Source organism: Heteronotia binoei, chromosome 4 (genome assembly GCF_032191835.1).
Source record: "Heteronotia binoei isolate CCM8104 ecotype False Entrance Well chromosome 4, APGP_CSIRO_Hbin_v1, whole genome shotgun sequence".
NCBI lineage: Eukaryota > Metazoa > Chordata > Lepidosauria > Squamata > Gekkonidae > Heteronotia > Heteronotia binoei.
Window position 1 is genome coordinate 142,156,978 of NC_083226.1, and position 139,154 is coordinate 142,296,131.

At 42.7% G+C, this 139,154-nt stretch overlaps 1 protein-coding gene across 3 annotated transcripts; it reads right to left on the minus strand.

The window, feature by feature from the left end:
• Positions 1-2,103: 2,103 nt before the first annotated feature.
• RGS7BP (regulator of G protein signaling 7 binding protein) lies at positions 2,104-78,874 on the minus strand. 3 transcript variants are annotated; one of them, XM_060235921.1, is made up of 7 exons: positions 78,091-78,874; positions 74,953-75,119; positions 73,946-74,004; positions 15,187-15,317; positions 8,468-8,615; positions 4,971-5,041; positions 2,104-3,120 (listed from the first exon to the last, which is right to left on the minus strand). In XM_060235921.1, the coding sequence occupies exons 2-7, from the start codon at positions 74,998-75,000 to the stop codon at positions 3,029-3,031; spliced, it is 549 nt and encodes a 182-aa protein (XP_060091904.1). In that variant the 5' UTR covers positions 75,001-75,119; positions 78,091-78,874; the 3' UTR covers positions 2,104-3,028. The 3 variants fall into 3 exon arrangements, with proteins under 3 accessions (XP_060091904.1, XP_060091902.1, XP_060091903.1); XM_060235919.1 differs by lacking the exon at positions 73,946-74,004; XM_060235920.1 differs by lacking the exons at positions 73,946-74,004; positions 74,953-75,119.
• Positions 78,875-139,154: the final 60,280 nt, after the last annotated feature.

Sequence of the window (139,154 nt, forward strand, 5' to 3'; positions counted from 1 at the left end):
TCTAACTATGGAGGCCCAGATAGCAGCCACTGCCAAGTCCGCATTTTTTCATCTTAGGTGGGCAAGGCAGTTGGCTCCTTTCCTGGAGGACGGCGATCTGGCAACAGTGATCCATGCAACGGTCACCTCGAGGCTGGACTACTGCAATGCCCTCTACATGGGGCTGCCCCTGTGCTGAACCCGGAAGTTGCAGCTAGTGCAGAATGCCACTGCCCGGCTGTTGTTAGGGCTCCCTAGATGGGAGCACATTCAGCCGGGGCTTTGGAGACTGCACTGGCTGCCGATAACATACCGAGTTCGGTACAAGGTGCTGGTTATGACCTTTAAAGCCCTTTATGGCCTGGGACCTGCCTACCTTAGGGATCGTCTCTCCCCACATGTTCCCCAGAGAGTGCTGAGATCGGGGTCTCAGAACCTCCTTATAATCCCTGGGCCAAAGGAGGCCCATCTGAAAGCGACCAGAGACAGGGCCTTTTCGATCGCAGCTCCCTGTTGGTGGAATCAGCTCCCAGAAGAGGTGAGGGCCCTGCGGAACCTTGAACAGTTCCGCAGGGCCTGCAAAACAGCCCTCTTCCGGTTGGCATATAATTAATTGTTATCGGAATGCCTGAATATTCAAATCTCGAACAACAGATTATTGAATACTAGAATATTGAAGAATTGATTTAAGGAAAGGTAGCATAGTACATATTGAAGTGAGTTTTATGTGTTTTTATGTATTTATTGTATAATTATTAATGTATTTAACCTGACTTTGTTAGCTTTTATGTTGTAAGCCGCCCTGAGCCCACCTCGGTGGGGTAGGGCGGGATATAAATCGAATAAAATAAAATAAAATACTGAGTTGGAAGCTCTTTATCAACTTTTTGGATGTAAATGAAAAAAATGAATTGATTTGTGGATTTCATTAGAAATTGAAATAACAGAAAAGAACACTGAATGAATAATGATATATTGTGGTAATGGTTATGATATTAAAGTGGTTATGTCTAAATTTTTATATTTTGTAATAAGTGATTGTATTGAGCTTTGTCATCAAGAAAATTTGGAAGTGTAATTTTTTCTTTTTTCTATGTCTTATTTTATATTCATATTTCAGTTAAAATGCAATTTAAAAAGAAAAAAAAGCACAGCAGATATGACAATGAAAATTGTCTTCACAGGAAAAATGTCGGGGGATAATGAGATTGCATGCTCTGCCAGCCCACTCCTGCAACTCAGTAATGAAAAACTTTTATAATAATAATAATAATAATAAATTTTATTTATATCCCGCCCTCCCTGCCTAGGCAGGCTCAGGGCGGCTAACAACAGTTTTCATAGTAGTTTGTGGTTACAATTGACTTATTGTTTGTTTCTGTCACTGAAAACCAGGATTAAACTGCAGCTTGGAATTTTGGTAAGTAGGGCAAAAAAAAAGCCATTGTTTGTGATTCAGACATAGCCATGCCCATGGTTTCCCACAAATGTGGAATTTTTTCCATTTCAAGCTATACACAAAAAGACTGAATGAGCATGAATTTGATGCTCCACTAGCCTCATTCACTCATGAGAACCTATACCAGTGTCATTTCCTTTATCAAAATGCACAAGAGAAGTAGCTTCTCTTCAACTAAGATGTCGAACATGGCAAAACTGTTAGCAAGAACCCAGTTTGGTGTAGTGGCAAGAGCCAGTTTGGTGTAGTGGTTAAGTGTGTGGACTCTTATCTAGGAGAACTGGGTTTGATTCCCCACTCCTCCACTTGCACCTGCTGGAATGGCCTTGGGTCAGCCATAGCTCTGGCAGAGGTTGTCCCTGAAAGGGCAGCTGCTGTGAGAGCCCTCTCAGCCCCACCTACCTCACAGGGTGTGTGTGTGGGGAAGGTAGAGGAAATTGTAACCGCTCTGAGACTCTGAGATTCAGAGTATAGGGCCGGATATAAATCCAATATCTTTTTCTTCTCTTCTTTAAAATGAAGGTTCACAGAGGTAAAGAGAAATCAACCAAGTCTCAGTTTCAGGGCTGACAACAGATACATTCTCATGAGCAGAGCAGTCACAAAAATAGGGATAAGGAATTATAGATGATACTTTGTCATATAATTAATGCCAAGACAACATGTTTTAGTTTAACTAAAAAATATTTATTAACAATGTAAAATGTTTAATATTTTACAATCAGAGCTACTCCTGGCATGCCCTATAAGCAGTAACACTAATTTGATGTGCAGACACCATGCTTCAACCTTTAATGGCAACAAAATGGGATAATCTGCTTTACATCTGTGGATTGTATAGTTTCCTACACCGTCTTTTAAACAGTTAGTCCTTTCTTCCCAAAGTTAAATAGATAACATTTGTTTTTTTTAAAGTAAATTAGCTATTCTATGCATCGTACAATATGTAGTTATAACTCTCATATTTACAGGATCAACATATTAATGTTATGTTGCTTGTGTATTAGAAATTAAGATATTGTACTATGAAGATCTTGGATAAGTTGAGATATAGAGTGGAAGACTAAATATGAATGAGAGCACAAAAAGCAATAGGAGAGTTTGTGCATGTTCTCAAGATATTGGCTCTGTTTATTTTAGCGCTTTAGAACTTAAACACAGTTTTGCTGTTCTAAATACTTTCCTATGGATTAAGATTGCTTAATAGAGTATGTTCAAATATTTTAACATCATACTAGCAAGAGCTACAGTCATACTACTGTACTGTACACAATCGGCTGTTGTGGTTTTGTACACTAAATAAAAATTTCTGCATGTTTTATTTAATAATGGTAATATTTGCCTCTAATCACAGAATGATTTTAAACAGACATGCCATTAAAAAAACATTAAAAAATATTCTAATAATGTTAAATTGGTTTCCCGGTTTAGTCCTGGTCAGCACTGATCTGCAAAACTCTTGAAAAGGAGAGGAAGAGACAGAATTAGGGCAGTGTAGAAAACATACATTTAAATTAGAGAATTAGGTTTATCCAGCTGAAGGTCAATTGTATTGGCTATGGTTATCTGCGCACTTCTGCATTGGGTTTTCTAGCTTGAGACAAGACAGCAGAGTCCAAAGAATCTTCGCTTCCGTCTTCGCACTATCGGATAAGAAGTCAAGTTTAGGAGGCTGCTATCATCTACAATTAAAAAAAAAAGATTAGAATTAAACTGAGCAGCAAACATTTAATTTGTTGATGAAAGGCAAGATGGATTCCAGGTGCCACTCAGGAAGAATGGAAGCAGAGAGATCTAGTTCTCCTGTAATGTGCAAACCCCACGGAAATAACAGTTATGCAAGAGCTTCTATCCTTGTCAAAAGACATGAGAACTTCTCAGTGAATCATACATATTCCATGTTAATTAGGGGGAGGCTGCTGGAACGAGTCCTATCCAGGTCATGAACAAGTTTGGACAGTAAGCAGTAAGCCCTGCACAAAGTAGTTCTCCTTCATGAAGAAAAACTTTTCAAAGAAATCCAATTTCCGCATAATTATAAAAACATGAGATTTTATCTGAAACTGCACCTAACTTAAATTAACTGCTCTTAAGGCAGGGATGTCAAACATGTGGCCCAGGGGACAGATCAGGCCCTTGGAGGGCTCCTGTCAGGCCCCCGAGCAACTGGCTGTCATCTGCTTCCTTCTCCCTCTCTCTTGCTTCCTTCTGCCATCACAGCTTGCTTTGCAAGGCTTGCTTCTACTGCACAGGAGTTACAGAGCAAAACCTCTATTTTCTCCATTGGCTGAGGTTTCTCCCTTGGAGAAGGGAAGGAGGGAAAGGCACAGCTTGTTTTTCCAGGCTCTCTCAATCATACAGCAGAGCTACTGAGCCAAGCCCCTCTTCCTTCTATTGTCTGAGGCTCCTCTCCCTCCTGGTTCCCTGGGGAAGAAAGGAAAGAGCCAGAGCTTCCTTTGCTTAGTTGCCTGGGTCCCATGGGAGAAATACAATGAAAGCACCTTTAAAATCAATGAGTGGTAACATTTTAAGCATGTTTTAAGTTTTAAAAAAAATATATTTAATTGTATTTGTGTCCTTTAAAAAGTTTATATCTCTGCTATATAATCTTAAATAGATACACACATGACCCAGACCAACAAGGGTCTCAATTATGTCAGATCCAGCCCTCATAACAAATGAGTTCAACACCCCTGTAAAGTGCCCAAATAAATGGCGGATTAACAGGTATCCTTGTAAGCAGAAATACTGCAGATGACAGTGACAGTTCTCACGCTAATTTTCAATGGGATTTTTTTAAGCCTTTGAAAGATCTTTTTCACTTTCTTAATGCATTAGAAAATCAGCATCATCATCTGCAAGGCAGTTTGCTACACCTCATTTCATAATTCAGGAATGCCTATCTCTTAATTCCTTATGTTGTTTCACAGTGTCATAAACACACACTGCATAAGTAACATAAATCAGTGATCAGAGTGTGCTTGCAGGTTTCACAGCTGGTGAGACAGTAGAGGGCAGTGATGGGAGGCAAGAACAAGGAAAAAAATCTAAGCAGCTGCATCCTACATGGCTCATTCAAGTGGGGTAAGGTTAAGGTGCCACAGAAACTGGATTTGTGGAAGGGATCTGTAGGGAAAGGAAAAGGGGCCACACTGCAACCTTATGAAGGCCAGTGCCACTCTTGGCAAGACGCTCCTGGGGGATAGTAGCAGCATCCTTTCAGATCAAGCATCTTATATATGAGCTTCTGAATATGGAGGAGCCCAAAGATGCTGATGGGGGCATATAATAAGCTCTTAGCTCCTCTGAAAGCAGGCTATGTACAGCTGCAGGTGTTCTGAGAGGAAGTTCCTGGTAGGAGAGGCAGTATGAAGAATGGGCAGAGTTGTTTTTTAATATTCTCAGTGGAACATTATAGATTCTAAGCCTTTCTGTGTCATCAAGTTTAATATATAAAGAATTCATTTACTTAAATAAACTGATTCTGACAACATAAGTACACAAATGTTAAATGCAGGGAAGGGAAGCTTACCTTGGTTTTTCAATGGCAAAGGCATAGTTTCCCTGAGTTTGCTTAAAAGGTTTTTCATTTCTCTCATATCTCTGCAGAAATGAAGGACAGGACAGATTAAATAGAATATTACCTGAGCTGAGATAAAAAAAAAATCTATTCTCTCCTTTGTAAAAATTCTAATAATTGTATTCTACATGTTCCAGACAGGACTTTTTGTAGTTAAAAAAATCAAAACATTGAATTGAAGGCTTCTTAAAACATCTAATGGCCAAAAGGCATATTTAAAAAATAAATAAATACAACTGTGTTTTTTCTAATTTTATTCAAGTATTTTCCTCCTGTGCAAATCATAAAGATTTAAGCAGAAAAAAACCTAGACAGGTGCCAGGATTAATAATGTCTATTAATAAATTAACATCCAACAATTATGTTTAAATTGCTCAGCTTTTTCAGCCCAGTTTGAGCTAGGCAGGTGACCAGATCTTGGAGTATGGGTGGACCATAAGTTAAATAGAGCAGCCAGTGTGATGTAGCCAGGGTTGGCTCTGCTACTAGGTCAGCCTTCTGTGTCAATCTTCTGTGGGCACCAAATTGGGTGCCTCCCACGTGACTCAAGTGTTGTTATCAGTGGGGGGGGGGGGTGCCAGAAGTTAGCCTTGTCTAGGGTGTCAAGACAGTCTAGAGCTGGATGCAACAGCAAAAAAGGCTAATGCCATCTTGGGGTGTATTTCAACAGAGGCAAAACATCCAAATCACAAGATGTCACAGTCCCATTGTACACTGCATTGGTCAGGTTGCACCTGGAGTATTGCATGGAATTCTGGAAGCCTCACTTCAAAAAGGACGAGGACAGAATGTAGCAAGTGCAGAGGAGAGTGACAAGGACGACCAGGGCCAAGAGAAGAAGCCCTATGAAGAAAGGCTAAGGAACGTGGAAACATTCAGTCTGGAGAAGAGGAGGGGAAATGACTGTTCTCTTTAAGAATTTGAAGGGCTGTCAGAGAAGGGTAGGGAGCTGTTCCTGTTGACAGCAGGCGATAGGACAAACAATAATGGGTTTAAATTAAGGATGGGAAGGTACCAGCTGGATATTAGTAAAACCTTTTTTACAATAAGAGTTGTTTAACAGTGGAATTGGCTACCAAGGGAGGTGGTGAACTCTGCATCACTGGCAGTCTTTAAGCAGTGGCTGAACAAACACTTGTCTGGGATGCTTTAGGCTGATCCTGCACTGAGCAGGGTGCCGGACTAGATGTCCTGCAAGGTCCCTTCCAACTTTGTGATTCTATGATTCTACTACAAAATATGAACCATAATTAATTGGAACCAGTTTTTCACAAATTCTTTTTGCTCTGAAAGCATGGTTAAACTAGGGACATTAACTATGTGTTTCACACATGGGCAACCAATAAATGGAACCACAGTCAAGTAACAGATGACACTCTATTCCGCATTCAATTTTCTGTGCAAATCTAAGATCTTTTTAAAGAATAAAGTGTAGATCAGCAAGCATTCACATTCTCCACCAGGGAGAAATCCATTTAACTAGGTCTTGGTTCGGGAAGGAAGACACTACACATTTCTTCTAGGAACTTCATGTTCTTCTTTCAAGCAGTCTTCTGGGGGAAGGTGGGGGGTTCACCCCACAATTTTAGAATTACTGCAGCACATTAAACGTTAATATCAGAATTATTTTGGGGGGGGGGAGGGGGGGTTTGAAGGAAAGTGCAGATGTCAGAATTGCAGATATACTTGTTAGCTTTTCTCTAGAGTACAGGCTCCTTGGCAAACCTGGGTTTATTGCTACAGGATGTGTGAAAGCGCCCAAAGATTAAAGGGGGGAAAGCTGACAAGCTGCTTAAGGGGGGTGGGGGTGGAGCTGAATCTGATGTCTCAATGTTTTCACTTTCTAAATCTTATTTTTTCTGGAAATAGGGCATGAACTGGAAAGCCATAGCAACTTACAATATGATAGTAATTTCACTAGTATTCAGACATTCAATATCTTGACAGTGGCAATTAACTCCTATTCAGGATAATTATTTTATCAATGGAAGCCACTGTTGATTTTGGATTCCCTAGCTCTATGCTGCAATTTTAAACATTAATGTATTTGTCATATAATTAATAATTTAACAATTTAATACATTATTGATTGTATCACAGTAAATGTTTTAATTTCCACTGGTTCTTCAGCTTGCATGCACCTGCGCCTCTTAATTTCAGGAGCACATGCAGTCTTGGGTGACAACACTACAGATGATACTCAGCTCTGTTTTGTGCTTCCACCTGATTCCACGGAGACTATAAAAACCCTGGTGCCTGGAAGCAGTTTTGGAGTGGATGTGGGCTAATAACCTGAATCTTAATCCCAACAAGGGAGAAGTGCTACTGGTGGGTGGAAGGTCTGACCCAGGATTTAAGGTTTCACCTGTTCTGGATGGGGTTGCACTCCCCTTGAAGGAACAGGTTCTTTAGTCTGGGGGTGCTGTTGGAACAAGACCTACTGCTAGATAAGCAGGTGGCACCTGTGGCCAGGAGTGCCTTCAACTGGTTAGCCAGCTACAGACTTAGATTTGCACAGAAAATATCTGGCAACTATGGTGCACACCCCGATTATGCTTAGGCAGATTACTACAATGTGCTGTATGTGGGGCTGCCCTTGAGAAGTATTTGTAAACTTCAATTGGTACAAGATACTGACAGGAGTGGGTTGTAGGGGACCATATCATGTCAGTCTTGGCCAATCTAGAATTTCTACGAATTTGTTTCTGGGCACAATTTAAGGTGCTGGTCTTGACCTTTAAATCCCTATACAGATTGAGACCAACATACCTAAAGGACTGCCTACTCCCTTATAAACCTACCCAACAACTATGGTCATCTTTGGAAGCCTTGGTTCAGGTTACTATGCTATCTGAAGTTAGGTGGGTGGCAACCCAGAAGAGGTCCTTCTCAGTCATGGCACCTAAGCTCCAGAACTCTGTTTCCTTCAGTTGGCATCTTCCTCCAGCAGGTAAAGCCTCTTTTGTTTCATTTAGCAATACCTCAGTGATCCCTCTTTCCTGATCAGTGCTTTAATTGCTGTTTTTATGTCTTTGTGTGCATTTTTAACTTTGTTTTTAATTTGTTCTAATGAAGCGCTGGTGGATTTTAATAGTTTTGAAGTGTGATTTTATCACATTTTAAATTGCTTGTTTCCTTGGTGGCACTTGGGAGGCCAGAAAGGTGGGATATAAATTTTGTAATTAAAAATAAACAATAGTGACATCCCACTTGGGAAGTGGATGGGGAGGTAGTGTGAGACTGAATCCCCTGTTCCATTGTTCCTGTGAAGAGTGGTGGTGCTACTGGACATCTGATGAGGTTACCACACACATGCAGTAGAAGTAAGTGGTTCTTCACCCAGAACAGGCTTCACAGTTTGGAGCCCCCTTCTACACATGCCTCATCATCACTGAATCAAAGCAATTGTTTCATGAGGTCAAATTATTAGAACAGAACAAGGCACATACCTTTCTGTGTTTTCAATATCTGTGGAAACCTGCCATAGATGTTGCTGAATGTCTGTGGGTGAAGATGATGTGTCTTCTAAAATAGGAGCTTCTGAACTCTCCTCTACTTTACTGTCTCCAGTCTTTGGAGCTGCACAAGTTTCCATCCCTTTGAAATATTCAACAACAAGATTCAATCCAGGCCCAACCATTTATACACAGATATGTTGTCTCTAGTCATCTATCCATCTGGAAAGGCTTACTGAATATCAGAGCTTTAAAAATGCAGAGCTCTTTGAAATATTTGCTAAGAACAGCTGAACTCAGAATAAAATTTGCACATTTACATTTATTTGCTTATTTTCAGCTACTAATACAGAAGAGGTACATGGGCAGTGAGTGAGTAACTTCATCTTGGTCAGTTTATGATAATAATATAGCATTCATTTGTGTCAGGAGCCATGTTGTAATGTTACTAGCTTGACTACCAAGGAAGGCCAGTTGGGCCAAAACATGTCTGGTCAGGATCAGTATTTGTCACTTTTGGATGTCACTGTATATTATCAATGATAACTGAAGCTATTGTGATGCCAATATCAATTTTCAATCTACTATGAAGTTAAACATGCATTTATTTTACATTTGTTAATCTGATTTTTAATTTGACTTTTATTGGGCCTATATATTCATATTTTCTTAACTTTCAGGTCATTAATTCAGTGAGTGAATTATACAGCCCCTAATTCTTAGAAATCTTGTCATTAAACGCAGTTCTCTGACTTCACACTTACATTTACTAACAGGAACACCCTAGGCTCACTGCTTTCTTCAGGCAATGTAGAAAAGTAACAGGCCCAGCAATCTTCCCTTAATCTTACATTAAAAGTTAACTTCAGAGTTCAAATGCCAATTGAAGATGAATACATCTCCTTACCACATCTTAAGTGACCCCTACCCCTTTCTTGTCTTTATTACTTATAGCACCAGCATGGCTCAAAATACAGGGGTAAACCCAGACCGCATTATTTAAACTATTTCCTTTCGCACTTCTTTGGCTCAAGTTTAAACTGGAAAAACTACTGGTTTTTATGAACTTCTCATTATCAAAAATATGAACTATCAGAAGTCGTATATACTGGCATAAGAAGAATAATTGTCAATACTGCACAAAAATGCAAAACAACAATTATGCTATGAATTTTAATTCTGGACTGTATATGGCACACAGGTGCACTGCAGCATTGCCCTTACTTTGGAGTGTTCTCAGTGCAACGTATCTAGGTCATTTTGAATTTCCATCAACAGTGCACTACAGATTGTGCAGTATTGACAATCAAGGAAATGTTGCATGCGCATTATTTCCCCTATGGACCAGGTTCTTTCTTTTCTTTTCTTATTTAAAGCAACTTGTTTGACAATATATCTTGAAGCTTCTATCATAATGATTTTTATGGTTGTGCTTATGCACAACTCTCCGCTCTAGAAAGAATTCACAACACTCAAAGCAGCTCATCCCAACTGCCAGAGTCAAGTTCTTGGGGAGCATAAAATGGTGAGCTTCAAACAAGAAAAACTTCCAACAGGAAGTTCATGAGATTCTCCTGCTTAGCACCTCTTCTAATTGAAGTATGACAGCAAAAGTATTTAAATGGAGGAGACAGCTAAATGCATAGTTGCAAAACAATGAATCCTTTCAGACAGCCCAATGCCAGTTGCAGGCTTACAACAAGCACAAGGCAAGGGATTCTGGTGTTCAGCTGTCTGCAAGCAATTTCCACTTGAAAAACACTTGAGTGCCTCCAGGCGATCGTTCCACATTTCCAGTGCAGCTCCCCAGTCCCTGACAAATGGTTATGTAGTGGCTCTTAAGCGGCATCTGTGTACAGATAACCAAGGTCTCATGATCACCTGTGCTCATTACAGGATAGAGCTAACACCAAGCTATCTGACAGGGAAAGTCTACTTGATGATTTTATGTGCTGGAAGTTAGGGTTTTTGAATTCAGAGACGGTTTAATGTGTTTGTTTCATGGCCAAACATTTTTTGGACAGACTAGGTATCTAAGAGGGCTTATCCAGATGATCAGAAGGAAACTTAACTGAAAGCGCTTGAAATTTCATGTTCTAGTCACTAGGCACAGTGAATCTGTCTGAGGAGTAGAAGAAGAGTTGGTTTTTATACCCCGCTTTTCTCTACCTGAAAGAATCTCATAGTGGCTTACAATTGCCTTCCCTTCCTCTTCCCACAACAGGCACCTTATGAGGTAGGTGGGGCTGAAAGAGTTCTGAGAGAATTGTGATTGGCCCAAGGTCACCCAACAGGCTTTAGTGATAAGACAATCTGGTGCTCTCAGGTTTCCCTTATGCACCCTTTGGAAGTTCTGAGGAATCCATTTTTATTCAAATTTTACCACCCTGGAATTGGATTATTGTGTTTTTATTCTGTTGTAAACCACCCTAAGCTCTGCTTGCAGGGAAGGATGGTCTAAAAAAATAATGTGGAGGAGTGGGGAATCAAATCTGGTTTTCCAGATTACAGTCTACCATTTGTAACCACTACACCACATTGGCTAGGATGGGAGATAATCTGTGAAGAGACACAGACAAGTTGAAGCAGGGAATTTATTACATTAAATTTCTATTCCGCCCTCTCCGCAAGTGGACTCAGGGTGGCTAACAACATTCATTTTCACAAGTTAAAAACCAATAAAACCATTAAAAATAATTACAATTTTAAATTTTTAAAAAACGATTTCATGGTGCTGTATCACTACAATGTACAATATAGGCGAGTTCTTCTTTTCAAACGGTGATCACCAAGTACTCTATATGATGTCAGGTGGCAGCTCTCTCCCAGTTAGATATCAAAGGCCTGTTGAAACAATTCGGTCTTACAGGCCCTGCAGAAAGTAGAGAGATCCCACAGGGCCCTTATGGCCTCCGGGAGAGCATTCCACAATTCTGGTGCTGCCACCGAGAAGGCCCTAGCTCACGTCAAACACAACCTAGCCTCCTTTGGTCCAGGGATGGACAATAGATTTTTTGTCCCTGAACACAGTGCTCTCTGGGGAATATGTGGAGAAAGGAGGTCCTGCAGCTGCGCCGCAGCGTTCTGCACTAGCTGTAGTTTCTGAGTCAGTGTCAAGGGTAGCCCCACGTAGAGAGCATTACAGTGATCTATTCTTGAGGTGACCATGGCATGAATCACCATTGATAAGTCATTGTGCTCCAGGAAAGGGGCCAGCTGCCGCACCCATCGAAGATGAAAAAATATGTTTGTGACCCTTATGGCTAAGGGTTTCTTGTTTCACCAATGGAGTGGAAAAGTGCACAACTCACAAATAATTTTTAAAAATGGAACAGAAGAGGTATATATAGGCCAGGTATATATAATTTTCCTCCTATGCACTGCTAAATAAAGGACATGGCCCTCAAAGCTATTGCTAGGACTATGTAATGTACTGAGAACCGAGACGGTTTGAAAGCAACATAGTTTATTCAGCAGCACATTACAGTACCCGGAACAGCCCCCTCCTCCGACCAGGCCTATCCTGGTCGGTCAAACTTCCTGCCACAGATCTTGATGGGCGGGGCAAATGGCAAGCTCCATCCGGGGACCCAGGGGGGTCGCCTTTAGTAGCGATCGCCATGCGGCCGGGTAACTTATGTTCAATACATAACAGACTAGGTCTCTCCCTCAGTCACATACAGGTGATTTTAATGAGGGTTTTTTTTTGGTGGTTGTTGTTGATAAAATGAAGGTGATTTTTAGTGCAAAAATGGTACAAGAAAATGTGTTTAGCACCTCTTCTGCCCTTCAAAAGTTTTCTGCTTTAGCTTGCAGCCTCCACGACAGCATTTAATCAACCAAAAAAAGCCAGGAATAAGCTATGTGCAAGTAAGTATTGAACCTAGTCGCGCCCTCTGTGAAAAACTCTGCCAAATTTAAAGGTTGTATAGCAGGAAGAATGATGACAGAAGATACTGATGAAAACAGTCAGATTTTATAACACTCCACCTTTTATTCTGCAAAATAGATTTCATACCATTTTGGTTTCAGACTGCAGAGGAGTCTGAAAACATAATGAAAAACATATGAATATATTAGAAACAAAAGAGGAAAATTAAAGTAAACCCACTATTTATCCTTACACCCATCCTATCAAAGTTTTCAAGAACTGCGTTATGTTTTGGCTCATATGAAGGTAACAGAGCAAGAACATTACATAATATCAGAGAAGTGGGGAAAATTCTGCTAGTAACAAGTAACATCTGGGTTGAATTTGTTTTTCCTTTACTTGCAGGCAGTATTCCCTCCAAGCTAGCTCACAGTTTTTTAATCACCAGCTCCCACATTTTTGTCTTAACTAAGGAATGAAGGCCCCAGAGAAAACTCTGAAGAGGTAGCAAAAAAAGAACTTTTAAACAAATAAAATATTGCTCTCAGCTCAGTACAAGTTTTTCCATCCTTCTTGTAGAAGGACGTAAATGAGCATGAGATAACCATAGCTCCATTTCGTCTTTGAGTTGATTCTTGTGTGTGTGTGTGTGTGTAAAGTGCTGTCAAGTAACAACTGACTTATGATGATCCCATAGGTTTTTCAAGGCAAGATACTAGCAGAGATGATTTGCCATTGCCTTCCTTTGCATAGCAATCCTGGACTTCCTTGGTGGTCTCCCATCCAAGTACTAACTGGGGCCAACCCTGTTCAGCTTCTGAGATCTGACGAGACTGGACCAGCCTAAATCATCCAGTTGATTGTTACACGTTGAAATATGTTTTCTGGTAGAACTGCTACTACATATAAGAAAACAAAGGTTTTCAGAAGTGAAGCAATAAGAAAATGATAGGGTCATGGCATGAGTATTAAACAGAGGGGTTTGAAATAAATGCTTATTAATAATGTTTATATAATGACTTCCTGTATTTTAAAAGTGCCTCATATACATTATCTCAATAATCCTGACAATAATATTGCATGGAATAACAGTATTATCACCATAAGAGAGAACAGTGGCTTGCCTAAGCCATCTCTAAGAGGTTCATGGCTGACATAAAACTTGAAACAGATGCTCCTTTCTAACTTGTGCTGCATTCCAGCCATTCTCATAATACTGTTCTAAAATACTTAAACTGTAGCCTATGACATGGGGAATTTTAATGCATGAAGATTATGAAAACTGAAAAGCATTTTGCACACTAAAAGAACTCTTCTGCTCATAGATAAATCCATTATAAATAGCAACTAGGTTCTACTGATGCAAAACATGTTTTCACATTTCGTAGTACTGTTTACCAGCACAGATTAAACAGGGAACTGATGAAAGGGGATGCTTTGGAAGTGCTGCTCATCCCCACTGTTTCCCCAGCAAAAAGCATGCACAGAGTCAAGCTCCCAAGGCTTTGCTTTTGCTCAATTAGCGTGTGGGAGGAAGGCATCGTGCTTGCAAGAGCACATCTGTACTAAAACAGCTCAACCTCCTTCTGTAAAGGAGCTATTTTTGGTTGAGATATTTCCACTCTGTACAACAAGCCTCAGTTTCTTCCTGTAGGTCACCTCCCTGCAGGAAAAAAACCAGTCTGAACTTGGATATCTAACTAAATTGTACAAAAGATATAAAAAGTAACAGAAAGCCCAAGGCTTTGATTCTGCAGGACTGCTATATTTCCATGAGGCAGGTGAAGGCAGCGAAGTGCTGAACTGAGCAGTCTGCTTCTGCTCAACACCTGCACACACACATTTTTTTCCCAGTGGAGGCCTGAAAGTGCCGTATTTATTCACGAGTGCAAACATTTACTTAGTCCTTTTGTGCTATCAGGAACAACTCTGTGAATAAGATAGGGCACACTGAATTGTAAGGCTTGCTCAGTGGACTTCTCCATGGAAAACTAGGCAGTGCTGTGCTGGTAGAAGATGCAGTAGATAAAGAATACAGGGTTGAAGAAGGATGAATTTAAAGTATCATCCATGGAAAATGTGGGGTGAAATAGGGCATGTCTTTGGTGAAATGGAATGTTTCCTTCCAGTTGTTCAAAAGATATGTTGCTGTTTGTAAACTTTGCATCCACTTAGCTGCCTCTCTACTGTGACTGATGCTCACTAATTTGTTCTTCTCCATGCTGTACTGCAGTGGTTTGCAGCACAGCATCAGAAGATATGGACAGTCACCATATTGCCTCTACTCTGCAGGGAATCTTCAAATTCCTAATCCTGCACAACAGGCTACAGCCCAACACTGGAAGATTCCCACACTGCCTAGGAAAATCGGCAATATCCATGATAAAAGTTTGTTAAATAAATTAATATAAAATCTTCTGGCCCCATGCTGCAACTGAATCATCCTCCTTATCTTACTCTAACAATACTGTGCTGGAACATCCCCAGAAACAGAATAAGTGGAAGAATCAGGTCTGTAGTTGGACCTCCCAATCAGCAGAAATAACTGGCAGGATTCAACCCCCCCCCCTCCCATTTCATTGGAAGTAACTTACCCATATTTCTTGGCACACGCTGAGTTGCTCTCTCTACTGAAATCAGTGAGAAAGCATAAGAATGCAAAGAGCTCTAGGTGTGCACAGGGGTGCACCTAGTCTGGCCAGAAGCATAAGAATACTAGAACCGTTTCAGCTGCCTGGCTGGAAACTAATAAAGTTGTGCAGTTAAAGTCCTATTGTGCAAAAGGACAACACAAGTGAAAATAACAAGATCAAGAGAATTACAGTTTGTGGTGTGTGAATACCTTTTCGATGAAGCTGAAGCGATCCTAGTAGGCATATGGATTTTAGCATCTCTGTTGTATACATTTCTAAGCAGCATTGCAACTGGATATATAGTCTACAGATTTCAGGATGAATCTCACCATCTTCTGGGCTGCAGCAATAAAAACAAAACAAAAATCTGAAAATGTTATCATAGGTGACTATGGTTCTAGTTCCAGTGGAGTAAAACGGTGTTAGTCTGTTGCAGTGAACACAAAAAGAGATCTCGAGGTTCATTTAAAGACTTATCAGTAGCATAAGTTTTCACAGGCAAGAGCAATCCATAATTCTCTTTGTGTGTACAACTGACATATCTTACACACAGTTAAATAAATTGGGTTGGATCCAAAAATGTCCTTGTGCTATTAGAAGGCACTTTGCTCACACGAGGGCAAAGGCAGCAGCGGGAAGTAGGTTTTTCCAGGAGCAGCGTTCCATGCAGATTTCTGCAAATACAACAATTTATTTTGGAACGCTGGTGTATAACATGTGCAATTCTACAGACCTTTCTGAAAGTAACAATTTTAACAGTGAAGAGTTACAAATTCTGTTATTCTATTTCCCTCGATATGTGTGATAAGACAAGCCAAGGAACAAGCAGCTCATCTTCCCACTGCAAACATGTCCAAAGGTGGTTTGAAAAGGGGAACACACGGGTATATATATATAAAACCTTAAGAGAAAACCCTGAACTTTTTTGGGGGGTGAAAAACACATTTTAAAAACTTTTGTTTCTATGATGATTTTTCCTTTAGTTTTTACAATGGAAATTCTGGGGATATGTACCGACATAAAAAATTTCAAGGATACACTGCATTCTCAAGCAGTTAATTCTGTGTACAATTAATATTACATAATGTGTATATGATGACAACTTGCTGATAGAGCCACTGTATACTATGGCTGTATAATGACAGTCTGTTACCAAGTCTGAGTAATAAATATTTTTGTTTGCTACGACATTCTTAGTTTCAGTTTTCAGCTTTTATTTTTACCTACTTCTCAAATGTCAATGGGAGTGCTTAGGATACAGCAATTTTCAGTTCTCTTTGACTCTTCCTGGCAGTAGGTTTTTTTTTTTAAGTAGACCCTTAAATTTAATAAACATGCCAACAGCACATCTTTACAGGAACAGTTATGAATGATTTATTCTTAAAGTAGTACAGTAATTTTTTACAATTAATTTTATACAATTACAAGCTAGGCTTCAGAAGTATGTAGATCGGGAACTACCAGAAGTTCAAGCTGGGTTTCGAAGAGACAGATGAACTAGAGATCAAATTGTCAACATTCGCTAGATTATGGAGAAAGCATGGGAGTATCAGAAAAAACATCTATTTCTGCTTCATTGACTACGCTAAAGCCTTTGATTGTGTGGACCACAACAAACTGTGGCAAGTCCTTAAAGAGATGGGCATACCAGCCCACCTCACATGTCTCCTGAGAAACCTATATAAGGGTCAAGAAGCAACTGTCAGAATGGGATATGGAGCAACTGATTGGTTTGGAATAGGAAAGGGGGTTAGACAAGGATGTATATTGTCACCCTGCTTATTTAATTTATATGTAGAGTACATCATGCGGAATGCTGGCCTGGATTAAGCACAAGCCAGAATTAAGATAGCTGGGAAAAACAACAATCTCAGGTATGCAGATGACAGCACTCTAATGGCAGAAAGTGAGGACCTAAAGAACCTCTTGTTGAGGATGAAAGAGGAGAGCACAAAAGTAGTCTTGAAAGTAGGCATCCGGCCCCATCACACCTTGGCAAATAGAAGGGGAAGACATGGAAGAAGTGACAGACTTCACATTTCTGGGATCCAAGATCACTGCAGATGGTGACTGTAGCCATGAAATTAAAAGACATTTGTTCCTTGGGCAGACAGCTATGGCGAACCTAGGCAGTATAATTAAAAAGTAGAGACATCACCCTGGCAACAAATGTCCATATAGTCAAAGTGATGGTATTCCCAGTAGCAATGTATGGATGTGAGAGTTGGACCACAAGGAAGGCCGAGTGCAGAAGAATAGATCTTTTGAGCTGAGGTGCTAGAGAAGAATCTTGAGAGTCCCTTGGACTGCAAGAAGATCAAATCAGTCAGTACTAAGGGAAATAAACCCAGACTGTTCCTTGGAAGGTCAGATGCTGAAGCTGAAGCTCAAATACTTTGGCCACCAAATGAGAAAGGAGCACTCGCTGGAGAAGACCCTGATGCTGGGAAAGACAGAAGGCAAAAGAAGAAGGGGACGGCAAAAGATGAGATGGCTGGGCAGCGTTACTGATGTAACTAACAGGAATTTCAGCAGACTTCAGAGGATGGTAGAAGACAGGAGGGCCTGCCGTGACTTTGTCCATGGGGTCGCAAAGAGTAAGACTTGACTGTGCGACTGAACAACAACAGTTTTCTTTGTTAATTGTATTTCAATCTAAATTCCACAAAACTTCTACTTTTTAGAAATAGGACCATTTGTTCTGCCTAATCCATTGGCTGTTAAAATTCCAGAAAAGTTATGTATCTAGTGGCAAAACAAACACTTTAATTACCCCTTGGAGAGATTCAGAAAACAAAATGCCTCTGGAAAAGTCTCATTTCATTGTAGAATGTTAACTTTTCTCTCTCTTCTCCCCTTCTTTCATTTGGTGTATTGAACTTCTAAAATTCTGGAAGAAATTCTGGTTCAGTGAGGGAAAGGGTCATATTTCTGAGCCTTCATTATAGAAGAATGAAATGTATATGAATTTTAGACAGCCTGAAGTTCCACCACAGACCAGGTCACACCGAGAGCTAAATAAGCCATCACTTAGCAGAATCACAGTTTAGCTGTCTCAGAATATGAAGCAGACAAAGTTGGACCATTTCAATTTCATGGCCACAAACACAGTCACTCATCATTTTTAAAGATCATTGTTGGTTAAAGCTCCATGGTTTTGTTTTTGGAACACAATGCTACTTACACTGAAATACAATTAGATTCTTGGCTGCCTCCAAAGAACCAAAGCAACTAACTTGATAAATGATTGCAACAATTATATATCCCATTGCTTACATTATGAGATTAAAATTTTTTATCCCAATGAAAATGGAAATATTTTGAGGCCAACAGCAAATGATGCTCACTTAACCTACATGAGGGTCAAGTAGTTACTTAACCACTTTGGGGCCTCATTTTAAATTGCTGCAAGCACATTTCATTGCATGGCTAACAACTTGTACACTGACCCAAGGCAAGCAAAATTTGCTGACTTTCCCAAATATTCAGAGAACTTTCTCACATTGCAAGGTAACAGGGGTTAGGCAAAGGAATCAGTGCAGTGAACTGTATTAAGAAGGTGCACATATTGGCAATGGTTACCTTACAGGGGATAACAGAAGTCATTACTTTAACTTCTTGAACTTTTAGCATACTGGAAAGATTAGCCTCCACTTAAATTTTTGAGAACTAATTTTTGACTGCAGCTATGCTATACAAAACAATACAAATCACAATATTTTAATAGAGACAAAAGGGAAAGATCACGCCCTCCAATTCATAGCTATTTTGAGAAAATGTATGAAGCAGGAAAGAGATCTGTTAGTCCTAAAATCTGGACTGCATGCGTGGTGTGCAACTTTGTACACGGAGGAATTTCCTCATTCTTAATGATGTGGGAAATTCTCTGTGTGAGCCATGGGAAAATAACCATATGTGCATATTTTACTCTGGACTGCAGCCACGTTTATTTATAAAAAAAAAGCTGTTTACATAAAATTTTTGTCAGGGCACTCCAAGCTATGAGCATGATCAAGCAGAAGTTTCAGTCCTATTGATTCCACCCTGACCTGGATAGCCGAGGAATGATCTTGGAAGCTAAGCTTGGCTGACCCTGAAGGTACTTGGATGGGAGACCCCCCAAGGAATACCAGGGCTGGGATCCAGATTCAGGCAATAGAAACCATCTCTCTGAATGTCCAAGCACCAAGCAGGGGTTGCCAAAAAGCAGCCATGAATTCCTACCGATTCCAACAGGAGAAAATTAACTTTCACCCTGAAATTAATCCTTACCTATCAGTTTAGCTTTTTAAATGAGAAAATGGGCTTTACTAGGTAAGAATAGGAATTTTAGCTAGTTTGGAATTATATTGCTATCACCATTCAGTACAGAAATTTTCAAAAGACAAAAAAACAAAAACACCAAAACAAAACCTTAAATCTCCTACAGATAACAATGAGCCTGTATGGAAAAGGGCGGAATAGAAATCGACCAAATAAAATAAATAAATAAATGAGTTTTAAAACTGCTTAAGCCCAATGCAAAAGTCCAGCTCCCTGTCATAAAAAGTGCTTACTCTGCCTGAGTGGGAAGGGGAAGTTGCACCCCAGCTGGGCTCTCCCAAATCTGCCAATGGCCTCGCCCCATTTGGCTGACTTTATGGCTTTGGGATGAAGGTGGGGGGGGGGGAGAAGCCTCTGTTGTTTGGTCCGTACTGGGGTCTTGACAAGGAGACAGATGAAGGTAAGATGGTTGTGCCAACTTGGAGAGGAAATCTTGCTGAAGTTTTAAAACAGATACTGGGCCAGATCATGAATCAGATTACCTTTATGGTGAATTCACACTTTATATCAGTGTTTTTTGGGAAAACAACTAAAATTACTAACCCAAAGAAATTTTTGCTAACCCATAGGCAAAGTGAAACACTATTTATAGATGTAGAAGAATGAGGTGGATATAAGATGGAAGAGTTCAGAGATGCTAGAATGGTCTATAGCAGTAGCTCTGAGCACAACACATCTGCATGTTCCATCAAAGTGCATAGAGGGAGAGCAGGCAAAAGCCTCAACTGCTGCGTCCACACAACTGTCTGCCAGTGCAAATTCATGGAGAAAGTGTCTGTGGAGGAAGGGTCCATACCTCCTTGTGATCACAACTATTTGAAAAGCAGTATCCCCAAGCACACAAAGGAAGCATACATAGGCACTTCCTCTGTGCATATTATTTTAATAGATTTTAGGCTTTTATCAGGCAAATACAGTTCTGTCAAACAGTTCTGGAAGAAACCACAGTTTCTGCGTGTGAAGACATTCTTACATAGCTCGCCACCATAGTTCCCTCCAAGCTGCACTAGGGGGTGCTGGCACACAAAATTAAACAGACAGCTCAAGGACAGACAGTTTTTGCCCACAAGGAAACATTGGAAACAATGGAGAATGGGGCAGCTTCTTCTGGGGCCCACAGAATTGGACCCTCTGGTCCAATCTTTTTGAATGTTGGGAAAGTTTTTGTGGAGAGGCACTAGCAGCTATGCCTGTACCTCAAAACACAGCCCCTCCCAGAGCCTCAGATCGATTCTCCATTATAGCCTATGGGGCTCATTGACAATAATTGTCCCCATAGGCTACAATGGAGCAGGGGAGGGCAGATTTTTTTTTGCACACCTTTATTATGCGTTTCAGTATTATCTGTAAGCTGCCTTAAGCTGCAGGGGAAAGTGGGATATAAATATTTGAATAAGTAGTTTAGGCAAATTGATGTTTAAGCAACTTCCTGTTTGTTAGGTTAGGCAAGGTTCTGACAGTACTTGTTCTTCCTCAATTATAAAAAAAGGTGCAAGCACCAGTTGTTTCCGACTCTGGGGTGATGCTTGACCTGTAATGCTAGTTGTCATATTTCACCACCACCACCACCTCCAAAAAACCCCAAAACAAAGTAGACTGCAAGAGTCCCTCCCCCTCAAGTATTGATATGTTTTCTAAGGCTCAGCACAGGGCAACAGTCAGTGACCAGGTCTACCATATAGTGCAAAGTGGTGGGTAGGTCTGTTCTCTGGAGTCCAGGTCTACCAGTATAGCAGAAAGGGGTGAATAGACCTATTTTCCACAGGAGTGGGTAGATTTGTTCTTTGGAGGTTAGGTCTACCATTATAGTGGATTGGGGTGGGTGGCTCTGTTCTCTGGGGGAATGAATGGTCTACCAACATAGTGGTAAGGGGTGTGTGTATGAAATTTGACTTAACTCTTGTTTTCTCTTTTAGACTCACTCATAAGTTTAATGCTACTAGCTTTTTTCTGATCATGAGGTAGAATTTCTGCTCACGACACTGTGGAGCTTAGAGGGAACACTGCTCGCCAGATTAGTCATTCTGGTATCATGGATTTCTCAGAAAAATTCATAGGCACAAAGGAATGGATTCTGCATAAACTGTTGTTGTTGGTTTTTTTGCTCACAACAAACCAAAGTCAAAGGGGGAAGCTATTTGTGAGTTTCCTGCATTGTGCAGGGGGTTGGACTAGATGACCCTGGTCCCTTCCACCTTTATGATGCTACAAGCAGTACAAACCATGGTTTAGAATCCCAGAATAGCACCACCAGTTGGGCTAGGTAGCCCACATTCAGACATCAGACTAAACAAATTTAATCAAAAACCTTTTCATGACATTTGAATGCAATTGCTGCTGGTAATTGCTCTAGGCAAAATACAAGCTATTTACCATAATACACAGACTCCATTTGCTGCCCCTGCAGTAGGTTAAGTGGTGCTCTGTCCCTGAGAACTCATGCTATCTCTTGGTGAAGTCAGTACAATGTTCTTATTAACTATGATGGTATTTCAGTCTAGTCCAGCACCTGATCCAAGCATGATACTAAAGCAATATGAACTTCACCCATTAGCACCATTTACAGCAACTTTCAGAATAAAACAAAATCATAAGCTGCTAGGTGTCTTTAAGCATATGCTATTGGGAAATGTTTCATTGAAGACTGTTTCTTTTATCAATTTCTTTCCAAGAACTGCTAACATACTGTATTCAGGGGCTCTTTTTTTTCTAAGATTGTGGTTGCTATGGAAACTATGCTTTCAATGAACAGTGTGATCCTCACTTTTTCTCCCTGTCACCACATAGGTAATGAAGGATAGATAGGGCAATTTATTAATAAAACATTTATTTATTACGTTACCTATTTCTGAGAAGGATTAGCAGATTCCTCTACAAAACTGATTGTGTTGACTTTCCTTTGGCCATACAAATAGGAAATTGTGCATCGCAGATTAGAAAGAAGAACTGAAATTAAATTCTTGCCTTAGGAAATCATTTCCAAGGTGAGAAAATTCTGGTGCAATGCCAACTGCCAACCTGTCCTTCACTTGAATTCATCACATTTCTATCTGACAGCTCAGAATGGCATACATGATTCTCTTTTCCTTCATTTTATCCTTGCAACAGCCATTTGAGATTGGTTTAAAGTGACAGACAATGACTGCTCTGCTTTGTGACAGAGATTTGAACCCAGGTCTCCTCACGTCCTTGTTCGGCATCATAATCAATACACCACGCTGCCTCCTGATTCCGCAAAGATCCTCAGATCAATAGTAACTGATACAAAAATCAACTGAGAAGGAACTTCGTTTGAGAAGGAGCAGCGGCCACTTTAGACAGACTCACAAAGCATGCCTGGCATAAAACCAGTCATGAGAAAGATAGTAATCTCAGAATCCTGTTATACAGTAGTGAGAATTCTCTACCTTTTGCTGATTTCTCTACCTTTTCCTTTTTGCCTCCATCATTCTGAAGCGCTCCCTCCCTATTACACCAGAGGGTCTGAATCCCTCAGCAACACTGCGGAGTATAGTATAGGATCTATAAATTGAGGGGAAACTGGCAGTAACCCCCTTCCCTTCTTTTCTTGCAAATAGAGCAAGCAATAGCTTCCAATTCTCCTTCTTTGCTGCAGCCATCTGCACTACATCCCACTCTGCCCCAGAGGGTCCCTGACCTTGTGGAACCATTTATTGTAGGGATGAAGAATGCTGCAGAAGGACCATGACACTGTCAGGGCTTCAGGGTTGAGTTCCAGGCTCAAGGGCTTAACAGCAGCATCTCAAAGACAGGCTGTAAGTAAGCAAGTGTTTTTGAACACAACAGGACTTAACTTTATTCTTATGAACAAATATCTCAACAATCAGATTACAGCACTTGTGTTAGTCTTCAGAGTTGCATAGGAAAGCCAGCTGAATATTATGTGATCTTGGAATTAGTAAATTATAAGTGGGGGGGGGGTATGAGACAAGGAGGGGGGATCCCATCTCCCCAGGGACACTTTTTTGCTTATTTGCTGGCTTCCACTCCTCCATTAATTTTTTTTTAGTTTTGTTTTCATGAAAACCTGGGGCTTCCCTTCTTTTTTCATTTTACATGGCCCCAACTCATGGATTTAAGTATCTGCAAATGAGGCCATGTTGAGAATTAAAATATATTGATTCAATGCGATGGTCTTGTCTCAAGTAGCATACATCAAGGGAAGACACAGAAGCCATGATGAAAGGAATGGCAACCTTTCTTAACTACTAGCAAAACGGCTCTGCCCAAGCACAGTGTTAGAGAAATGCTGAAGAAAAATTTAATATCCTTACATAGTTTTTTGTTATTGAGCATGAGACAGATTGATCTTTTTTAAAATTGTTGTTCTATATTGTTCCTTTACCTTTACTCTCATTCCTTACCTGAGATCTGTTAATCAGTCCCATCCCTTCTGCCTTAGCAGGCTAAGTCATGGACAAAGTATGCAGACACTGGTATCTTTATTTCAGAAAAGAAGGATCGTTTTGCTTCTGTGTTCCTCTCTGGAATTCTAAGTGTTCTGTAAACACGGAATGGTGTAAACTCTACAAGAAGATCTTACTATCTTTCACGTTGCTGGATCCTGCCCACTTTGTCTGCTGTTTATTATAAATTATGATTTTACTTTGTTGAGGTGTGCCAGACTGCTGGAAGACCCTCTAATGAGCTGGTATCAGAATGAATTCATTTTTACATTTTAAAAAACCTATCTGCTTTGGTAGCACATGAGCCTCGAAGTGAGTTCTTAATCTCTTCCAGAAAAATCTCAAGGAGAGGGAATTTCATTAGAATTAGGAAACTCTCTTAACACAAACACACCCACATCAAGGTTGGGAAGAGGGTGATGCCATCCTTGGCAGGATGAAGCTGGGTGTCTGAAAAGAAAGCACAGTTTAGATGCTGGAAGAAACACAGAGAAAGAGATGACAACAGACACTAGGAGTTGATCAAAGCACACTGGGGTGCACAATCTCTCTTGATAAGGCTCTGATGGGGACTATTGGATCTGTTGCCCTTTAGGAGTGCCCTTGTTCTGTATTTCCACATTTGTAAATAAAAGAAGTACTACAAAAAACACACCAAGTCTCCAGTGTTCTTACTTACAAAGGGAACCAACCCAGAGAGAACTTCCCTCCATTTGGGGAGTGGTGAATGTGTAACAAGAGGGGACATAAGATCAAAATTATCTGACTGTCTTAGTGCTTGGAAAAAGCGAAAGAGTTCTGTTTCATGGGCTCCTTTTGTTCACAGAATCCAACCTACCATATGTTACATAAAGTGAAAGAACTAGTAGCATCTGGATTGCCATGACTAATTCACACATGCAGGTCACACACAGATGCAAGAATCCTAAAATGAGAGGCAAATATAAAAATCAGCTCTAAATATGCCAGGAAAGATGCATGCTGCTCAGGGCAAATCTTAGAAATAAGTCCTGGAGAAAATGAGTAGAAAAACCACACACATACACATCAATGACTTTGCTGTGATAAGCACAATGCATGACTGTTACTTTAATTGATTCTTTGGAAATCACATCCATAAAGTCAGCAGTTCATGTTCAAATCTAACTTTTACAAAAACATTCTTAAACCCTCCCTGGTGGTTCCACCGTTCAGTTTCTTGTTCTATGCTTTAGAACTTCCATTTAACACACAGGGGGGGAGTACAGACTGGCTTCTCTCAGCAAGGTCCCTGTGCCAAGTTCTCACTTAGACCAGGATGTCAAATGAAACAAGATTTTCTTTTTCTTTTTTCCCCCCTCAGCTGTTGGATCAAGGCCTTCCACCTGCAAAAGGGATAGCTACCAAATGTAATTGACAAAAACCTGGGCACTTGCCAGCAGTATTGAAAAATTAAGGAAACTGTCTATTACTTAAACCTTACACACATAACCATTTTTTTGCAATGTTAGGAAGAAAGGGAGTATTGTGATACTTTAAAGACCAACAGATTTAATTAGAGAATACTCTTTTGTGGCCTAGAGGTGACCATCAGATAACTGAAATAAAATCCTCAGTCAGCAAATACAAAAAAAGATGAAGAAGGGGAAAACTGAACAGTGTGGTTAAAATACCAGAGGTACAGTCTGTGACATTTCTATGCAGAACAAAATCCATACTATGTAACAGCCTCCGTAACTAAACTAGTAATAGCTTAAGCCAAGAGTCAGCAAAAACAGGTTGCTTACCTGTAACTGATGATCTTCGAGGGGTCATCTGTGCAGTCACACACATGGGTCTTGCCGCAGGCAACGGATCCGTACCTCGGAGCTCCAATAGCTCGCCTATAGCGTCTTTTGGCGCGCTTTCCTCCCGCCCTGGGGAGCAGGCAGCGACTGCGCATGCCTGGAGCGGGGGGAGAGCGCCCATTCCACTCAGTTTCTTCCAGCCGCCGTTGGCACTGACACTATACCAAGTTAAGCAACGATTACAAGAGGCCAGCAGCGGGGAAGGCTGGGTGGGCGTGTGTGACTGCACAGATGACCACTCGAAGATCATCAGTTACAGGTAAGCAACCTGTTTATCTTCTTCGTGGTCTCTGTGCAGTCCCACACATGGGTGACTAGCCAGCTAAATGTCTTGGAGGAGGGTGCTGGTAAAAGAAAAGTTAGTCACGTAACCCAATCACATCATATTATGGAACATAGAGATGGAAGCGGATGCACTCACCCCTGACTTCAGTGGAAGATGGATTTGAGGACCGCTTGACCGAAGGAGGCGTCATGTCTCGCACGAACGTCTAAGGCATAATGGGAGACGAACGTGGATAGTGAGGACCACGATGCAGCCGCACAAATGTCCTCTAGGGAGACGCCTTGCAGGAAAGCCGAAGACGTCGAGACCGCTCTAGTAGAGTGGGCCTTAAGACCTTCGGGCGGAGGCTGTTTAGCCAGTTCGTAACACAACCTGATGGCACTAACTACCCATTTAGATAGTCTTTGGGTAGAGATTTTGTGTCCTTTGTGAGGGTTTCCGTAGGCCACAAACAGATTAGGGTCCTTACGGAAAGGTTGTGTACGATCAAGGTAGAAAGATAAAGCCCTTCTAACGTCCAGAGAATGCAGGGCTCGTTGTCCCTGGTCGGATGGGTTGGAGAAAAACGTTGGTAGAGAAGTTGAAGTCGATAAGTGGAACTGGGAGACAACCTTCGGAAGGAACGCAGGGTCCGGTCGCAGAACAACTTTGTCCTTGTGGAAAATAGTGTAGGGAGGATCGTGGCGGAAGGCGCATAAGTCACTTGCCCGTTTACCTGAGGTAAGGGCTACCAGCAATGCTGTCTTCCAGGAAAGAAGGTTAAGGTCTATGGTAGCCATAGGTTCAAAGGGAACTTTCATCAAGCAGGAAAGGACTAGCGATAAACTCCAAGTCGGGACGAAGGGCTTAACAGGTGGATTGAGGTGCAACATGCCCTTAAGAAAGGACTTAGACAAGGGATGGGAGAACACTGTTTTGCCATCAACTGGGTTATGGAACGCAGAAACTGCAGAAAGGTGAACCTTTAAGGAGGAATAACAGAGTCCTGATTTCTGTAGAGAAAGTAGATAATCAAGGATCAGGTTAAGGGGTGCTGACTCTGGCTGCAGGTGATTAGACGTCGCGAAAGAGCAGAAGCGCTTCCGTTTGCGTTGGTACGAAAGTCTAGTGGAAGGCTTCCTTGCGTTGAGGATGATGTTGGCTACCTCTGTGGAGAGGCAGGCGGATGTATTCTCCAGGCTGCCAAGGCCAGAACCCGAGGGTTGTGATGCAGAACCTGACCACTGGCCTGTGATAAAAGATCGCCCGCCGGAGGAAGGCGGCGGTAAGTGTGGCGGGACATTTGTAGAAGCCTTATGAACCACGGTTGCCGAGGCCACCATGGAGCAATGAGGATGCAGTCCATGCCATCTCGTGCTATCTTTACCAACACCCGTGTCAGAAGGGGGGTTGGTGGGAAGAAGTAGTGAAGAGGACCTGTCCAGCTGTGAAGGAAGGCGTCGTTGCCCCTCCTGGAATAAAATCGAGGACATTTGGCATTCTCCCTGGAAGCAAAGACGTCCACCTTGGGCATTCCGAAGCATCGGAAGATACGACGAAGGTAGGTCGGATTGATGGACCATTCGTGGTCGTCTATGCGAACCCTGCTGAGGGAGTTGGCCAGAACATTCTCCACACCCGGGAGGTGAATGGCAGTCATGTAGATGTTGTGCTTGACACACCATTCCCAGAGCAGTACGGCTATACGGCATAGGCGGAGGGATCTGGTGCCTCCCTGCTTGTTTATGTAGTAAACTGTTGCCATATTGTCCGTGGAAATCTGAACGTGTCGGTCCCTTATCAGTGGGAGGAACGATTGGAGGGCCCTGTGCACAGCAATCAGTTCTAGGCAGTTTATGTGCATGGCCCTCTCGGGGGGAGTCCAAAGCCCCGATGGTCTTGTCCTCTAAGTGGGCTCCCCATCCCCACTTGGAGGCGTCTGTTGTCACGACAGCCATCGGAGGAGTCGGTAGAAACGGCATGCCTGCGAGCAGATTGTCGGGTATAGTCCACCATGTGAGAGATAGAAGTGCTCTCTGTGGAACAGTGAGTAAAACGCTCTGCGGTTGCGCCTGAGGATGGTAGGTTCGTACAAACCAGAGCTGTAGTTGTCGCATCCGTAGCCTGGCAAAGTAAAGGACAGACGTTGTGGCGGCCATGAGGCCCAGCAGGCGTTGGATTGTGAATGCAGACTGACGAGGCTGTTGTTGAACTGACTTGGCTAAGGCAATGATAGTTAGTGCCCGATCCTCGGGGAGGAAGGCACGATGGAGAGAAGTGCGCAGAAGGGCCCCTATGAACTTGAGGTCCTGGGTAGGTGTGAGGTGAGATTTTGAAGCATTCACACGAAGGCCCAGGGATTTCAGAAGGGTGAGAGCTGTGTTGGGGTTGCTCTGCAGTTGATATTGAGTCGGAGCTATGAAAAGCCAGTCGTCGATATATGGGAAGACTGGGATGTTCCGAATGCGAAGAGCAGCTGCCACCACTGCCATGCACTTGGTGAAAACGCGGGGTGCAGTGGAGAGGCTGAATGGCAGGGACACATATTGGAAGTGGTCCTGGCCCATGGCGAATCGCAGATACCTCCGATGTTGAGGTCGAATGGTCACATGGAAGTAAGCGTCCTGAAGATCTAGAGAAGCCATCCAGGAATTTCTGGGAATAAGGGGCAAGATGGACTGCAGGGAGATCATTCTGAACTTCCTGTATTCGATGTGCCGGTTGAGGTTTCGCAGATCTAGAATGGGACGCTTGCCTCCATCCCTCTTGGGGACCAGAAAGTATCTCGAATAGAAGCCTGTCCCTCGATGTTGAGGAGGGACAGGTTCTATGGCATTCTTCTGGAGCAAGTCCAGGATTTCCTGATGGAGGAGTGTAGACGGGGGGGTAGCAATGAAGTAGTGGTGGCGAGGTGGAGAAATGAACTCGATTGCGTAACCTAGGCGCACGATGGTCAGCACCCAGGAGTCGGTTGTGATCGAGTTCCAAGTGGGAAGGAACGGAAAGAGACGTGTGCTGTAAGCCGGTGGGGTTTGGAGAGCAAGTGGGGTTTGGAAAGAGTCAAAGAGACTGCTTAGTCTGGAGGGAGGCCTTCTTGGTTTGTTGAGGCTTAGGTCTCTGCTGGAAATGAGGTTTTTGTTGTGGACCCTTTCGCCTCCAGTAGTCACTTTGTTTTGGTGACCGTTGTCGTTTCTGAAATGATGGTCTCCAAGTTTTCAATCGATTGAACTGCTGGGAGTTTGGTTGGGAAACTCCCAGGCGCTTTGCACGTTTGCGGCCACCGTCAACAGAGGTTAGCACTTCGTCCGTGGACGCATGGAAGAGGCCTAGGCCGTCAAAGGGAGATCCTCTATCTTTTGCTTGATGTCGGGCTGCAAGTTAGTAGAACACAGCCAGGCATGACGGCGCAAGGCGACGGAGGAAGCGAAGACCCTCGAAGAACAGGAAACAGCATGTCGTACGGTGTTTATCTGCTGTTTGGAGACTCTGGACAATTCTGACACCAAATTTGAGGCCGTCCTCTGAGAGGTCTCAGGGAGAGAGGGGATCAGGGGCGTAAATTGATTGGCTAGACTGAAGACATACGCAGAAAAATAAGCTAAGTAATTGTTGAGTTTAGAATTGGTAGAGGCCAGAGTAAATAACTTCCGTGCCAAGGTATCCAGTTTTCTCCCTTCGCGATCTGGTGGTGTAGGGTGCCGTGATGGCTTGGCCTTAGTGGCAGAATGAACTATAATAGAGTTGGGCGCTGGGTGTGTCGCCAAGAATTTAGCATCCGGGGCATGTACCCTGTAGAGCGAATCAAATCGTTTGGAAGTAGGTGGGACAGAGGCCGGCTTGTCCCACGCCTCTCGCAAGCCCTCGAGATGTACAGGCAACATCGGGAGAAGCGACCCTGGTGGGAAGTCAGCTTGTACTAAGTCATGAACAATGTCTGAAACTTTAGGAGAGTCAGATGGCAAGGCAATTTGGAGAGCGTCAGCCATCGTGGTGATGAGATTTAGATATGCTTTGGAAGCATCTGATGGCGAAAGGCACAGCTGTGGTGCAGACTCCGAGGCAACAGAGGCAGGGTGGTCCTCCGAATCCGATGAAAGGGAGGATTCCCGATCGGAATGGGAGTCATCTGCATTGGAAGAGTGGCGCGGTGCGATCGATTCCGAGGACGAAGCCCGAAGCTTAGGAACGTGAGTGTCCTGGGCTGGTCGAGGTGGAGAAATCCGGATGGGAACCGTCGGGGCTCTGGGGGGGATGGTACCGGGGTTGTTTAGGTCCCGAGGTCGATCTGGGACTGGAGAAGGTACCGAGTGCCGAAGGGGCAGGTGATCGGATTCTCGAAGCTCGAAGAAGTCTCGGAGTCGATCGTCGTCACGAGGTCGAGGAGAGTCTCGGATTGGAGGAGGGTCTCGGAGCCGACCGTATGCCCGGGTTCAGTGAGAATCATGTGCTCGGGTTCGAGGAGAGTCGTCATAGCGGATCCAAGGGGTAATAACATCACGACCCAGGTCTTGATATCTGGAACGGTGAGTACCTTCGTAGGAAGGAGAACGGGATAGGTGATGGCGAGACCTAACCCTTGGTGAAGGCGATCGTGACTGAGAAGAGTAGTCGTAGCGCGGACGAGATGTATAGTCGCGGTGCGGACGCGCATACAGGTCACAACGGTAATAGTAGGCGGAGGAGCCGGAATCGCGGTGTCTCTGCGGGGAACGAGAGCGAAACCGAGGAGGCATAGGCGTCGGGGAACGTGATCGAATCCGACGCGGTATGGGCTGGGTCTCTGGAGAACGCGAACGAAGTCGGTGAGTAGAGCTTTGGGTCGCTGAATCCCTATACAGGGGGGAAAGTGCGACGTCCTGGAAGGATCCGAGTCGAAGTGAAGACTTCGCGTAGTGTTGAGTAGGATCGGATGGGTCGGGTTCCAAAAAGTCAGACGGAACCACGCTGCGGACCGACGGTGAGCGGGACTGAATAGGAATCACTTCTACGGCCGTAGAAGAGTGAGGAGTGAGCTGCGGCATATCAGTAATTACATCTGACGGAGCCGAGAGCTCTGACGGAAGCAGGAGTTGAGCGGTCGAGGTTGCGGCATCCATAGCGTCAGGAGCCGAAGTCGAGGCCCGATGCGGGTGCGAGGTCGGGTGCGACTCGGTCGGGTGCGACTCGGTCAGGTGCGACTCGTAAGACTTCCTCGGAGTCGAATCAGTCGCTTTCGAGTGACGCGGTACTTTCGGCGCCAAATCCTCGGAGCCGGAGTGGCGCGATTTTTTAGAAGACTTATGGCCGGTCCCGGCGTGCTTCAAAATTTTCTTTCCGGACTTGTGCGTCTGCTTTTGAGAGAGAGGCACGTCCGAAGTGGCCGAATCTCCCGCTCTAGGTGGGGGAGGCGGCGAGGCAGACGCGGGCATCGCCCGCAAAGACAGTTCAAGCAGGAAGCTCCGGAGCCTTGCTGCCCGATTTTTACGAGCCTGCTTCCCGAAATTAGCACAATGTGCGCAGGAGTCGACCCGGTGGGCTTCTCCAAGGCAGAAGAGGCAATAGCTGTGGCCGTCAGTGGTGGGGATCTTAGCCCCACAGCGCCTGCACTTTTTGAACGTAACCTTCCCTTCCATGCCCTCCGGACAAGGGAGGGGAGGGAGGGAAAGAAAAGGGGAAAGGAAGCGCAGAAACGGACCTTTTTTTTTCTTTTTAGGGACGAAAAATAGCAAGGAAGTAAGGGATATACAAAGACGAGGTGAATACGATACCAGATGAAGAGAAGAATGAGAAGAAAAACGAGCTAAGGAGGAAACGCAGCGAGGTAGGTGATGTCCGGGCGGCGGTAGGGAAGAAACTGAGTGGAATGGGCGCTCTCCCCCCGCTCCAGGCATGCGCAGTCGCTGCCTGCTCCCCAGGGCGGGAGGAAAGCGCGCCAAAAGACGCTATAGGCGAGCTATTGGAGCTCCGAGGTACGGATCCGTTGCCTGCGGCAAGACCCATGTGTGGGACTGCGCAGAGACCACGAAGAAGATCCTATCGTTCTACAGCCAAATGTGGCTTTTTTTTAAAATGGAATCTTTATAAACAGGCACACAAAAGGTGAAGGTAGGGATGCTAGAACAAAAGGTCACTCTAGTTCCTCTTAGTACATTTTTGGGAAGGGGATACATGAACAATAAAAAAAGTAAAACGCAGTGCATGGTTAGGAGGCTCTTATCAATACTGCAGCAACCAAATCGATGTATGGGAGAGAAGAGAAGAGAGTCACTTATTTAATTCATTCATACTCCACCTTTCTCCCCAATGGGGGTCCCCAAATGGCTTACAACACTCTTCCTTTTTCTGTGTTGTTCAGGGTGGTGAGAACCAGAGAGGATTGTGAGGAACTCCAAAGGGATCTGTTGAGGCTGGGTGAGTGGGCGTCAACGTGGCAGATGCGGTTCAATATGGCCAAGTGCAAAGTAATGCACATTGGGGCCAAGAATCCCAGCTACAAATACAAGTTGATGGGGTGTGAACTGGCAGAGACTGACCAAGAGAGAGAGATCTCACTCACGTGGTAGATAACTCACTGAAAATGTCAAGACAGTGTGCGTTTGCAATAAAAAAGGCCAACACCATGCTGGGAATTATTAGGAAGGGAATTGAAAACAAATCAGCCAGTATCATAATACCCCTGTATAAATCGATGGTGCGGTCTCATTTGGAGTACTGTGTGCAGTTCTGGTTGCCGCACCTCAAAAAGGATATTATAGCATTGGAGAAAGTCCAGAAAAGGGCAACTAGAATGATTAAAGGTTTGGAATACTTTCCTTATAAAGAAAGGTTAAAACGCTTGGGGCTCTTTAGCTTGGAGAAACGTCGACTGCGGGGTGACATGATAAAGGTTTACAAGATTATGCATGGGATGGAGAAAGTAGAGAAAGAGGTACTTTTCTCCCTTTCTCACAATACAAGAACTCGTGGGCATTCGATGAAATTGCTAAACAGGCAGGTTAAAACGGATAAAAGGAAGTACTTCTTCACCCAAAGGGTGATTAACATGTGGAATTCACTGCCACAGGAGGTGGTGGCAGCCACAAACATGGCCACCTTCAAGAGGGGTTTAGATAGAAATATGGGGCAGAGGTCCATCAGTGGCTATTAGCCCCAGTGTGTGTGTGTGTGTGTGTGTGTGTATATATAAAAAATTGTTTGCCACTGTGTGACACAGAGTGTTGGACTGGATGGGCCACTGGCCTGATCCAACATGGCTTCTCTTATGTTCTTATGTGTTATCCTCACAACAACCCTGTGATGTAGGTTTGGGTGGGAGTGTGTGACTGGTTCAAGGTCATTCAGCAAGCTTCTATGGCAGAGTTGGAATTCAAACCTGGGTCTCCATATCCTAGTCCAGTCACTACATCACATGTGTGTGTAAAGTGCCATCAAGTTGCTGCCAATTTATGGTGCCCTAGCAAGGGGCTTTCAAGGCAAGTAAGAAGCAGAGGTGGCTTGCCATTGCCTGTCTCTGTAGTCTTCCTGGGAGGTCTCCCATCTAAGCATTAACCAGGGCTGTTCCTGCTTAGCTTCCAAGATCTGATCAGATTGTGCTGTACCATGCAGCCTTCCCTCTCAACATCACCCTTGAAGTTATCAATTTATTTGTGAATAGCTTCCTGAAGTTTAAAAAGTAATTCATCTGCCTGTTCCTGTGTTCAAAGAGACTGGATGCATTATATTTTGGGGTGGGTGTGACTTCCGGAGAAATCTTCACATACGGGCATTTTAGCAATATATCAGTGATGTCTCTTCCAGCCAGTTGTAATTTACATCCATCTGTAGGTTGGGTAAGGTACAGATGTCACAACGCTTTCTTAGAGTTTTGGGTCAAAGAGATACTGTTTGACCTACCCAATGGCCATCTTCCTCAGATATCCCTTTGCACATATTTATCTCACATTTTCATCCCACACTTCCACCAAGCAGTTCAAGGTTTCTGCCATTTTATCCTAACAGCAACTCCATGAAGCAGGTCAGAGAGGACACCCTAAAAGTTTCAATGCTGAATAGGGATTTGAACCCAGATCAAGTCAATCTTAGTCTGACATGCTAAGCATTACAATACACTGGTTTTAACATCAGGATAAATACTGGACATAATTCAGAAACTACATAGCCATAACATTTCTGCTTGAACACAAAATATAGAAGGCTAAACTCCTAAATCCTCATAAAATCAATATTGTGAAAATCAGCATTCAGTATTCATTAAAATCAAGCACCTCTTCCAGTGAGTAATTTCAGAAATAGATTTTCAGTTTGATACACAGGTAGCACACTTCTACTACTAATGAAACAAAATGTTAACACAAAGAAAATAATTCACATACTCAAAAACTTCCTTGAGAGTTGCTCCAGTTTCAGGTCTACTGACATTAGCTAGACATAAACTGATTAGAAAAGTATTAATAAAAATACTGAACACGCCTACACTGAGTAAACAGCTTCTTCGACATTAAGTTTAATCCCCATAGAGGGAGCTCTAATACTAACCATTATCTTTTCAGCACAGTATCTGGCCAAATGCAACTGACAGCCTCCAAACTAATCAATATAATAGCAAGGGACAGGATTCTGTCCTTGGAAATGAAAAATGGCTATTATCAAAAGGTAAAAAGGTGTAAAAAGGTTCTTGCTAAAGTACACAGTGTTTTATCATTAATTAATTGAACCCATCGTTACATTATTTGTTACAGATTGTGATTAAAACTGGAAAACCTTTTTTAATGATACACTTGCCTGATAGCACTGCTCCTATACAATTAATATAACTCAAACTGGTGGGGGGAAATCTTAACCAAAATTCTAAGCAAATACATAGTTACAGTTCATATTTATACTACTTATGTATCAGACTAGATACACCAACTTCAAGCTCATGGGGAAAGATCAAGCCCCAAAGTAATTTTATCTGGCTCCTGGTGGCCAAAACAAATGTGAATTAAAAACAAGAACAAACAAAATCTCAACAGCAATGTATATTTCATTTAAATGCTATCTTCATGTACATACTGGAAAGGCAAAAGGCCACTGTCAATCTATCTCGAGAAGTTCTTTCAGGAAACACAATTCTTCCTAAACCCATGCTATCGAAGTACATATTATTCTTTGTATCTGTGAAACTTGATAGAGTTGCCAGTTTTCTGAAAGATCCTGGCCATTATGTGACTGGGTTGGGTTCTTCTGGCCCTTGGTGAGGGGCATATAGTGGTCCCTGAGAAAAGAGAAATTAGTCATAAGATGACTTAGAATGTTATTCTGGAAGTGCCAGTGCAGTACAGTGATTGCAATGGACTGAGAAGACCTACGTTCAAGGTTCACAGAGAGCAATATTGTCCCAGGCCATGCCTGGTTGGGTATGAGGTGACTTCAATCCAGTAGCAACAGCACTGCTCTGGAAGCTGACAATAGGCAGAAGTCAAGCTTGTTGCCTCCTCTCACTTATTTAGCTTCCCAAGTAACTGCTTGTGTAGTGAGAACTGGCCCAATAAAGATGCAGTCACTTCTGCATGGGGAAAAGGCAAGCAAGTGACCCCCAGGGAGCTAAATGAAGCTGGGGGAGGGCAAGGAAGAGTGGCACGAAGGCATGTATGTCAGGGAAATGGCACATTCACAGTGCCACTTCTTTGTGGGACCAATAATTAGTAAAAAAAAAGCAAGCAAGCAAGCAAGCAGGGCATCCAAAATCATAGTACTACTGGCTTAGCTGGTACTTCAAACCAGTCCAAAGCTGTGTGAAGCTGCTTTTGGTTCTGCATGCACTGGTGCTCCATCTTAACATTCTGCTGACACAGTGGAATGGCTTTTGACTATTTTAAAGAGAAAACCACATAATGAGGATTTTTGTCACTGGGCATTCTAAAAACCGTTACCCCAGGAAATTAATTACACACTAAAAATACTTTATTGTAACCATACTTTACCGTAGCTGCCTTTTAAGATCCACAAGACAGGAATATCATGCATTGCAGAATATGGTGAGCATCTGAAAATACCTGCAGGTGCTTATAAAAGGGAAACAAACATCCCCACAGTGGCCTATTCTTCTCAGCCCATAATCAGAGGTCAGGGATGTGAAAGACTGGTTAAAAACCAAGACTAGAGCAGCGTGTTGGTTTTCTTTTTCATCTCAGAAGGGAAGGGCAATTGCTGCTACACAAGCATCTTCTATAACAAGCTCCTGAGGAACCTGGGACTGATGTGGAAAATCTAAATGGATTCTGTAATTCTGAAAGAGTCCAGCTAGGGAGGGGAGAAAAGGAATGTTAATAGACTGACACCTTCCAAGTCTCACACTCATACAGTGCCTCAATTGACAGGTTGGCTTCTGCTTAAGTCAGTGGGAGTTTCCACTGCATATCAAAGGCAACACACAAGGCTTAGTGAGAACCCCGCAGCATGTGGCTCTTGCACGTTTGAGTTACTCATGTTGCTGATGCTTTTAAAACCGATTGCTGGATGTGCTGTACTTTTACATACTTCAACTGCAATGGTACTAAAATGATAATTATACATCTTTCTATTGTGAGTCTTCTGAAGTGTCCAGGAGTAGGAAGACAGGATATACATTCACTAAAGGTAGCACCACCATTCCTTTGTGTCAAACTGCACATTCAACAGGTTGTATATGGGTTTCCCAACCTAATTTTGATCAGACAGTCACATGCCAGTTGTGAGTTTGTTTCCAAGAGCACAGAGCCCCAGTTTGGATTGGACAATGGGAAGAAAGGGCTTCAAACTCCCCCTCATTCCAATTTCCCTACCAAAAGCAGGCTGAGGGGGTCCTATTTGCCTTTTGAGGAGGTAGCATACCTAAGTAGCTCTCACATGCTCTCTCAATGAACCTTGCTAGTGTCTGGCATTACTTGAAGCGTACCCTAGAACATGTCCCAGAATCTCCCACAACGTGCAAGGGTTCTATGGTTTACAAATTAGCACAGAAAGGGTTCCCTTGAACTCAAAATTCTTGCTGAAAGCAATACATTTACCCTGGAAGAACCATCTGTTACTAGTTTGTTAAAACAAACTCGGTGCAGCTCAAAGCAAATCCTGCCCTTGAGTTTTTCAGTCTCAGCTATATGACACAGTGGCTTTCATAGTCTTTGTTTCTTTTAAAGTGGCAAGATAAAAAGATTTGTGTTAACTTCTTCTGAAATCACTGTGATGCAAAAAAGCGTCACTTGCCCTGATCTGGGTAGCTCAAGCAAGCCCGATCTTGTTAGATTTCGGAAGCTAAGCAAAGCTGACAGTGGCAAGTATCTGGATGGGAGACCTCCAGAGAATACTAGGGTCAGGAAGCAACTATCAAGCCACTTCTTTAAATGTCTTCCATGCCCCAGTAGGAGTTGCCAGAGGTTACCATGACTTACAGACATGGACGCATGCACACACACACAATTCAACAACAACAACAACCACCAACCCCCACCCCCAGCAAAACAAATAGATGGCACTTCTAAGACATCTGCTATGCATGAAGCATGAGCATATTTTCCTGTTTTTGCTAGAGTTCCTGAAACCTCCCAAAGAGGCAAGCAACTCATCAGTTGGAAAAGAGGCTTGTCTCTCTGTTAGAGGGAACTGCTGCATCACAACAGAGTTTCAGTTGTCCAAATGGTTCTTCTTATAGTTGTTTGAAACTAAGCCTAAAGCAATTAACCGGCATGAAAGTAAACTTTCTGTGACACTACTTCCTATAACTGTCATCATTTCAAATAACGACTATATTAAGCTCTCTTGGTTGCAAGCACTTCAGATGAAGCCATGAAACCTATTCCTTTGTAAACATTAGCAGCACGCACTGTTTTACCTCTTTGGAGCTTGCCCGAGGGCAAGATATAAGCCCAGTTTTGTAAAGGTTGGCTCCTAATTTATATAAAAAGCTTCACCCACACTTTTTAATGCCCACTTAATACAAATTGCTTCAGAAGCTTTTATTAATACATAGTAAGAGAAATTTATTTTCCATACTAGTATCTGATAAGGGAAAGAAAACAAATATATTTGTCCTATTCTAGAAAGAGGGATTCATATGCAAAAAGAGATTTCTGTCCATCTAAATCTATGCAGACAGAAATAAATCTATGAAAATAGAAATATATAACTGGGTGACCATATAAAGCTGCTTAGTACCAAGTCAGACCACTGCTCCACATACTTCAGTGCTGTCCACTCTGAGTAGCACCAACTCTCCATAGTTCATAGTCGAACTAGAATCTGGGAGACCCTGTTTGAATCCCCACTCTGCCAAGGGAGCCTGCTGGTGACCATGGGCGAGCTACACACACAGCACCCAATCTACCTCACAAGGCTGTTAGGATAAAATTGAGGAGCCAAGAATGATGTAAGCTGGGCTACAAATGAAGTGAACAAATAAAATAAATGTGGAGATATTAAGAATTCATATTTATTACTACTGTCCTGAAATGGAACTTACAAATGTGGTACTTGTTCCTAGAAGAAAACTGATGCTTATTACTTTTACATAGCATTCCAATTGTGAAAAAAGAAGGGGAAAGGGGACAAGAAGATCATTCACATTATGGAATGGCCTGCCTGAAATCAGAAAAGCTCCCAGTCTCTAGCCTTTTTGCAAACTACACAAAACAAAATTATTCAAAAGGGCTTTTTCTAGACAGGCAACAGAGTTGCACAATACCAAATGATTCACAAAATTACTTAGATTGTGATCTATACTTCTGTGTTTTGCTTGCTGACACACTAGGATTCTACTATTTTTTTGCATCATTTAAAGTGTCAACACTTTTGCTTCAGTTCTGTTTCTAGACTTTGGGTTGGTTCTACAACCCTAATCCTATGTATTGTTTACCTGAATGCCCCATCTTCTTGATTATATCAAGTCACTCTGTGTAATCCACCTTGAGTCCAAGTGAGAAAAGCAGACTATAAATAGCACAATAAATAAATGACAGTCTAGGATCATGGACTGGAAGTCTTTTGGGTGAAGGAAAGCGTATTCAGCTAAAATATTCCACCCCAACCTTCAAAAATGCAACCAGAGCACGGAAGCTTTTAGCGCATATCACCCATGTGTGTTTTCCATTTTCATTCCTCAGTTATAATGGCTGGTAACAGGTTCTTCCTTACAATGTACAAAAACAGCCCCCTTATTCACTGTTCTTATTGCACTTGGTAAAAAAGCAACTGCTCACACTGAGGCTCCTTGTGACACAGGATCAACTTATATGGAATATTATATGTGCAACTACAAACACAGAACTTCTGCTTATGTCATAGTTTTCACTGTCTACTCTGTTACACCTCAACTAACTTTTTATTGGGGAATATTAAAATTTCTTAGCTCAAAATGGTGAGCCTACGAGAGGTGAGGTGGGCAGGGATCTCTGTCTATGTTTACGGAGATAGACCACTGAAAATCCTTTGGTTAATAATGGATTTTATTATAGGTATAGGTTTAATAATAATAATAATAAATTTATTTTTATATCCCGCCCTCCCCTGCCAAAGGCAGCTCAAATAGTTACATCTCAATCAAACAATTTCAAGCATACAAGAGGAATACAGTGGTTAGCTGAATAAGTATGGATGGGGGGAGAGGTTATACAATACCTAGATCTTGCAGGGTAGGCTCAGAGGAAATGCAAAGCCTCTGGAGGGAGATTTCTCTTGAGAAGAAGGGGGGGTGAGGGTAGGAAGGGATGGAGGGAGGAGAGGATGGAGGAATTCCCTCTCTTTTTCAAGACTCTAATCTTGATAGGTGGGATTGCCTTTTTTCTAGGGTAAATTACGTCACATCAAGTGATTCAGTTACCCAATGAGGAAGCAGAGTGTCACACCAATGGAAAATCAGAGTGTCATATGTGGAATATCCAATCAGAGATCATTGTGTCATAAATCCATACCCCAATAGAGGAATTTTAATTACACTGGCCAAATGACTTTTTATGGCCCTGTTTTTCCAAACTGATTCCTTTGAAGCTCCCCAAAAGTGATAGATTTCTCCCTTAGTGTCAAACATGGATAGGCATCCATCAAGTGTCCAGGAGATTGGTTGACTTTGATAGCCTTAGCAATAATTAAAGAAAAATAGAATCTTTGTCCCTGTCAGAAATGTGAGACCAGTTTACAGGTATACCACACATTCACAACAAGATGGCCACTTAACCTTTAGCCTTTGTGTTTCTGCTGTCTTGCCCTGAAGAATAACAGAACATATACATACAAGCCACTTATTTGTGTTGCAGGGTTACTGGTAAGCCTTATTTCTTTATGTTTTGATAACAGGACTTAAAAGGTTGCCAAAAGAATTGAAGGAACTTTTACACCTCTGCCCACCATTTGTCCCTCTCTGGGCCTGGAAATCTTCATTTCCAGGAGCAGAAAGATGAATGCTTCTTAGCCGTTCAGTATTTGGCCACTATGTCTGTCCAGCCTGAGAACCAGACTTGACATCATTCCAGCCTGCCTGAGGCCTAGAAGGAACTGGATTTTTCTCCCTTATGTGCAAGAAGACCATTCCAATTCAAGTGGGCATTGCTGTGTCATATTAATATTCTAGGGTTACATTGCAATATCACATTCCAGGGGTGCATGGCTTGGGAATCAGTACAGGGGTGTCTTTCTGGATATCAACACTTTTCTAAATAATTTGAGGCTGTGCATTTAATCTCACAGGTCATATACTGGCTTTTTATGGCATGACTCATGCCAGTATCTAACCCTCCCACCCTGCTCCAAATTCATATAGTTGAACAGCTTTTTCTCTGGTTGTCAGCAGTAAACACAAGATTCAGGTCAAAGGAACAGTAAGGAAAGGAAAAGGAAAGGTCCCCTGTGCAAGCACCAGTTGTTTCCGACTCTGGGGTGACGTTGCTTTCACAATGTTTTCACGGCAGACTTTTTACAGGGTGGTTTGCCATTGCCTTCCCCAGTCATCTACATTTACTCCTCAGCAAGCTGGTTATTCATTTTACTGACCTCGGAAGGATGGAAGGTTGAGTCAACCTCAAGCTGGTACCTGAAAATCCAGCTACCGCCGGGGATCGAACTCAGATTGTGAGCAGAGCTTAGGACTGTAGTACTGCAGCTTTAACACTCTGTGCCATGGAGCTCTTACCAAAGGAATAGTAAATAGCTGCAGAAATAAATGTCCCTGTCCCCTCATCTTATCATTTGAAATCCAGCTTCCTTTGGGAGGAGCAAATGGCAAAGAGAAGCAAGAGCACACTTGATTCAATGATGCTAGCTGGGAATAAAAAAGCCACTGGAAGACCTCAAAGGATATGGCTTCCTCTAGCAACCACACCAAAGCAGGGGCAATTAGCTGCCTGGGTGCAACACTGATTCCAAACTCTAAGACCCTAAACACAACATCCAAGATTACCCCCACCACTTCATTTGTACCAGTGCACAGATTGTGAGTGAGTATGCAGTAGAGAATCTGCAACTTTTCTGTCACCAACCGAACACATTCAGACTCATTTTCTTTTGATAACATAAGATACTGCCTTCACAACCTTGAATGCATCACTTAACACAGAATGACAAAGTCTGAACTCTTAGTCACATATCTGCTTGTTGGAAAATACTGCTCAGTCAGAAAACAGCAGACTGGCGTGGGGCATGCAGTCATAGAAGACTAAAGATAATCCAAACAAATACTGTAGTATGCGTGCCCTGCAAGTGCAGAGATGGTTCATCATAGACATCCCATACCAACCCAGACTCTTTAAGGCATTGCTGAAAGGGAAACTTTGGAAAATGTGTAGTACAAGGGAGGCAAATCACCTCTGCATTACAGTGATTGGCAGAAGGAAGCAATGGGACAGAAGACAATAAAATAAAATGATCTCCCTAGTATTTCTTTGATATTATATAAATATCATCTTAATTCCAATACATAAATGATAAAACCACATTGGGGGAGGAGTTACATATTAACTTGTCAGTTTGGACAACCCTGCACAATTAAAACCAAATAAAATGAACTGGTTTCTGGGGATGCTCGATTTTTCTCCTATATGCTCCCTATGGAAAAAAGAAGATTCCTTTTTAATGCAGTGCAAAGTAATTGCCTGTGCTCTTCTATAAAGCCCAGAATTAAAAGATAAGGAGAGTGCTGGTCTCTTCAATATAAAGCCATGCTTCTGTGGACAGCTTCTATATGGAATTTAATAATGGAACACTCTCAGGGAAGAAATCATAACAGAGACACATGTCAGGGAAATTCCTTATGCTTTTTGCTCATTTAAATATATTATGAGAATAAAACAAGTCTTTGGCTTATTACTGTATAAGAATTTCATGTAAGATTAAGTGCCTGCTGGCAGAACTGTCAAAGGGGTACTTGGGAGTACAAAATTCAGGGGGGAGGGGCTATCAGCTTGAGAGCTGGTGTACCTGGAGTCATGCAGCATTCCAGAAATTCATTTGAATATATTTTACTTTTTAATGCAGTTCTGCACTGAAGTCACTAGTGCAGGGATCCCCAATATGGTGCCCGTGGACACCATGGCACCTGCCAACACTTTTCCTGGTGCCCACCAAGTGTTTTTAGAAAGTGGGCTGGGCCACATCTGACTGGTCACTTCCTAACAACAGTACGGGAGCAAATCTTTGTAATATATGAACAGAAGGATAGGTTCAAGATAGCATTACCCCAGAATCTATCAAAATAGTAAAAGGATGCTTTTCTTCTCTACCATTTACATGCTTGGTAACAGAATGTTAAGTGATCTTAGTGATTATAAATGTGGGACAGAAGTTTCCACCAATGATTGGTGGTGGAAAGTGCTGCCTTGTTACAGCCAACTAATGGTGCCCCCACGAGTTTTCAAGAAAAGAGACAAACAGGTGGTTTGACATTGCCTGTTTCTGCAAAGCAACCCTGGACTTCCTTGGTAGTCTCCCATCCAAGTACTAATCAGGGCCAACCCTACTTAGCTTCTGAGATCTGATGAGATCAGGCTAGCTGGACCATCCAGGTCAGTGCTCCCCGTTGATTAGAAGTGAATTAATTACAAACAGTGGGTTATCATCATCATGGATCTTTTTCTAGAAGGAGCTCCTCTGCATATTAGGCCATGCTCCCTGATGCAGCCAATCCTCCTGGAGCTTACAGTGGGTCCTGTACTAAGAGCCCTCTAAGCTCTTGGAGGATTGGCTACATCGGGGGAATGGCCTAATATGCAGAGGAGCTCCTGGTAGAAAAAGAGCTCTGATCATCATTTATCCAACTGTAAGTGCTATTTTGCTACTGTAGGCATTAAACTTCATGTTATCTGAAAAATTACATAAACTTTAAAAAGCCAGCAAAATCAATTCCAATGATCCTAGTACTTTTCTTCCAGCACTACTACATAACCAATTCTGCCCCTGTTTTTGTGCTAAGTAAAGGGTAAACTGAAACAGATTTATTACCGAATAACTTACTAAGGATTTGTTGTGTAAAGGTTTTGGTGAACTTGAGCCCACTCCATCAGATGTCAGAAGCATATCCTAGACTGGTGGACAGATTCATGTGCATATAAATATAACAGTCCAATCTCATCAGACAACAGAGGCTAAACAGGTTCCACCCTAGTCTGCATTTGGGTGGGAGATCATCAAAGACTACCAGGGTTGTGACATATGGTCATCCTAAGTCAACTGTGATCGGGGGGCGGGGCGGGGAATAAATAAAATTACAAAACACATGACTATGGAGTCAAATACTGAGAGACACCACCTGTGCCCTCAGGCAAACTGAGTAGATGAAGAGGGCATTTTTGCCAGCCAAGTTCCTTCTGCTTCTTTTACAGTTATGAGCACTTATATAGGTACTAGGGACTTGCCCGTGATTTTTCCTCTTGCAATGTTTAATGGAAGTTCAAATACTGAATAAGCAATTGTACCTCTTGCCAAGAGTTGCAGCAATACCCAATAAAGTAACACCAAGAGCAATCATCCTTTTTTTTTGTGAACTGTAAGCAAAATCAGATTTATAATACATTTATAATACCTTGCCCCTTTCCCCCAGTGGGAATCCAAAAGCAACTTCCATTGTTCTCCTGTCATCCACTTTATCCTCACAACAGCCCTGTGGGGTACACTGAGTGTGTGGATGGCCCAATACCCAGCAACCTTCCATGACGGACTGAGGGTTTGAGTGTAAGAAACACATATCAGGTTGCTTAAAGGCTCTCTTATAAGAACCATGCATGCTACTCTCAGCTCCCAGGACAAACAGCAAAAGGAACAGTTTCTACTGAGCCTTCAGAGGAGAAACACTGATGTGTTGCTAACAAAGGGAAGAACTTCCAGTTTCTATTAAAAAGGAGCAACTTAGGTGCAAGAAGATTTCATACAAAGACTCACAAACGTTTCAGTATAAATATTTATAAAGATGTTATTGTACACCTGAAACTGTCAAATTCCCACAATAAATAAAACAATGACGAAACACCAGTACTAGGCATCTTAAGGCAAGCTGGGCTTACTTATTTATTCTTATAGGGATACTTATTTTTAAACTTATTTTATCACCCTCCCTTGGAATTTAATGAACTGAAAGTATGGGACATACATTTTCCAAATGAATAAAACAAAACAACCTAAGTTCCAATACCTATAAAATGAATTCTAATATTGTCTCATAGAACAGTGTTCCATAGTTATACAGCAAAAAAATGCTCATTACTGAGTGACTGAGGATGAAATGTGGATTGTTACTGTAAGATAAAGATGCCTTAAAATACATGGGCTGTCAGCCAAAAACCACTTATTCTGAAACACTCCCATTAACTTCAATGGACCTACACAGGAATAAGTGGTTTGTGGACTGCAGCCAAAATCTAGTGCTTTCCATTTGGACCCCTTTTTTAAAAATCTTATGTAGCTACATTCATGGATGTGTCAGTCTCAGACTATAAGCTGCTAGAAATTAAGAGAAAAGCAATGTATCAGGCCTGCACAATTCATGACCCAACAATCATGGAGTCACCAGATGCATACTGAAGCCTGCCAGGTGTTTTTAAAAGAGATTTTAAGAGACAATCATTCTGTTGTCATCTTCTTCCAGCAGTTCAAGCCTTTTTTTCATTTGGCATTCCCTCAGTGATCCCTCCTTCTTGACCAATGTTTAATTGCCATTTTAAGTCTTTGTACATATTCTGTTTTTAATTTGTTTTCATTATGTGTTTTGGAAGGAGCTGATTTTAATGGTCTTAAATGATGATTTCATCATGTATGTATTAAATTGTTATCCGCCTTGGTGGTCCTTGTGAGGACAGAAAGGTTGAATATACAGCTTTGGATGTAACTTGAATATTAAAGCTTAATAAAGTTTACTTTGAAAATAGACAGACAGACAGACAGATATTAAATCAAATAACTCATGTAAAGTGCTGACAGGAAGATAGAAGATGAGATAATAGTCAATAATAGGCAACTTCCTACAAGGCAACTAATGGTGTGTACAAGGCAAACAAATGGTGACCATATAAACTAAGCTTGTTATTCCTGTTTGGTCCTTGCATCTGTTAAATAACTTCATTATGCTGTACATTAATTTGTTGCTCACCCTCTACCTCTATATATGGACTGATAACTTCCATTTCAATGTATCTGAAGAAAGTGAGTGAACACAAAATCTTATACTTTGAATAAAAGTTCATTGTTCTTAAGGGTGTCACTGGACTTAAATTTTGTTCTGTTTAATGCAAATACACCAATGGCTAGAACTTAATGTTATAACATATTTGGGTGTCACAAAACATTATGTTCACATAGGGTTGCCGTGTCCCCCCGCCCATCTGCAGGAATGGAAGGCTAGGGTTGCCCAATCCAGGTTGAGAAACTCCTGAAGATTTCGTAGTGGAGCCTGGGGAGGACAGGGACCTCAGTGGAGTACAATGGCACAGAGTTCACCCTCCAAAGCTGCCGTTTTCTTCAGGTGAACTGATTTCTGCAGTCTGGAGATGTATTATAATACCAGGAGATCCCGAGATTCCAACTGGAGGATGGCATCCGTATTGAATTCCCACCATCCTTTGTCCTTGACATCTAGTAATACAAATATGTGATTTCACCTTATTTCATTACACATTTTCCCACCTATACTCCAGTTCACTGACTGCCATTTGAAGGAGCAAGGAAACATACAGCAAGATAAGGTCATGCCATATATTCTGCACTAGTAGAGAGCCCTGAGAGATGGGGAGAATGAGGTGCAGGATGCTGCTTTCAGTGGTACCCAAGAATCTTCTTTAACAGTTTAAACAAAACACACTTTAATAGTATCAGGATGAAAAAGGGTCAGATCAAGTGGACAGCTATAGAGTACTTTAAGTCTCAAAGTACAGGAACATAGGATTGGAATATTAGGGGCGGGGGGATCCAATATATTCAATACAAATGACACATTAATGGAGTAAAATGTGCACCTCATTTGTAATTTAGGCCTCAGGAATTCATCCTATTATGTATTTGATCTGTCCTTTCCAATCACCGGATGCACCCTTTCTCTGTCTCTCAATTTAGAATCAAGTTAATAAGAACATAAGAGAAGCCATGTTGGATCAGGCCAATGGCCAATCCAGTCCAACACTCCGTGTCACACAGTGGCCAATATATGTGTGTGTGTGTATACACGCACACACACAAATATATACTCTGGCTAATAGCCACTGATGGACCTCTGCTCCACATTTTTATCCAATCCCTTCTTAAAGCTGGCTATGCTTGCAGCCGCCACCACCTCCTGTGGCAGTGAATTCCACATGTTAATCACCCTTTGGGTGAAGAAGTACTTCCTTTTATCTGTTTAACCTGACTGCTCAGCAATTTCATTGAATGCCCATGAGTTCTTGTATTGGGAGAAAGGGAGAAAAGTACTTCTTTCTCTACTTTCTCCATCCCATGCATAATCTTGTAAACCTCTATCATGTCACCCTGCAGTCGACGCTTCTCCAAGCTAAAGAGCCCCAAGCGTTTTAACCTTTCTTTATAAGGAAAGTATTCCAAACCTTTAATCATTCTAGTTGCCCTTTTCTGCACTTTTTCCAATGATATAATATCCTTTTTGAGGTGTGGTGACCAGAATTGTACACAGCATTCCAAACGAGACCGCACCATCGATTTTTACAGGGGCATTATGATACTGGCTGATTTGTTTTCAGTTCCCTTCCTAATAATTCCCAGTATGGTGTTGGCCTTTTTTTATTGCAATTGCACACTGTCTTGACATTTCCAGTGAGTTATCTACCACGACCCCAAGATCGCTCTCTTGGTCAGTCTCTACCAGTTCACACCCCATCAACTTGTATTTGTAGCTGGGATACTTGGCCCCAATGTGCATTACTTTGCACTTGGCCACAATGAACCTCATCTGCCACATTTACATCCACTCACCCAGCCTCAACAGATCCCTTTGGAGTGCCTCACAATCCTCTCTGGTTCTCACCACCCTGAACAATTTAGTGTCATCTGCAAACTTGGCCACTTCACTGCTTACTCCCAACTCCAAATCATTAATGAACAAGTTAAAGAGCATGGGACCCTGTACTGAGCCCTGCGGCACCCCACTGCTTACCGTCCTCCACTGTGAAGACTGCCCATTTATACTCACTCTCTGCTTCCTATTAATTAGCCAGTTTTTGATCCACAAGAGGACCTGTCCTTTTACTCCATAACTCTCAAGCTTACTAAGGAGTCTTTGATGAGGAACTTTATCAAAAGCTTTCTGGATGTCAAGGTAAACAACATCTACTCAGTCCCCTTTGTCCACATGTTTGTTCACCCCCTCAAAGAACTGTAACAGGTTAGTGAGGCAAGATCTTCCCTTACAGAACCCATGCTGAGTATTCCTCAGTAACTTGTGTTCATCAATGTGCCTACTCATTCTGTCCTTGATAATGCTTTCTACCAACTTTCCCGGTATTTTTTTTTAAATCTTTAATTGTGTTTGTCTGTGTCCTTCATAAAGTTTATATTTCTGCTACCTGGCATTACATTTTATGACACACATGGCCCGGCCTGACAAGTTCTCATTTATGTCATATCTGGCCCTCACAAGAAATGAGTTCAACACCCGTTCTAGCCTCTCCCGCCCTGTTAAGTTCTTTTGAAAACTATGCTCCTAACTCTGTGAAGATACAAATGAAACAAATCCCTTCATTCCTACTGTTTACAAGTAGTACGTCTGCAAATGGTCTCTGAAGATAGCAAATGTAAAAGGTTAATATGTCCAAAATATTACACAACTACTATCTTTTGGATTGCATTGAGTTTTCACCACAGTGTACGAAACATTAGCCCTCTGTCTGAGCATGCTGCCAATTAAAATGCTTTCATATGAAAAAAACTCAATGTTAATTGAAGCTGTGATCTATTTAAAAAAGAACTCATGCTTAGCTACTCCAGTAGGCTCAGGCTTTCCACTCCCCATCTATAAAGAGAGCTGGTCTCTAAGAACTGTATTTTCAAGTCTGAGGGCGGCACAAAAACAGAAATGCTGTTGTTTCTGCTTAAAATAGAAATTCTCTAAAATTTAGACACCTGCAGTCACTCTACTTCCTACAATCACAAAGCTAACTGATTGCAGGCCATTTTCAAAGTAAAATTCCCCTTCTGTTAAAATCCTTGTGTAAAGCCATCTTCTGTTAACTTTGACCCATTAAAACTGGATACATAAACTAGCTTTAAGGGCTTGTATTTCCAGAATGCCAGCCCATAACTCTGGTGTAATACAAATGTTCTGAGAAATACTAACAACTTTTAAGATGGACTATAAAACTTTTGAGCTCATTCTTAACACACCCACATACCCTATTTAGCAGGATGATACTGGGAGTGATACATCTCACTTGCCTCTTCAGGAATAATATTATCATAAAATTGACAACTTTGCATGTCCTATTTAGAAACAGTGATAATAAAAATGTACCACTTAGCAGTTAATTATGTCTTTCCTTCACAGCTTAAAATGTGTTTCCAAGTATTAAGTAATTCTCACAATACCTCTGGGTGGAATGCAAGTATTATTATATTTTAATAGACAATTACATGTAATAGATAGTCTGAGGCAGAAATGGAGAGAATTATTTTTTAATGCTTTTAAAGTTCATACTTTCAAAATATTTAAGGTACCTGAAACACTGCAGTTTAGATTATGGAATACCCATGGCTATGAAGACTAGATTTGAGCAAAGCCTACATACAAATCAAACACAAAAGCTACAGGTCTGATAGTTTGACACAATTTTGCTATACTACTGTTCTAAGGGAACAGAATTATCTTGCGAGTATGATGCTGGCTTAGTCATCAGAAACCAACCAACCTTCTCCCTAAGCAGAACAGGAGGTTCAGCTAGGCCTCCTTCACAAAGACTGCAGCTGTGTAGGAGCAGCTTCTTTGTGTGGGTTGCTCAAGTCTTGGTGCAAAGTCAGTCAGTACACCAGATTTTTCAGTCTGCCATACCCATCGACAATACAAAAGACTCGAGGTTCAGGTTGCATGAGCAGACACAAACTGCACTCACTTCAGGTATGTCAAACTGGGCCTCAAGTGTTCTTGAGCAACTTACAGAGGGGGTGTTTTCAGTTCATTTAGGCTAAGTCTTTTGATGGGTAGTAATGAGGTTCACAAAACATAGCAGACAGAGTTAGACTGTGACCATGGAGATGTGGCGACCAAGTTCTACCTCAGCCACAGATTCACTATGTACTGTTGTTAGATTTCAGTCTCACTTCCTATATCTGAACTTTACAAACAAGGTGGTGAATAAATATAAGTAAACTAAATCAGCAACTATTTTTTTTCCAGCTTAGGAGGGAAAATCTCCCACACACACTTCAGCCCAGCTGAGTGCTGCCTTGACTTTGCTCCAGACAATTACTTTATTTCAGAACAGTGTGGCCTGAGAGGATCTCCCCCATCCCCCACTAACCAAGGGTGAAGAATCTGGCAAGCTCCACTCCCAAAAATCTGGACTTGGCGCTGCACATAAACCATAAACCAGTTGACTGCCAACACTAGATTAATCAGGAATAATAAATTATCTTGGTGTAGAACAAACTGCTGACAAATTGGTCCATGAGGCTAAAAAAATGGAAGAGAGGCCAAACAACACACATAGCCTTGCAAATAAGCATTATAAGGATGCCACACAAACACCCCTTGCTGTAGTCGATCCCTATTGCCTTCTGCCCCTCTTCTAATTTTCTATGTGAACTCCTGCACTCTCTCTCAGGCTGAAATTTGAGAGAAAATAAGCTAATGCAAAGCAGCCATAGCACTTCACAGTTATGCTGCAGACCGTCAGCTTCAACCCCCCTGCCAGCAATGGCAAGGGTAGGTTTGGCAAGCAGAATCATTTGTCATTCGGCTGCTTGCCCGGAGGCAATTGTGACTTACCATAGGCAAGTGCATAGTTGTGTATTTATACAGAACAAAATAAGCACTCTCACTTAATGAGAACAACAGATGCGTATTGCTGACCATTAGCAATGTTTTCATTGTGAAAATAATTCAAACATATGAATTCCTCACATCTAATAGTCATTTTGAGAAACTTGTTACTTTTCCTATTTTGTTAATGTTTGTGCTTTTTTGGGGGGGGGGGGGTGTCAGATAATGCTGAATGAGAAAACTCGGCACCACAAATACAATTAAGAAGAAATGACAATTGGATACTTATCATGAAGCTTCCTTCTCTGAGGAAAGGAGGACATCTTGATTGGGTGATTCCCACTGTCCATTAAGGGAGGCAGGAACTATTTTCCAGCTTCCTGTTTCCATCCTTGTGAGAGCCACCCTTTCTAATTTAGCAACTCCAGCAGTAAATTGGAATAAAGTACTACTTCTATAATTGGAGGGAAAAAATGTGAGCTATAATAGCAGACATAGTAAGATACAGATAAGGGCTGAGTCAAGAAGGGATTCTGCTTTTACTGTTTCTTCAAGATGACTCTGTGAGGGTCAAGATGTCTTCCTTTCCTCAGAGGAGAAGGACCTTTCACAGGAAGTATTCAATCATCCTTTTTCGCTCTGAGGTGGAGGACATCTTGAGCACTCACGGAGCAGTGTCCTCATTTCTTGCGTGGGTCAGAGTCATCATTGCTTGTGAAGGTGGCATTCCTTGAGTTCCAGGTGTTGATGCTGTAATGTTTAACAAAGGTATACAGGAAAAGACGAAGTTGCTACTTTGCACATTTATTCGACTGTTGCATGTCAAATAAGGGCAGCAACACTCCTAATGGAGTGAGCTGTGATGCCTGAAGTAATGGGCACTTTCAGCACTTTATAAGTCTCAACAATGCAAGCCCAGATGGAGCTATCTACAGCCAATTTAGACAGCCTCTGTCCCTTGTTAAGGAGAGAGAAGGATATGAATGTGTCAGAAATTCTGATATTCATGGTTTGCTTCAGGGTCCTTCTGACATCAAGGGTGTGCCAGGATCTTTCCTTCTGGTGCTTTGGTTTAGAATGAAACAGGAGATGAAATTCTTGAGACCTGTGAAAAAGGAATTAACCTTAGGAATAAAGATAGGACCTGGTCTTACAGAAGATGCAGAGATCTTCTTTGATGGACAAATGCACTTAGTTCAGAGACCCTCCATGCTGATGTGATGGCAACCAGAAAGAGGGTCTTCATTTTCACCCATTTGATGGCAGTCTCCCTAAGAGGTTTGAACAGGGGCTTGGTCAAGACAAGACAGTACAGAGTTCCTATGTAGGGAACCTTTGAATTTGTAGTGGGTTCCTTAAGGCTACGCCTTGCAGAATATATACAATAGGTTGGTACCAAGAAATGTTCATTCCCCTAATATAGAGAATAACAGTAGCTAAGGCTGCTACTTGTCATTTCAATGTAGCTGCCTCGAGGTTCTTTCTGACTACTTCCTCTAATAATGCTAAAGTTGAAACTAAGGTTGTAATGGATCAGTCCCTTTTCTTCTGCAACTGCAGATAAAGACTTACCAAGTTGTACAGTATATTCTGTTAGTGGTTTGTGTGCAAGAGGCCAGTAGGGTCTCTGTCACCAGAGTGGATCTCCAATCTTCATTTGTTTTTGGGACTATAAAAATGTAAACTCCTAATCCCTTCTCTGAGGATGTCACTGGTTCAATTGTGCTTATGCCAAGGAGATGTAGTATAGTTTGAGTGGTTCTTTGTCGTTTCTCTGGTCTCTTGGAGACTGGGGTCCATATAAAATGTCCTGGTGGAAAGCTGGAAAATTCTATTGCATAGCCTTTGGTGACTACTTTGATGGTCCAGAAATCTGCTTGGAACTGTATCTAATATTCCTTGAAATGAAGTAGTCATCCTTCCATCAGAATGTTGCTAGCATCATACTTTGGGTTGTTTAGAATCTGGATTGCTTTCTACCTCTTCTACAGAAGGCTCTTGGCTGGTTCCAGTTAGATTTTCTTTGGTCCTGTTTAAATCTCGATAAGATATGTTGGGAACAGAAGGATGCCCCACTGAACTGTCTTCCATTTGCACATTTCAAGATCTTGGGCACGGCTCTTCTCTTGTCTCTTGTTTCCATCAAGATCTTATCCAGACAATCCCTGAAGAGCATGTCTCCCTGAAATGGGAAGATGATGACAATGTTCTTGGAGTGAAGATCAGCTGGCCATGCTCATAACTGCAAGGACCTTCTGACTGTTGTTAATGATTATATGGCTCTAGATGTGAAGGTAAGAGAATCCAACACAGTGTCAACTACAAAAGAGACTATCTTTAGGACTCAAGAGGATCCTTCTCTAAGGCATTTATTGGATTTCAATATTAACTGTAATAATTTTTTAGATCACACCATTGCAGCTCTAGAAATAACAGAATTCATGTGTAAAGGCCTTGATTGCCATAACCACTGCTTTATGTGCATTTTGCAGCATGAAACCCACCTTCTATTCCAAGCTTTCCCTGATGGTGCATTTTACAGGTAACAGCTCTGAAGACTGCAGCGCTGCCACAGGAGCATACACTAACATAACCTGCAAAACCTCATTAGCAAAGGGAGGAAGGGCATACAGTCTCTTGAGAGGGGTAAAAAGGTAGTCCCCTGTGCAAGCACCAGTCATTTTCGACTCTGGGGTGACGTTGCTTTCACAACATTTTCACGTCAGACTTTTTACGGAGTGGTTTGCCGTTGCCTTCCCCAGTCATCTACACTTTCCCCCCAGCAAGCTGGGTACTCATTTGACTGACCTTGGAAGGATGGACGGCTGAGTTAACCTCGAGCCAGCTACCTGAACCAGCTTCCGCTGGAATCGAACTCAGGTTGTGAGCAGAGGGCTCCGACTGCTGTACTGCAGCTTTACCACTCTGTGCCATGGGGCTCTTCTTGAGAGGGGTAGGACACTGCTTATTAGCTAAGGCAGGAGTGTTGAACTTATTTGTTATGAAGGCCAGAGCTGACAGAAATGAGACCTTGTTGGGCTGGGCAATGCATGTCACAGAATGCAATGCTAGGTAGCAGCGATAAAAACTTTATAAAGGACACAGATAAACACAATTAAAGACTTTTTAAAACTTAGAATACATCACATTTAAAACAGAAGCACTTTTGTTTCTCTGATGACTGGCATCTCTTGCTCTGATTTATTGCATCAAAATCTGGAGACAATGTCTGTGCTATGGAAATCTTGAGTATGCTGCTTTGTTCAGGTGTGTATCTGTAGGCTGCAAACCTACTTTTGATTTGTTGATGTTTATTACAGGAATTTTATGGTCAATGCTCTGAGCCTAAGAACCAGGAGAAAAAAATGAAATGGCTGGGTATTGTGAGCTTTTGTACAGAAGTTGCTTCATGTGTGCTGGTCAAGAATATGTGAAGGCTCCATGGCACAGACTGAAGGCTATGTGTCTGCCTACAAATCTAAAATCTTCCCCAGAGAAATAACTACAACATCTACAAGGCAGTGCAACAATGGAGAGACAGCCATGTACAGTGGTCAGTATCAGCCTACTATCTGGGAAGCCGAAGTTCAAAATCTCCAATTAATCAAAGGATATCAAAGGAAAATGTGAAAGAAAAATCAAAGGAAATGTGCTGAGTGAACTTGATCTGGACACACACTCTCAATCTAATCCACCTCACTGGCTTGTTATACCTCATCTAAAAAGTTCACATGCTTTCCTACTGAGAAAGACTGGATCATGAAGGCATGAATAAAGAGATAAAGGGTAGGCAAACCTAGTTGCACCCAGAACAGCCCTGGCATAACAAGCCCTCTCTGTGTATGTGTGTCTGTAGCAAGGGGAAAAGATCATACCTTGAATAAAACTTAATTGGTCTTAAAGGTTCTCTGTATTTCTTCCTGCAATTGGGAACTATGCAAAGTAAAGGGACAATGAGGGGGAGGAGTCTCAGCTGATGGAAGGGAGGCTTGGCTCAGTAGCTCTGCTGTGCAACTGAGAGAGCCTGGCAAAGCTTCCTCTCCTAACAACAGTTACCTTGTGAGGTATGTGGGATTGATAGAGTTATTTGAGAACTCTAAATGACCAAAAAATCACCCAGCAGGCTTCATGTGGAAGAGTGAGGAATCAAATCCAGATTAGATGCTCTTATACCATAAGAGCTCTAATCTATACCATATTGCCTCTCCTATTTGCTGCCTTGGACTTTACCATTTCTTTTATTTGCTCTTTTTTAGGAGCAAAACTATACCGTTCCAAGGAAATTTGTTTAAAATTCAAAAAGAGATTGAAGGTACAGCTCCAAGAAAATTAGATTCAAGACCAGTAGCACTTTACAGGCTGACAAAATATTCAGGGGATCAGTTTTTGAGAGGCAAAGCTCTCTTTGTCAGACAAGAATAGGAATGGAGATCTGAGTAGATGGTTTTCATTAAAAACATAATGCAGAATGAGATTAAATACTCTGAGAAGAATCAGATTATGAAGGAACAAAAGCACAAAGCGTGTGGAAGGTTAACATTAGAGAAGTGCATGTCAAAATTCCCAAACCCAAAGTGTACTAAAAATAATGGTGTATTTACAGAATAAAAAGTAGAATGGCAGAATGTTCTGGCATTATGAAAAATACAAAAAAGAAAGGAAGAAATGGTAGAACAGGGGATCCTTCTGGGAGTCTGGAGTGGTGTTTTTACAGCAAATGGCACCAATTTTTTCAAAAATATTGATACAGAATTTCCAGGCCATATGTTCATGAAGGTTTTGGAGCAAGATCTCAGTTCATATACATCACTTCAGAAAGGAGATGATCATTTTTTTAAAGTCTTTAACTCTGTAAGGATTGCTCTATATGGTACATAAACTCATTTCACTTGTTTCCAAACAATGAGTTTAACAGGTTTGTGAAAGTTTGTGCTTATTCAAAAACTAACAAAACCTACTTACTTAGAGGCAGTTAGAGAAAAGAGATAGACAAAACAAGTGCATATGCCATGAAACAATACCTCTTAAACCATGTTTAATTGTTTTGAAAACTACAACCTGTCTCTAGCGTCTAGGTTGCAGAAGCCATATTTCCTAAGTCTCCAGTGATAAGACATGGTACATTAGAAGCACTATAAAAATCATGAAGAATTCAAACATTCTAGTACACCACTCTAGTGCCCTGACTTGGACAACCCAAACTAGCCTGATTTTGTCAGATCTCAGCAGTTAAGCAGCATTGCCCCTGGTCAGAATTTGGATGGAAGACCTCCAAGGAAGGCCAGGACTGCTACGTAGAGGTAGGCAATTGCAAACCACCTTTGAACATATCTTGCCTTGAAAACTCTACAGGGTCACCAAAAGTCAGCTGTGACCTGATGACACTTTTCACCACCAGTGCACCATGGTACTCTGTTTCCTTTTTTGGGGGGGAGGGGTAAGGGCTTCTCATATTGAGTCCCGCCTCCCCTATAGCTGTACTGCAATACTGCCAAAGAAAAGCTGGTTGTTAACATCAATTCCTTTCTTGCAATTCCCCAAAATACATTTGTCGCCATCTCCTGTTTGATAATTAAGCAAGTCTTATTTTGGTAAAACAACCTCGGAGATGGGATATGCATTTTTTCTTTAGACAGCAATTTCAACTGCTATTAAGCTTCAGCTTGTGTTTATCTCAAGAGTGTATTTTTGTCTTGTTCTACATCTCTAAATCAAGCAAAATGCCTGTGAGATGTGGACAGAGAGAGGGGACAGGCTCCAACATGTTCCAAGCAAATCTATAAAAGGAGACCCTAGTCATCTTCACCTTCACATCTCTCAGCTTCCAGTTCTCTCCCTCTGCTCCTGCCCCAAAGCCATGGAAGAAGTAAGAGGTGAAAGCAAATCCACAGAGAATAGATATTCTGAGAACATCAGTTACAGGTAAGTGACCTTGTTTTCTACTGCATTAATTGCTTCCCCAGATTCCAGATGAACATGAACGGTGTTTGAAACTAAAGATAGCTATTTTGGGGGTGTTTTTTTTCTTATTCCTGCAATTTAAAACTGGCCAGAATGCTTTTCATAATTCAGTTCCAAAAGTGCTTGATAAACAGCTGGCAAGTTAATGTTTCAGACCTCATTCATGGTTTGACTCATAATGTTTCTGAATAGGGATTTCTCATTTTGGGAAGCAAAATATAATTTTTAGACTTGGCCACCTATCATTATGGCACATGAAAACCCATACCCAATTTTTAGCCATGGTGAACTCTCACAACCTCCCTGTGCTCAGTATTATTGGTTTATTTACAGGATCAGCTACTAAAGCTGCATGCAGCAACAAAAACTGATAAAACTCGCTGCCTAAAATGACAATTACAAAACTTCACAGAATCTGAATCATAGAGACTCACAGTACACACAGAACAATCTGTGCTCCCCGAGATACAATAACATCCCCCCACAAAGCAAAAAGAGAAGCTGGCCTGCAATTCATCTCAACAAATCTCATTAGTTACTATTACATTTCTTGCCTGCAGGATTGTGCCAATGTAACTCATACCCTGAGGGTCAAAAGGCCATTAAAGTAGCATGTAAGGCTTAGTTTTACCCCCTTCTCTTCACCTCATATATTTAGCCCATTTAAGGCACAGTGACCTCAAGTCTTAACTGCTTGTTAGGCCAAAATACAGATTTTATGTTATTGTTCTATTTTTCAATAAAGCTGCTACAATATCTTCATGCTCAGCCCTTTGTGCTTCCTATCCCTGCCAGCAGAAAAGCGCAATACACTAACTTTAAGACCCACTTACCACAATTTCATCTAGAAAGGATCTGAAGAAACCTTTCATTTCATATGCTATGGAAACTCCTGCCCATCATCAGTTATACTGGCCTGTAACTTCACATGGAAGTCAGAAGTATAGTCACTTTACTTAGGTAGGTGGGAAATAAAGCAGAGGGGGGAAGCCTTAAAAAGAGTTGAGAAGATCTGTCAGCCCAAAGCATATTCTGGAAGAGTTTGCCAGCTGTTACCTCAGAGTGGTATCCAACTTGTCAGAACTTATTTAAATATTTACACTGTGTTTTTCAGTTTTTATAAAATCCTCAAGATTGATAATAAATTAAACAAACAAAACAGATCCAATTAAATACAAACGTAAAAAATATACAAAATAACAAGGAAGGCTAGAAGCCAGTAACAAAAACAGCAGCAGCAAAAAGCCTATCTAGAACCAAAAGCCCTTTCAAAAACAACCACCACCATATATACCTGCAGGTTAACTGTTCCTGGGAGAGAGTTTCGTAATTTTATTGCCACTGTTGAGAGTGCCCTCAACAGACTGCAGTTTGGATGACTTGGCACAAGAAGGGCTTTTCCACACACCTGCCTCACTGTTGATTTTCTTGGGCTTGGTTTGGGCAGGGTTCTTTCACACATTTGTCCTTCCTCTGCATTTTCACAGTTGTGGAGTCAGTTTATTTTCTTCTGCATGTGCCTTAAATAATCAGAATTGTCAAGGGATGGTGCTGTCATCATCAGTGCTGTCACAGCCCCTCCCCCCTACTTTTATTTTTTTGTTTATATCATGACTGTGGGTTTTTTTTTTAAGATTTACTGCTCTGCAGACAGGTCAAGCAGGTTTTCTGAACTCTCAGCTTTCTTTCTTTCTTTCTTTTAAAGTAAATCTCTATCCTTATCCCTTGCGGGGATATGCTCTTTTCCTTAGAGCTCCTTGAGAGAAATGTACTTTTAAAAAAATGGAAGCTGGGAATTCAGAGAACCTGTTGACCTATCATTACAGCAATATCATTATATCAGTATTCTAGTATCTTTAAAAAAACCACAAAAAATAAAACCACATCTTCAGGAGCAGGGTGGGGGGAGGAGAGGGAGCTGTTTAATGATGACAGTTCAATAATTGAAAAGTGAGCTAGAGGTCTGTGAGAGCAGGCAGGATGAAGAAAACTATCAAACATTTATAAGAGGAAAAAGACAACTCAAAATCAGCTTCCAAGAAAAGGTAGTTGTAAAAGAGGTATTAAAAAGAATCTGAAAAAGTTCCTTTGGTGGGGGGGGGGGACTGAAAACCAAAGGAACAAAAATCAGGGAATAAACTGAAGAGTATGGGGCCAGAACTGACAGAGGGAAAAACATGCTGAAAAGCCCAAAGTGTCTCTGAGATATATCTTAATGTGTAAGCCCATATGGGAATAACAGACCTTTAGATAAACTGGACACAGATATTTTTTGGATTTAAAGATTAAAACCAGCACTTTAAACTAGACTTGGCAACAGCCTACCAGTCCACGAAGCCAGCACCTCCCATCAATAATCTGGCTGATGCTTTCTTATGACTTCAACAACAGCTCCATTTAGAGTGTTACAGTAATCAATACATCTAATAGTCACATGGCCCCATCTACAGACACTTAAATCCATGGCTATGGGCCATGTACAGACTTAGGGAGATGTTTCAGCAAAGTCTTTGAACCTCCCAGGTTTGCAGAAAAATGTGAAGAGTGGAAAAGAGAGAGGAGGGATTAAATTCTCCCTAAACAGAGGAACACTGGTCTGCCCTTCTGCAGACTTTCACGTATCATAATGTGTGACTCTGTTGAATCTCCTGGACTTCTGAGTGGCTTTTGACACCATGAATCATGGTATCCTTCTGGACCGCCTACCTGGACAGGATGGCACAGTTCTGCAGTGACTCTGGTCCCTTGTTGCGGGCAGGCTTCAGAAGGAACTGTGCTGGGGAACTGCTATTCTCCTTAGCCTTTGGCCTATGGAGTCCACAAGGTTCCATTTAGCATCTACATAAAAGCACTGGGTGAGATCATCAGGAGATTTAGGTTGGGTTATCACCAACATGTGGATGACTCTCAGCTAAGCTCTCAGACAGAGAAGTTCATGCAGTAGGTAGGATAGCTGGCATGTCTGGATGTTAAGCGAAACTTTGTAACACTAAAAGTACTGAATTCTTTAATAACACATTATCATGAGACACAGACCATATTAATTGCTGACATTATTTACATTTACTCACAAAATCATGGCAAATACTGTAAGCATTTACAGACTTTCCCCAAGTGCTCCTGAAATTTTCCATTATAAAAACTGAAAACTCCTCCTTCTAAAAAGCCCCCCCCCCTTCTTATTCCAGGTCATTACGGTACATCTCTAGAGTGGACCACTCTAACTGCCCCCCCCCCAACTCTGCAGAGTCTCCACCAGAAAATGATCTGCCCAGGACAAAGGAGTTACATTAAGCTCCTCAAATGGTCATGATATCTACCATCCAATTAAACATACTACAATGCCATTCTAAATGCTGACTAGGATCTTGAATTCTGCCATCTGTGAATCCTCCTCCTGTATCATCTATACAACTTTATGTCTTGCACAAGTGAGGTTCTGATTTCCTTTACTCTCAACAGTGAACTGCTCCTACGGAAACAATTAATGTACATGCAGCCCAACGTTAAGGACCACCACAGAAGGCAAGATGAACTTGGCAGTGAAATACTGAGGGAGGGGAATGAACAAATGATGCTGGCTGGTGGTAAGGCAAAAGGATCCAGCTTAAATTAGTACTTTATTTCTATCCTCAGAGAAGGAACTTCTATCATCCACACTATGATTTTATCAAAGAAATATCTGGTAATAATCAGATGCACAAACCAACTGAGCCAAAGCACATGGACTGATGAAATCAGGGTAAGTAGAGATTCTTTGGCTTACCTCACCCATAGTGAAAGAGTTTTAATTCTGTCAGTCACATTTATGGACATTTCTTCTGTATGAGAACACAAAAAAATTCAAGAAATTGTCAAAATTTCTTAGCATTGACTGCAAAAAACCACTGACAATCTACAATGTATGCAAGTAAATGGGTTCAGGACTAAATCAGTACAGGTATCATTTTTACAGATTATCTGTTTTATATGTAGTCTGCCCCATTCTGAATCTGTTTTTATATTTATTTTCTGCCTTTCATTAATAGCCAAAGATGGTTCACATCATAACTATAAAACATCATGAGATGTATAATTATAAAGATAAAAATTTCAACATATCACATTCCCAAGAACATACAAAACCAGCTATTCAAACATGAAACCTAGAATCAGAATTAGAAGGTACCTTCAGGGTCATTAAGTCCAACCCCTTGCACAATTCAGGAAATTCACTAATACCTCTTCCCAACAAGAAGACGGCAAAAAAGAAAACCCTCCAGGATCCTGGCAAACTGGTCTGGAGAAAAATTGCTGCCTGACCCCAAAGTGGTGAACAGCATTTCCCTGGGTGTGTAAGAAAGGCCCATGAGAACCAAGTACTGATGCATCCCATCCTGCCCTCCTTCACATGATCGGCCTCAGTTCACAGGATCAGCATTGCTGTCAGATGGCCATCTAGCCTCTTTTTTAAAACTTCCAAAGAAGAAGAGCCCACCACCTCCCGAGGAAGCCTTTTCCAATGAGAAATCACTCAGTCGGGAAATTCTTCCTAATGTTTAGTTAAAAAATCTTTTGATTTAATTTCAACCTGTTGGTTCTGATCCAACCTTCTGGACAACCAAAAACAACCTATTGGTCAACACCCAAGAATTAATACAGAAAACAAAGTCCATCCCATCAAGTCCCTCCTGTAATCCATGGTTCATTCTGAATAGGGGTGACTACAGAAATGATCCACTCTGAAACACAAGCAAAAAATCTAAAAAATCCCTATTGAAAATTCAGCAAATTCATAAAAGGGATCTTTGCCCCCTTCCCAGTGTAGCTCTGAGTTGTGGAAAAGCCATAAAAGTCCTCAGAATGGAACTGAGGGATAAGAAAAGGAGACAGAACTGGCAGAAAATCCGTCACTCTTGCACTTCCACTTCATTGCTACACTTGTGGAAGGGAGAAAAGCGCTAGGACCCTGTTGATCATTTCCATGCACAGGAGAGTAGTCACTGATCCCCATTTCTTCTGTGGCAGACCTCCAAGTTCCCCTTCATGCTGTTCATGGGGATCTACCCTCCCCTCAGGAGATGTATTTCAGGGGCATTTTCAGAAGTGGAGTAGGAGGACAGAGAGTACATGGTCTGCTGAGAAAAATCCTTTTGCCAGCTGAGATTTGACAAGATGCAAGCTCTCGTATTTTAACATAATATCCCTTAATATAGTATCAGTGATTCTTAAAAAAAAGATAGCATCTTTTTCACACAACATACTATAGTAATAGGAAATATTATAGTACTAGCAGAATATAAAGTAAATGTAGCACAGTTTAGAGTAGGGCTCAAATCCTTACACTTCTAGAGAGTTCTCTGGGAGCATCTTGGCTTTATTTACCTCAAAAGGTCATTGTGAGGATAAAATGGGGGAAGAGAGAATTATGTTTGTTACCTCAAGCTCCTTGCAGTAAGTTTGGAATGAACATATAGATACAGAAAGGTGGGCTGAGATGGAGGAAATTTTTAAAAGAAAAGCAGTAATTTCTCTTGTTGACAGATACACGCCCCCCAAAAACCTTGCAAAATACACAAATATGTGATAAAACTTGAAATTTGTTAAGAGAATTTCCTCTGCAATACTAGTGATTTTCAAAATGTGATGGAATATGTTAAGACAGTATGTGTTCAAATGTCTTCATTCCTTTATCAAAATGAACATCGCCGGCAGAGGAAGGAGAATGCAGCAGTTCTAGGACACGATCAGAAATGCCCAAAGCTTATTTTATTCAAGCATTAATGCTCTTCCAGAGTTCTAAGTGTACCCAAATGTGACCCTTCTTACAATTCCTCAGAAATGCATGAAGCTGCATTATACCAAGCCAGACCATTTTACCAACCCGTCCATGTATCCCACTGTAGCCTATTCTGTCTGAATGGCCACAGCTTTCCAGCATTATGGGCAGAAGGTTTTATAGGCACTGCTGTCTGCTATCCTTTTATCTGGCATTGTCAGGGACTGAACCTGTGTCTTCTGTGTGAATGTTGTCATATACTGTATAATCAGGCCATTCCCGCAAAAAAGTATGTACATTCATATTCTACAGAATGTACTGGCTTGTAGATTTCAGACCCAACTTAGATCCAGCTATGGCTGTGGCACTCACTCCATGGCTTACACAGTCACTGTCAACCAAAAGGGCTACATGACTACCATTGGTCCTGCACATATACCCCTACCAAACATTCACATCCTATAATATTATTAAATTTACCATTATAACAAAATAAATTTTTGATGCAACAACCAGAAACCAAAATGAGGAAGAGCCAGAGATGGTATATAACAGCCACATGTAGCTCTTGAGCCATAAAGTATTACTGAACTCGGGTTCTGCCATGAGAAGATCTAATCTGGGAAAATCATGTCATTTTTCCCCCACATCTTTTGTTCATATTGTATTTTGAAAGCAGGTCCAGAGATTGCATGTGTTTTCTTAAGTATGTGTCAGCTTGTATACATTGAAGTCTTGCTTTATGACCTGAACTGTTTATTTACTGTGAACTAACCCCATGCCTTTTGCTACACTAACCATAGCATTGTAGAGAGATGGCCAGGAGGGAGGAGAAGCCAGAATACCAGCAGGCCTTTGAAATGTAAAACATCTAGCAGTTCCCAGGCGCCTGGAAGAGACAAGCAAGGCCACTGCAGAGGAGGGGGAGCTGCTATGTAGATGGGAGATAACAGATAGGCGCCCTGGCTTTTCTCAGCCGGGAAGCCCCAGTTTTATGGTGGGAAATTATTTAAACCCCCTGGCCTTTGATGTGTATCCTTATATGCTCATGCTTGCACCCCTTTCGTTATTAGTATCAACGAACCTGCGTAGTGGAATGCATTGCTGTAATCAATAAACACAAACTTTGTTTTCAACAAAGCTAAGCCTGTTCCTTGTTGAAACTTCAATGTCCTTGCGCTTACATTATGGGGCTGACCTTTCTAGCCATGTTCAGTTTCCTATAGCCTGGAGAAAAAAAAGTTTTGTTCCTTTAACTGAAGCTTAGTGGGATACTATATACCTCCGTACCATGTAAAGCAGGGGAATCAAACTCATTTGTTATGGGGGCCAGATCTGACATAAATGAGACCTTGTTGGGTTGGGCCATGTCATGTTGGGCCGGGCTATGTTGGGCCAGGCCATGTGTATATCTATTTAAGATTAGGCAGCCGAGATATAAACTTTATAAAGGACACAGACAAACACAATTAAAGGGTTTTTTAAAAAAAAAAAACCTGAAAGATGCTTAAAATGTTAGCACTTGTTGGTCTTAAAGGTGCTTTCTTTGTATTTCTCCCATGGGATCCAGGGTATAGGGCAAAGGAAGCTGTGGCTCTTTCCTTCCTTCCCTCAGCCAATAGAAGGAAGACAGACTTGGCTCAGTAGCTCTGCTGTGCAATTGAGAGAGCCTGGAAAAACAAGCTGTGCCTCCCCACCCCCCGCGGGGAGACATTACATTTGGGTACATATTTGAGTACACTCAGCCAATAGAGAAAATAGAGGCTTTGCTCTGTAGCTTCTGTGTGATTGAGCAAGCCTTGCAAAGCAAACTGTTATGCAGAAGGAAGCAAGAGAGAGGGAGAAGGAAGCAGATGACAGCCAGTTGCTCTAGGGCCTGATAGGAGTCCTCCAGGGGCCTGATTCGACCACCGGGCCATGTGTTTGACACCCTTGATAAAGCATCATCTCCACACATGAAACATTTTCCAGGCCTGTTAACAATGCAATGAATTAAAACACTAAAACACTAATGCACAGGAAGAACACAATACATTTGCATTGCTATTGAGAAGGAGTTTATAAATATGGACTGTGGAAAGGAAGACTGAAAATGCAAGCTGCTGATTAATGCAAATGATTAAGCAATATGGAGTTGCGTGTGGGAAACCTGACAGAAACATTTAACAAATTTTCTAACCTGGGGATGTGAAGAAGTTTTAAAAGGCTGAATAATTTCTCCAAGTTTATTTTACAGAGGTACATTCTAGTAGTGAAGGTTGTATGTTCATACTGTTTATGAACCTTTAGATTAGCACTTCATTTAGGATTGCCAAATGACCAGGAAAAAAGTCTAGCCTGTTCTTGTATGACTTTAGCTGTAGCTTCCTAATCAGCAAGTGAACCTTTCAAAATCTGAAGATATTTTTTCACCTGGTAGTGTCTCCAAGCTGAACAGCTGCTGCAGTCTGTTGAGAAGTTAGCAACCCAACTAATATTTTACTCCTTTTTTTAAACACTACTATAATCATGAAGAAAAGGGGGTATGGAATAACAGTGACCACTTCAAAACCAATAAACGACACAGGGGAGTTCTTTGCTTCCTACATCTAAATCTTTAGGATGTGCAATCCCCACAGACTGATTGGGAATGGAACATAAACCCCCTATTGACCCTTCAACTATTGTTTCAATGAAAATTTTGTCAGCAGGAAAAACAGGCATTAGGAGGCTGGTGAATCAGAGTGGGAAAACTACAGAACATAAAACAAGAGCATGAAAAAAACACAGGTTGTTTTAGAGCGTTTCTTAAATTGAATGGTTTTAGGTAATTGTAGAGGTTCTCTGGGCATTATGTAGGAATCAGTTTCAGCACTCTGAAGTCCAGAGGCTGCCACAGAAAACATTTCCAGAAAAAAAGACAAAGTGAGCCTATTCTGGCTGGGGATGTGGGATTAGATTAACTCAGAGAGCAGGGGAGGGGGGCACCAAAATATTGGTGCTTCCAATCTTCTAACACATCGTATTTCATGGATTGCTTAACTATCCACTCTCTTTTTTCCTACCCCAACTGCATCTGTTCCATGAAACAGACAAAACACAGGGTGAGCAAAATGCTATTCTTAATTTTCTGATAATTTCTGCCTACTCCCATTTTTTTTGCTTCCATTCTAACCCTCTATTTCCAAAGGGTAATACTTAATAAAGGGTTGATTTTTTTTTCTTGGCAGTTGCTGGCATTAACCAGCAAGATTTTTTTAAAGTATTCCTGTAACTTAATTTGGGATCTCATCAACTCCCCACAGCAGATTAGTACACTAATGGCAAGTTAGTTATCTAAAGAAAAATCACATAAAATGTTGCTATTTGCAATGAAAAACTCTTCCAGAAAAACTCCTTTTCAGCAGCTTTAAGTGAAATCGGCCTGGCTTTGCACATTGGCAAATAGCAGAGGAGGTGCAGATGGCTTGTTGTCCCTTTTTCTGGACCTGACAAGGAATGATTGCAAATCCCACAGAGAGATCCATGGGTACCACACATGAATACAGCTGATGCATCTAAGTATAAGGAGAGATATGCAAATTTCCCATACAACCATTACACCAAATTATTAAAAGCTGACTCACTTAAATAACTTCTTCCTAATAGTATGGAATATGAAATGGGTGGGGTGGGGGGCTATGTCGCAACATTAAGGGTGGTTTTACATATAAAGTCTTAGTTTTTAATTTATACGTTTCTCCATTTGAGACAATTGTGTGTTTATTAAATCCTTAATTAGTGCAGGGAAGTACTCAACCCATTTACTTCCTTCTAAACCACACCTTCACGCCACCCCCTGAAAACTGAGAAGGGGGGGCACAGTCTTAGTACACATCCACATAAAAAAGATATTTTATTATATTATTGAGTTAAGATCATTTGTGGATGACCAGTAAAGAACATAATTTCCCACTAAATAATCCCACTGGCCTGTGCCATGTCCTTTAGCTCTATGTAGTAAGTAGTTAAAATGTTTTCTATTTTTCTATCTTGAAGCAGTCACATGATTAGATGTCCAACTTGCTTTGAAAAAGCCACTAATTTAATCACACATGAAGAAATGTCTGGAAGCAATTTTTTGCTTGCCTGGTTGCTTTAGGAAACTGGAAATAATTACTTTTAAATGCTTTTATTGGGAGCGTGGAACAGCTCAAAATTCCAATTAAAGTACTGCCACAAGAGACTTTGACTTCTGCTATTTATCCAACAGTGGCCATTTAGTGGTCTTGGGTGAGCCACAAGAGCAAAGTCATAACACCAACTATATAACACCTCCTCTTCCCAGGAATTACCACTATAGAATAAAATATTTTTTAAAATATATCTTCACAACTCAAAGTAACTGCTTATTTCACTAATTACTGTGTCCTTTATAAACAGGAGAGCCTACCAAAGTATTCTAGGAACAGTAGAGTTTTTCAATGTTAAAGGATCCTCATGAATTTCAATAGCATGCAAGGGATGCAGTTCAAAGCAGCAAAAGCCACACACACAGAGAAATACTTTCCACTCATGCATGGGGGAAGGGACTGTATTCCAGTTGCCAGGGCACATTTTATTTTTCATAATGAAATTTGTCTCTGAAGTTCTAATGATATCTTCCATCATCATGATTAATGCCATCAAAACTATATAATTGGAAGCGTTCACTTTGACTTTTACTGTAATTGCTTAACTATCATAATCGTTTATCCAGAGATGCACTAGAAGATTCAAACACAATGGCAGTGTTTCTGCCACACGAACCCAGGTACAGCTCTTACAGGTTTAACTGGTCAAAATGCAATTTTCTGTGTACACCCAGCAGACTTTAGTCTTCAGCGCAAATGCATCTGTGTGCACTTGCTCCTACAATACAACACAATTACAAATGCTCAAGCCCCACTATTCTAATACTAGAACTTAGAGCAGGGGTGTCAAACGTGTGGCCTAAGGGATGGATCAGGCCCTCAGAGGGCTCCTATCAGGCCTGTGAGCAACTCACTGCCATCCTTCTGTCACTCTTGCTTCCTTTTGCATAATCTGACAATGCTTGCTTTGTCAGGCTTGCTCAATCGCACAGAAGCCACAGAGCATAGCCTGTTTTTTTCACTGGCTGACCAGCACATGAAGCAACTTGTGTACAAAAGCTCGCAATGCCCAGTCATTTCATATTTTCCCCTGGGTCTTAGGCTCAAAGCATTGACCATGAGATTTCTGTAATAAACATCAATAAATGAAAAGTAGGTTTGCAACTTACAGACACACACCTGAACAACACTTGAACAGCATACTCAAGATTGCTGCAGCACAGACATTGTCTCCCAATTTTTATGCAATTCAGAGCAAAAAGTGTCAGTTATCAGAGATTGTTAAATAAACAAAATATTTGCAAGCATGCTGATGTTTTAAGCATGTTTTATTTTAAGTTTTTTTAAAAAACATTGTGTTTGTCGATGCCCTTTATAAAGTTTATATCTCCGCTACCTGGCATTACATTTTATGACACACATGGCCCAGCCTGACAAGGTCTCATTTATGTCAGACCCGGCCCTCATAACAAATGAGTTTGACACCCCTGACAGAGGCACCCAATGGAATTGTTGGGAAAAAAGTTCAGAACTGAAAAAAGGAAATATTTCTTTACAGAACTAGATTTCTAAGGTATAAGCTTTCAAGAGCCAAAACTCCCTTTGTCAGGTAGTAATTCAACTAGTAATTAAACCGTGGAATTCACTGCTGGTGGATATACTGATGGCAAAAAAAAAAGACAGCTGTAAAAGATGATTAGATAAACTCACTGAAGGAGAGGTCCGTCAATGGCCAGAAGTTCAATACAGTTACTTGTATTCTACTTTGCTTTTCAATTTATCACAAAGTGTCCTATTTCTAATTTTTTTCTTTTAGGTAACTGTTACTTATTAAACTGACTATAAGTGCCTCCAGTGAGAATCCAAAGAAGCGAAAGGGATTGTTGCTAGCATATAATAGTAATCTTTGTTTGGTAACAGTGTTTACTCTTACTTTCCCAGCCTTACAACCTGGGTGCTTTTTTTATAGAAAAAGCCCAGCAAGAACTCATCTACATATTAGGCCACACCCCCTGATGCCAAGCCAGCTAGAACTGCGGTCCTGCTAAAAAAAAAAAGCCCTGCCTAAAACTATGAAAACCTCATCCACATAAGGCAACATGGTGATTTGGAAAGCATGCAGAAAATACAGGGGCCCATGAAAAATCACAAGGGATGAGAATTTTTCCAGTGCCCTACAAGCAATTTTCTGGAACAGGGAGGACGAATGGAAAAGGTAGAAGTCTCACAGAAGTTAAACGTTACAGCATTATGATGGTTTTCTGATTTGTGGCTCCTTCACAGTTCTGAAAGACAAACCACACAACTTACATAAAGTATGCTGAAGGAAAATACACAGGACTTCTCCATACAGCACATACAGAGGCAATGGTGTGCATGTGTGGAGGGGTGCCTGCCCAGAGCAGGTGAAGCTATGCAGTGGTGATCTCATCCTGGCCTGCCTAATGAACAAAACTCTGCTGAGCTAGCATAATCACATTACACAGCATTATGAGCACAGCTACAACCACAGTAACTATGATCCCTCATACCTATATAAAATGCTGCTGGTAACTAAGGAACAGAAAGATGCTTTTCTGTCTCCTATGTCAGAGCTGGCAAAAGGTCCCCCCCTTTCTCTTTCCAACATTCCTTTCCCACCCCCATCTTTATTATCCTTTACTATGCCTCTGACCACTTCAAATTAACACTACAGAATCCAACCCCCCCTCCCCCGGCCCCGGTTGTGGGAAAACAAGTCAATATACATAGCATTACACACTGGGTGACAGATACAGCCAAAAATTTAGGATTGCTGTGCTTTAAACTATTGTTTATAGCTCTGTGCACTCTAATAGTAATAAAGTCCAATATACAGAAGACATTCAAGACCTGCAGCTACTTTTCCTCTGCAGTTACCTTCCTGTGTGATTTATTATATAAACTATTGCAACTGCCCATCACTTATACTGCTAATTAGCTCTCACGATTGTTCTGAAAGTCTCTTTTGTATTTCTTAGAACACTGTGAGAGACTCCCCTCCTTTCCACCCACAACACTTACCCAGCGGTCCTTGAGAAAAATCAAAGAAAATGGTCCCCCAAACACTGGTTAGAGCACTAATCCAAACACTGATTACAGTGGAAGAGGAAAGGAATTTGTTTGTGGTATTATCTGCAGCAAATCTCTCACTGACTTCCCTATATATCACCCAACATGTTCACCAAGCCTGAGCAGAGACTAACTCAAATGAAATGCTGACGGTGTTAAGAGTTGTGACTTGCTAGAAACTCTTACAAATATACCTCCTTGTTTGGATCCTACAACTTGTTGCACTATTCCCACCTATGGAATGCTCTGGGATTAGTCATCTTTAGAGCAACTGAGAAGTAGGATCAGACTCACTAATTTAAACAGTGTTGCACTTACCTGTAACTGTTGTTCATTGAGTTGTTACTATGCAACACAGATGGGGCTGCGCAGACCAGCCAATGGATTTTCTAACTAGCCAAATAACAGAGCAGGAGCCCCTCCCAACAGGAGACACTGAGCCATTTTCCCACCTAATGGTCATGTGCTCCAGGGAGGGGCTCTACATGCTCCCTCAGTTCTCATGACCCACCGCTATGAACCAGAAACAAAAACATATATAATAGAGGAATAGCTCACAGTGGGGTAGTAAGGAGGGATGTGTGCCTGCACAGTGACAACTTGATGAACAATTTGAAGACACTGTTTTCATTGTCGTGCAGTCCCACAAGGGAGACTAAGAAGCTGACTTACACGTGGCAGGATGAGTGATTCACTCAAAAATTAAATTCAAGACTCCTGTCCCCACAGACATCTCCCTTCTTGTATTAAACTCTACAGAATACTGTTTAATGAAGATGCCTGCAAACAACTAGGTAAGACTTTGTATATGCAACTTAAAACAAGTTAATTCATTGTCCCATATTCTTCTTTACTGCTCCCAATATGATACTATACGCCTTAGATTTCTAGACCCAATTCTGCTCAATATGACAAGTTGCTCAGGTGCTGCAAAGGTATGCCGGCTTCTGAATGATTTGTCATCTGAAATAACTGAAAAGGTTGCTTTATTCCTGAGTATGGTAATCAAGGCTCAATTGTCCAATGTATATGACTGGTTTATTTTGTTATTTCTGTATCTATTTTCTGCCTTGTTTATTATCTGATATATGCCAATAAAGGCTTGTGTTTGTTTGACTAGATGGCTGCCTTAAACACCTCAGCCAACAGGATGCCTCATCGAAAAGCCACAGACACTGATTGAGACTTGTGCATGGATGGACACTGGACAGATGCCTGCTCATAGGCTCTCTTAGATATCATCTGTGCCCGCATGGCCTTTCCTGTAGAAGGTCTGGTGAAACAGACAAATAATTGCAGGGTCTTCCTGAACTCATTTGTTCTCTTTAAATAAAACAGCAAGGCATGTTTCACATCTAATGTGTATAGTCTCTTTTCTGCTTTTCTGATAGGTGCAGGAAGAAGGTGGGAAGTGAAACATCTTGACTAAGGTGAAAACTGAAAACAACCTTAGGTAAAAAATGAATGCTGGGTCTCATCACTCCCTATGGTCATGAAATTTTATAAATGGATAATCAGCTCTAAGTGCTGTAATTTCCCCTACTCTCCTTGCAGATGTAATGGCTACTAGGAAGGAAACTTTGAAAGAGAGATGATCGCAAGAGTAAGTGGCTAACGATTTGAAGGGAGATTGCATTAGGTGTATCAAAACTAATGACAAAGATCACTGTGGCACAATGGGAGCCCTGGGTGGGTACAAATTCTTGAGGCCCTCGAGGAATCTTTTTGAAACCTTGTGTGAAAAGAGGAATGTTCCCTCTACAGGGGTATGAAAAATATAAATTGCTTCCAAATGGCCCTTAACAGATTGATTTGATAGCCTAGAGTGTTTCAGTGAATAAGTATTCTAATACTAGAATATTAGAACGGACAGGTGACAGGTAAGACTTCTCTATTTAGGAGTAGGAAAGGTTCCCATTTAAAGGTATAGGAAATCCTAGTTGACAATTTCCAAGCATTAACAAGAATCTTCAGCCCTGGAGAGGGGTGGTCCTTTACATTCAGTAGACCTGGGACTCGAAGGAGGTGGATAAATGTGCCTTTTGAACCTGGATCTAAATCTAACTTGGCTGGGAGTGACCAATATGCAATGGAAAGTCATTTGTAACCAATTTGGTAACAATTTTGCCTATTTATTTCATATACTTCTATACTGCCCTCCCCACAAGCAGGCTCAGAGAGTTGTACAAGTTCATACAAAAATACATTAAAACAATCTAAAATACCAAACCATAAAAACTTGAGATCTACATAGCACCATAATATAGAATTTCTAACCCCCAATTTACATTAACATGCGAGACGAGAGGGAATGAGAAAGCAGTTAATAAGCTGGCTACTGTTAAAACCCATTGTTAAAAATGTGCAAGGGGTTCCATGTTAACTGAAAGGCGTCCCTCAAAGAGAGTGGATCTGTGCCTACCCTGGAGCAGAAAAGGGGGGCATTGGAGTTGAGCCTTTTGGCAAAATGGTCCACCATAGGGAAAACATTGTCAACTACTTGCGCAGCCATGATCACAGGAGGTAAGTGGAAGAACTCTAAACGGTAACTTTTTTCAATAATGGACAACACCCAGACATCAGAGGTAATGTTGAGCCACATTCATGAAAACAGGGGTGATGAGGATTGTCAACCCGGTGCTAGTCAGAAGGAACGCTTGAAAGCTTGTATGTGGTCCTCTGAAGTCTGGTGTTGAACAGGACCAGACTTGGACCTCAAGTCAGACATATGGCAGTTCTGTTGAAAAGGCTGGGAGGAAGATCTTTGTTAAGGATACTGGTAAGTCTGCAGTTGACAGGGCCAATGGAAGCTCTGGCAGGACAGCTAGAATCTTGACTGATAACTTAGGCCGGTATGGAGGAGCGTGAGATGGAGTTAATCCAAAGGAGCGAGCTGTTTGTTGGTTTTTCTTGATATTTTGCAGAAAATCATCTGTCTTGGATCAGAAGAGTGAAGAGCCTTCTAAAAGTCTTCCACCCAAGTGTGTGTTTCAGAAGGGAGAGCAGTTGACCTTAACCAAGCACATCTTCTCAGGATGACAGCTGACACCTTTGTGTTCACCAAAGCATCAGCTGCATGCTTGCCCACATTCAATTGTTGCTTTGATAGCCTAAATGCTTCTCTTTGGTTGACTTTAGCAAAGGACTTCTTACCATCAGGCATCTGATCTAAGGGGGCTATTTTCTCCAACAGGAAAAGTAGGTAAGCTGACATCATAGCTTGGTAACTAGCTATTTAATGATGACGATGCATAAACTTTGCAACTTAAAAGCACTGACATTTCTACCCTCTTTATCAGCTGGAGTGGAATGAGAACCAACCCTCTGCTTGGCCTGTATCTCTTCAGTTACTAAAGAGGATGGAGCAGGATGGGTAAAACGGAAGGGACGGACCTCCTGGTGAACCCTATACATATTTTCGACATTCCAGGACATGGCAGGGATAGAAGACGATTTTTCCCAAATAGCTTTTGCCATTTCAAGAATTGCTCCTGCAAGAGGAAAGGCTACATTTTGGAGAATTAGGACAGAGTTGATAGGAGCTTGTCTCAAACAACTGTGCCACCCACACCATCTGTTCTTAGTAAAGGCTCACTCAGTGACACCGGATCATGGTCCCCAACAATGTCATCAGGGGATGATTTCAAAGCCTGGAGCTGGTCATGGACTTGAGATCTTCTTCATCCTTGGAACCATTGGTCCTGAATGGGGGGATCCAGCACTCAGGTGTCTGTGGCCATTCCATCATCTGGACCAATGGTCCCATGAATGGTTCCAACCATCCTGGATGGCACTGAGGAGGGTGTCAGCAAGAATACTGTTGCCATGGTCTCAAAGGAGGCCCCTACAGAGCAGAAGGTCTTGGGGTGTGATCTGCAGGTATCTCATAAGAACATAAGAGAAGCCATGTTGGATCAGGCCAATGGCCCATCCAATCCAACATCTGTGCCACACAGTGGCCAAAAAAACTCAATGACTGGTACTAGTTCACGTATTGAGGGGGAACATGCTGGAGACAGGCAGATGGGAGATGGAATGTGCGGACTAGTGAGTCCACTAACCTCTACTTCGGAGCCGGTTCCTTTGGATATGATTTCCTTGGTTTTGACTTTGTCCTGTATTTCTTTGGTGGCAGTTCCAAATATTATCTGTTTAAAGCATTTTAAGGTGTCCCAAAATGTCACAATTTGGGTCCAACCTTGGAACCAAGTTAGTCGAAACCACCAACAGACGAAATGACTTTTAGGTGGGAGGCAGATTTCACATGCTGATAAGTTATGGCTCTCACCCAAACACAGCAAGCAAGTGGAGTGCTCATCCATTCTCGTCATCTTCGCTGAACAAGAAGAGCATTTCTTAAAGAGTGACATCTTCTTTTGAGAAAAAGACAAGGAGCTAGCTAAGAAGCATTCTACTCCAGCAGCAGCAAAAAGGAAACTAAGGGAGAGTGTAGAATCCCTCCCTGGAGCATGTGACTGCGGGGCAGGAAAACAGCTCCAACATCTCCAATTGGGAGGGACTCTTCCTGCTCTGTTACTAGACTAGCTAGAAAATCTTCTGGCAGCCGGCCTGCGCACTCGCACAGTCCCATGTGGGAACTGTACAGGACAACAACAATAAGCAGCAAATAAGAATCCTTACCTAGTCCCGAAATATATCATCTCTGAATCTATTTGCACCACTTAGTTCTTTTGGAACTAAGCCAGAGAAGTAAATATCTGACAATTTGGTACTTATGAAAACAGGAAGTGTGTTTTTAAGATGCTTGTCAGAAATACATTACTGAGCATCTTAAACTCCATGCAGGTAGTAAACAAATTGAGTTTTTTCACTACTTACCTCGGATAAGTTTTCAAAAGAATGGATTTTAGCCTCCTTTTTGCAGGTGCAATTAGTACCTGTATATTTTGATACATAAAATGAACAGCCAAGGTAAATTAAATGTGTTCCAATTCTGTTTGCACCTCAAATATAACTTGTAGGTATATAGAAAGGTAGGTGTACATTTTACAGATTCAAACTGTACCTGCAAGAGGGAATGGCTTGTTAAAAATAAATATTTCTTACTTAATTTGCTTTGTGTGATTTGTTGTATTACTGCTTTCTAAAGAAAAATAATAAGGTAACAGCTGGACAGGATTAAATTATTTAGCTGAGATATAGCCTAGTTAACACGTTAGTGAAACACCTACTACTTTAGTCAAATAATTTTGTCATGTAGCTCATATTTATCTTAAAATCTATTTCCATACTTCTCAGGACATTTCTTTACATGCCTCAGCTCAGAGCAACAACAGGCTGACAAGGGAGTTAAACAATTATCTGAAGCCCTGCCTACATTACAAACTATGCATCTGTTTTCTACCACTTCATGGCTTCTCCCAAACAATCCTGGGAATCTCTGCTGAGCAAACTGCAGAATCCTGTCAAAGATGCTTACTGCCTCCTCAGAGAACTGCATAATCCAGAGGTCCTGGGGGGATATTAAAGCAATGTAAAGACTGCAGTGGGGCTACTGGAAGTAACAGACATAAAGCAAATTATACCCAGATAAACTTGTGATGTGAGAAGGCTGCTGCTTGCCCTTTCCCCACTTCAGCTCTCACACATTCAGTTGTAGAAGATAAGGCCTTGAGTCCTGTTTTTCACATGTACTGCCTTGAATATATGGACTAATCAAGCGCAGGGGAAGTTTAGTATTGTAAACATTAAGAAATAGATACGTCACCTTAAAAAAGTACAATAATCTAACATCATCTTTGCCATGACTGGCACAGAACTTTCAGAAATCCAGAAGCTTGCATATTACAGAGGCTGAATCTGACGAAGCAGAAGAAATCTCCTACCCAGAAATTGCTGCTAGTTTTTGGTGTGCTTGACAGGCAATCTCGCATCCTTTGGTTCGAGTCCTGTGCATTTCAGCACGTAGAGATGGACAAGTGACTGATACGTCCCCAATGGAAATGACCAATTCACGGTACAGAGCCACCTGGGTATTGAAATCCTGGACAAGCTGGGAGGAAAATAAAGATTATTTAACAATATGATATTCTTCACTGCACTGCAAAGTAACAGTCTTTTTAATATTGCTCTTCAAACAGGTCTGCAATGCTTAGATTCTGAAAGGGACAAGGATCAAGCCCGAAGTTGTCATAAACAGTAAAGTATGCTGGGGGAGAAGCCCTTTGTTCAACCCCCCCACCCCGGTTTTCATTTCCAATTAGGAGGGGGGAGGAAATCCCACAAGCTCTAACTCTTTGAGAGCAAGCATAAATAACAGCTTTTCTACTCCCGGAAGCTAGGGATTATTTTATCATGAAAGATGATAAGGTTTCCAGAAATAGTTTCCTCCTTTCCCCCACTGATCTGTAATTTGCTACCCATCTAGGGAATGGAATGTGCCATTCATTTCTGCAGTGGAGATTCTGCTAATTTGTTTTGCAACTCTTAATTCCTCTTGCTTCCAATGCTGTTTCCCCTAGACTCAAGAATCTGGCCTTGGTAGCCAAAGAAGGTGTATGTGGGAACGGAGACTCTCTCTTCAGCAAGCAATTTGGCCTGCGTAAAATAAAACAATAGGCTAACAGATAGCTGAAATACTTGGAAGCAACAGCACACTTGACAACCCATCTGCACATTTCTGGAAAATTCAGTACAAGAACGGTGCCATCAAGATTACTATGATTATTAATGCTGTTGTCATTCAACTTTACTTCTGCTGCTGAGCTTGATTTATTCTGTAGAAACAAGTTAATGTGGAATGCAGGAAAATGTTAGTGGCTTACTCTGAAATGTCTGCTTGAGGAAAAATGAACAGTATAGATATCGTCAAATTTGCCAAGTATTTAACCTCCAACTACAGTAAAACACACAAACTGCATCCCTTCCAGGTGTACCAGGATAATACGGATCATAACATCTAATTCCCTTAAACCTTACAGTTGTATGTTGCCACATTTGGGGCCATAATCCGAAACTCTAGGATCAAAACAGTTTTGTTCCTATGTTGCTCACTGTTGCTGCTAGCATGATGTAAACTCAGCACTTATTTTCAGCTTGATTTTGGGTGGAAATTACAAGGAATTAATGCAAAATGGCAATATGACCTAAACATATTAAGGCCCAGAGGCATGACTCTTTGAAAATACTTAAGGGGAGAATGAATCTTCTAGGGAGATCTTTTTCATCTGTCAAAATCCTTTGGCCTAAACTCTAGAGAGGGAAAAGGTTTATTCCACAGAAAAAGCAAGCCAGAATTTTGGCAACATGCATCCACAGAAGTGCTTTCGTGAAGGCTGCAGGGCGTTATTAGAACCTCATGAAACTCACCTGACCTTTTATTTAGGAAAGAAGTGAAGATCCCAACACTATTGGCTACAGAAAAAAGTTTGAAAATTCGAAGATTAAAACTTGCTAAGGTTTAAATTAAAGGGATGTGCGGAAGGAGGTGGATTGCTTTCTACTGCTCCTTACCTCTAAACCCAGATATCATGGAAAGACTTTTCAAACTGAGATTAAAGAGTTCAGATTTCAGTCCCCAGCAGTTGGCACCAAGCACGATCACAAAAACTACATGCCAATTATGTGATTTTAAACATAACTGGCTTAAATTAGCCCCTGGCTATCAGAACTGGACATTAAAAAGAGGCACACAAGAGCCAAGACAAATTCTCTCTCTTAAGTACTTAAAACAGAATACATGTATGGGAACTGTTGCGTTACTCAGAATATCCCACACCTGTTCAACATTCATACACCAGGCCTCTACTACAAATACAGTCTATGCAGACCATTAATCAAGGTAAGAATAATAAATCCAAATTCCAAAACTTTGTTTCTTCTGTGGTTATCTGTTATAACTGAAAGCTCAGCTTAACAGAGTTACAACCATTTATGAAGGTCTCATTTTCTAGTTTATGCCAGAGTCTTTTTTTTTTGCTATGTTTGAACAGTGTACAATTATTGTTAACTACAAACAAAAAAGTGAGAGAAGAATGCAAGGCCTATAAGGGGCAAAATGAAGACCAAGAGTTAGATTTTTTCCTATAAAAGGAGATCTAAGACTGCACGTTTTTAGTTGTTTTTGAAACTGCCATAAGCTTGAGAAAGGGGTGAATGTTAAAAATGCCTTCTTTTGCAGTTTTGTTGAGATGGACAATTCTGGTAAAATAACACAATAATCTGCGATAATAACACTTACTATTTATTATAAGATAGAAGAGGGAATTCAATTGGCATGAGCTTTCAAAGAAAGCAAATTCACTAAAATTCAGATTTTGGGATCTCACACCTATAGCTGAATCATTTCTTAAATGGGACAGGCTAGGTCTCACATTGGCAATGCTCAGCAAAACAAATGGGCCGCATTTCATTTGTGTTTTGGATTCGTTAGCACTGTCGTGGTGGAATTATTCAAGAATATTTGTGCCCCCCCCACAGCCTCCACTTTGACCCACTTGTTCTTTATAAAGCCACTCCAATACAGGGTGTTTGGAGCCGAATTTTACCTGCACTTGGACAGTTACAGGTGTCCAGTCTGTATTTCTAACGCACAATTCCACTGAATCTGGACTATTTTGCCCCAGTGTAGGGAGCCTAGCAGGTTGTTCTCTACTTCGTAGATACTCCCTAGCTAAAATCCATGTTCCCAAACCACACTTTTTTTTTTTGTAAATTCGGATCATGGTCTCCAAATAGCAAGATCCTAGCACTTCTAGGAGCCTACTTCTTGTTTCCCCTTGCCCGGTCATTCTGTTGTACATCGCCTTTCTTTAAGCCACTGAAGCCGAGCAAAAAAAAAAAGGGTGTCAACTCAAAATGCGGACTGCAGTTTTAAAAATAGTGCAACTGCACGTGATCGGAATAGACAAGGCAAGGGGAGGAAAGCGAAAGAAAAAACAGGAGTGGCCCCTAACTGCAAACAACAAAAACGCATTCAAAAAAAGAAGGGGGGGGGGCTAGTAGCGCAGTTGCTGGTTACCCACCATCTTGCAGTCATCCAGGGCTCTCTGGGTCTTGTAGGCGCCCTCCGAGGTGCTGCCTCGGCGCTCACCGTCCCTGCCGTGCAGCGGCGTTTTGCTGATCTGGAAGATCGAGCCCGTGGACCTGGGGCGCTTTTTGCGCCCATTCGGTGCAGAACTCATTCATACACATCCACCAAGCAGAAGCTGCTGCTACGCTCAGCCCAGGCGGGGCGGGCAAAGGTTGCCTTTTGTGTTTCTCCCCCACCACGCCAGCCACCGGCGGCGGCGGCCGCACCGCGTCGAGGAGTCCAAAGAGGGATCCAGAATCCCTTCCCGCTCTTTCCCCGCCGCTCTCCTCACAGATGCCCAGGCTGCTGCTGCTGGCGCTCCCGAGAGCCCGCCGCTTGCAGAGGAGCCGAGGAGGCGAGCGCCCTGCCTTGCAGCATCTCGTCGTCGGCTTTACAGCAGCCAGGCAGGGGCGAGGAGGGATGCTAAGCAACTTCTTCCCTTCTCAGCAGCACGAGCAGCATTGCAATCCCCTGAGCCAAGAGCTCATGGCTGGCACGCCGAGCCTGCCCGCCTGTCTCCTCCTCTCGACAGCGCTTCCCGGGCAGGCGGAATCCAAGGGGTGCTCTTTGCTAAGCCGCGCTTCCATTCAGAAGGGCGGGAGGGAGAGGCAGCCTCTTTTCAAGCCCTGGGGAGCCGCTCCTTCGTGTCCTCCGAGCAGACCGCCAGCTCCTGCCTTCCCCCCCTCCCGCCCGGCCGCTGCAGAACAGAAGGGGAGCGGATGCATGTGCGCGTGTCTCTCTCTCGCGCTCTCTTTCTCTTGCCGGCCTTGGCCACGCGCAGGCGCGCGCCCCGAGCTGGGGATTCGTTTCCCAGGGCTCTAATTGTTCGCCTCTAATAGCGCGCCTGGAGGGGGCTCACCGAAGGCTCCCTCGGCTGAAGAGCCCTACGGGAAGCCTACAGGGGGAGGGAGGGAGAGGGCTGCGGGGTGGGGGGGGAGCCTCTCCCAACTGTGCGGCGCAGCTGTCAAGAAAGTTAGCACCCACACATCATCCCAAAAAAGAGCAGACAGTCATCCTGGGGGGTTTCTTCCCAACCCTCCTCCCCTCCAAAACGACGAAAATGGACCCTGCAAATTCGAAAAGCCGGTGAGTAAATTTGGGCCAGCAGTTTCACAGACACCCTCCCCTGAGACTGAACCACATTCGAGTCCTCTCCCTCCCCCATGATTTCACACTTTTTACCTGTCCCAGAGGCAGCCAGTTAGGTCAAGCAATGCCATCCAGACCAGGGGGGCCACAGCAGGTGGTTTAAAGAAAGAGACACACAGCAGATTGGTCAAGATTTACTCTCGCGAAGAAATCAGCTCACTTCTTCTAGGGAAGACATACACATCAGGTTTTCTTTCCTAACCTACTAATCCAAAAACGGATGACTAGAGAATGGGCTGCTGGGCAAACTGATGGTGGGGGGTGGTTTGGAGCATATGGGCATCCCAGGTGAAAAATTGTAATGCCGCTCTTTCCCACCTACTTATGTGCACAGACCTTTTCAGGGAGTCACTTGCATATACTGTGGAATGATTCAGCACTGACATCACAGAAGACTTCCAGTATGTATCACACAGGCGTCACTTTCTCGCCTGCAAAATGTTTAAACAGTCTTCCCTCTGCCCCCAATATTTAGCCCTGCTCACATGGGCCACCTAGCTTTGCTTATAGCAGAAGACTAAAATTCAGAGCCATCCAATGAAGATAATTAGCAACAGATTCAGGACTGTTGAGAAGATGACATACTTAGCACAACACATGGTAAGCATACAGAATTCGCAACCATCACAAAATTGGGATATGACCAGTAGTTCCAATGGCTGTAGAAAACACTGGGGAAATCCACATCCAGGAGAGCTAAGTGGAACCTTCATGGGCAGATGCAGACAAGTAATAAAGGAAAGGCGTTACTTCCATGCCTTGTTCATGACACCCCAGATGCCTCTGGTTGACTGGATGTTAGATGGAGCTTAGTCTGATCCAGTCAGGCAGTTCAGTCAGCAAGTGAACTTCCTACCTGAAATATGTGCTTATGGTATTATGGACTATTTCAGTTTACCAAGACACTTGGAAACTAAGAGGAGAAAGGCACAAATGGTTTCAGACTTTTCTTCCAGACAGAATGTACAGAGCGGTTATTAATGATGCTGAGTTGACTATTTTGGGACTGATATTGTGAAGTCCCACAGTGGTTAGAGTTATACTCACTTTTTAAAATATCTGGGTTTAGCTACTACAGGAGCCTGTCCAAAGCTTTGGAGTTTTATGCTATCAGTATCTGATGAGATGTGGCTTTGAGCTTGTTATGTATGTAGAATCATGTCAAATATCTGGGTATTCCTATTTAGCTCATTGGAGCCGGAAGAACAGAGCTTGGAGAACTAGGGACAATGGGCAGCAGGATCCTGATACCGGCTGCCTTGTATCAGTCATAGGGCCCCGGCCAGTTTGAACGGTCCAATAACCTACTAGCGTGGAAACCCAGGGTTGTATATAGTTACAGCCCCATCAGCTGGTTAGCCAGTTTTGTTAGAGCAGCCATCTACCATGCTGCCTCTAATAAATATAATATTCCGAGTCCGGTACAAGGTGCTGGTCATTACCTTTAAAGCCCTATATGGCCTAGGACCTGCCTACCTTAGGGACCGTCTCTCCCCACACGTTCCCCAGAGAGTACTAAGATCAGGCTCGCAAAATCTGCTAGTAATCCCCGGGCCAAAGGAGGCCCGTCTGAAATCCACCAGGGATCGGGCCTTCTCGGTAACGGCACCTTACTGGTGGAACCAGCTGCCGGAAGAGGTAAGGGCCCTGCGGGACCTAGGGCAGTTCCGCAGGGCCTGCAAGACAGTCCTCTTCCGGCTGGCCTACAACAACTAACTGACACTGAGAATCTTTGGATGGAGCTAGAATGCATTTGATAGACCGCTGCTTTTTTATGTTTTACGTTTTACTAAATTATTGTTTTAACTGTTGTTATTTAACTGTTTTTAAGCCAAACCTATGTAAGTTTTATATGTTGTAAGCTGCCCTGAGCCACCTCGGTGGGAAGGGCGGGATATAAATCGAAATATAAATAAAGAGCTGTTATCACTGTTACCTCGTCTCCTCGATGCTTTGAACCCACTATATTACAGAGCATGCGAATAAGCAGACAGAATGTGAGGGTAACATCTGACCCAACTGATTTGAGGAATCTATCAGTCTTTGCCTGATGGACGTATCTGCTCCAACCAGAAAAAAAATTGCAGGGTATGGTGACTGGGGCTAGCCCTGATTGGTGATGCACTCTGAACACTGTTGTACACTACTGATGCTATAACTATGATTATGCCAGCATCCTGTCCTATTCCTTTGTTTTTATTTATCTATTTAATGTCTTAATAAAAGGTATTACAAAGCTTTTGCTTTTGGATCAGCCTCTTTATAGTTGCCAAAAGGCACTTTCAAAGCGAAACCACATCAGACAATTTCTGGAGAATAACTTTTCAAATGTCTGTGGGGACCCAATTTACGTTAAGACTGGAGAGTGAGGAAGGAGCTCCTTCCTGTCTCCTCCTCTGTCCTATTTTCCCATGCTAAAATGGCCTGGCTGGGGGCAGGGAAGGGACAATATGCTCCATTTTGGAGTTGTGTGTGCAGCCCACATCACAACCCTGAGCCAACCTGGGCCCCTGCAGAATTCTTTAAAAAAATGGTTCCCTTGAGCTGTGTGGCTGTGGGGAAAGTGAGTCAGGTCCAAGACTTGGTCCTAACCCATTAGAGATCATATGTAATCCCACCACTTGATCTGTATTATAACCCTCAGTGATCTTTCAGATAAGCCAGATGTATGAAAATATATAGGGCCAGGCTAACATTTTGAAAAACCCAGAAGTAGGGTTGCTAAAATGATTTTTTGTTTTTTTGTTTTGTTTTGCATGGCTCCTGTGCTTTTGTCTGCTGTGAAACAGACAGAAAGAAGCAGTGGTTGTTTTTCCTGCACAGATGTGAAGAGATGGGAAAAGGTTCACCTTCCACATTTCTTCCTGTCATGCAGCTATTAAAGCCTGTTATGCCACTGGAACCTTGCCAGAAAAATTGACAGCCTACTCAGAAGAGTCAGGAACAAAGGAAAAATCAATGTGTATAGTAAAGATATTAAGAGGTGGTTTCTTTGATAGGAAACTAACATTTCAATTGAAATTCCAGAAATCCTGTAAAGCCAGACTCTTTAAAAAGGAAAGGGTGAGGGGATACTCTTTGTGTTTGTGAATGGTGATTCTAGTGTCCTGGAAAACATTTTCATATGTACGCATCTTTGTAGTCTCATTAATTATTATGCCAAAATATTAAGCTTATACTTAATGCTTATTCTTATAATTTGTTCTAAATGCAAGTTACTTTATATATCACTGTCGTTTTTCTCTCTCCTTTCCCATTTTCTCTCTGACTGCATTCACAGACAAACTTCAGTTTGTGGTGAGAATCAGCAAGGAAATCCTATGGCTTGGCCTCCTTCCCATGTTTGTGTGGACAGAAAATAAAATTAAAAAAAAAACCCTTCCTGGTTGTATGTAACAGTAGTGTGTTATGGGTTCCAAACTGGCTGAAATGACAAATTGTTGCTTGCTGTCTTGCCTACAAACCAGAATTCTGAACTATAGTTTAATATTGATAACCAAACCATAGTTTATAGGGAAACGAAGAGTAAGGCCGGTTGTGAAGAAAAAATACAATGGGCTCTAGAAGGAGGCTCTAGGCAAGTACCTACCACGCTGGCTGTCTTCCCATCCACCCAAGTGAAGGCATTAACTTCTCCCCACTTCAAGGGGAGTTTATCTCTGCTATCTAGAGAGCAGCTATAAATCCAAATAATCTCCAGTGGTTCCCTAGGAGGAAATTGCATTTTATGTGACTGAGGTCCCATCCCTTCACAGGCTCCACCCATTAAATAACCATGCATTTCCTAACCTGGAGTTGGCAACCCTATCTCCTTCCCTTTATCTACCCCTCTGACTTCAGCTTTCCATCTGCTTTCCCCTCTCTGCAGCCTCTACATAGGCTGTCTTTCTCAACAGGAAGGGAGGGGGCAGGGGGAAACGGGATAAAGTATTCATCATTCTCCTCTCACAGCCCTGTGAGGTGGGTTAGGCTGGAAGTTTGAAACTGGTCCAAAATCACCCAGTCAGGTTCCACAGCAAGGACCTGGGTCCAGTAGACCCTACTCTGAAGTCCTAACGCAGGGGTGGGGAACTTTTTTCTTGCCAAGGGTCACTTAGAAACTTATAACATCATTCGTGGGTCAGCAGGAACTCATAAGCCACACCCCCTGATATTAGCATGTTATCAGCCCGACAGGAAGGGAACAGGGTGGTGGTGGTGGTTGTGGGGAGCCAGGGGCCCTTTGACAGGCTGCTCCTCTTCCCGTTTTCCTGTGCAGGCTACATCCAACGAATGATAATCCTCAGAATTGCCACCACAGTTGGGCTTTTATTTATAACTGATAATCTGAGTGTCATGAAAAAATATAATTAAATAGAACCAGAAAGTCTTACATTTCCCAGCCAAGTTTGAAGAGGAGGAATAGAGCAATCTAGTGGCATTTCTTGCACCCATATCAAACTGAGGTTTGTGGTTGACCAAATATGGAGCAAATATGCTCCATATGAGGAGCATATTGCAAAAAACATAAAGACCAACAATAAAAATTTCTTCAAATATATTAGAAGCAGGAAATCAGCCAGGGAGGCAGTGGGGCCCTTGGATGATCAAGGGGTAAAAGGATTACTGAAGGAGGATAGGGAAATGGCTGAGAAGCTGAATGCATTTTTTGCCGCCATCTTCATTGTGGAAGATGAGAAGTGTCTGCCTGCTCCAGAACCACTAATTTTGGAAGGCGTGTTGAAAGACTTGAGTCAGATTGAAGTGACAAGAGAGGAGGTCCTACAACTGATTGACGAATTAAAAACTTTTAAGTCACCAGGTCCGGATGGCATACATCCAAGAGTTCTGAAGGAACTCAAAGGTGAACTTGTGGATCTCCTGACAAAAATATGTAATCTTTCATTGAAATCTGCCTCCGTTCCTGAGGAAGGAAGCAAATGTCACCCCCATCTTTAAAAAGGGTTCCAGAGGAGATCCGGGAAATTACAGGCCAGTCAGTCTGACTTCAATACCGGGAAAATTGGTAGAAACCATTATCAAGGACAGAATGAGTAGGCACATTGATGAACACAAGTTATTGAGGAAGACTCAGCATGGGTTCTGTAAGGGAAGATCTTGCCTCACTAACCTGTTACAGTTCTTTGAGGGGGTGAACAAAAGTGGACAAAGGGGACCCAATAGATGTTGTTTACCTTGACTTCCAGAAAGCTTTTGATAAAGTTCCTCATCAAAGGCTCTTTAGTAAGCTCGAGAGTCATGGAGTAAAAGGACAGGTCCTCTTGTGGATCAAAAACTGGCTAATTAATAGGAAACAGAGATTGAGTATAAATGGGCAGTCTTCACAGTGGAGGATGGTAAGCAGTTGGGTGCCGCAGGGCTCAATACAGGGTCCCATGCTCTTTAACTTGTTCATTAATGATTTGGAGTTGGGAGTAAGCAGTGAAGTGGCCAAGTTTGCAGATGACACTAAATTGTTCAGGGTGGTGAGAATCAGAGAGGATTGTGAGGCATTCCAAAGAGATCTGTTGAGGCTGAGTGAGTGGGCGTCAACATGGCAGATGAGGTTCAGTGTGGCCAAGTGCAAAGTAATGCACTTGGGGTGGTTGATGGGGTGTGAACTGGCAGAGACTGACCAAGAGAGAGATTTTAGGGTCGTGGTAGGTAACTCACTGAAAATGTCAAGACAGTGTGCGATTGCAATAAAAAAGGCCAACGCCATGCTGGGAATTATTAAGAAGGGAAATGAAAACAAATCAGCCAGTATCATAATGCCCCTGTATAAATCGATGATGTGGTCTCATTTGGAATACTGTGTACAATTCTGGTCACTGCACCTCAAAAAGGATATTATAGCACTGGAAAAAACCAGAAAAGAGCAACTAGAATGATTAAAGGTTTGGAACACTTTCCTTATGAAGAAAGGTTAAAACGCTTGGGGCTCTTTAGCTTGGAGAAACGTCGACTGCGGGGTGACATGATAGAGGTTTACAAGATTATGCACGGGATGGAGAAAACAGAGAAAGAGGTACTTTTCTCCCTTTCTCACAATACAAGAACTCGAGGGCATTCAAGGAAATTGCTGAACAGTCAGGTTAAAACAGATAAAAGGAAGTATTTTTTCACCCAAAGGGTGAACATGTGGAAGTCACTGTCACAGAAGGTGATGGCGGCTACAAGCATAGCCAGCTTTAAGAGGAGACTGGATAAAAATATGGAGCAGAGGTCCATCAGTGGCTATTAGCCAAAGTATATTATTGGAACTGTCTCGGGCAGTGATGTTCTGTATCCTTGGTGCTTGGTGGGGGGGTGCAAAGTGGAAGGGCTTCTAAACCCACTTGTGAACCTCCTGATGGCACTTCGGTTTTGTTTTTGTGTTTTGGCCACTGAGTGTTGGACTGGATTGGCCATTGGCCTGATCCAAAATGGCTTCTCTTATGTTCTTATGCGACATCTACATGTAGACTTTTTATTTTGTTTCTGTATGTCTTTATAAAGACAACAAGAATAATTTTACAGGTACATCCTGGCCATCTCCACTATTTCATTCACAGTCTGCTGCATTTTGCATCAGCAGATATTTTTTTAAAAGCATGTGGCCTGCCCAGGAATCTGTATTAGGACAAATAACATATAGCCATACTTTATCACAAATTTCACAGACATATCTACTTACAATGGTGAAGTGTTCCTTTCAAAACAAATCCTCTAAATGTCTGTCCACAGATGGAGAAAACTGAAGCCATCTGGAATTTCAGAAATATCTTGTGGAGGAGAAAGCACATTGGAATTGCAAAATTTTGTCACATGACATGAATACTCCTAGTAATAATAGGAACAATCATTTTGCCTTATCCAGACAACTCTGACACAAATAGCACAGATATCCCTCTGTGCAAAACCAGACAACTAAATGAAGATCTCACGTTCACTAGGAATTATTATGATAAATGCACACACAATCGTATCATTCATGTCATAACTAGTATACCCATTTCAATGTTGAAATTCTTCCACAAATCACAACCTTGTGATATTATCTAGATTTTTGCTTTGAGAGAAGAACAGAGACAATTTTAGCTTTGTGTTTATCACCTGGGGTTCATTGGTTTCTTCATGAAATTCTGATGAGCCCTTTGGGAACATATCTTTATCTAATTTTATTTTGAAATGTAACATTTAGAAAGTAATGTGTAAGCCACTCTAATTTTTTGGAAAAGGAAAAGGAAAGGAAAGGTCCCCTGTGCAAGCACTAGTCATATCCGCCTCTGGGGTGACGTTGCTTTCACAACGTTTTCACGGCAGACTTTTTACGGGGTGGTTTGCCATTTCCTTCCCCAGTCTCTTACACTTTTCCCCAGCAAGCTGAGTACTCGTTTTACTGACCTCGAAAGGCTGGAAGGCTGAGTCAACCTTGGGTCGGCTACTTGAATCCAGCTTCCGCCGGCATCAAACTCGGGTCGTGAGCAGAGAGTTCAGACCCACAGTACTGCAGTACTGCTGTGAAGGCTCTAAACCTAAATTAAAAAATAAAATAAAATGTAAGGTCACTAAGAGTCTTCAAGTGTCTTCAGAGAACAGAAGGCACAAAAACATAAGACTTTACTTAGAAATATAATTTTGAGTGTGTGTGTGTGCGCATGCGTGCACGTGCCACAAATCCCAGCCCTCTCGTTTGAGAAGCAAACACTAGATCATGGCTGTCTGTGCCATTTTAACAGCATGTTGGTAGGCGAAAAAACCCACAGTATAGTGTTACAATCTGGTCAGACATTATTCTGGGAAATGGGACTGCTGATTCAGGAAATCAGATGATGTCATGCACCAGTAATATTATCACTTCTCCCTGTTAATTTCTAAATCGTCACAGTAGTTAGTTTCAGCAATCTGCTATGAATGTTATTAAAAGTAATACTTAATCCATATTATACCTTATGTATGTTCACATACATGATTTCAGTAATTTACAACAGCCCTATAAGATAGGTAGATTTTCTCATCCTAATATTACAGATAGGTATCTGAGTGAGTCTTAAGGTTACCTAGTGAGCAGATCAGAGGAGGGATTTGAACCAGACTATTCAAGCTTTAAATTCATTCTTTTAGCCAGATCCATTCAGTCAAATTCCTGAAATCCTGCTACATTCTCCCTGATTTTCAAATTCCTGATTAGTTATTTGTATATTTCTTTAGATAATTATATGTCACTTTTAATCCCTATGTGGAACCAGATTACTAATTAATGATGGAGAGCAAAAAGTACACATAAATGCTCTTATAACAGATGAAAAAACCATGTGGCCTGCCCAGGAGTCTGTATTAGGACCACTGCCATTTAGTTTGTTCTTAAGTCCTCTGGAGCAGTGAAGTGCCAAATTTGCAGTGGATATGAAACAGCCAGGATGGTGAAAACCAAAATGAATTGTGCAAAGGTCTAAGAGAGTCTCCAAATGACATGAGTGGGGACCAGTGTGGCAAATTATGTTAATTGTCAGTAAATGTAATGTGATGTGCAGAGGGGGAGGGGGGAAACCATAACCACATATACACATGGGATCTGAAATGGTGGTTACTGACCGGGAAAGAGGTCTTGGTTTCATGGAGGACATTTAAATGAAAATGGATACTTAATTTGAGGTAGCAATGAAAGGGGCAGTTTCGATGCAAGAGATTGTTAGGAAAAGAATTTAAAACAAAACAGATTGCACTGTAATGTCCTTCTATAGCTCTGTGGTGTGGTGTCATTTGAAATAATGTATGGTTTTGTTTGGTCTGACTCAAAATGGACACTGCAGAGCCAGAGTCAATCTTGCTCCCCATGTTATTTAATATAAACATGAAACTGCTGGGAGAGGTCATCTGAGGATTTGAAGTGAGGTGCCACCAATATGTGGATGATATTCATCTCTATTTCTGCTAAACAGCTAAGCCAGGTGGGTCTGTGGAAATCCTGAATAGGTGTCTGGAGAAGTAATGGGGTAGATGAGGGCCAACAAACTGAAGCTCAGTCCGACAAGACTAAGGTGTACTTTGTCAACAGAGAAGCTGATTGGAGAGTCAATCTGTCCTGAAGGGGATTGCATTTCCTCTGAAGCAGCAGGTGCATAGCTTGGAGGGTCACTGGATCCTGGAATAGTTAGAAGTTTAGGTCTTGTCTGTGATACGTAGCTCCTTCTATCAGTTCCAGCTGGTTTGCCAGCTACAAGCATTCCTTGAAGAGTGTGATCTGGCCACAGTAATTCATGGTCTGATCACATTCAAGTTAGATTACTGTAATGTGTTCTATGCCCTTGAAAACCACCAACAAACTTCAGAATAGTCAGGGACTGGTTACAGGGATTATATTACCCATGTGCTGCACTTAGTTCCCATCTGTTTCTGAGTACAATTCAAAGAGCTGGTTCTTACCTTTAAGGCCCTGAATGGTTTCCAGAGTAAATGAAGGACTCCTCATGTACTATCTAGCCTGCCAGTTAAGATCTGCCTCTCAAACCCTGCTCTTTGTTCCCTGCCTTCAGAGGTGAAGTGGGTAGTGTCTGCAGACAAAGCATTTTCTGTGGTGGCACCTTGCCTCTGAAATGCACTTCCCTTGTTGTTTACCAGGCACCCATGCCACTTTATTTTAGGCACAAGCAGGGCTTTTTTTGAGCAGGAACGCTGGCTGGCTTGGCATCAGGGGGTGTGGTCTAATATGCAAATCAGTTCATGCTGGGCTTTTTCTACAACAAAAAGTCCTGTGCACAAGCCAAAGTGTATCTTTTTACCCAGGCTTTTTAATTAAGGGTTTTATCTTACCAGCTTTTTAAACAGTTTGCTTCAGTTTTATGGATGGTTTTTATGCTGTTTATACCCATTGATTGTTTTATTGGTTTGTTTTTATATTGTGACATTATTTTAATTGTAAGCCAACTTAAGCAGAACTCTGCAAAGGCAGAATAAACTAAATAAGGTACAGAACAAGGCAACCAAATGACCAAGAGGTTGGAGCATCTTCTCTTTGAAGAAAGACCAAATAGCTTGGGGCACTTTAGCTGAGGGGGAAAAGTGACAAAGCTGGAATACAACAGAGAGTGTTATAACATTTTACATGCTATGCAGAAAATGAATACTAGAAATACTACCATTCAGGCCATCCAACTAAATTTATTTAAGATAGGCAAATGTGGAAACCCAGTGTTTTCCTTGGCATACCCCCAATTACTGTCATTGTCCTTCCTCCATGTCTTTGGTGTCATATGTGTTTATATGTTTTTTATTTAATTGGATTATGTGTACTTAATTTGAAATTCTGTTTTAATGTTGAAATATTTTAATATGGCGATGTTTTCTGCCTTGAAGATGCTATTTGGGTAGAAAGGTGTGAAATAGAAAAAAAATAGATAACAAATGTGTAGCTGCTAGTGCAAGATGCAGGTTCAAACTGCAACTATTTCATGAAGATTTCAGGTTTTCATGGCTGGTAACATCATTAGGGTTTGTAGAATCTTTCGGGATCAAATGCCGTGTTCTACTGGAGAAAGTTTTCCTTCCAGACGTTTCGTTCTCAGCTGCGGAGAACATCCTCAGTGGCATTGCAGCCGGAGCAGGCGCTCAGACCTTCTTGGCTGCTGTGCATTGCAGCCGGAGCAGGCGCTCAGACCTTCTTGGCTGCTCAATGCACAGCAGCCAAGAAGGTCTGAGCGCCTGCTCCGGCTGCAATGCCACTGAGGATGTTCTCCGCAGCTGAGAACGAAACGTCTGGAAGGAAAACTTTCTCCAGTAGAACACGGCACTTGATCTCGAAAGATTCTACAAACCCTATTTCATGAAGCTCACTGGGTGACCTTAAGCCATTCGCACTCTCTCAACCCAACCTATCTCACAGGGTAGTCATGAGCATAAAACGAGGGAGTTTAGATGGCTTTAAAAAGGGACTAGATAAATTCATGGAAGATGGACCCATCAATATCTCTTCACCATGTTCAGAGGCAGTATACCTCTGAATGACAATTCCAGGAGGCAGCTTTGGTCTCTGTGTCCCTCCTGTGGGTCTTCTGAGGCATCTAATTGCCCACTGTGGAAAATTGGATATTGATCTAGCAGGACTTGATGTTCTTATGTTAAGGTGCAATTGCCCAACACATTGTAGGTATACAGACATGAACGTGGTCAGTGGACAGCCACCAAAAAGGAAGCATACTGTACTGGATGGGTTTATACAGATATGCTGAACAAGAATATATTTAAAATTGATATGGTTTATATTTTTTAAACTGCCACTAAAGGATTCAAACGCCTGTTAGTGGATTGCCCAGTCAATTACATTATTTGGTATTTGAAGCTAAAATTAATAATAATAATAATAATAATATTTTATTTTATTTTATTTTTTTATTTTATTTTTTATTTTTAAAAATATATTTTTTAAAAAATTTAAAAATTTTTAAAAAAATAAAAAAAAAATTAAGATGAATTAGGATATTTTCTCTCATATAACCAAGTGGCTGATGCTTCTCCTTTTCAGAAATTAGTACTAGTTTTGGTCACAGGTAATAATCCCAGCTGATTTGTGGGAAGAGCAGAAGAGTGGGCACATGCTGATGTGGCTCTGAATAAATAGTGCCTATTGCACAAGTCTGAATTCAGACTGCCACACTGGACCAATGTATAAAGTTATCAGTGTGTGTACCATTGCAAGGCTGCACCCTTTTACACACTTGGTAGAAGAGATCTGAAAGCACAAACCAGTGGCATCCACTGTAACTGATACTAATGACATATGTGCACCAGCAGATTTTCACATGACCTGCCCACTTGCCCTGAAATCTCTCAGCAGCCACCATATGGGATTATTTAGTGTATCACACAGTCAAAAAAATCAAGGAGAAGCAGGGAAAGCTTTGCAGCTGTTCGTGATTGCTGAGATTTCTCTTGCAAACTTGTAAACTTTTATTCATGTAAATATTTTCTTGGAAGAAAATGCTGTGTGTAAAAATGAACTTAAAAAAAAAATCTTGCTTCTTATCTGTCTCGTTCATAGTTTTTCAAAGGCTGAGCAAATTGTTGCAAGAATTAATGTGGAAAAATCAATTCATTTGATGCAACAATGAAAAGATCTTTGACTAGCTTCCATGTGAACAGAGCTGCAATACAGATGTATATAACAATGCAATCAATATATATCACTTAACCTTGTATGGTTGCCGTTAAACCAACCATTAATGCAAACTAGAACCATTAAAATCAATGGAAATTGTGAAGGCAATGGGATTTATAACCCAATAAAAATTGGGTCATAATACTGATGTAGGAACCTCTTAATTAATCACTTATATTAGCATAGTGGGCTCCTTTCACCACTACAACACACTGCCTTTGTTTGGATCAGTTCTGGCATTAAATATATCTGTGAAGACCCATCCCATCTAATTTTTACTCTTCATTTATACCCCACTTTTCTCAACACTGGGAATGCAAAGCAGTTTGCATTATTCTCCTCTTTTCCATTTGATTTTCACAACCATCCTGTGAGATAGGCTAGGTTGAGAGCAGATCCTACACTGGCCCCTATTCCACTGGCTCTGTGCCTGATCCTATGCTAGAACTGGACATCTGGAGAATGTAGTAGGATAAGGAAGAGGGGCCCAAGAAGCATGAGGACAGTTAGTTTGGGGCAAAGACTTTATATACTGACTTCCTGTCACAGTGAAGATGCAACACAATATCTGGGAAATGGCTGATTGCTGAGGAAAAAGGGAATACATTTGATTTGTAAACCAATCTCACATGTTTACTCAGAAATAACTCCTCATGAGTTCACAGGGACCCACTCCCAAGAAATGTACCGAGATTATAACCTCAATCTGCCTTTCATCCCAGCTACTACTCAGTTATTGGATATGAGGCTGCCAACATTGCACTGACAGCTTGGGGGTGGTGGTCATAGTGCATTCATTCCAAACCACTGAAAGGAGCAGAACAAAATAGGAGTCAATTGCACCTTTAAGACCAACTTAGTTTTAACGTAAGCTTTCGTGTGCATGCACACTTCTTTCCTTGTCTGAAAGCTTACGTTCTGAATAAAACTAAGTTGGTCTTAAAAGTTCAATTGACTCCTATTTTGTTCTACTACTTCAGACCAACACGACTGCCTATCTACATTGAAAGGAGCTTTATGGTCAGTGAAAAGGGGTCTAAGGAAGGAATCGCATTGTCTCAGGTCAACCCTTCAATGCTTAGTGTGTGTGTGTATCCTTTTGGAATGAGAGTGTCTCCTTTGTTTTTCTCCTTCATAGGGTTGCCAACAGGCCTGGAGTAAAACATCTTAACCTTTTACTAGAAGCATAATGTGTGGGAATATGCAGATGAGGCTTTTCAGGGCATGCAGGTGAATAGACTCCTGGTGGGAATAACTTGTTTGTGGAAACAGTAGCTCGGTTCAGATATTTATGGAAATGAACGTGGGGGTTGGCCCCCTTGCAGAATTGGTCCAGGTGAATAACATCCCATTTAACCTCTAGTAAAGGGACAGGACTTTTTTTTTCTCCAGGCAGAGAGCAGGACCACTTATTTTGTCCAGCTTTGAGATGCTAGACGCAGCCTTTTTAGGTTTACACACATGCAAGGAACAGTGAGGAAAGCCAGTTACTTTCCCCTAGTGAAACACCTATAATAATTTGTGCTAGTGTGCTATTGTACTTGAACTGGGGAAAATGCTAAGAACTGGGAGGTTTCTGTTTTTGCTGACTTTTGCAAATGAGGCTGGCTGTTTGTTTTTATTCACAATCAGTTTGCTTAGAAATGATCATAAAATTCAAACAATGTATAACCTCTTTCTGTGTGAGTTGTTTAGGCCTAACTAAGGAACAGAACTGGCAAGGCAAATTGTTTTAAAATAAAAATTCCCTTAACTCAAACCTTTCCACCCTACAGAACACTGCAACAAAACTGATGTAGCTAACAGACAAATATACAATGAGCAGGAAACTGCAACAGATATTCTTTTTGAATTTGATTAAACAACTGGTTCTTGCTTATGAGATGTTGCAGTGAGTTAAGTCCCACTTCTTAGATCCAGCAAGGTGCGCGATTCCTCTCATCCACTTCTCTTTCAGTTCCAACAAACTGGACAATGCAGTAAGCAGAATGCAATCTACAATTTGAAATATATAGGCCTTCAGTAACAATATAATTACTACAATATCTGAAGAAGTATGCATGCACATGATAGCTTTTGCTCAGAATTAAACTTTGTTGGTGCCACTGGATTCAAGCTTTGTTCTGCTGATTCAGACCAACATGGCTATCCAGTTTAATCAACAATGACAGCAGTTAAACTAAATGAAATCTCCCCTTTACTAATTAATTTTACATACAAAGTTTTCCAATTACCTTATGCAAGATGGTAAAAACCCAGAAAAATCTTATCAAGCTTCCCAACAACCAGCCTGCTCTACTGCTGGTAGACCGCCCCCCCCCCCCCAGTAGGCTAAACCAACTAGTTCTTGGGGGTTGCATGAATAGAAGGCTTTTAAGCTTGCTGGGTGACTAGTCTCACAAATTCAGCCTAGCCTGCCTCATTGGTTTGTTGTAAGGATGAAATGGAGGAGAGGGGAATGATATAAGCTGCTTTGGGTACCCATTGGGGAAGAAAGCAGTAAATAAATTGTGAGGAAAAACCCCTTCCAGAACATCGTAATCACCAACTGGGTTGGCAGAGCACCTGGAGAAGTGACTCACACATGTCTGGCCAGAGAGTGAGGGTAAACCTATCCAAGGGTGAAAGGGACTTATGCAGTACTAGCAGCCATTACGCTACGAAGGCACTCAAGACCGGTACAAGAGTGCCCAACAGGAGAATGGATGGCTTCCTGTCGTTCTGTATGACATCCATCCCGACCATGGAGCCGAGGAGACTGCGCCGCCAGGAGCTATCCAGGTGAACGGTTTTGAAGCACTGACCATAGAATCCACTGTGGAGAACTAACACCACATGCAGCCATCTTCCTACCAGGCCTGACTCCATTCCAGCGAAGCAGACAGCTCACGTACTCACCAGATGTCACCTGTGCCTGCAAGCAATCTACACACCCCAGGAGTGGCTAATCGTCCAACCGCCACTGCCTTTGTCTAACAGAACTCAAGACAAACTCTGGTGCCAAGGAGAAGACAGAAGAAGAGGAAGACCATCTTCAGCCTGAGCCAAGTTCCTTTGTGTAAACCGGGTGTTACCTAGGCAATGATTTGACTCTATTGTCACCCTTTTAGATAAGTTTGATAGTCTTAAGCATCTCCCCTCCAGTAATCTCTCCTATTCTTCTCTCCAACTGTCATTTTGGAGCATCACCCTGGTCCATTTCAACCTGAAAGTTCACTCAGGTATCCAGGATCCAAGCAAGTCCATTGGTCAAGAATGGGCACCCAATTAGGTGACACCAATGAACCTCCTATTGGCTATCGTAGTAGTCCAGCCCTTATGGTCACTGCGAAGCCTCCCCTTTTTGGGAGGTCATGCATCAGCTGACCGCCTTCCTCCTCCCTCGTACCTCCCATCCCCTAAGGGCTCAAGAGAGTCCTTATAACCTGTGGACTAGCTATCCACAGGTGTGCATCTAGCAGTATCCCAATTCCGCTGCATAGATCCATCCCTGATTCTAAGGCCAAGTTTTGGGTCCCCTCTCCCACTTCCTCGCTCATCGCCATTGGAGCCTTCCTTGAAGACTACGATTGGTAAATATCACCCTGTTCGTCTACCCATGTGTTCCCCTATCTCTCTATCTATTTTTCTTAGGACTGTATGTATGACTTTATGAGTATTTTATCCTGTATGAAAGCCTATATTTTTCTTGAATAAATTTTAATTGTTTTACTTAGAGTCCCTAATATTTTTAAGCATTAATTTCTGGACATGGAATCCTGTATACACAGGTAAAAGAGCCTGATTAAGCCAGGTGCCCACCTGACAATTCCCCAACCTCGTTTTGAGGGCATTTTGGCTTACAAAATAAATTTATAAAATTTATAAACCTTTTTTTTAGTATTAGTTTTCAAATGTGTAGGTATATTATGAGTTGTGATCTGATATTTATTCACAAGTGAGCATATTCTGAACTGTGTTCTATTTTCAAAAACTATTTTTATTTTTAAGAAGACAAGCTAGAAACTTATGAAATTTCATACTTCCAATGATGCTTCTAATTATAACTGTTGTAATATCTGTAAGGTACGACTTACAATTTTCCACTCCATAAATGCTATGAATATATACTATTTATAAAATATTTACTAAGGAAAGAAATACAGGCAATTGCCTATTATAGTATGCATGGGAAGGCTTCTTACAGAGCACCGTGCTGTGAATATTATATCTTCCATTTTTTTTACAGGGACAGGTTGATAGGTTAGAGTGCGATCTCAGCTGTTGATTGGCAATGGAAATAAAATGCCAGTTTACATTTTGATAAAAATTCAAATGACCCATTTTAATGTTTAAATTATTATATATGTTCTCTCCACTCCAGGATTTTAGTGTGTTATCGCCCCCACCACACACACACACCAGAGTCAAGGTCATGTGCCAGCCTGACAGGGAGAAATCCAACTGATGATGACTTTTGCATTATAGGAAAAGCAGTATCTGATGAATGGCTGTCTGTCATTAGTCTGTTAAAAGCCTGGAAGTCATGCTTGGAAAAGGTGGCAGTCTTTTCAATAGCTTTTGATAATGCTCTCTTAGTTTCATTTTATAGGCTCTTTAATAGCAGCTGCTTGTGCTTGCATTTGAGTCAGTGGCATTATTTTCATTAAAATTATGCAGTTATCCATTCACTTAGAAGTGAAGACCTCTATTTGCTATTCTGTCTTGAAAGGCAAGAGATGCATGCCACCTGACCAATTTTTACTCTGGCACATGCATCTGGCCAGTTTATTTTTAAAATACTTTGATTCTTGGCTAGAAATTAAAGTTGAATATATTTGAATGAATGAACACATGCAATGAACAGCAGCAGCCACATTGTGAAAGACTCTTTCATGCCTAAAATTCCAAAAATATTTTTATATTATTTCATTGTGCTCAAGCTCTGAATGGACAAAGCACAGCTGAGAGTGTGTTCCCAAAAATAACACAGTCCTCACCTTTCTTGCTGATACTGAATTGTCATCCACAGTGGTGTCCAGTTTTGTGAAGAAAACAATGGTGCTTGAAAACTTGGTGATGTGAGCACTCGAAGCTGAAAGCATTTTATGAGAGACACACAATTTCCCTGCCCTGGATAAATACAATTCCATTTTGTGGAATAGTGGCTTGCGACTGCCTTGTGGTTGCAGCCATTATGAAGGCCTGTGGTTCTTTGTTGCCATGGTTTCTGAATAATGTTGCACAGAGCTGTTTTATTTAGGCCCCTCTGTGCAGCTTATCTTTGGGGAAGTATAAAAAACATTTGCCTGAAGGAATAGAAACAAGGCCCTTTCCAGTGAGAATTTATTTGTGAGGAATTTACCAGTGATAAAAATGGATGCTAGGTTCCAAAGTCCACAAATATTCACTGGAATGTAAGACAGTTAACAATAGGTGAAGGTCACATGTTGAGAATTTGCAAAACCTTTCTCTTACTCCCTTTCCAACAACAAACAATTCCAACAATTGTGTCCTATATGTTTCCTTGATTAAGGCACATTCAGCTTTTTACACACTTTCTGCTATCCTCATACCTCCCTCAAATCATGTGACGCTATAATCCAGCCCTTCCTGTCACACCGCATGTCTAGAGGCCATTTTGTCCACTCACAAAGGGCAATGGAAGACCTTTCAGCTCAGGAGCAATGCTTCTCTTCCCTTTCTTCAGACATCCTATCTGGAACTCAGAACGATGACAGCACCGGGTTTGGTCCTTCGTCTCCAGATGAGGGTCAGAATGGTCTAGTCATCCTCCACTTCAATGATGTCTATGAGGTGGAGTCTAGGAAAGAAGAACCAGTAGGAGGTACTGCCAGGTACAAATCTCAGTTCTTTCAAAAAATTATGTGAGGAGGGGGGATATTCATATTTTTCCAGCTTGGTTTGAGGAAAAGCACTGGAGGGTATTTTCTTGGAGACAGATAACAGCAACTAGTCAATGAAATATTTCCTCCTTTCTCAGGCTTCTGAGAAGGTGCATGCTTTGTGAGACTCTTGTTAGCAAACCTAACACCACCGTTCACTATTTAACTCAACCAACCATGGACACTTGAGATAACAGTATACATTTGGCATTTCCAGGTTTAATTTGAGCCAAGACACACTTTGGTGAACTCATAGAAACATTACAAAATGCAGGAAGGTTGAAAGGCAGTTTTATTTCAAATACCCTGCATGACTATCAGTCTTGAGGCTTCTGTGCAAGACAGCTCCTCCCCATTCAGATCAAAATTAGTTTAGAAAAAAATAATGGGAAACCCTCATTGGTCTTATAAAATAGATTTAGGTGGGTAGCCATGTTGGTCTGAATCAACAGAACAAAGTTTGAGTCCAGTGGCACCTTTAAGACCAACCAAAGTTTAATTCTGGGTATAAGCATTATTTTAAACTTTGTTGGTCTTAAAGGTGCCACTGGACTCAAACTTTGGTCTTATAAAAATTATTGAGGATAAAGTGAAAACCGTGTGTATTAAGGCCGCTTTTACAAGAATTTGCTTGTATATTCTGTTTCTGTGAGATTATGTCAAAAAGACCTGAATTAAATCATATATTTAAAAAGCCAGTATTTAATAAGTATTTGTTTAAATGGGAGAAAAGAAAGAAAGAGAGCCTAGATGATGCTAGGTCAGTTTAAGATTGTACTTGTTTTTTAAAAATGAAAAAATCACTCACTTTTTACCCCACCCTTCATATGGGCAGTTTATTTCCCACCCTTATTCTACTTTATCCTCACAACAACCCTGTGAGGTAGGTTAAGCTGAGTGATAGTGATTGGCCCAAGGACATATAGTGAAGCCAGTCCTAGCCCAGTAGTAATCATGACTGCCTCTCAATGATCAGTGGTATCCACTAGATAATTTGAATTAAACTTCAGCATTTTTAGAGCCTCATTCCATAGGGTAAACATGTTTTTTTCCCAGTACAAACAACATCATGCTTGTCTTTAAGGTATCATAAAATGTTGTTTTATTTATGTTTGTCTTTAAGGTATCATATATTTATAGAGCATACGATTGGAATTAAAAAATGCTCTGTTCCTGGGTTCTAAGCCACATTGATAGTATTCAGAATTTTTAAAAAATATTTTTGGAGACAGAGAGGGATTATCAAAGTCTCTTGGCAAAGCAGTCTAGAAAGTTCAAGGAATAGGAAAGGCACAAAAGTTCTGTTCCCTAGACTACATTGTGTGTTTGAGAAAATGTTCTCTTTATTTTCTACCAAGGTGCCAGTATGGCAAGGAGCAAAAAGATATGTTCTCTAATTTCTCTAATGTCCTCTAAGCCTTCTTCAGTAAACCAGGAAATAATGGATCTTTTTCTCAAAAATCAATTATCCTTCATGGCATTTTAGACATTGATCCTATCACCTTTTGAATTTTTGTGTTACTTAGCTTTATATAGAGCATCTTTGAAACTTTGCTTATTTTTTAAAGATAAATTGAATACATTTAATAACAAGAGCATTGCTTCTTGTTATTAAATTATTTGTTTATTTATTATTTTCAATTTATAGCTTGCTCTTTCCCAAATGGGCTCTGAGTGGGTAAAAAATTGCTAGTAAACCAGCATTAAATGAGTGCAACAAGAACCTTTTCCTGGTTTTGATCACTGTAGACATTGTTGATGTAGTTAAACAAATCTTATTCACACATGTTTATTGTTGCACATACATTTATACACAAGCACATAGCATCTTTCACGCCTAAAATTGTATTCAACAAAGCAACATGTTCTGTCAGATTTTAAGAATACTTTGAAGAAATGTTTTTACATGCAGCAGCTGACAGTTAAAATCTGTGACTGGAGCTATTGTTTCTTCCAATGTGTTCTCAACCCATTTAACAAATTTTACAGAAGTGTATGGACCAGCGGTGGCCAAACTCCAGCTTGGAAGTCACATATGGCTCTTTCACACATACTGCATGGTTCTCAAAGCCCCCACTGCCCCATCAGCTGGCTTGGAGAAGGCATTTCTCTCTTTAAATGCATTCTCCAAGCCATGCAGCTTGGAGAATGCATTTAAAGTTAAAGTTGATTTTTTCCACCCCTCCCTCCCTTCCTTCTTGCAGCTCTCAAACATCCGACATTCATGTCTTGCTTCTCTCCAGCCTCTAACTTTATTCTATGCAGCTCTTTCATTAAGCAAGTTTGGTCACCCCTGGTATAGATGTTCTTTCAAATAAAGAAGGGGGGAAACCCAGAAAAAAACTAAGAAAGTTTGTTGGGATTCTGCGGTAATGAAAAGTTACCATTCACCAACCAGCTCATGCTCTCTGCCACTCCTTACCATTACTGCAATATGATACCACTGCTTCTTTGTTCATGGCATAAAATTTAGTGGCTTGCACAGACAAAACAAATGCAAAATCCATGATTATTGCAAGAGGCAGTGCATATACTTTATATACAAAAGGATCAAGATTTCATTTCCCAGCATCTCTTATTATCTCACATAGTTGGAAAAGACAAGTTCCTAATCTCATAACATATGTACTAAAAAGGTCCTGTTCTAATTTTTGAATTTTTCAAGAAAATGCTGTTCTCCTTTGCTACCTATTCAGCCATATTTTCACTAGGAGCACTGTATTCACTATTTTAATAAATAAACCACAAAAGGTGCACTAATGATGCCAATGAAACTTCTCAAAAAAGATTCCTCCAGTTATAACATCCATAGGTATTACAAGGAATACATGAAAAGAACTGCATTTTCCCAGTGATAACATATTCTTGTTAAATGCTAGCAAAACACTCTGTTCACCATAGAAGTGCTTCTTTGATTTCTCATTCCCACACAATAAATGTGAAACTGCTGTTGCATTATTGGAAGAAGAAACTGTTGTCTAGCAAGACCCTCTCAGGGTCAGGAATATTACATATGACAGCCTTTGCTGGTAACACAGGAATCCTAGAGCAGTCATTTCCAGGTTAGAACCTGTACAGTGCAATTAAAATCAGAAAGGAAAAATGTAATCAAGTGGCTTGACTGAGAAATTGTAAGTTAATTAAACTAAATATGTTTCATGTGATTGTCCAGATGTGCACCACTGCACTAACTATGCTTAACTATGGTATGTCGACCCATGACCTCTTTTGAAGCTGTTTTATTGACCACCAGTAGTTTTAACTATAAAGAAATATGTGTTAAAACTTCAGCTCCAGCTATTTTAAAATTCCCTTTGAAGAAGAAATGTTTATCTTTTGTATTTTTCTCACTTGTATCCCATACTTTCTGTTCTGAGCTCATAACAGAGTATATCAGATTATCAGCTTCATGGATCTGCAGGCCTTGTTTCAAGGTAAACATTCTATTGGTTTCCCCACACTTCATTAACCATCAGTGTAATAACATGTGATTTTTACAAAATATTTTGCAAAGGCTGTTTTTCCTATTATGTACCTTCATAGATACTTGAAAGGACATAACTCTCCTTTTAAAGGTCTTCTGTATTTAAAGAAAAATGGAATTAATAAAGAGCTATCTTGATAAAGAATATAATTAAACTTGAGTCTAGCAGATGTCCAGTACACTTGAGTCTTGTTAGTATCAGCAGGATTTAAGAGAGTGTATAGTTGTGACTGAAATTTCTGAAAACATTAAAACTATCAGGACACTGGGCAGAATTAGAGTAAATTCTGCCCTGCTGGGATGGATAAATTATGCAAGATGTAGCAGTTTGCTAGTAAATATTATTGGACTCAATTAAGTAATACACCAACTGTGACCGAAGTACATATCCATCTGTGTTACCGAGCCATCACCCACATGAGCCGTGGCCTATAGACTCGTGAGCAAAGAAAAAGAAGTATACAAAACCAGAAGTCTGCTGAAATACTCTGGGAAGCACACTAGCAATCTCATCCTAATCCCCAGATATAGGAATGTTGCTGGTAGTTGTTGGCTGTGTCAGCACAGTGAGGATTCTTTCCCCACTATTGTTGCTAGTAATGTCAAAGCATTTGCACTGGCCAGGTAGTATCTAGATGGGAGGTTTGTGTGCACTTTCTTCTTGTTAACCACCATTTCTCCTGCTTCCCCCCCATCATGCCATCAGATGACTTTCTCAGAGCTTTAAAAATGGTAATTAATGGTGATTTTAAAAAATTGGTAATTGTGTTAAATGCATTACTGTTATAATGATCTATTACCATGTCTCCCTGAATGCTTTCATATCACAGCTTCCATTTAATTTTTAAAGATTTACTTAATTCATTCATGCCTCACCTGTCTCCCCAAAGGGGACCTAAAATGGCATATATTATTCTCCTCTCCTCCATTTTATACCTCATTTTGTTTCTGCAACAAAAGGACTAGACTTTTTAAAAAATGCTGGGAATTCAGTGCAACTGATACGGCGCTAGATTGTTATAATTGCAGGACAGCACGCTAGCAATTACTGTTTTTAAGAAAGCTCTCCAAAAGCCTTCCAGTAGTGCAGTGGGGAAAATAATGGCCATGAGAGCCAGATGGAAGGAAAATGGTGCTAGTGTGGGTGCAGCTTTGGAAAACGTGCACTTTCCTGTTCAGACAGCTCACTAATATGCTTTGACTGCATTCTTTCAGGAATCAACTACTGATCCAGGTTTGAGAAATGATGCAGCAAGGATGGGGAAAGCCTACAAACTAGATGATTAGAGGATGACATGGTAATTAAGGTTGCCAACCTCCAGTTGGGTGACAGGAGAAAACCTCAAAGGGTTCCATGCTAACCAGCTTCAACAATAAGTCACAATACAACATTTTTAGAAATATATAACATACTTATTGACACTCTCATATACAAAAAATTGTTTCTTAACAAACATACCCTGATGCAAACACCCAAAAGCAAGTGTTGAGGAAGGACTCTTAAAGGGAAACAGTCAGTTTTATATAAAGTCCTTCTCCTGCCAACGGGATTTCTAGTCTTGCTTCTGAAGAGACCCGAAGTTGATAAGAGTTGTAATCTTCAGTAGAAATTCTTGAAATTCAATAATTCTTAAAGCACAGCACACACAGCGACAAGGTAGTACTTTATCTTCCCCTGTTTCAATGGAAGCTTTGACCAGCTTTTTCACAATCATCAGAGCATGGCAAGATTCCATAGACTGCATACACAGTTAAGTTTCCATTTGCAAGGTCTTGGAAATTTGAATTTCAAGAATTTTTACTGAAGATTACAACTCTTATCAACTTCGGGTCTCTTCAGAAGTAAGACTTGGAGGGAGTCCGTTGGAAGGGGAAGGACTTTATATGAAACTGACTATTTCCCTTTAAGAGTCCTTCCTCAGCACTTCCTTTTGGGTGTTTGCATCAGGGTATGTTTGTTAAGAAACAATTTTTTGCATATGAGAGTGTCAATAAGTATGTTATATATTTCTAAAAATGTTGTATTGTGACTTATTGTTGAGGCTGGTTAGCACGGAACCCTCTGGGGTTTTCTCCTGTCACTCTCTGCCATGTTTCTCTATTTGGTTTACACAACCTCCAGGTGGGACCTGGAGATCTGGAATTACAATTCACCTTCCGACTAGAGAACAGTTCCCCTGGAGAAAATGGGCACTCTGAAGGGCGGCCTGTACGGTATGGTAAGCTGCTGAGGTCCCTCCCCAAACCCTGCCCTCCTGAGGCTCTATTCTCAAAATATCCAGGTATTTCCCAACATAGAGCTGGCAACCCTACATGGTATGGATGTTCCAAAAAACCCCTGCAGGAGTTTGGAAGCTAGGTAGAGAAGAACCTCTAGACTCCCAAGGAGATGAGAGTAGCAACTGCACTGGAGACCACAGCAACACTGCTGTCATCATGATACTCCTCCATTCTGATGCTACTCCTGTATCCAGCATTCACAGCAGCTGCCAAACGATATATGCATATGCCAGCACATCACCTTGATCATACTCTGTCCCCACACATACAAAGGAAACCCAGACTCCCCATGGTAAGGAGGACTGTTGCATGATCAGTAGTGCCCTGTGACTACCATTCTGGAAACTTGACTAGTATGGAATGCTTTCTGGGCCTGCTGAGTGATGACTCTACAGGGAAGAAAGCATGGCCACTCCAACTATATCATCCAGAAACTCACAGTTCATTCAATACAGTCAGCCACACCATACTGCCTTCCAAGCAAGGGTTCAGATTTTAAAGAGGAATTAGTGCCATTAGAAGTAGTTTTTTTGCAAGGCATAGGAGATATTGATACACAAACACTAGGCAACAACAGAATGCACAAAATAACAACAGAATGCACAAAATAACATTCACAGAAGGCATTCCTGTCATTTCACCCCAATGCCTCCTGGGAAAAACACTCATGAGAAATGATAGTGACTGTGTAGCTGCTGGGTCCTTCTCTGACCCTGCCAGGGAGGGGAAAGAAGAGTGGGTGAGAAGGTTAGGATGTGTGGCCAACTGTCTTTTAATCCTCCCCAAGGAATTCAAGAACTCAGCATAAGTCAGAACTCATGTGCTTTATTGGTGAGTAGTCACACCAGGTTCTCTCATGCAGAACAGTTATGCCACTCTCTTCTCTGACTGCCTGGTTCCCTGTGCTTCCACACGCTGCCACGTCTTGCATTTCATGCATTCTCCCATCTCCTCACCACAACTGCTCTTGGATGTTGTCCTAAGAGCTGCAGTTGGCCTGGGAATTGGGGGAGGAGCCCTGAGCTTCTCCACTCCAGACCTCTCTAGCCCAGAGGGGTGCCTTCTCCCATTAGGGCAGCTGCTGATCCAGTTATTCAGTTGTGCCCCAGCCTATGTTCTTTGGACCACATTCTGGCCACAGGTTTAACCTGTTCCTTGCTGCCAGGACCGAGTCCTTGACCATTCCTCTTACTCCCATGGTGTCCTCCATTGTCACAGACAGATTCAAGTACCACCATGGGAGAAGCTGGGAACTGAGCAAAGCTTACCTTTTGTCTAGTAGAAAATTAGAAGGAAAAGCATGAGGCCAGAGAGATGGTGTCCCATGGCATGGACTGTCATCAGAGATATAGGTTGTCCTGATTGGCCTTTATAACAGTGCTTTGGAGAACTGTGATTGTAAACTTTTTTGATATCCTAAACTGCAGCATGATGGGAGATATGGGGTTTTTCTCTGATATTGTGTTCAGTGTGAGTCTTTATATTCATGCCAGCATTTTTTTTAACCAGTGTAATGTTATGCCTGAGCTATGCCTCCACAGGGCTCAGTTGCTGTTTCAAGTATACAAACTGACTTCCGATTATGTCAGCATCTTAATTAGCTAGAAATTTATCCATGGCACAAGCAGAGATTTGAACCCAGGTCTCCAAGATACTAATTTGACACTCTTAACTGCTACATTACACTGGCTCTGTAAAGGGCATCTTGCTGCCATCTGGCTATTTGGAAGCAAACTAGATATAAAACAGTGCCCAACTGTACATCTGCTTGGCCACTGGAGGGAACAAATGATTGATCACCAATTAACTGTTTTTCTCTGGATTCCAGAGTCCTGCAGTTACCATTTCTTCCCCTCATCAGTTCTAGCAAGGTTAGTCTCTTTTAACTGACACAGTTGTCGTCTTAGCATCATAGTGAACTAGATCCCTGTGTAAACTAGATTCCCAGTGAACTAGATCCCCAGTCTGAATTCCTAAAGCCAGGATGATCTTTCCTGGTGGCTCCATATATGCATGAAATATAAATGGACTTTATACAGTTCTGGGAATCGAGCTGTTATGATAAAGCAAGACAAAGTCCTTTTCATAAATATTGCATCAGCAGTGTACTTAGGAGCAATTTATGGAGATATTCTATGATCTCTGCAGCTATATATGTAGGGAGAGGACTGAGTCATAAAGGGCTGCAGGATTGTTCCTAAGATGTACAGGAACCATCCCACACTACTGCCTCCCTGCAACAAATAGCGTCATAACCCATTCAATATGGCCGTATCCCTGCCATTTAAAAATACTGTAAAGCAATATTATCTTTGGTATCGAAAGTTTCAGAACAGTCAACAAGATTTCCTGCTGAGTTTTAGACAAAGGTTGTCTGCAACTGTCCTATATGGGTGTCCCGCCTCTGCTGACATGGGACTCAGCCAAGGGGGGGGGTTGTCTTCCCCGCAGCTGCCCACTCAACCAAGCACTGCTAGCAAAGGGCCCCCCCGACGGACGCTGGGACCGCCCAGGACTCCCCTGCTCACCCCAATACAGCCAGAGAAGCCCGCAGAGCCCGACGTGGCAGAGACCTGCCTGAGGCCGTGGGGAACCAGGACCCGGGCCACAGCAAGCCGAGAAGAGCTCTAGAAAGCTAGCCCAGAAGCAAGGAAACTGAAACGCTGCAGGACGCCGTGGATCAGCATCAGGGCTTATAAGGAGGGGCGGGGCAAGCACCGGGAGGGAAGGGAGGGTGGGGGTGGAGGCGGAGGCGGAAATAAAAAGCAGCCAAGCGGAAAGTTCAGGGAGGAAGCAGGTGGTTGCAAGGAGAGGGCTGCCTACCCAGAGAGAATGGACGAGCCCAAAGCACCACCGGAGATAGGAGGCTCTGGGTGGTGTAACCCAGCCCCTTCCCAATTCTGAGACCTACACAGCTGGCTACTAGGAGCCACTGGGGGTGCTGGCCACGAGGAGGCCTCGCAGGGGGCAGCAGGGACGTGACAACGTGGTGGAGAATGCGGGCACTGCCCCCCCTTTTGGACTGCCCCGCCCCCACATCCCGGCCCGGCCCCTCTGGGGTGGACGAATGCCCACCGCCACCCACAGGGTTCAAGTTCCAGCAGCGCCTCTTCCGGCGAGAGCAGCAATGACATTGCAGTGGAGGTGGAGCTCGGTGTCGCCATGGAAACAACCCCTCGTTGCTGGATTTGGTCCGATTCGGGCAATGGATGGCCGAGCACCAGACACAACTCCTTAGAGATGTGACACAGCAACAACAAGCCTCCAAGCCACGCTGGTTTGGGACCTGCAGCAGGAGTTGTTGGCCTGGCCGGACCCAGGCGGGCCTGGCCCATTCAGGGTGGGTCGCAGCCCCTGGCCCCCTCTCACCAAGCTCAGACCCGATGACGATGTCAAAGCCTATCTCGAGGCATTTGAGCGAGTGGCGGAGGCCACTCTATGGCTGAAGGCACAGTGGGACTTTGTGTTGGGAACCTACCTTACGGGTGAGGCCCAGGCCACCATGAAGGCCCTGGATTGGAGCGAGGCCGCTGATTACAACAAACTCAAGACCGCCATCCTGGATCAACTGGAAGTCATGCCAAAATCCCATCGCCAGAAGCTTCGCTCCGGCAGCTGGCCACGGCAGTCTGGCCCCAGTCAGCGATCGCCACCCTAAAAGATGCAGCCACCTGGTGGTTGTGCCCCAAAACAGACGACGGGTGGCATATAGTGGAGCTGATAGTAATAGAACAACTCCTGCAAATGCTTCCCTCCCGGGTCTGCCACTGGGTGGCTTGTTGGAAACCTACCTGCCTCAGCGAAGCTCAAGAACTATGGGAAAATTTCCAGGCAGTGGACCACCCCGGATGGACAGCGGCAAGGCCCTGAAAGGAGCTCTCGCCCCCCTGGGTGCGGGACACTGGATTGACCTCGGGGCAGACCCCAGGGCCCACGGAGTGCTGGGGACACGCCTGGCCGGTGTCTGTTCGCACGGTGCCTGTTCCGCAATGGCTTTGGGACTGGCCCCCAATCCCAGGGCCAGCAAGGAGACCGGGGCCCCAGGAGGGCGGGGAAGAAGTCTGGCCACCACCAGGCGAGCAGTGTGCAACGGTAGTGGGACCCTGCTTCACCTGCAGCAAGTGGGGGCACCTTAAGAGGGAATGCCCTTGATGGAATGCGACGCTGGTTGGGAAGAGGCCCTGCAGACCGCTGAGGTAGGGAGGCGCCCACCTCCCTGGACCCTTCCCATAGGCCTGGGGGGCTGCCAGGTGCAGGCCATGGTAGACAATGGCAGCTCTGTCTCCATGGTGAGAGCACACCTGCTTCCCACCCAACTGCCCGTCAGATGGATGGCGTCAATCGCCTGCATCCATGGCCATACGGAAAAATGTCCCGTGATCTCCATCCCCCTTAAGTACCTGGGACGTTACTGGAGTGTTCTGGTAGCCAAAGTGCCCCACCTACCATATCCCGTCCTACTCAGGCGGGACGTACCCTGCTTCATGAATGTACTCAAAGCCACCAACCCCGGGCAGAGCGGGGGACCGGCAGCCGATGACCAGGACATGGCCGCTCCAGCCGTGGCAGAAACTACCGACCCAGAGGAAGGGCCCTCCACCAAGGGCCACCCCGAGACACCCCTCAGGCAGCCTGGCCAAGAGATCTGCAGTTTGTAGTGGTGCAGGAGGACAAGGAGCTGGAATACCTGAGATGGGGGGAAGCAATCTGTGATGGGGTGGTGGTCGACGCCCGTTTGAGCCAACGCCTGCCCAGGATCATCCGTGACGAAGGGGTATGGTATCGCGAGGTAAAGTGGTGGCTGGGGCCCTATAGGCAATTGTTAGTTCCCCACCGGTATAGACCGGAGGTCCTCCAGGGAGCCCACGACCATCAGTGGACCGGCCACCAAGGGGTAAAGAACACCCTAGCTCAGGTGTTGGCCCACTTCTTCTGGCCCTCGGTCACCAGGGAGATCCAAGCCTACTGTCGGTCCTGTGATGTTTGCCAGCGGATGACAGCCCGGGGCTGACCCCTGGGTGCCTCTGACCCCTCTATCCATCGTAGGCAACCCCTTTGAGAGGGTGACCATGGACTTTGTTGGACCACTGCTGCGCACCCCATGGGGAGCCCGCTATATATTGATCCTTATGGACTATGCCACTTGATACCCAGAAGCCATACCCTTGCCCAGCATGAAGAGTGCCGGAGTGGCCCATGCCCTACTGCACTACTTTGCCCACGTGGGGCTACCTCGCGAGATCCTCACGGATAGGGGGACCCCCTTTACTGCCAACCTTATGCGGCAGGTATGCCAGACATTGCACATTCAACAATTATTCACATCCGTCCACAATGCCAGATGGATGGGTTGGTGGAACGGCTGAATCAGACACTCAAGAGCATGCTGAAAAAAACAGCCTATGCCCACCCCACAGCGTGGGACCTCTACTTGGACCCCCTGGTCTTTGTGGTGCACGAGACTCCCTAAGCCTCCACCGGATATTCCCCCTTTGAGTTGCTCTATGGGCGGCAACCGCGGGGCATCTTGGGTCTGGTGGAAGGGCAGTGGGTCCAAGGTGAGGGGCCAGCCACTGAACCCCCAGATGAATATGTTAGACAACTGCAAGAGTGACTGGCACACGTCCACCAAGAGGCCCGAGAGAACCTGGGAAGGGCCCAAGAGGCCCAAAAGAGGCGTTACGACCGAGGCACCAAGGTTTGAGGGTTTCAGGTGGGGGACTATGTCTTGGTCTCTCGAGGGGTAATGGGCCAGCAACAAGGGGACCCCCGGAGAGGGCCCTTCCAGGTCACCTGGGTGCTGGGGCCTCTTACTTATGAAGTCCAATGCGGGCCTCGCCCTCCTCAGAAAAAGTCCATTCACATTAACAATCTGAAGGAATGGCAACAGCGGGACCCCCCAGAAGAAACAGGCCTACTGGCCGAGGACCCCAACAACCTAGGAGATGGCACACTTCCCTGGACCACCACCGAACGCATGCTTTAACTCCCGGTTTTAGGCAAGGTCCTCACCCCCACCCAGCAGGAGGACATCCGCGGGGTCCTGAGAGAGTGCCCTTCAGTGTTCTCCACAAAACCCGGCCTGACCCATCTGGTCCAACACCAGATCCTGACGCCCCCAGGGCAAGTAGCAAGAGCCAGGTGGCGACCTGTGCCGCAAAAACAATGGGACACCATTGCATGCGAGGTGGACAAGATGTGCCACCTCGATATTATTGAGCCCTCCCAAAGCAACTGGCGAAGCCCTGTGGTCCTGGTGCTGAAACCGGATGCAATTGTGCGCTTTTGTGTGGATTATAGAGAGGTGAATAAGTTATCCAAGTTTGACGCCTACCCGATGCCCCATGCGGACATTCTCATTGACCAGCTCGGGAGGGCCCAGTATCTCTCTGCGATAGATCTGACAAAGGGCTACTGGCAGGTGCCCATGCACCCCGCGGACTGGGAAAAGACGGCGTTTGCCACCCCACGGGGCCTATTCCAATTTAAAAGAATGCCCTTTGGCCTCAACGGGGCAGTCGCCACATTCCAGTTGCTCATTGACCGCACCCTGGCCCAGTGCGAGGGCTTTGCCCGAGCCTACATAGATGATATTATCATCTGCAGCTCCTCATGGGATGCCCACCTAGACCACCTGTGACGGGTGCTACTGGCCTTGCAGACTGCGGGGTTACGAGCCAACCCTCGGAAAAGTCATCTCGGGTTCCAGGAGCTTAAATACTTAGGTTTCCTAGTTGGGAGAGGCCAACTCCGACCCCTGCCTGAGAAGATTGTAACCCTGGAGCACCAACCTTGCCCTCACACCAAAAAGCAGCTGCGATGCCTTTTGGAATTTGCAGGGTATTATAGCAAGTTTATACCCAGCTTCGTGGCCATCGCCACCCCGCTGACAGACAGCCTGTGGAAAGCCAGCCCCAATGTCCTCCAGTGGGAACTGGACCAGGAAGCCGCATTTGAACACCTCCGCACCAGCCTGTCCAGAGAGCCGGTTTTGCAGAATCTGGACTTTTCATCACCCTTCACCCTGCACACAGACGCTTTGGGGACCGGGATTGGAGTGGCCCTGTCCCAGGGAGACCTGGGCATGGAATGGCTGGTCATGTTCATTAGCCACAAATTGTTGCCAGCTGAGAGAGCCTACTCCATGGTGGAGAAAGAAGCCCTAGCTGTGAAGTGGGCCGTGGGGGCACTACGGTTCTACCTGGACAATAACCCCTTTAGATTAGTGGTCGACCATGCCCCCTCCTGTGGATGCACTGGACGAAAAATAATAATGACCGGCTCCTTAAGTGGTACTTCTCCTTTCTCCCTTTTTGTTTCACAGCACACTACCAGGCTGGATCAGATCACAAAGTGGCTGACTACCTCTCCTAGCTCTTCAAAGAAGAATCTGAGCGGCAGGGTTGTCCCGCCTCAGCCGAAGAATCTGAGGGGGGGGGCTGTCCCGCCTCAGCCGACACGGGACTTGGCCAAGGGCGGGTTGTCTCCCCCACAGCCACCCACCCAAACAAGCACCGCCAGCAAAGGCCCCCCCCCCCGACAGACACCAGGACTGCCCAGGATTCCCCCGCTCACCCCAACGCTGCCGGAGAAGCCTGTGGAGCCGGGTGGTGGCCGCTCCAGGTCTCGCGGCCGCCCGAAGTGGCAGAGACCCGCCCGAGGCTGTGGCGAACCAGGACCCGGGCTGCAGCAATCTGAGAAGAGCTCCCGTGAACTGCAGCGGCTAGCGCTGCTGCGCCTCACAACGCAGCCCTCCAGAGAGCCAGCCCAGAAGCAAGGAAACGAAAATGCCTCAGGACGCCGCAAATTGGCGTCGGGGCTTATAAGGAGGGGTGGGGCCAGCCCACGGAGGAGAGGGAGAGTGGGGATGGATCCGGAGGGATAAATAAAAGGCAGCCAAGTTGAAAGGTCGGGGAGGAAGCAGGTGGTTGCGAGGAGAGGGCTGCCTACCCAGAAAGAGTGGACGAGGAGCCCAAAACACCACCGGGGATAGGAGGCTCTGGGTGGTGTAACCCAGCCCCTTCCCAATTCTGAGACCTACACAGCTGGCTACTAGGAGCCACTGGGGGTGCTGGCCGTGAGGAGGCCTCGCGGGGGGGAAGCAGGGGCGTGACAGTGGGGCTGTCATATGTGGGGCTGTGGTTCGGTGGTAGAGTATTTGCTTGGTATGCAAGAAAGTTCCAGGTTCATGACATGAAGAAGGTCCCCTTGATATATCTAGCTGAAAGGCCTAGGTAATAGGTGACATAAGGGCTCCTGGAGCAATAATGGTTCTGTGGTAACAGTACAAACTGGACTTAGAAGAATTTTTTAAAAAAATCTGTCATACTTAAACCTGTTCTCAATCACATTTCCCTTAAATTCTGATTTTCCTCCTTGAATTTCTAAAACCACCGGGTGAGTGCAAGTTTATATTTTTGTCTTGCAGATTTGCTACTGCAATAAAACAGTTCAGTGACTTGAATCCCCTTATAATCTTTAGTGGAGACTGTTTAAATCCATCGGCCTTAAGCGTTATAACAAAAGGAAAACATATGATTCCAATTTTAAACACACTTGGAGTACACTTTGCCGTGTTTGGTAAGTACTACTTTTCATCCATGTTTTCCTCCCCACCCCTTTGCTCAACAGCATAACTTAACAGTAACATCTAGGGGTTCTTAAAACAAGTGCTGCTAAAATGCAGTCCTGCTAGTCCTAGACCAAAGTTTCTAGTTTCGTGGCATAAAAATCAGAACAGGGTCCCAATGTTTAGTGTTTTGTGATGCTGGAGGTGAATGCTTAAATAGCCATCTATGTTTAGAGTATTTGGGATTAGTCCTGATGAAGTTAGCATTGGTTTATTAGGCTGCAATTTTTTTGCTGGATGTAGATGTTGTTATCTTTGTCAAACTGTCATGTCACAGTTATTCATTTACTTATTTGATTTTTATCCCATCCTTCAAGGAGCAGGGCAGCATGCCTGGCCTGCTCTCCTAATGACTCTGCAATGTAGACTGGGAGATGCAGTGGTATTTCCAAAGCTGTGGGAGAGTAGGGTTTTGAATCTTTGGGCGTTTTCGCACTGACCTTAATCGGCAGCGACGTCCCTCTTCACCACGCAAGATCTGCACGGATTTCGCACCAATTGCTGCAGAGCACCCGGAAGAGCCGCAAAGTCCCGCGGCTTTTGCGGCGCAAATGGAAACCGCCAAAAACCAGTTTCCATTTGCGCCGCAAAAGCCGCGGGACTTTGCGGCTCTTCCGGGTGCTCCGCAGCAATTGGTGTGAAATCCGCGCAGATCCTGCGCGGTGAAGAGGGACGTCGCTGCCGATTAAGGTCAGTGCGAAAACGCCCTTTGTCTAAGCACTGTAGGGGAAAAAACACTAAACAGTGGATGAAAAAACATGCTTGGAAAGGTTTTTTTTTGTGTTTTTTATAAGGAAGATTAAAGGCAGAAGGCTCGCCTTCCCCTTGGAATTCCCCTTCCCTCTTTCCATCCCACTGTTTCCCTTTCAGACATAGCTATTCACTGTCAGATTGGAACCGAGGAGCTGGCCTAACTAATGGGATTTTTGAGATCATATAATTTTTTTGTTACTGCCTTGTAACAGTGAAACACCTTTTAATAGATAAGGCCAAAGATAATGTAATGATTCAGTATCTAGAATATGTTTCCATCAATCATGGTATGATTCAAAGGCTTAGTGTCATACAAACAGTAGACAGAATGGTTTGTGAATTATTGGCAAACTGGACAAACTGATGGTTGCCAAAGTGAAGCTACCTTCAGACCTTTGTTTGACATTGCATCTGAACTGATAAACAATGATCTGGGATGCTATTTTACCTTGGGGACTGCCTGACTACAGGGAAGGAAGTATAGAGTGATCAGAAAATGAAACCATTCTGGCAGCTCTCATTGGCTCTTATCCAAAGTACTACCTCTTCTCACCTTCAGCTTGACCAGTTTGTCTCCTCCCACATGGTTGATTTAAAGAAAATGACCATATAGAGATCCAGCTGCATGCAGCTCTCCTGCTGCATATACATACATCCATACAGTATGCTTTAAAAAGTTCTCCAGAACATTTATTGTGGGATACACTTGTATGGGAGCACAGAACTAGTGTGGAAAAGGAAGCAGAACATTACTAAACATAACTTCAGATGCTGATGGAATGTGCCTGGCACTTTGCCCTGCCTGGAATAGCCCTGAGATCTCTGAGGAGGCAAACTCTGACCTTCTCTGCCCTGCTGTGGTTGGTAATCTGTAACAGCAGATCTTAACACATAGTAATGGTTTGTTTGTAGTTAGGCAAGGTTGAACAACCTGGGATAGTTTCCAGGGATTCTGGTGGAAGGCAGATAAAGGCATGAGGAGTGTAAGCATAGTTTGAATGTATATTTGGAGCACAAATCAAGCTCAGTATTTAATTTAATTTAATTTGCGACTTATACCCCGCCCTATCCTGCAAGGCGTGCTTAGGGCAGCTTACAACATTAAAACATTACAGTAACAATAAATAAAACATCCAATTAAACACAGCAAATTTAAAATATCTCATAAATATAATACATAAAATAGAGGATCATAACTCCAACAATAATACAACTAGAAGCCACAGTTCAGCAGTTGGTATGACTTCAACTGGTTAACACCATTTAGCACAGCTTCAGGTCATTGACATCACTCAGACCCTTGACCAACTCAAGCACAAGGATAGTAAAGTATGTTTATCTTGGTAATAATATTGAGATGCAGTTTTAAACAACTTATTTTCTTTTAGGAAACCATGAATTTGATTTTGGCTTGGACCTTTTGGAAGAATATATAAAACAAATGGATTTTCCTTGGTTCCTCAGCAATGTACAGGATAAAGTTACCTCTGAACCATTGGGACACGGAGTTATAAAAACCATTGTTACCTGGAATGGTGTGAAAATTGGTTTTATGGGATTAGTGGAAGAAGACTGGCTGGATACCTTAGCTACAATCAATAAAACAAATCTAAACTATGTTGATTATGTTAAGGTTGCCAATGAACTATCTGTGGAGCTTAAAGCTAATGGAGCAGAAGTTGTTATTGCTATGACACACATGAAATGGGTGAATGACATAAGGCTGGCCCAGTACACTGAAGGAATTGACCTAATTCTAGGAGGGCATGATCATGATTATGGGATAAAAAAGGTGAAGGGAACGTGGATTGTGAAAAGCGGAACTGATTTTAGAAATTTTACAAAAATAAATGTAAAGAAGGTTGGTGAGGCATTTCAGTACACGTTTCAAAAAACAGATGTTTTGCAGCATTTGGAGGAAGATGCACATATACATTCATTAATAAAAGAGTCTACTCAACACTTGCAGGTAAATTTATCTGGTCACTTTTTAAAAAAAATGGGAGGCTAAAAAAATGGAAACAGCTGCTTTCAATTAGTTAGATGATGTATCAATTGAAATTTATGTCCACACAGAGGTTTGTATAGAGGTCTGAAATGGCTCTACAGCTGTCTAAAACAGTAATCCTATACTGGTCTACTCAGAATCTTACTCAGGTATATTCAGTGGGGCTTACTCTCACAAAAGTAGTTTTAGGATTGCACTGTAAACATCATACAGTGGCTACACATGGGTAGCATCATGTAGTTGTAAAATTCAGTGTAATATATTACCTTGTCACATCATATCTCCTTTGTTGACTGCTGAACTGATAGCATAAGTATTGACTACTGCAATACACTACAGTGAAATACACTTGAAACTAGAAGTACATGAGTTACCTTGGTGCTGCATTTAAATTGGATGTTTTGTAAATTTTAGGAATAATAATTTTTCATGTCTTAGATCTCCTTTCACACCCCTAATTTATACTGGCATACTTTTCAACATAAATCTTTATTAGTTAGAATCTTTGCATCTAATAAACTATTCATTCTGTAGACCCTTCTAAAGGAAGTTCTCTGCCCAATTGATGTGGATTTAGATGGTCGTGTTACAACTGTTAGAAGAGCGGAGAGCAACTTGGGAAATCTGGTAGCCAATGCCATGTTGGAAGCTACACATGCAGATCTAGCACTGCTTAATTCAGGTGTTTATCAGTAATATTCTTTCATGTTGTTGAATTGGCCAGACTGTTTGGAGTCTAATTGCTAGAAAGACATTTTCAAAAAATATATTTGCTTGATAGACATTCTATGTTGTAAGATTTATCATTGTAGGATTCCCCCCTGTGAAGTTAAGAAATTAGGCTGAAGCCTGTTTTAAAAATGGATGTGGGCCTTTACCTGAATAATGGCTACAGTCTCTGATTTGAATATATTTTTCATAGAAACAGTACATGGATATCACTGGCTTATATCAAGCCAAACATTCTGAAGCTTTAAGAACATTTTTCTCCCTTTGTTTGTTCCTGAGCATCTGCTTACCACCACAAACAAATGTTGGAAACTCAGTGGGTTATAACAAGAGATTGTGTTGGCAGAAATTGTTGCTCATTCTTAACTCCCTCCCTATTAAGTTCCCTTTCTTTGGTACTGTGTGGTTGGATATAGGTAACTGTCATAAATATTAAACAATAACATTTGTTTCTCAGTACAGTTTCAGAGAGTTCTGTTGTAATCTCAATGGGTGATTTTGTTTTGATTTTTATAGGAACACTTCGTTCAAATCGAATGCACCCAGCAGGAAATTTTACAATGCATGACCTTTTGAGTATTCTTCCTTTCATGGATGCCCTTCTAGTAGTCAAAGCTACAGGCAAACAGCTGTTGGAAGCGCTGGAAAATGGAGTTTGTAGATACCCAGCTCTCGATGGAAGGTATGCCAGATCAAATTTTTTGTGTGAACATCTCTGAAATTAGTTTTAATTTTGTGATAGTCAGCATTCTGCCATCTTGCTTACTGCATACGGCTTCATTACAGTGTTACTATATAATTTAATGTTCCTGTGAGTAAGAAACAACACATTTGTATGATGTCAGTGACACAATTTAAGACTTAAGTTGAATATCTACAGCAGAAAGAAGAGGAATACTACACTTTGGAGCAGTGCCCCTTCTTTGGTACTGTGTGGTTGGATATAGGTAATTGTCATAAATATTAAACAATAACATTTGTTTCTCAGTACAGTTTCAAAGAGTTCTGTTGTAATCTCAATGGGTGATTTTGTTTTGCTGTTAGCAACCGGACCGCGAGTTGTAGAATTATTTCATTATATATTACAATGTAAGAAAAAGACGACGACATTGGATTTATATCCCGCCCTCCACTCTGAATCTCAGAGTGGTTTACAATCTCCTTTACCTTCCTCCCCCAAAACAGACACACTGTGAGGCAGATGGGGCTGAGAGAGCTCTCCCAGAAGCTGCCCTTTCAAGGACAGCTCTGCGAGAGCTATGGCTGACCCAAGACCATTCCAGCAGCTGCAAGTGGAGAAGGGGAGAGTCAAACCCGGTTCTCCCAGATAAGAGTTCACACACTTAACTAATAGAAATAAAGTGCACAATTGTATCATCCTGAAACTACTGTGCTTCCCCCCCCCCAACCTCCCCCCCCCCCAGTCCATGGAAAAATTGTCTTCCAAACCGGTCCCTGGTGCCAGAAAGGTTGGGGACTGCTGCTTTAGAGGACAAATAAATAGGACCTTTTGTAGTACTTTACGCTACATTTTTAAAAAAACCCTGTAATCTTTTATGGATTTGAGTCCATTTTATCGCATATTTTTTTGTCTTGGATGAATCTTTTATGGATTTGAGTCCATTTCATCACATATTTTTTGTCTGGGATGAATCTGACAGAGTGGATTGTAGTCCATGAAAGCTTAAACTGGAATTAAAAACTTGTTAGTCTTTAAAGTGCCATAAGACTCCTGCTTATGTTTTCTATAACAAAGCAATTGGACCACGGGGGTGCCAACCACCAGATGGGGTCTGGAGTTCTCCATAGATTATATATGATGTCCAGAATACAGAGATCATTTCCCTTAGTTTTGGAGAGCAGACTCTATGGTGTTACCTCCTGGCTGAGCTCCCTCCCCAAACTGCTGTTTCCAGGCACCACCCCTAGGAATGTTGCAAACTGGACTCAGCAACCTTCCTCTGACCTTTTGATGTTAGTAATTTAGAAAAGACTGTGCTATCATCAGTATACGTAATGCTCAGTATGGCTTCATTTGTGGATCCTTAAATCCAGACACTGTAGCCAGGAACAGACAAGACAAATTGTCTTACAGATGCCAGAAAATGCTCTTGTTTGGAGGGGAAAAAATGTTGTAGAAAAAAAGAGGAGTCAACCCTCCAAAAAGCATAAGTGCCTGTAGTTTTAAGAAAAGAATGCCATCTTCAAGTGGGCATTTTGGGGACTGTTAGGCAATGACACCAATATTGCCAGCCTTCAACCCTTGGTTCCTGCCAGTGAAAAGTACAGGGAGGGAGCAAGGCCTTTTCCAGGGCTATTTTGGCCTCCCACTCTGCCCCTGCTCCCTCCCCTCTACCTCACTGCAGGAAGGACTCACTGCAGCCAGGCCGGGCAGCAACCACCAGATGACTTGATACCTTGTAACTTGCACAACTCACCCAGAGCCAGAGGCAACCATCTGTCATCTCACTACTGTGCAACAAAGCCACTGCATAACTTGCCTGGGAGACTTGCAGTTTGTGCAACTCACTCAGTTCCAGCAGTTGCCGTTGGATGACTTGATGCCATGCAACTCACCTTCACCCAGCAGTAGTTGGCCAGGGCCGGTGGTGGCCACTGCACGACTTGCCTGAGTAACTTGCTACCATATAGGGTTGCCAAGTCCAACCCCAGAAATATCTGGGGACTTTGGGGGTGGAGCCAGGAGACTTTGGGGGTGGAGCCAGGAGACACTGGGGTGGAGCTAGGGGGGAGGGGGGAAACAGCGCCGGGGAGCGTGGTGAGCCGCCCCGCAGCTGCCGCCTCTTCTCCGCTCGCCGTGGCTGCTCCTCCGAGATGGGCTCAGGCTGAGCCCATCTCGGAGGAGCAGCCACGGCGAGCAGAGAAGAGGCGGCGGCGGCCTCGCCCACTCCGCCTCTGGGGTGGAAGCGGAGGGGGGTGTGTGGAGGCAGGCTGGGGGTGTGGCGAGCCGCAAGTCCGGGTCCTAGAAGGGCCCGGATTCGTGGCTCGCCATGCTCCTGGCCTGCCTCGCCCTCCCCTGCGCTGCTGCAGCCTCTTGGCTGCTCCTCCAAGATGGGCTCAGCCTGGGCCCATCTCGGAGGAGCAGCTGCGGTGGGCAGGGAGGGAGCGACGCGGTGCGGCGGCCTCGCCCGCTCCAGGATTGGGCGGCTTGCCATGCTCCCCGGCGCCGTTTCCCTCCTCCCCCCGCTTCCATTTTTTTGGGGAGCGGGGGAAGAGGGTGGAAATCCTGGGGTCCCCCGCCAGGGTGGGAGGGTTGGGAAGCCTACTCCCATATGATTTTTGCAACTTGGCTAGTTATTTCCTAGGGAGAAAGAAGCTGCTGCGGGGAGGAAGAAAGCTGAGAACGAATGTAATGTAATGGTTAGAGTGCTGTTGTGTAGTTTAATGGTTAGGTGGCAGTTAGGATAAAACAATTATGAAAGCTGCTTTGGGTCTCCATTGGGGAAAAAGATGGGGTATAAATGAAATGAATAACAAAACTGAAGATGAGGGGGGCCAGATAAAAAGGCTTGGTGAGTGGGAAGGAGAGAAGGAAGCAGGGAAAGGAGAAAGGATATGGGGACTGTCAGGAGAAGGGAAAGAAGATACAGAGGAAAATGAAGTGTCCCTTGCAAGTCCTTTTGGGATCCCCACTTGCTATATTTATTGCTATTCATTGCATATAGGACAGTTAAGTATTCAGAGGGAAAGGTGTAAGTATTTCTAATGAATAAATAAAAGTTGGATGTATTGGAGAGGAAGCAGTATTTTAATAGAGTTGAATTTGGAATGACAGATGAAAGAAGAAAAGATGGATTAAGAGTGGCTGTTCTAATTACTAGGCATAGATATTTGGCACTGGGTCAGCCAACAGTCATTCAGAAAAGATGCATTGTTTCCAGAATATTTGGTTTGCACGTGTAATGTTTGATTTTAGTTAGCTCTTATGCAGTGTGGAATTTTAACTATTGTTTATTACTCCACAAATGCTACTACTGGAAGGATTAATGAGAATAAAATGTTTTATCTATTCACTTAAATACAATATGGAATGGTGCGTGCAGTGATTATTTTCAGTTATTAGTTTTGTTGAACAATAATAATCAAAGAGAGAAAGAAGCAATTGTGTTATTTATTCTGTTTATAAAAACTGAATTAATATTATGATAAGCCTAATATTCAGAGCAGAAGTCATCATGGAGCTTGTCTGTTGCTTAAGTTTACCGTTGTAAGAGATGCACACAATGGCTGTTTCCATAGGGACTGTTTGTTCCAGGCCCAGTGCTGTTCTGAGGTGTGTGTGCATTTGGGGGTTATGCTTCTGCACAGCATCGTGGTACATTTGTGCACTTTTGGGGGCTATCCTGGCTTTTCTCCAGTTTTTCCTCAAACCTGCTTTCTTTCACAAAGATCACAACCAAGCTTGCACAGTTGCCATGTGAGCAGGAATCTTCAGTCTTCCCTGTCATGCCCACATGGCAGCCATTTTCTCTGCCCCTGTTGTTCCCCTGCCCCATTCTGATTTTCTTGTCTCATCACTTCCATTGACTATTACTGTGTCATTAGAATGATATAGCAAGTTAGTGAACACACATTCATTTTGCATGTACATGCGTACATCTGTTTCTAAGAAAAAGTCAACATGCATTCATTTTACAAATGAAACCTTGGCCCAGTACCTGAATAAATGTGAGGTTCAGCTGTCCGTGTCTTGAATGTAACATGAGAATTACTCAACACATATATAAAGAAAAATCAAATGTTCACTGTACTTGGATTGTACGTGTGCCCTCTGTAACTTGTGAATGGGGCTAATCTATAAGGTTCTCTGAATTTTCAGCTTTCATTTTGAAAAAAGTTTTAGCACCTTGCTTTGCAGAGATATAAGGGGAATGGCATATCTCTGAAATTAAAGTGTGTAGAGCAGGGGTGGCCAATGGTAGCTCTCCAGATGTTTTTTTGCCTACAACTCCCATCAGCCCCAGCTGTAAGCCGAAATGCCCTCAAAACCAAGGTTGGGGAATTGACAGGTGGGCACTTGACTTTAAAAGGAACAAAAGTCTATATATACAGGCTCCACGTCCAGAAACTATTGCTCAAATATGCCAAGGACACTAATTTAAATAAAAACAATTAAAATTTATTCCAGAAAATTATAGATCACACACACCAGATCAAAATACTCATAAAATCATACATACAGTCCTAAGAAAATTAGAGAGAGAGATAGAGAAACACATGGGTAGACGAACAGGGTGATATTTACCGATCGTAGTCTTCAAGGAAGGCTCCAATGGCGACGAGCGAGGAAGTGGGAGAGGGGACCCGAAACTTGGCCTTAAAATGGGGGATGGATCTAGACAGCGGAATTGGGATACTGCTAGAAGCACACCTGTGGGTAGCTAGTCCACAGGTTATAAGGACTATCTTGAGCCCTTAGGGGATGGGAGGTACAAGGAAGGAGGAAGGTGGTCAGCTGATGCATGACCTCCCAAAAAGGGGAGGCTTCGCAGTGACCATAAGGGCTGGACTACTGCAATAGCCAATAGAAAGTTCATTGATGGCACCTAATTGGATGCCCATAACTGACCAATGAACAGGCTGAATGAACTTTCAGGCTGAATGAACTGGTTACCTGAAAGACCAGGGTGGGGGTGCTCCAAGGTGACAGTACAGAGGAGAATGGGGAAATCACTGGGGTGGAGGTACATGTGAGTGGTTTGAACTATACAGAGGTGATGACAATAGATGACCAAATTGTTATCTAAGGTAACACCCAGTCGGTAAAAAGACACTTGGCTCCGGGTGAAGATGTTCTTCCTCTTCTTCAATCTTTTATTGTCAGCAGTGTTTTGTCCAAGGTATCACTGGACAAAGACAGTGGCGGTTGGACAGTTGTCCACGCCTGGGGTGGGTCGATTGCTTTGCTGGAATGGAGTCTGGCTTGGTAGGAAGATAGCTGCATGTGGTGTTAGCCCTCCACAGTGGATTCCATGGTTGGTGCTTCAAAACTGTTCGCCTGGATAGCTCCTGGCGGCGCAACCTCCTCTGCTCCATGGCCGAGATGGACGTCATATAGAATGACAGGAAGCCATCTGTTCTCCTGGTGGGCACTCTTGTACCGGTCTTGAGTGCCTTCATAGCGTTATGGCTGCTAGTACAGCATAAGTCCCTTTCGCCCCTGGATAGGTTTACTTACACTCTCTGGCCAGACGTGTGTGAGCTACTTCTCCAGGTGCTCTGGCAATCAAGTTGGTGACTATGATGTTCTATCAGGAGTTTTTCCTCACACAGCCATTGACTGTGCTGGCTGGGGCTGATGAGAGTTGTAGGCAAAAAACATCTGGAGAGCTACCGTTGGCCACCCCTGGTGTAGAGAATTGCTTTAAAAAAATGAAAGCTAGAAATTCAGACATCCTGGTACACAGACTGTTATGTCATTATATTCATTTGCAAATTTAAAAAAAAATTCCTAAAAAGCCCTGATAGTGTAAAGGCTAGCGTTGTCCGATCTGTGTAGAAAAATACCTGGAGACTTTGGATCCAGCAGGTGGTGGGGCTTGGGGAGGGGAGAGAACTCAGCATGGTACAGTGCCATAGAGGCCACCCTTCAAGGCAGCAGTCTTCTCCAGGGGAGCTGACCTCTGCCAGCTGAAGACCAGTTGTAAAAGTGGGAGATCTCCAGACCCCACCTGGAAGCTGGCAACCCTATCGCTGGGGGCAGGATTCATAATCGTACCTTCCCACAATTTTTTAATGGCAAATGATACTGCAGGTGTCCCAGTTAGAAGGAAGGTCTTTATAATGATAGCCAAGAAAGAGGTAGGTCGTTTTCGCACTGACCTTACTCTGGAGCGATGTCCCTCTTCACCGCGCAGCGTCTGCGCGGATTTCGCACCAACTGCTCCGCAGAATCCGGAAGAGCCGCAAAGTCCCGTGGCTTTTGCGTCGCAAATGTAAACTGGTTTTTGGCGGTTTACATTTGCGATGCAAAAGCTGCGGGATTTTGCGGCTTTTCCGGGTTCTGCGGAGCAGTTGGTGCGAAATCCGCGCAGACGCTGCGCGGTGAAGAGGGACGTCGCTCCAGAGTAAGGTCAGCGCGAAAACGACCGTAATTTAACTCTCCAAACCATGCAATTTCACCAAATGAAACTGACCTCCCCACTGTGTGATATTTTGTACCTACAATCCGTCTTTACCATCCCTACAATGCAGCTTTGTAGATTGCCAGGCCCAATGGTGCTGCAACTGGCTGGAAGGTTCTAATTGGCCATCCAAAGTCTGGCCAGATAGTAGGAACAACTGGTCTGCCTCACCCCAAGATTGGATCCCAACTGACATTACAGTTGATTTATTTCAATCAGGGCTTTTTTTTGTAGCATGAACTCTTTTGCATATTAGCCCCACCCCCCGATGTAGCCAATCCTCCAAGAGCTTACAGGGCTCATAGTACAGGGCCTACTGTAAGCTCCCAGAAGATAGGCTACATCAGGGGGTGTGGCCTAATATACAAAGGAGTTCCTTTTACAAAGCTCTGATTTCAATATTTATATCCGGGTGTTCTCCTAACTTAAAAACTTATTTCCTTATCTTCCATTTTATCCTTATGACAATAACCCTGTGAGATAGATAAGGCTGAAGGAGTAACATAGATGAACCACAGTGGTGTGAGGAAGCAAGAAATAAAAATGCTTCCCAACAACAGTGAACCCAGGGTAGATAACCCATTTGAATATGTTCAGTGTATATGTTATAACAATATGTAGAATAGATTGTGTAGCTTTTTTTGAAGAGGTTGGTCTGTAGACAATATTAATTGGTGAACCTCTGTATCAATTGTTTTTTTTAAAAAAGATTCTGTTTTACTAACATTCAGGTTTCCTCAAGTAGCAGGGATAGAATTTGGATTTGACCCAAATGCAGAACCAGGGCATCGAATTTTAAGAGACTCTGTAAAAATTCAAGGACAGTATCTAAAGAGAAAACACGTCTATCAACTCGCTATTAAGGAATACTTGGCTAATGTGAGCTCTGGGTTTCATACAGTATGAAAAGTTCTTTTGACAAAATATTACTTATGATGGGAGGAATGTTGGGAGGAAACTGCAAGTAATCTGCCATGGGATAGAGAGACAATGGAACTCATTGCCAGAGGAAGCAAGATGGGTGGCTGGAATGAATGGCCTTTGGTCTGACATAGCAGGGCTTATCTTATGTTATGAAATGGAACACATGACATTGCTTATATATTTAATTAAAGCCTTGGTCCCTCAAGGTCAGTATTGTCTAGTTAAATTGGCAGGGGCTCTCCAGGATCTTAGGCAGAGGTCACTGCACCCCCAACCTGATCCTTTCAACTGGAGATGTTGGGGCTGAACCTGGGACCTTCTGTGTGATGATATTGGATGATATTGGATTTATAACCCGCTCTATGCTCTGAATCTCAGAGTCTCAGAGCGGTCACAATCTCCTTTACCTCCCCCCCACAACAGACACCCTGTGAGGTTGCTGGGGCTGAGAGAGCTCTCATAGAAGCTGCCCTTTCAAGGACAACTACAAGAGCTGTGGCTGACCCAAGGTCATTCCAGCAGCTGCAAGTGGAGGAGTGGTGAATCAAACCCGGTTCTCCCAGATAAGAGTCCATGCACTTAACCACACAGCAAACTGTGTACAAAGTAGATGCTATATCACTCAGACCTGGGCCTCCTTCCTAATTATATAACCTTATTTCTTAAAGTATTTTAAACCATGTTTTGGGTATGGTTTAAGTGTAGAACATGCTGCTGTTATAGGATGGGTTTAGATGACTCAGAAATCTCTTCCAATGTTATTATTCAACATTTATACTGTCACCACATTAGTACTGAAATGTAATTTATATAATTTATATGGATTGCAATACATATGTGTCTTTAATATATCTTTAAAAGCTATGAAATGGGGACTTTTCTCCCAGTTGCCTGTAATTTGCCAGGGAGGATCTGTTGGATAAGAGTTTGATCTCAGTTACATGAAGAAAAAGTAATTACAGGTTTTCCCTGCTCAAACCAACAGAATCAGACATAATAAAGAAAAACAAGTGTAATAGCTATAATAAAGCTAAAGAACTTGCAGAAATTAAAACTAAAACAAATGGAAACATTTTTGATGAACGTCCTTACTTAAGTGTGTTTAATTGTGCATGATTTTAAGGTCTTTGGCTTTTCAGGGAAAAGATGGTTACGTGATGTTTCAAAATTGTCCAAGGATGTTTAGTACAGAAACTGCGCAGACGCTTTTCACAGTGGTTATGAATCACTTTGAGTCCGTCAAAATTGTTAGAGGAATCAAGCAGTGCTTCTCTGGTCATCGAATGAGTTTAATTACCAAATCAAAATCAACATCATTAATAGGTAAAAGTACCATATGTCTTTTCACAAAAAAAGATTTTTTTTCCCCTAGGGGTTGCAGTGTTCCAATGGTAAACTCTGGAAATTATTCTGATATGTCATTGTACAGTCTTTCTAAAATCACTTTTGTTACTGGGAGCATGATGATTAATGCTGTGAAAGCAGAACAACTTACATCAGGTCATTCTGTTAGGTAAAAAGGCAGGGCTTAAACTGGTCAGCTGACCTTTGAAAGGAAAGCCTGTCCCTTCCAGGTAAAGCCTTGTCTTTGGTCAGGGGATTGGAATCTTGGTAGATTCTACTAGTGCATCCTTTCACATAGACTGAATTATGCAGTGGTTAGAGATTGTGAGGAGCCCTGGTTTTCGAACACACACACATGAAGAGCTGCCATATTCCAAATCAAAACATTGGTCCATCAAGGTCTGTGGTATCTACTCAGACTGGCAACAGCTCTTCAGAAATTTATGTAGAGGTCTTTCATATCACTTCCTGCCTGGTCCTTTTAATTGGAAATGTCAGGGAAATCCCTACAAACCATGATGCTCACTGGGTGTCATTGGGCCAGATGCTATTGTTCAGCCTAATCTACCTTGCAGGATATTAATAAATAAATGTTAGGACTGAGTAAATATTACTATTTTATTGTTTTTAATTTATTTTTCATGCCAGTCCTTTATCAAGGGGTTTCATCCATTATTTCTCTACAGGGCCATAACCAGGATTTGGAAGGTCAGGGGGCATTTACATTTTTCAGGGGGGGGCACTGATGCCCCACATGACCTCCCCTCTAGTCGCTCCCCCTGCCCTGCCTCTCTGCTGCTGCCCTCCCCCCCCCATACCAAATTGCTTCCAGGCCGGGGTCAGAAGCAGCAGGGCCGGATTTACATATTTTTGAAAGGGGGGGGGATTAAAAACTGGCACTTCTTTTTTCCTTTCCCAGCACGAGAGGCTCTGCGCAGGAAGCAGATACACTAAGGAATGAGCAGAAACACGGCCAAGCATCCTCAATTGCTCACAACCCACCCACACACACCACACCCTGCCCCAAGTACACACGATTTTGCACAGTGCACAGGAAGCTAACATACCAGGGCAATTGCCCCCCTCCACTGAAGCAAACTGTAGTCGGATAAACATTTCCCCTCCTCATCTTCTCGCCCCCACCCCCCACTTGCAAAAGAAGTTGATGCACAGGAAGTTAATGCATCAAGGGCAGGAGTAGAAGCAAGAATAATCATCCCAATGCAAGGGGCTTTGCACAGGAAGTTGAATACACCAAATCATCCTTCGTGTAACAAATGGGATTTTGCACAGGAAGCTAACATGGTGGAGGAGGGAAAGGTGTATGTCAAATAGTGGGTTCAATGCATGGAGAGGCGAGTTGCAATGATCAAAAGCTCTTTTATACACAACAGGGTGTAAGAAAGAAAAAGATCATCCCAAAATGAGGAGCTTTGCACAGGAAGTTGATGCAACAGGGAGCAAGTGGGTGGGTGGGGGGAACCAAAATAACTATACATACCAGCCTCACAATAAGAAGAGCTTTTCTTACATGGCGGAAGGACTTTGAGCAAAAGGACTGCTTGCCATTCCATCCTACAGTCTGATGAAGTGCGCTTCTAGTACATGAAAGCCTACATTCTGAATAAAACTTTGTTGGTCTTAAAAGGGCTACTGGACTCTGCTTTGTTCTACTGCTTCAGACCAACACAGCTGGATTTTTATTAGTGGAAATATAAACACCACTAAAATTAATTGAACTTACTATGTTGCAAAGGTGCTTGGTAGAAATTAAACCATGGGGTGGGATCTGAAGCATCATCTCAACCCCATGCAAGGTAGGAAGGAAGGAAAGGAGAGAAAGGAAGGATAGGAAACATACAGAGAGAAAGAAAAGAAGGGGGAGGGGAAGTGTTATGTATTGAACATAAGTTACCGGTCGCATGGCGATTGCTACTAAAGGCGACCCCCTGGGTCCCCGGATGGAGCTCGCCATTCGCCCCGCCCATCAAGATCTGTGGCGGGAAGTTTGACCGACCAGGATTGGCCTAGTCGGAGGAGGGGGGTTGTTCCGGGTAATGTATATAAGCGGGGTCCGGCCCCCGTGTTCTCTCTCTTGTAATGTGTTACTGAATAAACTATGTTGCCTTCAAACCGTCTTGGTTCTCAGTACATTACAGGAAGAGAGAAGTGAAATGAAGGAAAGGAAAGCCAGGAAGGAAAGCAGAGACAGAGAAGGGAGGGGGGAGAAGTGAAATGAAGGAAAGGAGAGACGGAAGGAAAGGAAACAGAAAGAGGAGAGAGAGCTGGAGGATGAGAGGAAAAAATGAGGATGAGAGGAATAAATGCCTCTCTCTCTCTCCTGTCAAGCCTTTGCAAGGCACAAGACTTGCATGAAGGACAGGAGAGAAAAGGAAAGCCGTAGAGTGAGTAAAGGAGTCCCTAAGCAAGAGATGAAACCAGATCCGAACAGGACAGTTCTAAAGAGCAAAAGGGGAGAAGGGGGAAAGGAAGGGGTTTGATGCAGCTCTGGAGGAGAAGGGACGGGGGTGGGAGATGAACTAGGGACGAGGTGGGGAAAGAGGAGAGGCAGAGAGAGGCAGGTTGTGGTGGTGCTTCAGCAGCCTTGTCCAGGGGAGAAGGCAGAGTGGCTGCTGAGGTGGCTGGTGGGCAGTGGCTGAGAAATTTAACCCTTCGTATGGTGGAGTCACTCCAGCCGCCGGAGGAGAGGGGGGGAAGGGCCCAGTGAGACTCTGCAGGTTGCATGGCTGGACTGCGGATGTGCCTCTCCCTGCAACCAGAGAGATTGGTCAGGGGTGTGTGTGGGAGGGGGGGAGGGCTTACTTGAAGTAAAAAAAAAATCCGCACATCAGGTGCCTTGCTGCCGCCCCCCCCCCCCCCCCCCCGTGCAAACAACTAAACTAGCCTGACCGGCCTGTGGCAGAACTCCCCCTGGGAGTTAAAGGGCCCGCAAAACAGCTGATTGGTGGGTCCTTTAACTCTGGCAAGAGACCCGGACTGCTTCTGCCCCTGGCCCGCAAGTGACCTCTCCACCTTCCGAATCACTTGATGGGCTCGCGGCAGCCCCGGGAACCATGACAGAAGCCTCGGGGGCTGGTTGGGGCCCCCGAGTCGGGGGGCCTCGCTCAGAAGTCGGGTGGGCTGTGCCCCCACAGGCCCCCTCGTAGCTACGGGCCTGTTTCTCTATAGTGTCTGGGAAAACACAGAGGACAATGCAGTGTTGTAATTCTGTTTCCCAGCACTAGTGAGTTTCTCAAATGCTACCATGAAGAAAGGAGACCTACACTTATACCTGTCATAACATTCTTTTGCATCCTTCCATGAAACTGTCTTATTGTGATTTCCAAACCCTTTGAGATAGGTTAGTCAGATATACTGGGTTGCCCAAGGTGTCCAGTCAGCTTCACGGTTAAGGAGATAGTTTCAGGTGGGTAGCTATGTTGGTCTGCAGTAGAATAGAATGATTTGAGGCAGCTTTGACTCTTGAAAGCTTATATATTAGAAATACCTTGGAAATCTTGTTAGTCTATAAGGTGGTACTGGACTTAAATCTTGCAATGGTTTAGGCAGTTTTGAACTTGAGTTGAATTCTTGCCACTTCTCTACATTTACTTTATATAACAACATACTGTCTTTATGAAACAAAGAAGAGTTGGTTTTTATACCCTGTTTGAGGAGGAATCTCAAAGTGGCTTACAATTGCCTTCCTCTCCTCTCCCCGCAACAGGCACTGTGTGAGGTAGGTGGGTCTGAGAGAATTCTGAGAGAGCTGTGACTGGCCAAGGTCACCAAGCAGGCTTCATGTGGAGGAGTGGGGAATCAAACCTAGTTCTCCAGATTAGAGTTCACTGCTCTTAACTGCTACACCATGCTGACTCCCGTTTGCTGCCCAAGAGAGTGAAGATCTTTTTGAGTCAGAATGTCATCACACTTAGGTATTTTGTCATTATCCTATATCCTGCTACTGGTGTTCAGAATTTTTTTTTACCAATCCTAGAAGATATGTGTATCTTTTGAATGGTGATGAAGGACTAAGGCAGAAGACAGCTTCTTATGTAGACCATCCTTGAGAGATATGATGCCCCATCCTCCCCTCTCTCAGAAGCAAGATTTTACCTCCATGTTTTTTTTTTCTTTCTGACTGAGCTGCCCTAGGTACCTGTTTCCTTTTTTCCTGAAGAACTCTCGCTTTCCCACCCTGTCATGGTATATTTTGGTTGCTGACTCAGTGCTCAGTGCTGGAACCTGTGGGAAGGATCAAGAACCCCCTTTAACTTTAACTTTTAAATGGCACTCAAGGGTTTTGAAACTTCAAATTAACAAAATATTTTCTTCAACATGGAGAAGAAAGGTCAGGTGAAATCAGAAGTAAAATTTGGACATAACTCACTATAGAATCTGAAGTAAATCAGTATATGCACAGATATTTTTCATCTGTTTCAGGCTATTGCGAGTTTCATAAACTTTCTCCTGTGACTTAGGATCTTTAAGATGAGAGGCTTTTGTTCCAATGTTTCCCAAACACTGCAGTAAACTTTCTTTGAGCATTCACTGATTCATTTTGTTTCCAGAAGGTTGTATACTCTATCCAGTTACCCAAACCCCTTCTCTAAACACATATACTCTTCTTGAATTTTAATTTACTCTTGAGATTTCAGAATGCAGTCTTCTAACCACACCAGACCAGGCATCTCTCCAGTCTTCAGAGCTATCTCCTTATATTGACTGGTTAGGAAGATTCTCACTAGAAGATTTTTCACTAGAAGATCTATCTCTTTTTCTTGGCCTAAATGGGAGTCTTCTCCTAACTACCCACTATTCTTGCCAACTTCCCCCAATTCTCCATCTGCATTAAACTGCTCTCAGTCAGGGCTGAATTCAGACTGAATCCTCCTTGGCCCCCAGTTCAGAAGTCTTTTTCTGCTCAACTGATGTTAACCAGTCAGATTCCTGAGAGCAGCCTGTCCCTCAAAGCATGAGCACACAACCACTTTTGTCAGACTAGGACTGAGTGTCAGACTAGGACAGGGGAGACTTGAATTTCAGCCCCACTCAGCCCTGAAATTCGCTGGCTAATCTTAAGGGCATCATTCTTTCTCTGACTGGCCTGTCTTATTAAGTTGTTAAGAGAATAAAATAGAGAAGGGGATGGGAGAAACATGTACACTATTTTGTGATCTCTGGGAAAACGTGTAATAAAGATTTGTTATCTGAATAACTGATGGAAGAACAGTGTGCATTTGCAATAAAAAAGGCCAACGCCATGCTGGGAATTATTAGGAAGGGAATTGAAAACAAATCAGCCAGTATCATAATGCCCCTGTATAAATCGATGGTGCGGTCTCATTTGGAGTACTGTGTGCAGTTCTGGTCGCCGCACCTCAAAAAGGATATTATAGCATTGGAGAAAGTCCAGAGAAGGGCAACTAGAATGATTAAAGGGCTGGAGCACTTTCCCTATGAAGAAAGGTTGAAACGCTTGGGACTCTTTAGCTTGGAGAAACGTCGACTGTGGGGTGACATGATAGAGGTTTACAAGATAATGCATGGGATGGAGAAAGTAGAGAAAGAAGTACTTTTCTCCCTTTCTCACAATACAAGAACTCGTGGGCATTTGATGAAATTGCTGAGCAGAAAGGTTAAAACGGATAAAAGGAAGTACTTCTTCACCCAAAGGGTGATTAACATGTGGAATTCACTGCCACAGGAGGTGGTGGCGGCCACAAGTATAGCCACCTTCAAGAGGGGTTTGGATAAAAATATGGAGCACAGGTCCATCAGTGGCTATTAGCCACAGTGTATGTGTGTATATAAATTTTTTTTTTGCCACTGTGTGACACAGAGTGTTGGACTTGATGGGCCGTTGGCCTGATCCAACATGGCTTCTCTTATGTTCTTATAAGATGATGATGTATGACAGGAGTTAAGGTCAGAAGGCCAATTACAGTGGTCCATGTATCTGGTGGTGCAGTTAGGTTATTTTAGACTCTGGACAATGATTTTAATAGGGTGTTTAGATGGTCATAAGAGCCCCATGGCGCAGAGTGTTAAAGCTGCAGTACTGCAGTTCTAAGCTCTGCTTACGACCTGAGTTTGATCCCTGGTGGAAGCTGGGTTCAGGTAGCCGGCTCGAGGTTGACTCAGCCTTCCATCCTTCTGAGGTTGGTAAAATGAGTACCCAGCTTGCTGGGGGGAAAGCTTAGATGACTGGGGAAGGCAATGGCAAACAACCCTGTAAATAGTCTGCCGTGAAAACATTGTGAAAGCAATGTCACCCCAGAGACAGGAACAACTGGTGCTTGCACAGGGACCGTTCCTTTCCTTAGATGGTCATATGAGATTAAAATGGTTGCATTTGCAACCCCTGCTGATCTGTGAGCTGGGACCCTGAACTTCCACCCCAAAACCTAACTTTTGCTTCCCTCCCCTCAGAAATTTGGCATTATTGTGCCCTGTCTGTTCATTTTCTGCTTTATAATAGTGTCTTTTTGAGACTCAACAGTGCAATCCTAACTTGAGTTACAACCAAAACCATTCACTTTAACTGACTTTAAGGGTTGTAACTCTGCTTGGGATAGCACTGCAAGTTAGCTATTATTGGAATTCAGGACAAATAACAATTGGTTCTGAGTATGTAGCTTGCCAGATCCAAATGCTTACACCGTTACAAGAACTCACAATTTGGCTGGTCAGTTTTTGCAGTTGCTTGTGAAACTGCATGAGCAACACTGTTTGTAAGTGAATACAGACATGTATGGATGCCATGGTATGGCTTTTTGTCTCCCACCTTTCCTGTCCCTCGTATAGCAGTTGCTCTGCAAACCTGCTTAACTTCATCATGCGCTGAGTATTAAAGTTATTCAGAAAAGCTGTCTCTCCAAAGAAATGCTGTGGTGTAGCCATATAGCTTTCCTCAATTAACCTAAGTTAAAAAATGTTTTTGATTGTGAAGATAAGCAAAGTTGAAATCATTCTCTTTGGTTTAAGTGATGTGAGTCCTACATAAGATTGAATGCTCTTCAATAACGGATCTCTCTAAAACTTAATTTAATAAAAAGCTTCAGACAAAACTGCAGAATTAGCCCAAATTGCCTGCTTGTAATGATGTCAGACTAATTTATATCTTACAATCCTGAAATGATCAGCAAATTAGAAAAAAAAGGCAGATATTATCTAACGAAAAGACGGGAGGAACAGCTCAAAGGCCAAGAGCTCCATTTTCATTCCGAAAAAATTGCTAGCACAGTTCTTTCCTTGTCCCTCTCTTTAAAAAAAACTGTTTTGGTCTGGTTAAGTTTGCTGAAGGTCTCCTGAAGCAAAGAAAGGCTAAGATAGTGAGACTGAAAAAGAGCACCTACTGTGTCAAGTACTGCAGCCTGAGGGCAGGTATATGGGAAGATATCTGGGAGGGCAAGGCAGGACAGAGACAGGCTACAGGCAGACAGACTGAAGACAGGAATCAGGTAGGCTGGTTGAAGGCCATTAGTGAGGGAGAACAAATTACTCTCCCTTGGTACTGAGTTTCCCAGACCGAGAAAGTCATCAAACTTTAGAGCAATGCATTGGCCTACACATATTTCCTAATTCCCCAGGCTGGGGAAATCATTGTCTTTTATGCAGCTATAACCCTTACTAGAATTGCTTGTTGTTTCGCTGCTACCTGATGGTACAAAAAACAGCCAGCCAAGGCCAGATCTGCAGAGCTCCCAGATAGAACTCTGTGGCATTGACACAAAGTACAGGGCTTTCTGAAAGGAATATCCTAAATCAGCTCACCTAAGAACACCCCCAGTCTCAATATTCCAAGTAAAAATTCACAGAACTACGGTAATTGCTACAAGATTTCTGTGGACTATTGCTGCTTGAAGGTAGCAGTCACTGGAGAAATTGATTAGGAGGGTGTGCTCCAGATCATTATAATCTCCACTTTCTGTATTTAGAAGAAGATATTGGATTTATACCCCACCCTTCACTCTGAATCTCACATTGATTTCACACTCACACCGCTCTCACGTTTGTCTTCTCAGTGCAGCTTCCTTCCAATTTCACACTATCTGCCCCCAGGGCTGCAGCAAGAACTTTCCTTCCCCACAACAGACTATGTGGTAGGTGGGGCTGAAAGAGCTCTCACAGAAGCTACCCTTACAAGGACAGCTCTGTGAGAGTTATGGCTGACCCAAGACCATTCCAGCAGCTGTAAGTGGAGGAGTGGGGAATCAACCCCTGTTCTTCCAGGCAAGAGTCCACATATTTAACCACTACACCAAACTGGCTCTCAGTCTTTCCATTTGGAATCTTTCCAGCCCTGCTTCTATCAATTCCTCTTCAACTTTGTAATGTCTGTGGTGTTTTTAATTGAGCTTGCAAAACAATAGCCCTTTAGTGCATTTAAATGAAAATGGCAGATCATCAACATGTACAGGCAAGGTAAAAAAAATGAACATAATTTTCACCTTTGTGCTGGCTCTACATTGATAGATTTGGTGAACCAGCTCTTCAGACTTAGAAAGTCAGTAGGCTAAAAATCAGCATTCTTTAAATCTCACCTCATATGATGGATATAATTTTTTTTCTATACAGCTGATTTCTGACACACACCTTTCCTAATTTGGGACAAACTCTCTTTTGCAAATGACCGCTTTTGCAGGTGTAATTTTTCTTGGCCATTCAGTACTTTCCAGATGGTTTTCTGACAATGCAATACAGAGCACATTGCAGAAATCATCCAAGAAGTCTGATTATTTTCATACTCCCAAAATAGCTTTTTAGTATTCCCTTTTCTGCTGCTTCCTTTAATCATATTTCACAGGCATTTTCTGGATTCTTTGACATTTAGGTTAAAAGGAATTGTTCCTTACTCAGTTCTTGGTGCAAGAGCATCCTGGTAAAGGATACCGGCTAGCCCATAAACTCCAGTGAAGATAAGAGTTCTTGGAATTTAAACCGTTCTAGTCTTTATGGCATCAGTATTTCTAAACTAGCATAGTTTTGACTTTGCTGATTTGTAGGTCAAAGCTGATGTAATCTTCAGGATGACATTGCAGCTATGAAAGAGTTGGAGGATAAGGTTCCTGGACAGTTTTACAAGCCATGCAAAATAGTTAACTCAAAAATCAGTGGTGCAAGGCAGGATAGTAACTTTTTTTAAATGAATGGATAAATAAAAATATTGAACAAATGTTCTGATGTGCATTTCAGTTCTTTTTCGTGTTAAATATTCTCAGTATTCTGCATTAACATGTCATGATTTTATTTCAAGGCTTTGAGACACAAACCGATGAACAAGAAGCGATCATTGCAGTGCCTGGTATAGAAGGAAGGATATATCACATTTCACAAGACATGAAGGAACACCTGCGACAAATTCGAATGGCAAGGAAAGAAGGTTTGCACTGGTTTCCTCCTCTTCATTGCAGTGATTCTGAGAACTCTGATTCAGATGAATCAAGCAAGCCACCCCCTGCGCAGTAGGATGCCTCGGTAAAGGTTAACTTTCTGACGCTGTAATAAGTGACGTTGTTAAGATGTGTGTTAGAATCTTTTTGATTCTTATTTATCTTTTATTCAAGAAGTTTACTTGATCTTATTCATTTCATGTATACATCAAGTGTTTGCACTGGCAAATAAAATGCAATTTTTGTTGTATTTGTAATTAATAATCAAAGAAAAATCCTCAGTTCTTGTGCTTTTTAAATTGAATTGTCTCTTCAAAAAGACGTATTTTCATAGTTTATGCATAGATATTAATTAAAATTTTTACAGTCAAAATATTATTAATTTGAAACTGTTTCACTGATAACAGAATAAATATTATTTAAGAAATAAATAAAACAAGCTGCAACTTTTCTATTGGCTTCAGGACAGGCAGCCATGAAGTTGCAACTAAAGTACTGAGCAGTGTACTGTTCTGGCTTTTATAATGCTAAGTCACAGCCATATTTCAGGTGTTCATCTGGATGCTTACAGCTTTCATTTTGTAATAGTAGTCTAGTAAGGTTTGCCAAAATAATTGCTAACTTTATGAGTTAATATGCCAATCAATAAACAATACTCTGCAACCATAAAAGCTTTCTGAAAACATTCTGCGTAAGAAATTAAAACAGGATTTTGTGATCCTGAAGCAACTGAGACACTGTAGGATGGAAAGTCAGATACATGTTAATTAGAATTTCGTTTGCTTAACCATGTGACTAGAGCCAGTTTGGTGTAGTGGTTAAGTGTGCGGACTCTTATCTGGGAGAACCGGGTTTGATTCCCCACTCCTCCACTTGCACCTGCTGGAATGGCCTTGGGTCAGCCATAGCTATCACAGGGTGTGTCCTTGAAAGGGCAGCTTCTGTGAGAGCGCTCTCAGCCCCACCCACCTCACAGGGTGTCTGTTGTGGGGGATGAAGGTAAATAAGATTGTGAGCTGCTCTGAGACTCTTTGGAGTGGAGGGCGGGATATAAATCCAATATCTTCTTCTTCTTCTAACTGGCAACTGAAATTCAACCATGATTATCGCTCACAGCCTTGATGAATGAATAGTCCGAGTCTGTAACCTTTATAATCTGTAATTTATAATCTGATAATGGGTCTTAAAGGGTAAAAATATATAATGACTGTGTCGGAAACTCAGAAGAAGGACCATTTGTTTTATCATACCATATCATAGTTAGCAAGATCCATAGGAGAAATAGCTCTCAGGTTCCATGAAGGTAGACAGATGATAAAAAGCCCTATGTCTTTCCACCCACTTTCAAACCTTGGGTACAAAACAATAATTTGGGCAGTAATCACTCACTTGTGTTATTCATCTGAAGTCCTCCAGCAGAAGAAAAGAAGAATCAACACAGGGTGCTATAATTTATGTAATTCTGTCAGCTAAAGACAAGCCTTCCTTGGACCTAGTACTATAACAGCAAAGAAAAGACTTTATATAGAGACTGTGAAATCTGAAGTGAGGAGTTGGACTTTACTGGCTGCTGAATGGAAAGTTTATTAGAATGTACTCTTACTTGTCAAGTCCTCAATGATGTAATTTCAGGCATTCAGTCTTTATCTAGCTCTGTCCTTGGCTCTCTTATTGCTTTTTTCCCTGACCTTCACAGGCTAACAATACTTTTAGGTTAAACCCAGCTTCCTGCTAGAAGAACAATTTTCTGTGTTTCTCTGTTTTATCAAGTCCAATTTCAGTTTAGTTCTTCTTCAATCTATCTTTTGGGGTCCTGTATTCTCACCCATCCCCTTTTCCTGCCCTTCCAGGCTCAGACTGCACATTATGGTGGCACACTCCCATGTCATATTACACTTTAAAACCCAAATTTGCCTCAGTAATAGAAAAAAAGAGAGAAGGTGGGATTCCCATTATTAATAGCTAAAGAGGCGAAGAGGGGAAGATTACTTACTTCTTTTCAAGCCCTCTCACCAAGCACTTTACTTCTGGCTGAGCTCATTTCCAACATCCAAGTTCAGCAGAGGAAAAATTGGACCACATGCCTCTTTTGCTATTAAAATTGGAGCCTTGGACAACTTTTTTCATGACTGAGGTTTATCTGTATATAAACAGTGTTCTGCTGCCATTTGGCCCTAGCTACCTCATTACGCTGAAACTTGACTGTCAGCCTTAGTTTAATTCACCTGATTATATGGCTTGTCTGATTCATTATGTAGACTGGTTCTTTCTTTGACCACCTGATTTCAGCATGTGGCTACAAAGTATTTGGATATATAGCTTAAGACAGTTTATGGCTTAAGACAGCCATGGCTTAACCATAAATAAAAATATTACAATTTAAAAGTAGCAAACTTAACTCCCTCTTCTACCAAGAGAGATCTGCAATTATACATGAAAATTCTTGACAAATCAAACGGTCTTGCAGTGCATCCTAAGCTTGTGTGAGGGACAGGTTGTCCCACTCCTAAAGAGAAAAAACAGCCTCTCACTTGAGCCTATAGGAGTGCTATTCCAGCATCCAATTGCCTTTGAGAAGGAGAGGGTGAAATGTTGGAGAGGAACACAGCAAGAGTTCAGTTCTGCCTCAGGGAGAGAGCAGTGAGAGCTCAGGTCTGGCACAGGATAAGAAAAATACCATATGTATGCACTGTACATTACCATGCTATAAGGAGGCTTTTTTTAAAAAAAAAAAAAACAAAGCTGGGAATAATAGTCCCCATAAGATCAGCACAGGGAAAGGTTAGGAAATTATTTTTTGGCACCAGTGGGAGAAGTAAACACAAATACTGTCTAAATCACTGATCACTGCATCATTCTGCATCTCTCTTTGCTTTGACATCAAGGTTAGTAAATACAGCTGCTACAAGTGCCATGAAACTAAAGGGGAATCCTGCATTATCCTCTTTAATTCCATCCCTCCTTCCAGTGACGCAGCTCTTGTACTCTCTTTCCCCATTCTAGGTTTCTAGGTGACCTCTGTGGTGGAGGAGGAGAGCTTGCAAGCCTGCCTGCTTTTTTACTTTCTGACTTCACACATGGCAGAAATAGTTGCCTACCTAAGGGTCAGCACTCAGAAGTTGACTGAGGTCCCAATGCTAAGCACACTTATTTGATAGTAAGCCTGCATTAAGTTCTCCAGTGGTCCCAGGAGTGGGCCAGTCCTCACTCTTGGGGATCACAGCTCCTCCTCTTCTATTGCAGGGCTTAACAAACTTGACCCGAAGGGGAGGTGCTTGATCCTCAGAAGTCAGTTTGTTTAGCCCTGCCATCTAAGCAGGAAGTGCTTTAGAGCCCCTTTGAGGCTCTTGACCCGAAAATTAAAAAAAAAGAAAGAAAGAAAAGGAAAGGAAAGGAAAGAAAATTCAAGAAAGAGTACCTGGAGTCAGTGGCAAAAGAAATCTTCTGGCAGGGAGGAAAGACAAGTCACTGTTTTTCTTCTCTGGGGGAAAAGAGGGGGGAAATCCCTCCCACGTTAGATCAAAGCGCTGGAGTAGCCTCCCTGGTGAGGCACGCATACGCGCCTGTTTGTTCTGCCGGCCTCTTCCCAGTCCGACGAACGTGCTGAAGGCCGTGGATTCGTCTTCCCCATCAGCTCCCTGCAAAGGCACCCCGGCAACCCCGAGGGCCTGCGGAGCAGCAAGTCAAAGGGAAGGTGCAAAGAGGAACTGGGCAAAAGGGAGAGGACTCGTGAACTTCACGCTGCCCTCCCAAAATGCCGAAGGCAGCACGGTCGACGTAGTTCCCAGGAAGGGAATAAGAAGTGGTGGTAAGCTTTCTGTGAAGTTCCCAGGGGGAGAGAAGGTCTGCAGACCTTCCCAGAGCCCCTTTTTTCCCAGGGGCACAAGCCCACGGTGTGTTGAAGGACTCTGGGATCCAGACGCCTTTATTCAGCCCCTCCCCTCATTCCCTTCTTCCCTCTGTCTCCCCTGTTTGCTTCTGCACTCAGGAGGGGTGGCCCTGGCGGATATGGCCCCCTGGAAAGGGAAAGGGAGTTAAAACCAGTTAATGCTGGTGAAGGGGGGGGGAGGTTTTTTGGCGGGAATGGCAACCATTTTACCTATGCTTCTTGTGTTTCTATAGGGCCACTCATTCTAAGATGGCTGCTTCCACTAGATTTCCTATGGGAGCAATGTTGGAGGAGGGCACATGTGAGTTGGAGTTGGCTGATTCACCAGCACAGGAAGAAGGGACAGGAGATCATCAGGCTGATATTTCAGCAGATGAAGCTAAGTCTAATCTTCTTTCTTGGACTCAAGAGCTGGTCAAAAAAGAGGTTCAAGCAGCCTCTGCAGCCACCCCAACCCCTCCACTTAAGAGGGCAGCCAAACAAAAACACAGAGAGGTAGATAACGAAAAGGAAAGTTTTCCCTCGAGGCCTCTTAAGCACAGTAGGTTAGATTTGCATTCAGTTCCCTCTGATCAAGAAGAAGAGGATTCTGACTTGTCTGATGGCTCTTCGTCACCTGACACAGGAGAACTCTCTGAGGAAGAGGAGGGGGCGGCCTCTACGCATTCCAAACTGTTTCCAGCAGACGTGTATCCACGCCTACTTCCAAAATTGATTAGGACATTGCAGATACAGTATACTCCAAAATCTAAGGATGAGGAGGATGCTGAGTTTCCTGTTGCAATGGAGGATATTATCCCCAAGTCGGGTTCAAAACCCCTACAGGTCCCCTTGCCCTCAGGGTTTTTCTCGATAATCAGATCTGAGTGGGAACATCCAGCCAAGCCTAAGATGGTGTCGTCAAACTTCTCTAAGTTCTTCTCCTTCATCCCAGAGGCGTCCAAGAGACTGAAGTTACCAGTGGTAGATGACCCGGTCAACAGTCTGGCCTCTAATTCCATACTACTGATGGATGTGGATGGGATGCCAAAGGATCCGACAGACAAGCGCATAGAGCAGGCCTTACGTCGTGATTTTGAAGCCTCTGCTAGTGCTTTAAAAGTGTCAGCTACCACGTCTCTTTTCTGTAGGGCTTCATACATGTGGCTCTCTGACCTAGCTAAGAGGGAGGATCTGCTTAGGGATGTTAAGGACTCACTTAAAAAAATTGCACTAGCCACTGCCTTTGCATCAGACTCGACCCTTGAAGCAGTTCAACTCTCTGCTAGGGCTATGGCCTCTAGCGTTA

What these genes read in the sequence shown, in the direction of transcription:
- RGS7BP (XM_060235919.1), bottom strand. Translation starts at nt 78,249, where the DNA reads ATGAGTTCTGCACCGAATGGGCGCAAAAAGCGCCCCAGGTCCACGGGC. An exon ending in CCCTGGATGACTGCAAGATG is followed by an intron (nt 75,120 to 78,090) that starts GTGGGTAACCAG and finishes TTTTCCTCCCAG; the next exon opens with CTTGTCCAGGATTTCAATAC. An exon ending in AAACTAGCAGCAATTTCTGG is followed by an intron (nt 15,318 to 74,952) that starts GTAGGAGATTTC and finishes TTATTGCTGCAG; the next exon opens with CCCAGAAGATGGTGAGATTC.